Source organism: Bos taurus, chromosome 6, assembly GCF_002263795.3.
Source record: "Bos taurus isolate L1 Dominette 01449 registration number 42190680 breed Hereford chromosome 6, ARS-UCD2.0, whole genome shotgun sequence".
Lineage (NCBI taxonomy): Eukaryota > Metazoa > Chordata > Mammalia > Artiodactyla > Bovidae > Bos > Bos taurus.
The window spans coordinates 111,327,079-111,471,257 of NC_037333.1; the positions used below are offsets into that span (position 1 = coordinate 111,327,079).

Here is a 144,179-nt window from a genome sequence, read left to right on the forward strand (position 1 = left end):
TCTGGAGGGAAGGGGGAAATGGAGTGGAAGAACCAAAAGCTCAAAGTCAAGAGGGACAGACAACAGCAGGGCAGGGGAGCGAGCCTGGGGTTCAGAAGCCTCTGGTGCCCCCACAGGGTGAGGCTCAGGGGCTTACGGCAGGTGGGAAAGGTGGTAGTTTCATGAAGTCTAAGACAAAATAAATAACGATAATGCAAGAGGCAGCTGTGAAAACCACCTTGATGGATCCCATCATTTCCTGGTAAGCAAAGGTTATAACCAGATCCTGCGCTTGTACGATACTTGATGCCTTGCCAGGCAAAACAGGCTGCATAATTTGCAAGACCTAGTGCAGAACCAAAGGTGAGTTCCTTGTCCAAAAATTATGAAAAAAGATTTAAAGATGGTGACAGCAGAGCATTAAAACAAGTGTGGACCCCTGTCTGACTGGACGGGTTGTGGTTTATTATAGCAAAAGCTCACAGAGTATGAACAAAAAACAAAAAGAGGGGCACGGGGCTTGGGGAAGGGTCCAGGAGAATCCCAGGGGTGAGCAGCGGGTGGTCCTCTCCCAGGAGACTCAGGATGGTCCTCACTCCTCCCAGCTGCCACGTGAGACGTGTGTGCTGGGTTTAGCCAGCCGAGGGTATGCGGCCACCCTGGGTGTCTGGGGTCTTTACGGAGCTGAGCCACTCAGACACAGCTGACTGCCCCTGTGGCTGACTTTTGTATCTAGCTCCTTCCAGCAGGGCAAGCTGATACTGCTTGACCCATGGGCCCCACCCTAGACCACACAGTTAGGGGAAACTGTCTGGCATAGCCCCAAAGCCAGGTAACCAAAGGAACTGGTAGCAGGCAGAACATTCCAAGGGCTTAGAGGTTACCTCCCAGGAGCTGGAGGCAAAGCCACACTTTGGGGCACAATCAATCCTTTACTGCAGGGCTCCTTAACCCCCGTGACTCGGATTGGTGCTGGTCCTTGGCCTGGTCCTTGGCCTGTTAGGAGTGGGCTGCCTGGCAGGAGGTGAGTGCCAGGTGAGTGAAGCTTTATCTGTGCTCTTCATTGCTTGCATCACTGCCTGAACCACTCCCCACGTGTCCCCCAACCCCACTGTCCTTGGGAAAATTGTCTTCCACGAAACCTGAGCCTGACGCCAAAATACTTGGGGACTGCAGCCTTACTGCGCACCAAGCTGCCTCTACCTCCAGCTTCTCAATCTGTTTCTCCGGAATGGAGGGCCCAGGTCCTTTCTTAGAAAGTCCCTCCAACATGTCTGCCCACCTGGACCTTCTCCCAGTCTCTGGAGGTGGGCACAACAGACACTGTAATCTGAGTTCCCAAATGAGTCCGTGGAGGCCCGGAGCATAGCAGCAACTTCTTCAAAGTCACCCAGGTTGTTCTCATGCGCACGTGTCCTGGGACCTCGGCCAGTGTCCTTCGGACTGCACCCAGCTGCCAGGGGCAGGGGCCACCCCGCTGGGCAGCAGCTGCGCAGGAAGAATCGGTCATTGGAAAGGCCCCAAGAGTGAAGTCAGCTGTGCTTCACCCTAAATGCACTGAGATCTGAATGTTTTAAAAACCCATGCAAGCCTGCTGAAATTAACCATCCATCTTGGCCATCCAAGTATCCTCTCGGGAGAATACAGAGGCAGGGTTTGTGGATACATTTCTGCGGGTTGTTACAAGCTGCCAAAAATAGTCTTCCTTCTCTGTGTCGGGGAATCCGGCCAGACTTTCCAGGAGATAGGACGATCCCAGGGTGCCTCCCTGCACCCCTTGAATGGAAGCCAAGCCTGTCTCTAGCACCGCTGTGAATTCTCTTAACCGCTGGTCCTCTGCCCTGGCCGAGAGGCTGAGCTCTTCGTGATGCACCGAGCTGTCTCCCAGCCAGGGGACAGTTCTCCCCCAGCTCTACCGCCGGCTGGTCCCATCTGCCGCGGGAAGCCTGGGGGAGAGACGGTCACTAAGGTAACCCGGGGGCAGACACACAGACTCATAGCAGCTGCTGCTGCTGGGCACACAGCCTGTGCGCTGCTCTGGGTGGGGGAGTGGCTCCCGGGGGTCCTCTGCCAGCTGAGGCCTCCGAGCCAGGGTGTGTGCAGCTGCCTGGAGAGAGCCTTTTAGGTCTCTGCACGCTCCTGTCAGATCATGGCGACTCCAGGGACCTTGGAGACCCCCTCTCCAACTGGGAGACTGCGGCCAGGGCGGAACTGACACTTAGCAGCAGAGTGGGGACTTACCCTCAGTGGTCCTGACCCCTGCTCTTCCCTTGGGGTGATGTCTTGATGCAATGGGCTCCCCAGGATCCCATAGAGAGGGGCTGAATTCATTCATTCATTCACTCACTTCGCAGACTTTTACTCTAGTATTTACTGTAGCCATTTCCCAGGGCTACCACAATTTGGTGACCTGAAATAGCAGGAAGTTATGTTTGAACAGTTCTGGAGGCGAAAAATCCAAAGTCAAGGTGGTGGCAGGGTGGTGCTCCCTCTGAAGGATCTGGGGGCATGTCCTTTCCCATCTCTTCCAGCTCCTGGAGACTCTGGGCATCCCTTGGCTGGGGGCTGCATCCCTCCAACCTCGGGCTCCTGAACGTGTCCTGAGCTGCAGACCTGGGCTCCTGAGCAGACGATAGGGACGCCGGGGCCTGAGGGCTTGGCCTCTGGATTTCAGGGGCTCCCAGGCAAGTGGCACCTCCTTCCTGGAGCTTCTCTGGAGGCCCACAGAGGAGCAGCAGCAAGGGGTGGAATCTGCGCCCCTGGAGCCAGGCGGGCCGTGGGAAGTCAAGGAAGGAACCAGACTAGAGCCTTCCTGGAAAAACACTGCTCAGGAGTCTGCAGGCCGGGCAAGGGGAACTCCAGGGTGAACCCCTTGGGTCAGAGATGTGATGGGACTTCCCTGGGGGTCCAGGGTAACGTTAAGATATCATACTTCCACTTCAGGGGCCCCGGGTTTGATCCCTTGTGGGGGAATTAAGACCCCACATGCCAAGCGGTACAACCAAAAAATAAAAAAAAAGATGTGAGAGAACAGAGAGAGTACACCTCCCCCGCCAGGAGCCCCAGGAGGTGACAAGGGCAGGAAGTGAGGGATGGGGGTAGCTCCAAAGAGCCCACAAAACACCCCATGAAAGAAAGAGGATAAAGGGGGCTGTTAAGGATGAATTGTATAACCCCCCACACACAAGTATGTTGAAGTCCTAAGCCCCAGGACCTGTAAATGTGACCTTATTTGGGAATGGGCTTGTGGCTAATGTCATTAGTGAAGATGAGGTCACCCCGGAGTAGGAGGTGGTCTTAATCCCTGTGACTGGCATCCTTATAAGAAGAGGGAACTCCACAGGCACTGAGAGGAAGAGGCTATGTGAAGACAGAGTCAGAGACTGGAGCGAAGCTGCCCACAGCCCAGGACACCAGGAGCCAACAGAGGCTGAAAGAGGCAGGGAGGAGCCTCCCCTGAGACTTCAGAGGAAGTGTGGCCCTGTCCAAACCTTGATTTTGACCTTCTGGCCTCCAGATTGTAAGAGGATAGATTTCTGTTGGGTTAAGTGCCCAGATGGTGGTGGTTTGTTAGTACATCAGCCCTAAGAAATTAACAAAAGGGCCAGCCTTTGAGCATAGGTTGCATGGCAGGTGGTGATTGTTATTTAGTTGCTAAGTCGTGTCTGACTCTTTGCGACCCCATGGACTGTAGCCCACCAGGTTCCTCTGTCCAGAGGATTTCCCAGGTGAGAATACTGGAGTGTGGGGCCATTTCCTCCCCCAGGGGCTCTTCCCGACCCAGGGATTACACCCAGTCTCCCGCATCTCCCACACTGCAGGCAGGTTCTTTATCACAAGCTTCCTGGGAAGCCCATACAGCAGGAACCAACAGCCAGAGATCCCAACAGGAATTCAACAGAGCTGCCTTGTCAGCACATCTCCATCCCCTTTGCTCACCCTCCTCCCCCAGCTCCAGAGGATCCAGACACACCAGGTGTACGGAGGAAAGGAGAGGAAACACGTGAGTAGAGACCAGCCACTGGCTGTCTCTAGGAATTAACCAGCCTGGGAGGGGCTCCAGGGTCAGCAAACCCCCCAGATGTCAAAGCATCGAAGAATGCAGTTAAAAGGCCTGATTAATACAAGAATAGTTCCTTTGCTACTGCAGACCGATTGTGTGAGGAATTATTTCTGTAACCTTCTGGAAGGTGAGGGAACAGGATAAGCTGAAGGACACACGATGTCCTCGCACCTGCTGTGGTTCTGCCTGCACTGGGGGAAGGGCATGGCTTTGAACCAGATATGAGATGAAAAAGGAAAAAGAAAAAAAACAAGTCAGCCTCAGATTAGACTGAAATCTTTAACGCTCTGAAAATGGCCAGAATGAGCTACCAGATCCATCTATATCATGTGGGAAGTTGCCTCCAAGATCTCAGACTGGGAAAGGACTCCAAGGACACATGCAGGCAGAAATATCTGATGGGCTCTGATAGGAACTCCCCCCTCAGCTGCAGCAGCCGGAGCCAGAGTGACTCTGAAGACGCAGGTGGTGGCAGGAAGTGATCTCAAAATCCCGGCCATCCTTGGTGACTTTCCAAAATGGGAAGAACACTCAGTTCAGCTTCACAGAAAGTCTTCTCTGGGGACCGAAACCTAACCCCGAGCTCAGGTCACTGCAGGGAAGTGATCTGGACTTCAAGGAATTGGAAAACACTGTGCTCAAGCTACAGATTCCCCTGGAGGCTGACCAGCCGTATGTGGTGAGGAAGTGCTTTCAGAGAGGGGAACACCTTTGAGACTGGAGGTGGTGAGGCATATGCCAGTGCAAACAGATCAGGGCTTCCTGGTTGAGGGGCTGGGTGCTTGGCGCAGATGGTGTGGGTCTTTGTTCTTGGCCAATTGTGCAATTGGCTATGTGGCTTTATTACCGGGTTTTACTGCAGGAAACAAGACCCTCTAGTGGTTTCTAGGCAGAAAGAGAATTAGGACAGGGAATTAGGTGGTTACAAAGTCATCTGAATGCTACTGAGGAAATGGGAGGTGGGGGGAGTTCCAGACTGGGTCTCCAGGATTCCCTGGTGCTTAAGTGATTAAAGGGCTTCCCTGATAGCTCAGTTGGCAAAGAATCCACCTGCAGTGCAGGAGACCCTGGTTCGATTTCTGGGTCCCTTGAGAAGGGATAGGCTACCCATTCCAGTATTCTTGGGCTTCCTTTGTGGCTCAGCTGGTAAAGAATCCACCTGCAATGCAGGAGACCTGGGTTCAATCCCTGGGTTGGGAAGATCCCCTGGAAAAGGGAAAGGCTACCCACTCCAGTATTCTGGCCTGGAGAATTCCATGGGCTGTATAGTCCATGGGGTCGCAAAGAGTCAGACATGACTGAGCGGCTTTCACTTTCCAGTGGTTAAGACTCTGTGCTTACCTTGAAGGGGACACAGGTTCGATCCCTGGTCGGGGAAGTAAGATCCTGCTACAGCACAGCATAAGAACATCCAGGCATACACACACACACACACACACACACACACACACACACACAAATAAGTCAACTGAGTCTCCAGGAGTGTATAAAGAGTAGTCAGGACTTGTTTTCATCAGCATGCTAGGATACCAACCCGGAAGTGACTGCTGTCACGGAAGAAATGTGTCATACTCACAGATCCCCCGAAACAGGTCTAGCGAGCTGTGCAGGGCCACATGGGAAAGCCCCAGAGTCCTTTGGAGGCAATGAGAGCAAGAGGAAAACATGGACAAGGAAGAGCCTCTACCCTGTTCCCAGGGGAAGGGACTAGCTGAGGGCTTGGGGTTGGCTGGTGGGAATAACTTCAGCAGACTCTGGGGCGCGGACGCTGTCCCTAGTAGTCTGGTCCCTGCCTTTGGGGTGAGTAGGGCAGGTGAGCGGTGGTTCAGATGGCGACAGTCTTAGACTAGGTGGCTGGGGGTCTGGGCTCTTTATTACTGGTCAGTTTGCGTAGGAAACATGTGAGTACAGACCAGCCACTGGCTGTCTCTAGGAAAACCCTGGGAGGGGTTGCAGGGTCAGCAGGAGCCCAAGATGTCAAAGCATCAAAAAATGTAGAGTAAAATGCCCCAATTAATACAGAAATGGTCTCTTTGCTACTGCAGAACTGACCGATTGCGTGAGGAATGGCGTCTGCAACCTTCTGGAAGGTGAAGAAACAGGCCGCAAGGAAGTTACCGAGTGTCAGTCAGAGGATCGAGAGGTGTGTACAAACTGGCAGCAGAGCTGAGGCATCAAGTCCTCCAGCCACAGTGCCCACTGCCATTCTCATTATTGTTCTGAACGGTGTACTTGGGCTCCACCAATGACTGTATCACCAGGTTTGCAGTTAAAAAGCGAAATCGTCCCTGTCATCTGATTGCCCGCTAACAATACAGTATCCCAGGAGCACAGTTCTGATCACATGGGCTTACTTGGCAGCAGTTGTTGTTGCTCACTCAGTCATGTCTGACCCTTTGCAACCCCACAGACTGCATCACACCAGGTTCCTCCGTCCTTTGCCATGTCCCAGAGTTTACTCAAATTCATGTCCATTGAGTCAGTGATGCTATCTAACCATTTCACCTTCTACTGCCCCCTCCTCTGCCTGCCTTCAATCTTTCACAGCATCAGGGTCTTTTGTAATGAGTTGGCCCTTCACATCAGGTGTGATGTGAAAGTATTGGAGCTTCAGCATCAGTCCTTCCAATAAATATTTGGGGTTGATTTCCTTTAGGATTGACTGGTTTCTTCTCCTTGCAGTCCAAGGGACTCTCAAGAGTCTTCTCTGGCACCACAGTTCTAAAGCATCAGTTCTTCATTGCTCAGCCTTCTTTATAGTCCAACTCTCAAAACTGTACATGACTACCGGAAAAACCATAGGTTTGATTATATGCACCTTTGCCAGCAAAGTGTTATCTCTGCTTTTTGATATGCTGTCTAGGTTTGTCAAGGGCTTCCCTGGTGGCTCAGATGGGAACGAATCTGCCTGTAATGTGGATCCCCTGGAAGATTTCTTGGAGATGGGAATGTTCCCACTCCAGGGTCCTGGAAAATCCTTTGGACAGAGGAGCCTGGCAGGCCACAGTCCATAGGGTCGCCAAGAGTCAGACAGGATTGAAGCAACTGAGCGTGCACTGCATGTGTCATAGCTTTCTTGCAAAGAGCAGGAGTCTTAATTTCATGGCTGCAGTCATCATCCACAGTGATTTTGGATCTGTCACCACTCCCACTTTTCCCCATCTATTTGTCATGAAAGGATGGGATCGGATGCCATGAACTTTTCTAACGGTGAGTTTCAAGCCATCTTCTCCACTCTCTTCTTTCCCCTTCATCAAGAGGCTCTTTAGCAGCACTTAGATGTGCCAGCTTCAAGTGAACAGCAGTGTCCTGGGGATAAGCCAGTAGTTGTGAACCTCATTTTTCCATGAGGACTTGGGCCTTGCTGGGGATAATATTGCCTACAAGAGGACCTGCTAACAAGGATGGTTTCCAGCAGCTTCCTGAAATATCCCAACAGTTCTTCCACACGTGGTGTGTTTTCTGCTACCCACAAGCAGCAAAGTGAGGCGAGCCTCAAAGCAGAGTGATGAGGAGGCAAACCCCAAATTCAACCAGGGAGGGCCAATCCCTGAATGTGCGTTTCCTGGAGTTGGGGAACAAAGTAAGGGAACTGTTTGGTGAGCAGAACTCAGAGGACATCGGGGTGGCAGACCACAGAGCACTCCCCTATGTCAACAGAGGCCAATGTTTCAGCTTGGCCTGTTGCGCCCAATTTCCAGAAGAGATCTGCATTTCTTTGCACTCTTTCACTCACAACTTTTATGGATTGTATTAGCAACTCATCCTTCACGATTACAAAAGTGATGCATACTCACTGTAAGACTGCAAAATGCATAAAATGTATAAAAATAAATCACCACAATGACTACAGCGGTCACACAGTGCGTCCCCTATATACAAAGTAGTTCCGTTCTGTTCCGTTCCGAGCATGCTGCTTGAAAGTCCAGCAAAGTTAGCCTAGGTACCCTAACTAACACGATGGACTATATAGTCCTCTACTGTAATAGGTTTAGAATACTTTTCACATAAATGATAATAAAAGGCCAAAGAAACACACAAAATAAAACATTTTTAGCCTTACGGTACCTTGAAAAGTGCAGTAGGACAGTACAACAGCTGGCCTCCGGGGTGGCGTGGAGTGGATGGGCAGGAAGTAAAGACTCTGCACTGCTGTACTCTGTACAGTGACGTGCACAAAAGCACAACCACTGGTAGAGGACACACGCATGTGACAATGTACACCAGACACGTGAACTACCAACTTACGTGCTGGGACATGCCAGCGCACATCTGCATCTTTGAAAGTTCGCAGCTTGAAGGTTCCTGTGCAGGGGAACCTGCTCTACAGCTACAGATCACAGCAGATGTGTAAGGATGTGGAGTGATTAGAGCCTCAGACTCAGCTGGCGTTAGCATAGCTGCTCTGCCAAACAGTCTGGCAGCTCCTCAAAATGTTCAACAGAACTATCCTGTGACCCAGAAATTCCTCTCCTCGGGACTTGCCCAAGAGACATGCAAACATATGGCCACAGAAGAGTGAGAGGGTAACAGGCAGGAAGGCCAGGGGTCTCCAAGTGGAGGAAATGGGCTGCAAGTGTCAGACAATGTTTTTCTCTCTCTTAAGCGGCAGGAGGAAACAAACAAGTGTTAGATTTTTTCCCCCTTCTCTATACAAACTTAAAAAGAGGTTTCTTTTAAAATTCTGTTTCCATGATGACACCTGGTTCCACCTGAACCTAACTTTTCTCAAATCTTGAGCTCACCAGTGCGTTTTTCTTATGGAAGTGTTGGTCTTAAGCTGTGTTAATGAACTATGCATTTACCCTAGACTCTGTCTTCAAGTTGGTTCCGCCTAATAAGACTCAGAACCCACTTGACAAACCAGTATGTTTTACTCATGCAAATGTTCTCTTAAGTTATGTTCATGAGACTGTATTTGCTTGGAAACCTGCCTTTCTTCAAGATTTCTGTCAATCATTTTATGGCCTGGGACAACTCACCTTGTGCCAATGTTATCTCAAAATGCATGTTGTGGCTGAGAGACCTGGTGCCATTCTCTGAGTTTTGAGACATTTCTTCTCTCTAATTAGCAGACTGCTTGTAGCTATATAACACCCAGCTAAAGACTAGCAGGGGGGCACTCTTTCTGCCCCTCCTGATGTCTATGTCAGAAGCTTTCTCTATCTCTTTTATACTTTAATAAAACTTTATTACACAAAAGCTCTGAGCAGCCAAGCCTTGTCACTGGCCCCAGATTGAATTCCTCTCCTCTGGAGGTCAAGAATCCCAGTGCCTTTCATGGCTCAGAAACAATCTTTAGGACTCTCTCTCCCACGTGCATGCGCTCTCTCTCTCTCTCTCTTTCTCTCTCTCTCCCTCCCTCCCCACGCACTCCTCCACTCTCTTCTCTTCAAGTCTTGGATTCTCCTGCTATCTTCTAAATAAAATAGAGCTGTAACACTGATTTGCTTCAGAGCTGTAGCATGGTTTGTCCAAGACCCAAGAGCTGTGACGCGCCGAGGGCTTTAATGTCTGTCGCTCCAAATCTTTGTTGTGACGAGACAAAGAACCGAGGAACATATACTCGCGTGACATCTATGGTGCCGTGACTCGGATATAACCTGGCTGAAACAACCTCTGCATGGAAGAGGCCAAGCACAGCAGGAGCCCAACTCAGTGAAGCTCCCGCATTAGAAGCAGAAGACGAAGAAACCCAGCGCAGGGGAAGGCCCATCGTGCTGGAAACCGGGACAGTGAAAAACGAACTCAGCAGGAAGCTCACACGACCCAGTTTCAGATTCCAGAAGACCTCTGGTTAAGATGGGAAATAACAAATCCACTTCCCGGCAGACGCCCTTGAAATGTATCCTTGATAACTGGAAACTGTTCGACCCTCTAGCTCTAAGGAGAAGTCGTTTGAAATTCTTTTGTGCCACTGCGTGGCCACAGTATCCACTGGGGGACAAGGAACACTGGCCTGAGGATGGAACTTTAAATTACAATACCATCCTGCAATTAGAATTATTCTGCAAAAGACAAGGGAAATGGACAGAGATCCCCTGTATCCAAATTTTCTTCTGACTAAGAGATATGAAGGAACTGTCTTAAGTATGGGATTGTAGTACACCCTAAAAGTGAGCCCACTAGGCAAATGGTGTTAGGCACAGGCAACCAAGAAAAGGAACCCCCTCATGAAGGCTCACCTCCAACAGCTCCTGAGTTGCCTGGTGCTCCTTCCTCATACCCAAACGTGCCCCCATATCTGGGAGCACCTCCTCCAAAAAAGCCAGCTCGAGTATGTCCCTTAGTTGAAACTGGTGGAGAATTCGGACCAACCCGGGTCCATAAGCCCTTCTCCCTCTTAGAACTAAGGCAGATCAAACAAGACCTGGGAAGCTATACAGATGACCCAGGCAAATATATAGATACATTCCAACATATTACCTTGGCCTTTGACTTGACGTGGAAAGACATCATGGTCATATTTAGTCAAACTTTATCTGATCCTGAACATACCAGGGTCTTAAAGGAAGCCCGGAGGTATGGAACAGGGCTCCACATGTCCAGTGATAGATACCCAGTAGGGGAAACTGCAGTTCCCTCCTCCGATCCTAATTGGAATTATAATGACCCTGAGCACATCTGGGAAAGGGATCATTTTCTAATCCGTGTGAAGGCAGGACTGAAAGCAGCCCAACAAAAGTAATTAGCTGTGCCCGGGTCTCAGCAATAACTCAGGAGCCCAGTGAGAACCCCATTGCCTTTCTGGAGAGGCTAAACGAGGCACTCCAAAAGTTTACCAACCTGGACTTAGATTCTTACGAGGGACAGGTGATTTTAAAGGACAAATTCCTGTCCCAATGTGCATCAGATATCAGAATTAAGTTACAGCAGCTACAACAGCAGGACCCTGCTGCCTCTTTACATGAGATGGTCCAGACAGCCACCAGTACCTTTTATAACAGGGAACAGGAGAAGGAGGCCAAGGCCCAGGAGAAGGAGAGAAAGAAAGACAAGGCATGCCCAGATGCTGGCCGCCCTCCAGAGAAGCCCTATGGCAAACCCCGAGTCCTTGAGGGACAAGGCACGAGACAGATGCCTGATCTGTAGACGGGCAGGGCATTGGGCCAAAGAGTGTCCAAACCGTGACAAGTCTCCTAGAATGGCTTGCCACAAATGCCATCGACTGGGACATTGGGCGGCACTCTGCCCTCGGGACCCAAGAGCCTCAAGGCCAAGCGCCAAGCCTACCCTCATGATGGTTCAAGAGGACTGAAGCGCCCACTCCAGCCAGCCCGCTGTCACAGATAACCATCACGGGGCTGGAGCCAAGGGTGCAACTGGATGTGGCAGAAACCTTGGACCACTGGACAAAACCCCGAGAGGGATTTTCAGAAGATCCTCTGACCAATCCTGAGGAAATCTGGTACACTGATGGAAGCAGCTTTATCTTGGATGGAAAAAGAAGAGCTGGGTATGCAGTAGCCTCCAGTTTTGAGACCATAGAGGCTAAGCCTCTGCCACCAGGTCAACCAGCTACAACATGCAGTGCCAGTTCAACAAAGATATAAAACTATAGCTGACCACAGAAAATATCACACACCGTTGGACACTGCTATAAGGACTCTGAGGAGTGAGACTAGCAAGAGGTGGAGGCCCAATACCCCTCGCCATCCCAGTTCAGCAGGAAGTAGCCAGAAAGACCTCGACGCCCCTATTCCCAAAGAATTGGGCCTCCCATCTCTTGAGCGGGGAATGTTAGGTAGGTAGAATAGGGAAAAGGAGTCCAAAACGGCAGTGGCTGAAAGACAAGGAAGGTCCGAGGACCAGAGTGAAGACTTCAGGCAGAACAAACAGCACTCCTGGCTAAGCCCAATTTGCATAGGGCAGGCCCAGGTGGAGGAAAAAATATATAAAAGGAGGAGCCAAAGCGCTTTCTCTTGGAATCTCTCTCCCACGTGCATGCGCGCTCTCTCTCTCTTTCTCTCTCTCTCTCTCTCTCACTCTCTCTCCCTCCCTCCCCACGCACTCCTCCACTCTCTTCTCTTCAAGTCTTAGATTCTCCTGCTATCTTCTAAATAAAATAGAGCTGTAACACTGAAAAAAAAAAAAAAGAAACAATCTTTCAAGAGCCTGCCCACGAATGTTCACAGCAGAATTATTCACGGGAGATGAAAAGTGGAATCAATTCACATGTCCATCAGCTGATGAAGAGGTATAGAAAAAGGTGCTCTCTCCAGACAGTAGGGGCAGAGGGAACAAAGTCCTGACACAGGCAATACCATGGGTGAACCTTGAAAATGTTAGGTTAAGTGAAAGAACTCACAAAAGATCACATGTTGCAAAAATGTCCAGAACAGGCAAATCTAGAGACAGACAGTATATTAGTGCTTGTTTAAGGTTAGGATGGAGAAGGCAATGGCAACCCACTCCAGTACTCTTGCCTGGAAAATCCCATGGACAGAGGAGCCTGGTAGGCTGCAGTTCATGGGGTCGCAAAGAGTCGGACACGACTGAGTGACTTCACTTTCACTTTTCACTTTCATGCATTGGAGAAGGAAATGGCAACCCACTCCAGTGTTCTTGCCTGGAGAATCCCAGGGACAGGGAGCCTGGTGGGCTGCCGTCTATGGGGTCGCACAGAGTTGGACATGACTGAAGTGACTTAGCAGCAGCAGCAGCAGCAGCAAGGTTGGGATGCGAGATGAGGGTTTCTTTTTTGGTTATAAAAATGTTCAAAACTAATTGTGCTAATAATTGTACAACTCTATGAATATTCTAAAAATCACTGAATCTTATTCCTTAATGGGTAGATTTTATGGTGTATGAATTATAGCTCAATGAAGCTGTCATGAAAATTAGTTAAGAAAATTTATGTGCACACAAAGATCTGTGTATGGATATTTATAGCAACTTTTATAGCATAATTGCTAAAACATGGAAGGAACCAAAATGCCTTTAGTAGGTGAAGGGGTACTGTGATCCATCCAGACAATGGAAGTTAAAAAGCCATAAGCCATGGGAAGACATGGAGGAACCTTCAGTTCAGTTCATTTCAGTTGCTCAGTCATGTCTGATTCTTTGTGACCCCATGGACTGCAGCACACCAGGCCTCCCTGTCCATCACCAACTCCTGGAGCTTGCTCAAACTCATGTGTATTATATCGGTAATGCCATCCAACCATCTCATCCTTTGTTGTCCCCTTCTCCTCCTGCCTTCAATCTTTCCCAGCATCAGGGTCTTTTCTAGTGAGTCTGTGCTTCGCATCAGGTGGCCAAAGTATTGGAGCTTCAGCTTCAGGATCAGTCCTTCCAATGAATATTCAGGACTGATCACCTTTAGCATGGACTGGTTGGATCTCCTTGCAGTCCAAGGGACTCTCAAGAGTCTTCTCCAACACCACAGTTCAAAAGCATCAATTCTTTAGTACTCTGCTTTCTTCATAGTCCAACTGTCACATCCATACATGACCACTGGAAAAACCATAGCCTTGACTAGATGGACCTTTGCTGGCAAAGTAATGTCTCTGCTTTTTAATATGCTGTCTAGGTTGGTCATAGCTTTTCTTCCAAGGAGTAAGTGTCTTTTAATTTCATGGCTGTAGTCACCACCTGCAGTGATTTTGGGGCCCAAAAAAGTAAAGTCTGTCATTGTTTCCATTGTTTCACCATCTATTCACCATGAAGAGATGGAACCAGATGCCATGATGTTAGTTTTCTGAATGTTGAGTTTTAAATCAATTTTTTCACTTTCCTCTTTCACTTTCATCAAGAGGCTCTTTAGTTCTTCTTCACTTTCTGCCATAAGGGTGGTGTCATCTGTGTATCTGAGGTTATTGATATTTCTCCCAGTAATCTTGATTCCAGCTTGTGCTTCATCAGCCCTGCATTTCACATGATGTACTCTGCATAGAAGTTAAATAAGCAGGGTGACAAGATACAGCCTTGACGTACTCCTTTCCCAATTTTGAACCAGTCTGTTGTTCCATGTCCAGTTCTAACTGTTGCTTCTTGACCTGCATACAGATTTCTTAGGAGGCAGATAAGGTGATCTGGTATTCCCATCTCTTTCAGAATTTTCCACAGTTTGTTGTGATCCACACAATCAAAGGCTTTGGTGTAATCAATAACGCAGAAATAGATGTTTTTCTGGAACTCTCTTGCTTTTTTGATATCCAGCTGATGTTGGCAATCTGATCTCTGGTTTTTCTGCCTTTTCTAAATCCAGCTTGAACATCTGGAAGTTCATGGTTTATGTACTGTTGAAGCCTGGCTTGGAGAATTTTGAGCATTACTTTGCTAGCGTGTGAGGTAAGTGCAACTATATGGGTCCAACAATCTGACTTTCTGGAAAAGTCAAAATTACACAGAATACAAAAAGATCAGGGTTTGGGGGAATGGAGGCAGGGATGAAAAAGCAGAGCCCAGGGGGTTTTCAGGGCAGTGCTTCTATTCTGGATGATCCTGTTGATACATGTCATTACATATTTGTCCAGACTCATAGAATGTGTGCTCACCAAGAGTGAACCCTCCTGTAAACTATGGACATTGGGTGATCATGAAGTGTCCACGTGGATCATCTTTGTATCATGGTGAGAGGCTAACAGGCAGGAAGGCCAGGGGTCTCCAAACGGAGGAAATAGCCTGCAAGAGTCAGACATTTTTATCTCTCTTAAGTGGCAGGAGGAAACAAACTAGCGATATTTTTTCCTTCTCTATACAAATTTAAAAGGAGGTTTCTCTTAAAATACTATGTTGCCATAATGACACCTGGTTTCATCTGAAGTTAACTATTCTCAAACCTAGAGATAACCAATGCCTTTTCCTTATGGGAATGTTTGTCTTAAGCTATGCTAATGTACTATGCATTTACCCCAAACTCTGTCTTCAAGTTGGTTCCGCCTCTTGGCTCAGAACCTACTTGACAAACCAGTATGTTATACTCAGATATTGTTCCCCTAATCTATGTAAATGAAACTATTTGTATGGTGGTCTGCCCTTCTTCAAGATTCAAGTTAATCATTTTATGGCCCAGGATGAACCATTTGGTGCCAAGATTATCCCAAAATGCATCTTATGGGTGAGGAGCCTGGTCCCATTCTGAGTTTTAAGACATTCCTTTCTTTCATTAACAGACTGCTAGTGACTATATAACATCCAGCTGAAGACTAGCAGGCGGGTACTCTTTCTGCCCCCTTCTGATGCCTATGTCAGAAGCTTTCTCTATCTCCTTTACACTTTAATAAAACTTTATTACACAAAAGCTCTGAGCGATCAAGCCTTGTCTCTGGCCCTGGATTGAATTCTTCTCCTCCGGGGGCCAAGAATCCCAGTGTCTTCGCGTGATTCAACAACAACCTTTCAATGGGTACCACTCCCTTGGGGATCTTGATCAGAGGGTGGAGGCTGTGAATGTCTGAATCCAGAGTGCTTATGGGAACACTCTACACTTTCCACTCAGTTTTGATGTGAACCTAAAACTGGCCTTAAAAAATAAGGCTTACTTTTTTTTAAATAAGTCATTTGAAGGAAAAAAAATCAGTTAGAGACTGATCACACACATCCATGTTCACTCAACCATCTGAACTGTGTGCTTGGAGTTTTGCAGACTTTTTATGTAGTTTCATGTTATAGTATTTTAACCCATTTTTCCTTACTTAGCAATATAATGTCAGAGAAGGCAATGGCACCCCACTCCAGTACTCTTGCTTGGAAAATCCATGGACGGAGAAGCCTGGTAGGCTGCAGTCCATGGGGTCGCTAAGAGTCGGGCACAACTGAGCGACTTCACTTTCACTTTTCACTTTCATGCATTGGAGAAGGAAATGGCAACCCACTCCAGTGTTCTTGCCTAGAGAATCCCAAGGACAGAGGAGCCAAGTGGGCTGCTGTCTATGGGATCACACAGAGTCAGACACGACTGAAGTGACTTAGCAGCAGCAGCAGCAGTATAATGTAAACATTTTTCTAAGTCAATAAAGATTTTTATTATACTTTAAAATATCTGCATGGAAATCTGTTATGTAGATGAGCTATAATTTATTTAACATTTCACCTTTTTAGACATTCTTTTGTGTTAGTATAAAGAATATTGTCACAAACCTCACACATTCTTAGAATAAATTCTTAATGACAATAAATAGTGAATATTTGTTGAGTGTTTACAAGGGCCAGTGACTGCTCCAGTGCTGTACAAATGTTGTCTCAGTTAACAAGTGCTCAGAGAAATTGAGGAAGCTGGTACTAGAATTAACTCCATTTTACAGGTGAAGTGACTGAGGTTTGGAGACATCAAATGACTTGTCCAAAGTTAAACAGCTAGTAAATAGTGAAGACTACGATCAAACTTAGGTTTACATGATTCTAGAACTTATGTCCTGAATATTCATTGGAAGGACTGATGCTCAAGCTGAAACTCCAATACTTTGGCCACCTGATGTGAAGAGCTGACTCATTTGAAAAGACCCCGATGCTGGGAAAGATTGAGGGCAGGAGGAGAAGGGGACGACAGAGGATGAGATGTTTGGATGGCATATCCAACCCAATGGACATGAGTTTGGGTAAACTCCAGGAGTTGGTGATGGACAGGGAGGCCTGGCGTGCTGCAGTCTATGGGGTTGCAAAGATTTGGACGCAACCAAGCGATTGAATTGAACTGAACTGAACTGAGAACTTATACTGTTAATTTTTTCTGATCCCTAAACACACGGAATAATTTTCTGTAGCTTTTCAGTCTTTCCATACCTTCTGTCAAAAAGCCCTCCAGAAAGTTCGTGGTAATGTATGTCTTGTGTTAGTTGCTCAGTCATGTCCAACTCTGCGACCACATGGACTGTAGCCTGCCAAGCTCCTCTGTCTATGGGATTCTCCAGCCAAGAACACTGGAGTGAGTTGCCATTCTCTTTTCCAGGGGGTCTTCCTGACCCAGGGATAGAACCTGGGTCTCCTGTATTGCCCTACCAAAATTACAGGAATGTACTCTTGACTCTCAGCGACACTGGTTTTACAGTTCATCGTAATCATTGTGTAATTTGATATTTTATAGTAAAAAAAATGATGTCTTGTTATTGTTTCAACCTGTAATCTTTAAGTTACCTGACTGTATATTTGTATGTTTATTGCCTGTATCCATTTATTTTCTCAAGAATCAATTTTGAACATGCTTTTCTTTTTCTTTCATTGGATTTTTGTTATATAATTTTCAAATATTTTCATACTTCATGTTTTTTCATTGTAACGTGACAATTTGCATTTTTTTTCTTATTGACTTTTATTTTTAGACTTTAAAAGATTCCCTTACTGACTCCTCTATACATGAGTATAGCAGCAACAGAGTTCCACGAGGAACAAGCTAAGAATAGCTAGAGAGCCAGCCCCTGAAATGGCTTAAAACCAGTCTCTGCTCTTGTTTCCTCTCCAATCAAATCCAGATTAAATATTCATATTCTTTACTTTATGCTTCAAAAAGCCAGACTGAACGTCAGGTATAGAAAGTCGATATCAAAAGTGCAATCTGGAGCTGACATTTGGTCTGTAAGACAAAAAAAAAAAAAAAAAACACAGCAAAGTCCTCCTTATACTTTTGCTAAGTGATGAAAAATTTTAAGATAGGATTCACATAGCAAGAAATTTACCATTTAAAAGTGTAAAATGTAATGGCTTTCTCACACTCGCAAGGTTGCACAACCATCACTACTCTCTAATTTCATAATGTTTTCATCCCTCCCCAAAATGACTCTCCATCCCAGTTAGGCAGTCTCTCCCAGTTCCCCTCCCCCAGCCCTGGAAACCACTCCCATGCCTTCGGTTTCTATGGATTCACCCGTTTTGTGTAAATGGAATCCTACAACATGCAGTCCTTGTGCCTGGTTTCTTTCAGTCAGCACGTTTGTAAGGTTCTTCCACGCTGCAGTTAGAGTCAGTGCTTTTCCTTCTGTAGCCAAACAATATTGCATTGTGTGGAGTTGTGTTCCTCCGTTTAACGTTGATGGACAATTGCTCGTTTCCACTTTCCGGCTACTATGAATCCTGCTGCTATGAGGATTCATGTACAAATTCTCATGTGGAGGTCTGTTTTCACTTCCTTTGGGAATGTATCCAAGAGAATGGCTGTCTCACTTAGTAACATTATTTAACATTTTGGAAAAGTGCTAAATTTTTCCATAGAGTCTGCACTATTTTTCACTTCCCACCAGCCATGTGTGAGGGTTCCAATTTCTCCACATCCCTGCCAATACTTGTTATTTTAAAACGTATTTATTTTTATTATGGCCATCCTAGAGGGAGACTTCTTTATGGAGGGGACTTTGAGTCTGTTGAAATGAAGACATGTTTTCTGAGTGGGTCTTCCAGGGAACTACTAGACACGTCAAATGATGCTCATTCTTTGGAAACGAAGTTTTGAAAGAATTCCAGCTTTGTTCTGCTCCATCCAGTACCAGGAATGCAGACAGTTATTTTTCAAGGCTACCGATGAGCTGGAAAGTGAGGGATAGGACCAGACCAAATTAAAAAACCGAAATTATATATATATACTTTTTTTTTCCCCCAAAATTGTCTGGTTTCTAAAACACCTTTTGAAGGCCCCAACTGAAAACACTCGTGGGTCAAAATCAACTGTGGTCCCCAGTTAGGAAACTTGAACACAGAGAAAAGTGGCTTGGAATAGAATGGTTCTCAATTGTTTTAAAGTAGTAGACAATTTTTGTCAGATTGCATTTTTTATTCAGAACCAAAGGTGATATGGGGCTTCCCAGGTGGCTCAGGGGTAAAGAATCCATCTGCCAATGCAGGAGACGTGGGTTCCACCCCTGGGTTGGGAAGATCCCCTGGAGGAAGAAATGGCAACTCACTCCAGTATCCTTGCCTGGAGAATCGCATGGACAGAGGAGCTTGGCGGACTACTGTCCACAGGGTCACAAGAGAGTCTTGACATGACTGAGCGCCTGGCACACAGAAGGGTGATGGGGAAAATATTTCACAATCCCAAGGCCTAGCACCGGCCCCTCAGAACAGACTCAGCCCTAGCTGTGCCGGGTGATGCCCTTCGAATGGCTGGACTGTGGGGAGATGGCAGGGAGAGGACCCTCCCCCTATTAGTCCCCAGGGAACTGGTGCAAGGGAATCTTCCTTTTAAATGGGGATGGGAAAGGAGAAAGTGTCTGCTGAACCCCACCGTAGCCCAAACCCTGTGCAAACCACACTCCCCATGACCCACATCCTGCTCCCCTACTCTTGGGTCCTGGACACCCTGCCCCTTGTCTGCTACAGGATGAAGGATGGAGCTGGTGTGCCTTGTTGCTGGGGTCTCCCCTCGCAGGGATGGGCGGGTCTCCTGGATCCCTGGGTCTCTGCACCCCCATGTCCGCAGGTACTGAGGGGCAGTGGTTACCTCTTCCCACGTACCTGCCGTACTAGGGGGCTTCACCCTCCGAATGCAGGTAGGTCTCAGGCATCAGGACGGGGCTGGCTGAGCGCAGCGGTGGGAGGTGGAATCTGTGGCCTGTGTTCTCTCAGCCCCACAGGCGTGCTCCTGGAGGAAGCCTCTCCCTCTGCGCTCCCCGCTTTACCCGATCTCTCTTCTGATGCTCTGAGTCCTCTTCTAATGCTCCACCCCGACTAGAAACTGCGCCCGCCTTCGTGTGTTTCCTATTTTAGCTTTGCTGAGTGCTCAGGTCTCATCGCTGAGTCCTGAGTCCTCTCTGTCTCCCTGCCTGAGAGAACGGGCTCAGTTCCACCCTTCTCACCCAGAAGAGAGGTCAACGTGAGCCTTGGTTTTTCTGGTCTCCCACAAGGCAAGCACAGTCCCCCTAGGCTGCCTCTTGAGCCTAGAGAAACAAAAGCCCTGGCGTTGTTAAGGTGTTTTGCTCAGGAGCTTCTGATCCAGCCTGAGTCTGGTTGATACTGTGAATCTAATCAGTGCTCAACAGGCTCCACCCTCTTTCATGATTGACACCCGTGTCCCCCCCACCCCCGCCCCCGCGCTGCCTCCCCCCGCCCCCACCCCCGCCAACCCCGGGAATATTTCTCTGAAGGTGGATGGGATTAATGACCTCACCTTTCTGTCGGCCCCTGGTGTCAGCAAACTGGGTTCAGTTCTCATCTCCACTGCCTGCTGCGTGACCTTAGGGGGTTCACCTGGTCTTCCTGGACCTCAGGCTCCTCAGTTAAAAACCTGAGATAAGGCTGTCCTCCTTGTGGTATACTGCTCGGCCGTAAAAAAGAATGAAAGAAGGCCAGCTTCAGCAATGTGGACGGACCTAGAAATGGTCATACTAAGGGAAGTCAGAGAGAAAGACAGAGACCATATGATACCACTTTATGTGGAATCTAAAATAAGAACAAACGAACCTATCTAGGGAACAGAAATCGACTCACAGACGTTCGGAACAGACTGTGGTGGCCAAAGGGGAGGGGGAGGGGAGTGGGAGTTTGAGATTTGATGCAAACGTGCAGAATGGATAAACAGCAAGTTCTACTGGGAACTATGGTCGATGTCCCGTGATGAACCCTAATGGGAAAGATTATTAAACCAGAATGCATACAATGTATAATCAAATCGCTGTGCTGTACAGCAGAGATTAACACAACGTTGTTAATCAACTATATGTCAATTTATAAATAAATTAAAGCATTAAATAAAAATAAAAGAGTGTGCTTCTTGCGGTGAAGAATTAAAATAGTGTGTGGAAGGACATAGCCCTCTGGTTGATGTCAAGCCGGCCAGCAACAGAAGGGAGTTTCTTTCTCTGCACCCCTCAGCCTCTGGGACTGAGCCAGCGGGTGGGTGTCCATGCCCTCTGGGACCCATAGGAGAGGACAATTCTGTGACCCTCCACTCTCTGCCAGCTCCACCGGCTCTCAGCACATGATCATGATCCAAGGGGTAAACACAGCCCCAGGGCTGCAGAAAGGCTACAGATGGAGTGAACAGCTTGGTGGTTCAGTCAGGTCTGAAGCTAGACTGCTTGGGTTTGAATGCTGCCTCCACCCCTTCCTGTGTTCCTCTGAACTTGCAGCTTTTATCTGAAGTCAGTCTTATCTAGAAAAAGGAGTATCTTGTGAGAGTACCCAGCTCAGAAAAGGTACGTGCAGAAGGAATGAGCTAAGCACCCCCACTCTGTGAGCGGAGAGTCCAGACCTGGGAAGAAGCACCCCGTCAATACAAACTAGTGTTCTGTGGTTCAACCTCACCAGTTGCCCTGAACATCCAATGAAACTGCGGTATGCAGGCTCTGGGTGAGTTGTACATCGCTTTTTGAAAATAAAGGCTTTTTATCATTTGATCGAAACATCAGTTGGGCTTCCCAGTTGGTGCTAGTGGTTAAGAACCTGCCTGCCAGTGCTAGGAGATGTAAGAGACATGGGTTCGATCCCCGGGTTGGGAAGATCCTCTGGACAAGGGCACGGCAATCTACTCCAGCATTCTTGCCTGGAGAATCCCATGGACAGAGGAACCTGGCGGGCTACAGTCCATGGGGTTGCATAGAGTCGGACACGACTGAAGCAACTTAGTGCACAAAACAGCAACAAGGTTGGGAGGCTGGTCTTGTCAGTTTGGACTAAGTTCAGGAACACAGAGACCGAAAGTTCTAGGTCTCAGGTAGTTCGTCTACACTGAGGTTTGGCTTCAGCTTTTCAAAGTCGGTGTGCAGCTTGCTGGGGACAGGTGGGTAGGGGCTGTCTTGTGGCGTAACTGCATAGTCCTCTTTTGCAAACTGAAGCAAAGGACTTTCGCAAAGTGAAGGAAAGACGCCATCCATATCAGTCATCTGTGTTAAAATGGCAGAGCTAATTAATGCCATTTTAATTAGAAAATCAGAGGAATTTAATTTGCAGTGGCAGCAGAGTGTCCTGCTCAGGGGGAGGGTGGGGCAAACCTGTGGCTGCGGACACAGGGCTGCATCTTGGAGAGTCCTGGCTCCATCACCAGCCAGATGTGTCACCTGGAGGGGAAGTTGTCTGCCTTCCCCGGTCTGGTGTTCCTACTCTGAAACATGAGAATGCATGTTGTCACTTCAGTGGTCTTTGACTCTTTCCGACCTCATGGATTGTGTAGACCTCTGTCCATGGGATTCTCCAGGCAAGAATATTGGAGTGCGTTACCGTGCCTTTCTCCAGGGGATCTTCTCCATTCAGGGATTGAACTCATGTCTCTTATGTCTCCTGCATTGGCAGGTGCTGGGGTTAATAGTCAGCCGCCTGTTACTCCGGCTAAGCCATGAGAAAATCACCATGGGAAAAGAATAAAAGCAATATATAGCAATACAGCATAACCCAAATAAAAGTACATTGGGTGGATTAGTTGGGATCGTCATGCCCTGCTAAGCTAAGGAAAAACATAGTGTGGAGTTCAGAATGCCGCTTGTGCACACACCAAGACGTCTTCCCAAGGCATATGTGGGTCTATGATCTTCAGCGAGGTGATACCCCTCGTACAAGAAAATAACAGAGATAGTTTAAAGTAATCAATAAAATGGGAGACATGACTGGGGACACAAGAGGCTGACTTCATCATAACACAACAGATACTTTCCACTTGCCAAGATACTTAATAAACGTGATGGAGCTCCGAGGAACAGGGCTCTTGATCCAAGAGGTCTTGAGTCCCCTGGTCCTATCTTAAAACTTTATTTCTGTCTCTAGTTTCTTTTTCCCCTCAAACTGTGCACTGATCACTTTTGATCCCTACCTGCTGCACTGGCCACCTGAAACATGGGTGTAGTCAAACCTATGTCATCTATTAAAGATAATTGAGGAGAACAAATCCAGAAAGTATTAAGTCCTACACAAATGCAAGGTTATGTCATGATCACATTAGATTCTTCTCTCAGCTTATGTCCAGGGAGCCCAAGTTCACCAGAGAATGGCGATTTTTGTTTCTTTGTTCATTAATTCTTTATTGATGACCACTTAACAAGGATTCAAAGTAGCATATATATCTTCCCTTGTAGCTCAGTTGGTAAAGAATCTGCCTGCAATGCAGGAGACCCAGGTTTGATTCCTGGGTTGGGAAAGTTTCCTGGAGAAGGAAATGGAAACCCACTCCAGTATTCTTGCCTGGAGAATCCCATGGACAGAGGAGCCTGGTGGCCTACAGTCCATGGGGTCGCAAGAGTCAAACACGACTTAGCAACTAATCCATCAAAGTAGCATATAGAAACAGACATAGTCTAGCAGCATTCCAATACACACCACGGTGAATCCCAGAGGGCTATTTCTTACAGGCAATGCAGTGCAGTACAAGTGATTCTTTGGGATTCTACTTCCCACTTGGTTTGTTGAGTGAGTGAATGAATGAATGAGTGGAAGTTAATGAATTAAGATTCCCTTTCAGGAAGATTCCTTTGTGTAGGGAGTGTGTACTTTTGCAGAGTCCATGATAACTTGTTGGGTGATCTCTCCCTTACGAGCATAATCCAGTCCCAGAGGCATCATAAGAATGGGATCGGTTTTTCTATCCATCATCACCAAGCATCTGCTTGATGACAAAGAGGCTGACAGTCCACATTGACAGGAGGCAGGACCCAGGATGTGACATGATCAAAGGTCTGATGAAGCACCCTCTGATGGCATGGACCCAAATCACGGGTAGAAACACAGATGCTTTATCTCTGAACACAACAGAACCGAGCAAAGCTCTCCTTTGGAGAACTGGGAATCTTGAGCCTGATCAGGATAGAATGGGGACCAATTGCTGTGTCCTCAGTCTTTTGGGGAAACCATGATGGAGGGAAATGAAAGGATGCCGTGAGCATCCTTTCTGACAGCCCATGCTACTGACAGCCCATGCTGTCCCAGCAGGGCTCAGTTCACCAGATCAGCTCTGTACACCACAACTCAAGATGATACGGGCCCCGCTGAGTACGACTCCTGGGTGGCACGGTTGTCCTTAGCCACCGGAGAAATGTCCAATGACATTTGGACATTTGGGGAGGATTGTGAGGACGGTGTGCTTAAGAAGGCTCAAGGAAAACTTATCCCATGTGAAAAAAAGAGTGCAGAGAAATAGGTGAAGCTTGAACACACCTGGAGAACCACCACTGGACTTGGTGACTAGACCTGAGGAAGATGAGCCTGCTACCCTGAAATGAAGAAAGAACGCTGGGTATCTGAGACGAGAACTCCTGCCCAAGGATAAGTCTCCTCACTCTGGACTGAATCTTTGTGTCCGCCCACCACCCCACTCACCGGCCTTGCCCCAAATTCATATGTTGAAACGCTAGTCTCGGTGTGGTGCTATTAGGAGGGGGGACCTTTGGGAGGTGATTAGGTCATGAGGGCGGTGCCCTTATGGACGGAATTAGTGCCGTGTCAGTCAGGGTTCTCCAGAGAAATAGAACCAATTGGAGACATTGGTTTAGTTGTTGATTAGTCGTTCAGTTGTGTCCAACTCTTTGTGACTCCATTGACTGTGGCCCTCCAGGCTCCTCTGTCCATGGGATTTAATCAGGCAAGAATGCTGGAGTAAGTTGCCATTTCCTTCTCTCGGGGATCTTTCTAACCCCCAACCCAGGGATCAGACTTGCATCTCCTGCATTGGAGGTGGATTCTTTACCACTGAGCCATCTGGGAAGCCCCATAGGAAACATACAGTTATATACAAGAGGAGATTTATTCTGGGAATTGGCTCATCTGGTTAGGGAGGCCAAGAAGTCACAAAGTCTGCCCTCTGCAAGCTGGAGAATCAGGAACTGAGGGTCAAATTCAGTTCAAGGCTGCAGGGCTGAGAACTGGGTGGGGAGGGCAGTTACTGGTTTTAAGTCCCTCTGTCTGCAGGCCTGGGGACCAGGAACGCTGATGTCCGAGGGCAGGGGAAGATGGCATGCCCCAGATCAGGGAGAGAGAGAATTCACCCTCTTTTCCCCCTTTTGTTCTTTTCCAGACCCTCAACAGATTAGATGATGTTGCCACACTTGTAGAGGGTGGATCCCTTTATTCCTCTTCTGATTCAAACGCTAAGCTCTTCTGGAAACACTACCCACCCCCCCCCGCCCCCACACTCCACAGACACGCCAAGAAACAACGTTGTCTCAGTTGCCTGTGTGCCTGTAGTCCAAGTCAAGCTGACACATTAAATTAGCCATCATGGCGCCCTTATCAGGAGAGACAGGAGAGAAAGTGTTCTCTCCTCTTTCTTCTTCCCGAAGATGGTTGCCTGCCCGGGAGAGGCTCCTCATCGGACCAGATCTGCTGGCACCCCAGCCTTGGCCTACCAGCCTCCAGAACTGAGGAAGATTCGTCCTTTAAGCCACCCCATCTTAGATAATTTGTTACAGCCGCCTGACTGGCTAAGACAGCCCGGAGGAGGCTCTCCTGAAGCCTGGCCATCACGGCCTCCAGGGCAGGTGGCATTCAAACTTCCCCAGCAAGCCTCCTTCCGGCCGTCCCAGAACCCAGCCCCCTGGCGCTGGACACTCGCCTTCCTGCATCCCTCTCTTCACTCACCCTGTTGCTCTCCTGGGGCTCACGTGTTCACACCCGTTCACGTGTGCACACCTGCCCAGCCTTCAAGGACTGATGTTGGCTCAGATGTCTACCTGAGGTCTCCTCCCCTATTTTAAAATATTTAACACAATTTAAAAAGTTTGTTTTTGGCTGCACTGGGTTTTGGTTGCAACGTGGTCTTCCTCTAGTTGCAGCGATTGGGGGCGACTCTCTAATTGCAGTGTGCAGGCTTCTTACTGCAGTGGCTTCTCTTGTTATGGGTCACAGGCGCTAGTGCAGGTGGGCTCAGTAGTTGTGGTTCAGGGGCTTAGTTATCCCATGGCACGTGGAATCATCCCAGACCAGGGATCGAACCCGTGTCCCCTGCATCGGCCGTTGGATTCTTAACTACTGGACGACCAGGGAAGTCTCTCCCCACGTTTTTCCTTAAAAGATTTTTTTTTTGGGTGCGGGATATGGACCATTTTTTTAAAGGTCTTTATTGAATTGGTTACAATATTGCTTCTGTTTGATATTTTAGTTTTTAGGCATGTGGGATTCCTGACCAGGGATGGAACCCGCACCACCTACATTGGAAGGTGATGCCCTAACCACTGGCCCACCAGGGAAGTCCCTCCTTACCTTCTTTTCTGTGTTACTGAAACCTTGATTTTGTTCAGAGCCAATATCCTCCAGGCAGTTGATTATGCTGGGTGTAAGCTGGTGTTTCTCAAACTATGGACACAATCTATCACAAGATTATGAAATCAGCTTACTAGTGTGACTAGCATCTATAGACTATTTTTGCATGAATCAGAGTGAAGGTAAGTATTATTTGGTGAAATTTTACTTTTTAGTTACATCTATGTGCTGCACTGGTTTCAATGTGCCATGTACGGTTGACCCTTGGACAACATGGGCTTGAGCTGTGTGGGTCCATTTATACATGGATTCCATGTGGTCAGAAAGAATCAGACACTGAGCAACTAACACTTTAGGGCTTCCCTGGCGGCTCAGACAGTAAAGACTCTGTCTGCAATGCAGGAGACCCGGATTCGATCCCTGGTTGGAAAGATCCCCTGGAGAAGGGAATGGCAACCACCCTAGTATTCTTGCCTGGAGAATTCTGTGGACAGAGGAGCCTGGCAGGTCCATGGGGTTGCAAAGTGTCGAACTTGACTGAGTGACTAACACTTCCACTTTTCTTTTTTTTTTTTCCCAATAAATATGACGACTGTGCTGTGCTTAGTCACTCAGACATGTCTCATGCTTTGCAGCCCATTGGACTGTAGCCCACCAGGCTCCTCTGTCCATGGAATTTTTTCAGGTAAGAATCCTGGAGTGGTTGCCATTTCCTTCTCCAGGGGACCCTTCTGACCCAGGGATCAAACCCATGTGTGCTTTGTCTCCTGCATTGCAGGCAGAGTCTCTACCTACTGAGCCACTGGAAAAGCCCCAGTACTACTACACTACTATAGTCCTGCGCAGTCCATGGTTGGTTGCATCCAAGGATGTGGAAGGGTGGATTCAGAAGGCCTGCTATAAAGTTAGACACAGATTTTTGACTGCAAGGAGGTGGGTGCCCCGAGCCCCCATGTCGTTCAAGGGTCAGCTGTGCCTCCCATTACGGGCCTCCATCAAAAACTTCCCGAATCACCGGTGGAGGCCAAACACGAGGCTCTCAGGTTTCCATCTCCCAGACCCGTTTGTAACTAAATACCAGTAAATAAATAAAGATATGAATACACATCACTAAAATGAAACATCTAATAAATATATTTAAAATATTTAATCTCACTCTTAACAGTAAATACCCTTTTTTATGGAGAAGGAAATGGAAGCCCACTCCAGTACTCTTGGAAATCCCATGAACTGAGGACAGAGGAGTCCGGTGGGCCACAATCCACGGGTAAGGCTGGCAAGGATGAGAACAGCCATCCAGCCCATGGCTGGAGGGAGGGTGGGCTTCTGGTGTGCTCACAGTGCCTCTGCAAGCCAGCTTCACAACTACAACAAAATTCGTTTGGAACCTTTGTCCAAGGCATTCCAGCTCTTGGAATTTATGTTAAGGAGATAATCAAATGTCCAACCAAAGGAAGGAATTAAACAAATTATGATATGGCTGTATATGGAATTCTATGCAGCCCTTGAAAATATCTTAAATCGTTGCCATGGAAAAACGTCCACCCCATGTGAAGGAAATGAAGCCTGTTGTAAACCAGGAATGTAGAGCCTCATGGAAATGCATTCACATGTAGAAACCTACACCTGTGTGTATATGATCAGAAACAATTTGAAAGAACATGCACCAAATCAGACAGTGAAATGATGGACATTCCTCTCCCCCTTTTTATTTTTTAATGTTTATTTTACTCACTCATTTATTTGGCTGCCGCAGGTCTTCGTTGCAGCATGTGGGATCTTTAGCTGTGGCACGAAAACTCTTAGTTGTGGTCTGTGGGATCCAGTTCCTTGACCAGGGATTGAACCCTGGACCCCTGCCTTGGGAGCTTGAAGCCTTAGCCCCTGGGCCACCAGGGAAGTCATTCCACCTTTTTCTAAAAAATCTTCTGATTTTTCTATAATGAATGTTGTCTATTACCTGAAGATTGAAACTAACATAAGGGTTTAAAATACTTACCACTGTTCAAGAATGGACAGGGACCCCCACCCTCCTTCCTGAGCACAGAGAGAGCCGTGCAGGACCTGCTGTTTCCACGTGTTTAGCAAGCACGTGACTAACCAGTAGTGGCGAGCCTTGCTCCTTGGTCCTGGCACGTGCATCCAAACTCTTGGAAAACTAAGGCCTTGGTTTCCCAGTTGGTGCATGGACATCAGGACCCACCGTGGAGGGCTGGATGAGAGACCAAGGAGAGACTCCGGAAAAGTGCCCACCATCACATAAAGCCACGCCATCACGCCTCACACTGTCTCGGTTCCTTGGGGAGGAAAACAAGGGTGATTCAACAACAAGAAGCAGAACTGGAACAATCCACTTCTAATCCAAATTAAAAAAATAGCACTCAGCCAAGCCAGGCTTTGGAGAATTAGAATCATATGAGAGTGTGAACCGGAAAATGTGAACCGAAAAGAGGTCTGGAGGAATGGAAAGTCTGTTTCACTACTCATGCTTTTGTTAGCAAACTACTTTTCTTTTTTTTTTTTTAAAAATGTGGACTATTTTGAAAGTCTTTATTGAATTTGTTACAATGTTGCTTCTGTTTTATGTTGGCCCTGAGGCATGTGGGATCTTAGCTCTTCCACCAGGGGTTCAACCCGCACCCCCTGGGTTAGAAGGCACAGTATTCCATTGGACTGCCAGGGAAGTCCCAGAAAACTCCTTGATTTAAGAAAAAAGCCTTGCGCCTGTTGGGAAGAGCTCTCATGCAGGGCTGCCCTGGGGTCTGAACACCGAGCTATTGTGAAGGACTGGTGCTCTGCCATCAGAGGGACCAGCCTTTAAAATCTTGGTCCTGTTTTTCCCAACGTATGTGACTGTTGAGAAAAACCCTCTTAGCCTCAGTTTCCACATCTGCAAAATGGGGACTGTACAGGCATATTGAGCAGATTAGATGAGCTATGAATCACAAGGGCCTTGTATGATGGCTTGTGTGCATGCTCAGTTGCTCAGTCGTGTCTGAGTCTTTGCCACGCTATGGACACTGTAGCCCACCAGGCTCCTCTGTCCACGGGATTCTCCAGCAAGAATACTGGAGTGTGTTGCCATGCCCGCCTCCAGGGGCTGTTCCCAACCCAGGGATCAGAACTTGTGTCCTGTGTCTCCTGCATTGGCAGGCAGATTCTTACCAACCACTGAGTCATCTGGGAAGCCCTAAATACTGCTCTAAAATAAATCATTCTTATTCTTATTACTACTACAGCTCTTGCTGTATGACATCAGGGTACAAGCAACTTGCCCTGGGACAGAGGTTGGATGCCTGATAGAGCCTCTTTGAAGCAAAATCCCATCTTCTAGGACCTATACCATCTTTTAAAAGCATTACCTTTGAAGGAGAAATGAACACCCATATTTGCAAGGGAAAGTCATATTCTTTGTTGCTGTGATTTCCATTTAAATATGGGTTGAATCTGAAACTGCATGGCTTGATGTCACCCTGCCACCGGCTTCTTTTTTTCCAGTTCTCAGTGCAGTCCCAACAGCAGGGGAACTGAGCCCGGGTTCCTGTTACTCAGCTGGGGGCTCTAGGGGTGTTGCCTTCCATTTCTTGTAATGCAAATGTGCTTTCCACCCTGGGCTGGTGACCGGGTCCCAGCCTGCCTGGGCAGTCGTTTCAGAAGGTTAGCAGACCCAGAGGCCACTCATCACAACATAACCTGGTGAGAAACAGAAAATCAGACACAGACTGATTTTACCTCCTCCGAAGTGCCGATATTACAAAGCAGGAGGAATCCTAGACTGAGTCCTCTGCTCCGTGTCAGTATGGCCAATGGAGCTTTACAGGTTCCTGCAGGGGGTACGGGGTGCTCCTTTGTCCTTCCGAGGTGGAGACAGAGCGAGGTCAGCCTGGGGGTTGCTCCTGGGCCTGCCTTGGCCCAACTCTAGGGCTTCCCCAGTGTGATTTATTCCCTAAAAACCACCCCCTTGTTGATGTCCTTGATTCCACACTAGCTGCCTGGGACCCGTCCTTCACACAGCAGGAAAATGCAACATCCTGACCCCTTGCCTGGTCCTGAAACCAGGAACATCCTAGCTCCTCCTGGTTCCTGGGCTTGGCTGAGCGGGACCCCTGCCCCCCATCCCACCTTTTACTGCACTTCAAGCTGCCACCTGTCCCCACCGTCACCCCCACCCTGAAGCCCTACCATCTTCTTTCTGTGGGTAGACTATACCCTGCTCGCTCTCCCCTCTGCAACTCTGAACTTGCTGGTTTCTGCCCGAACGAGGTTCCTACCAGCTGAGGTCACATTGCACATGTCACCTTTTAGAGGATTTCCCTGACCATCCAGCTTCATGAAAGCATCCCAACCCTGTCACATTACCTGGCTTTCTCTATGGCACCCTCACCCACCACCTGCTGAACTACTCAGCTGTTCTCAAGATCACTGTCTGGTTTCTCCACTGGAGAGTAAGCTGTTACCTGCCCTGCTGTGTTGAGGCTCCCAGAACAGCAGGGCTGCTCCCAGAGGGGACCGATCTCCTACAAAGGATTTAAAAAAAAATTTTTATTGGAGTATAATGGCTTTACTTTGCCAACAAAGGTCTGTCTTGTCAAAGCTGTGGTTTTTCCAGTAGTCATGTATGGATGTGAGAGTTGGACCATAAAGAAAGCTGAGTGCCAAAGAATTGATGCTTTTGGACTGTGGTGTTGGAGAAGACTCCTGAGAGTCCCTTGGACTGCAAGGAGATCCCAGTCCATCCTAAAGGAAATCAGTCCTGAATACTCATTGGAAGGACTGATGCTGAAGCTGAAACTCCAATGCTTTGGCCATCTGATCTGAAAAAGACCCTGATGCTGGGAAAGGTTGAAGGCAGGACGAGAAAGGGACGACAGAGGATGAGATGGTTGGATGGCATCACTGACTCAATGGACATGAGTTTGAGCAAGCTCCGGGAGTTGGTGATGGACAGGGAAGCCTGGCGTGCTGCAGATGGGGACGCAGAGTTGGACACGACTGAGTGACTGAACTGAACTGATAGTGGCTTTACAACATTGTGTTAGTTTGTGCTTCAGAGTGAAGTGAGTCAGCTATTGCTGTTGTTCAGTCCCTCAGTCATGTCCGACTCTGTGTGACCCCATGGACTGCAGCATGCCAGGCTTCCCTGTCCTTCACTATCTCCCAGAGTTTCACAGACTCCCATTGAGTCAGTGATGCTAACCATCTCATCTTCTGCCGCTCCCCATCTTTCCCAGCAGCAGGGTCTTTACCAACGAGTTGTCTCTTCTCATCAGGTGGCCAAAGTATTGGAGCTTCAACTTCAACATCCGTGAATCAGCTATACGTATACCTATATCCCCTCTTTTCATGGATTTCCTTCCCATTTAGGTCACCACAGAGCACTGAGTAGAGTTACCTGAGCCATATAATAGGTTTTCATTAGTTATCTGTATTATCAGTTCAGCTCAGTCGCTCAGTCGTGTCCGACTCTTTGCGACCCCATGAATCACAGCATGCCAGGCCTCCCTGTCCATCACCTACTCCCGGAGTTCACTCAGACTCATGTCCATCGAGTCAGTGATGCCATCCAGCCATCTCATCGTCTGTCGTCCCCTTCTCCTCCTGTTCCCAATCCCTCCCAATCAGAGTCTTTTCCAATGAGTCAACTCTTTGCATGAGGTGGCCAAAGTACTGGAGTCTCAGCTTTAGCATCATTCCTTCCAAAGAAATCCCAGGGCTGATCTCCTTCAGAATGGACTGGTTGGATCTCCTTGCAGTCCAAGGGACTCTCAAGAGTCTTCTCCAACACCACAGTTCAAAAGCATCAATTCTTTGGCGCTCAGCCTTCTTCACAGTCCAACTTTCACATCCATACATGACTACTGGAAAAACCACAGCCTTGACTAGATGGACCTTTGTTGGCAAAGTAACGTCTCTGCTTTTCAATATGCTATCTAGGTTGGTCATAACTTTCCTTCCAAGGAGTAAGCGTCTTTTAATTTCATGGCTGCAGTCACCATCTGCAGTGATTTTGGAGCCCCAAAAAATAAAGTCTGACACTGTTTCCACTGTTTCCCCATCTATTTGCTATGAAGTGATGGGACCAAATGCCATGATCTTCATTTTCTGAATGTTGAGCTTTAAGCCCACTTTTTCACTCTCCACTTTCACTTTCATCAAGAGGCTTTTTAGTTCCTCTTCACTTTCTGCCATAAGGGTGGTATCATCTGCATATCTGAGGTTATTGATATTTCTCCCGGCAATCCTGATTCCAGCTTGTGCTTCTTCCAGCCCAGCATTTCTCACAGAAGTTAAATGTACTCTGCATGGAAGTTAAATATTATACATAGTAGTATATATATGTCAAAAATAAATGGGACCTAATTAACTTAAAAGCTTTTGTACAGCAAAGGAAACAATAAATAAGATGAGAAGACAACCCTCAGAATGGAAAAAAATATTTGTAACTGAAGCAACTGACGAAGGATTAATTTCCAAAACATATAAACAACTCATGCAACTCGATAAAAAACAAAAACAAAACAAAAACAAAAAATGGGCAGAAGAACCGACATAGACATTTCTCCACAAAGGGTTTTGATGCCCAGTTGCACAGCTTAAGGCTTCCCAGGTGATGCTAGTGGTAAAGAACCCATCTGCCAATGCAGAAGATGTAAGAGACACGGGTTTGATCTCTGGGTTAGGAAGAGCCCTTGGAGAAGGGCATGGCAACCCACTCCAGTATTCTTGACTGGAGAGTCCCATGGACAGAGGAGCCTGGTGGGCTACAGTCCATGGGGTCGCAAAGAGTCAGACAGGACCGAAGCAACTTAGCACACACGCATGCACTTGGACAGCTTAATGGGTTGTGTGCCCTTTCTCTCTTCCTCAGCTTTGGTGATTAAGACTTGGGAGTGATATCTCGACCCCACGCTCTGTGATGTCTGCGTGACTCATCTGAAAAGTTCTACTGCCAGAGGTTGGCCGCAGAGCCTCGAGGGAGCAGTCGGTGGAGTGCTGGGGCTTGAAGACCTGGAAGCCCCTGGGTCAGGCCTGCTTTCCCTAGTCCAGCTGCCCCTTGAGCAAGCATCAGTAAAGTGCAGATTTAAAATAAAATGTAAGCATATGCTAAAGAACCCTGGGCTTCCCTGGTGGCTCAGTGGTAAATAATCCACCTGCCAATGCAGAAGATATAATAGACATAGGTTCGATCCCTGGATCGGGAAGATCCCCTGGAGAAGGAAATGGCAACCCCCTCCAGTTTTCTTGCCTCGGAAATCCCATGGGCAGAGGAGCCTGGTGGGCTACCATTCATGGAGTCTCAAAAGAGTTGGACACGACTTCGAGACTAAACAACCACCACCAAAGAACCTTCTTTGCCCCGCCTGCCCGCCCCCCCCTGCCCCCCCCCGCCCACCAATTCTATCTTAGTCTTTTCAACCTTTACCTTGGGAAGAGCAGCTGGAGTTGTTTTTGGCCCCATAATTTAAGGTCCACATCCTACACCGTGATGGCTCTAGGCCAAGGGTTCTTGTACTTGATCATACACGACAATCACCTGGAGATCTGTGAAAACAGATTCCAGTTTTGGATTCAACAGGGCTGGGCAGGGCCCAGGAATCTGCATTTCCATGTTGCCAGGTGGTGAGATGCTGCTGCTCTGGGACCACGCCTTGAGGACCACTTGTCTGGGCCACGAGGCATCAGGTCAGCACCAACTTGGACTTGTACAGTGTTTTTCATTTGCAAACCGAGTTTTAGATGCATTATCTTGCCCATTCCTCCCAACAGCCCTGACAATATTATCAAGCCCAGTCAACAGAGGAGTAGACGGAGGTTCGCAGTGTCACACAGAGGAAGCCCCCGACAACACCGCACAGCCAGACAGCCCTCCCTGGGCTTCCTGGCTGGGTGAACATCCTAGACATCCACCAGGTCACCACACCCTGCTCCCCTTAGGTCTTGCTACTCTGGCGTGAATGAACCAGTTGCCTCCTTAAGGGGTCTCTGCCTCTGCTTTGCCCTCTTCCCAAAGCAGCAGAGCACCGGGGTTGAAAGAACAGCTTTCTAGTTAGGAGAGGGTTTTAACCCTGTGGTCTGACGGTGCAACATGTGGGATCTGGGACAAGTTTCGGAACACTCTGTAGTTTACAAAGCATGGGGACACCTTTGAGAAGATATTGCAGATTGGGTGCTGGATCACCGCCAAATCCAATATCACAATAAAGTTGCTGCTGTTTAGCCACTACGTTGTGTCCAGTTCTTATGAATTCTATCTGTGGCCCGCCAGGCTCCTCAGTCCATGGGATTTTCCCAGGCAAGAATACCAGAGTGGGTTGCCATTTCCTTCTCCAGGAGGGGATCTTCCTCCTAGATGGAACCCACATCTCCTACATTGGCAGGCGATTTCCTTACCTCTGAGCCATCAGGGAAGCCCATTACAATAAAGGGACTCAAATAGTTCAGGTTTCCCAGTGCATATAAAATTATGCTTATCTTACAATCTATTAAGTGTGCAATAGCATGGTCTTAAGAAAACAAGTAATGTATATGTGTGGGTGTGTGTGTGCTCAATCGCTTCAGTCGTGTCCAGCTGTGTGTGACTCTGTTGACTGTGGCCCAGCAGGCTCCTCTGTCCATGGGATTCTCCAGGCAAGAATACTGGAGTGGGTTGCCATGCCTTGCTCCAGGGGCTCTTCCCGACCCACGGATCGAACTAGCATCTCTTGTATCTCCTGCACTGGCTGGCAGGTTCTTTACCACTAGAGCCATCTGCGAAGCCCAAAGTATATACCTCAATTTAATTTAAAAAATATTTTATTGCTAAAAAATGCTAACCTTCATTTGCGTCTTTTTCCTGAGGGAGGGTTTAGAATATTTTAAGAACCAAAATGTGATACAGAGACAGAGAAAATGCTGCTGGAAAAAATTGTGCTGCTAGACTTGTTTGTTGTGGGGCACAAACTTCCAATTTGTAAAAAGTGCAGTATCTGTGCAATGCAATACAACGAGGTATGCTTGCAGTTTTTTCTTTTCCGTTTATCTTCTCATTTGACAGGTGGTGATCACTCTGGTATATATAGGTATTGAACTATAATGCTGTACTCCTGAAATATATAATTAATTAATTATAATAAACCATAGTGTTTTAAGGGCTTCTCATGTGGCGCTAGTGGTAAAGAACCCGCCTGCCAATGCAAGAGATGTTAAGAGACACTGGCTTGATCCCTGGGTTGGGAAGATCCCCTGGAGTACGGCGTGGCAACCCATTCCAGTATTCTTGCCTGGAGAATCCCATGGACCGAGGAACCAGGAGGGTCCAAGGGGTTGCAAAGAGTTGGACACAACTTGAAGCTACTTAGCACACAGTGGTTTAAAACAATTAAAAAAACACAAACTCCCTTAATTGCCTCTCATTGCCTACAGGTTGGAATCTGAGATTCTCGGTAAGGCATTAAAAGCTCTGTAAGACCTAGCCTGTCCCCTTCTCTAAATCCCCCCCAGGATAAAGCTGTTTTTTTCAGGTATTTTGAGCATGACGGCTGGCACCCTCTAGGCACTCAGGTATGCATGTCTCCGTGAACAAAGCTCTGTGTTGCAAACATGCTATGCTCTTCCTTCCTTCGTTCATTTCTGAATCGCCCTTCTTTTTTTTTATACATTTAATTTCTTCTATTTTCAAAGAAGCCTAAATGAACCTCCTGAATGACTCCCAGGTTTATTCATCCAATAAACATGTATTGGCTGCATCCATGTGCCAGGAATTGTACAAGATGCCAGGGCTACAGTGGGCACGGTGGAGCCCATCAGAATTAGATGTTCTGCCGGGAGCGGCAGCTATGTTTATGGAAGCCCTTTACCTCGGCAAGTGGTCCCTGCCAGACTGCTGATAAACTCTGAGCTGAGAGCACAGCTTTTTCAGTTCTATGCGTGCGCAGGGGCTGAGCCATGACTATTTTACATCAAGCCTGACAAGCTATTTATGCATTTTTGTTGGGTTTCACTTTATCTGGTTAATCCTGACAAGATAGCGATCTCTGACTTTCCCCAGTATTTACATCTTTATGTAGACATATCTACAATGAAATGAAAATTTCCTTCTTGGAAATAATTGCAGTTTCAAAAGCACCCACTTTGGAGGTGATTCATTCCTCAAGAGCTTAAACAGTCAGTAATACCTGACCTAATTCCCTCAAAAAGGCGCCAACTGTATTCTCAAGACCCTCAGCTTCCTCACCTGCCAAAGTTGTAAGTGAAAAGCAAAATAAATCGTGCAGACATCTTCCCTTCTTTTTCACTTGAAATATCAATCGACTTCAAAGGCAAGTTTACTGTGCTAAGCCAAAATGTGTCTTTTACTCAGTTGCTGGTGTGTGAAGTCTTTCTTTTCTTACTGACATTCACAACAGCAAGTCCAAACCTGTACAACACCTGCTGAGCACCAGCTGTTCTTAAGGAAACTCCTCTGATACAGCAAACTGCCTTAGAAAGCCAATTTCTTTTTAACAACTTCCGGTCTCTGTGGTACACGTTCCTCCTTAATCAGATTAAGCCTAATCTAAAGCATCAGAGGTGTCTGCTCCCACCTAACACTGGAGTATTTGCAGCCATCACGTGTGTGCGTGGCACCGTTTGCCAGATGATCGCGGCTCTGAGACTCTTTTGATATACTGACGCCCTTTCTTTCCAGTCCTCTGTGCTTTTAGGCTGTTCTCATGATCTACTCTTCCTATACAGGGCGAAGGTACACCTCCGGGTTCCAGCTGGTGGGAAGCGGAGAGCTGGAGGAGACCCATGATGACACATACCCTTCAGCTTCCAGCTCCTGGTGAGAATTTGTCATTTGACCCCATGTATTCATAACAGCAAGAAGGGCCCAGGAAAGCAGTCCCCCTTGAAGCAGGCAGGTGCCCAGCTACAATTCTGCTTAGCCACAGAAGATGCTGGTGGACAACAAGCACTATTGAGCAGGTTCGATCCCTGGGTGGGAAAGATCCCCTGGAGAAGGAAATGGCAACCCACTCCAGTATTGTTGCCTGGGAAATCCCATGGACAGAGGAGTCTGGTGGGCTACAGTCCATGGGGTCGCAAGGAGTCAGACATGACTTAGCAGCTGAGCACACAATGCTGTTGAGTGACCAGGGATGGTAGGAACATTTCTGACGGAACACTTTCTAATTATCTCTCTCTCCAAAGGTAAGAAATCAAACATTTTTCTCCCATTAAAACCAAAAGAGTAATTCAAATTAGACAGTCCTGTCACTTGTGAATTGGAAGGAAATTCTTACAGAGTGGGAAATTCACTCCACCAAATATAGCAGTCAATATAATTAAAATAAATTCAGTGGCCGTTTTAAAAAAAGATTATAAAATCGAATTTATTGAGTTTCACACAAGATGCACTTATAAAATTAGTACTGAATGCCATTTTAACAGAGGAAATGAACATCAGTCCAAACTCCCAATATATTCTGCAAAAAAAAAAAAAAAAACTTCCCAAAATGACAGCATAGTTACAGAATCATTCAAGCTGAACTGAAAGATATACCCACATCATATTTTTGTTCTGATCAGGACTTTGTTTGGCAAAGGTTTCCCCAAGCTATTTCCATTCCTCGTGGACACTATTCCTTATGGTGGTGAAGAGAAGGTGGAAAAACAATAACACAATAATAATTCTAATATGGGCCTTCACTGAAACATACACAAAGCAATTTCAAGTCTTTCATTTTTAACTTAAAGTACTTCCTAGTTTCCCAAAAGCATTTCTGTATTATTTCCTGTTTCTTTCTTATGTGAACAATCATCTTCAGATTCCTTTAGCTTTAATGCAACATTAAAATTTGTTTTTATTTTTCAGAGGAACGAGTCAAAGCATTAAAGCCTACTTTATGTTTCACCCAGGAGATAAGACAAATGAGCTAAAATTTACCTTCTGCCGTACCACATGCGGGGAATATCAGCACAGGAGCTGAACTTCAAATGAAAACATCAAACGAAGTTAACAGTTAAAGGCAACATCCGGACATTCTGAAATTAGACCCTGGAAAATCTTTATAAAAATGCAGAAAGGCTCCTCAAGATAAAATGTGGTGGAAAAGAACTTGTCCTGTGATGTGGGCCATAGACTGGTAATTAAACAGAAATGGAATCTTGATCTCAAACAAAACCAAGAAGCACCGTTTGGCTGCTCCCCACACAAGCCCCTGTCCACACCGAGACGGCCACCCGCACACCCCAAACGCCTCCTTTCCTTTTCCCCACACAGCCTGCCCACCTCCAGAGCACAGATCCGGGCCAGGTGTGGGCACAGAGACAGAGAGACAGACGGGCAGACCAGTTCTTTCTAGGAGCCCGAGCAAGATGATGCCCCACCCACACAAGGCTGACTTTAAAACTGGGACTTGAAAAACCCAGTTAAGTGGATATCTTTGAATTTTGTCCTCTGATGGTTCCTCAGCCTGTTTAACACCAAACCTTTTTAATGGTAACAACTTAAGAAGCAATCAATTTGAAAGGGAAATCAGTTAACTCTACCTGAAAATGAATACTGCTCTGCTTTTCTCAGTATAAAAGTGCCTTTCTGTCGGGGAATTCCTATTTTATCCACTGCAATTACACAATACACAGCTCATGTTTGGCTGTAAAGAGTAAAGCTGAAAAATTAGGAAACATTTTCTGTGATGCAAACCTTCATTCATTCATATTTTTTAAATAAACTGGCTTAAGGGTTTGTTTTTCTTTCCCTCTATAAAATGCTACTATCCATCATGTCTCATTTAAGGTAGCTTTTTATTCTGATTAATTCAGATACATTTTCGAAGAGTATTCTGGTGGTAAGAACATTTATCTTAAGTTTAATTATCATTATCTTTTTTTTTTAATGCTTTGGCAGATGAAGTTTGAAAACTGTGGGAACAGAATGAGGCTGGAAATGGAGCATCGTGTGAGAACTCCACCGTCTCCAGCGCATCCCGACGCCAAGGAAGACTCGAGGTGGAATCCCACCCTCTGGAAGCACAGAGTGACGGAGCGGAGGGGGTGGTGGGGTCGCTCCCGCGGGCCCCAAGGTGACTCTGCGGCTTCTCCAAGCAGGAGGGACCCTTCCTGAGCCATCCATCTGTCCAAGGGCTCGAGGCTGGAGGTCACTGCTGGCTGCCTTGTGTGACCTGACTTTCAGCCAGACCACGTGACCAGAAGAAGGACACTAAGATTTGCTTTCCGTCAATAAGTTAAGTTCTTAAATAAATATTTAAGTGCCGTCTTCAGCATCTGTCCGTCCAGGGGGCACCACCTCTGGGGCCCCGGGACTGCGTCTTTGGCACCCGGAGCTCCGGAATTCAGTCAATTCGATTTCCACAAATTGTGAACCTGTCTACCTCTAACAGATCTTTCTTTGAGGACCTGTGTTTCAGTTCCGAGTTCTCCTGTGTTATGTCCTTCTCGTCGCCATCTGGGGTGGTCAGAAGCTGATCAGAGCTGCTCGTCACAAGCAGCGGGATAGCATTTTCTTTCTGATGAGTGGGCTGGCTGGTGACTGAGGCAGACAGGGTTTCTTCTGCGGAAAAACAGATCCGTTCAATCAGAAAAGGGTGTCCTGCCAGCCTACCATAACCACAAGCTTTCCGATACAGTGGGACTGAAAAAAAAGGGTCGACTGTCCGTGCTTTCGGATAAAGCAAATCATAGCCTAATATTAACAGCATGCTGTATAAACCCTATAGCTTACAGTGAAACTCAAGAGGCTATACTATTTCCGTTTTCTCATCCAAGATTGTATATGACAGTGTAATGTGGACTATGGCCCAAAAATGGCACTGTTAGCGGATGTGGGGAAAATCAGGACTCCTGTGTCGCAGCGTCTTCCTACACAAGCAGGCCCTAAGAAGACTGCTGCGGACCTGAACACTGACGCCCACCCAGGACAGCAGGGCTGAGCAGACTCGAGACCACTCCGCCTCTCGTGTGTGGTCACGGTAGTTAGAGTCGGCATTTTACCTCCAGGAAGTTCAGATCGGAGATTAAAAACACACCAATGAACAAAACCCCAAACGGCCATGGGGATCCAGAGTCTGGGGGCCTGGACCCACCCATCTCTGAATCGTACATGCAGCCCTTACCTGAGCAGCGTCATCGGGCTAAGAGTGACACCCCACAAATGGTGCCTGGTTAAGACAGAGGACTGGACGGGCGTGGACACACACAGGGCCACGATGGAGAAAGGAGCACGGCGCCGCGCTTGGCACCCCTCCGCCCTGTCGCGGCCCCACCTGCGGGCTCACCTCCTGCCCCTTCATGGGCACATGCCGCGCTCGGGCACTGACCCGTGTCTCTGCTCTGCCGCCTCACTGTGGACCCCCGCAGGTCCCCTTCCTGACGAGCTCCACCCGCACACCAGGTCCTATTCCTTCTCGCACTTTGGGATTCAGTTCAGGCCTCACCAGCTCCAGGAAGGACCCCCTCCTCCCGTCCCCTCTATAACCCCACTGCTCTCCGATCTGGATCAGCCTCTCTTGCTGTCTCCTCTGTCAGTCTGTGAGGTCCCAAAGCTTGATTTATTTACCTCTGTAGCTCCAGTGTCTCATATACCGCCTGGCACAGGCACGGAAGAGTAAATCGTTTAAACTGAAAGTCATCTGAATAAATACTCATGTGGACGTGGAACTGCCGTCCACTGACAACAATTAAGCCCCAGTCATTCTTGCAAATCTTCCAGGCCAGAAATCCTGGGACCATCCTTAAGTGCTCTCTCCAGGGCATGACCTCACCAGCAAGCCCTGTGCTCCTGGTGATGCACCTGGAGTCTGTTCTCCCGCCGTTCCCACGGTGACCTGTGCGCCGAGCTGGGCGTTTCCCCGCTGGCCTCCACTCCTGGGCTCACCTTCCCGAGTCTATTTCCCACAGAGACTGAGAGTGACCCTGTATCCCGGCCCCCCTCTCTCCAACGGCCCCTTCCCACGCGGCAGAAGCCGAGGCGCTCACGAGAGCCACAGGAGCCCTGGGCAGCCTCTTGCCACCCCACTCCCCCACCCAGTCCCTTTCCCCCGGGGTTGGGGCCCTCGGCCCCGCCTCGTCCCTCTCCCCTGGGGTCGGGGCTTTCAGCACCCTCCACCCCCGGTCCCTCTCCCCTGGGGTCAGGGCTCTCAGACCCCCCAGTCCCTCTCCCCTGGGGTCGGGGCCCTCTGGCCTCCTTGGCTGTTGCTGTCCCTGCCTGAAGCCTCTGCATGTGCAGCCTGCACCCCAGGCCCTCACAGCTGGGAAGCCCCACCCAACGTGTCCTCCCGCAAGCCTGCTTCCCTCTCCCTGACGACACGGTGCACACCCACCTGTCCTCCCGCAAGCCTGCTTCTCTGTCCCCGACGACACGGTGCACACCCACCTGCTCTCCCCCTGACCGTCTTGTCTGCAGCCCAGCTATCCCTGGGCCCGCAAGGTACCAGGTGCCCAACGACCACCGACTGCACAAGGGACAAACAGAAAAGGCTCGGAGCTCTTCCCCAGGGGCGCCTGCGATGAGATCTCAGCATAAACGCTAGAAATCCACAGCTGAGCAAAGCAAAATCTGGTCTTTAAAGTGCTGCTCAACGGTGATTTTTTATCATGGAGAGTTCAGACAACTGGTTCTTTAGGTAATGATTCACAGAGGTGATAACAGAGAGCCAAACCCACCTTGGGAGGATTTACACTTGTTTTGTGATTTACTGGACGGTTTGCCGGGAGCGCTGGCCGGGGGAGGGTTAAACAACTTATCTTCCATTTTGGCCTCCTTCACGTACTGGCAGGACTTCCCCAGCAGGACAATGCTGTTCAGAACTTTCAGGGAGATCAACCTAAAACCAGGAAGAAACCACCACGTGCTGGGGTCCGTCTCTGCACATGGGGCCCAGCCACCCCCAGCTCGGCTGGTGAGAAGGGGAGATGAAGGGATGGAGGACCACCCGGGGGCCACAGGACCAGTTCCTCATGCAAACCCTGAGTTTCTGGAGGCTTCTTTACCCCAGGGAAGCATTTTTGAAAAAACTCCTTGGTTTCATTATAAGAACAAATTATACTTAGAAGTCTTACCTGGTGCTAAATTGTCTAACATGGACTGTCTTACTACAAAACAAAGACATTTAGCAAACGCAGATGGAAACCAACAACAAAACTTAGAGCACCCCACTGCAGTGCAGACCACACGACATCTGGAGTACGAACCTGCAGTCATCTGTGCTCTGAACAGATATCTATTTCTACCTCTCACTCTCCAGAAACCGGGTGTCCTTAAGAAGGTGGTGGGGGATTGGCGCTTACAGCCGGAGCAGAGACTCTGGGGGCTGAGCGTGTGGGTTCAAGTCCTGACTCCACTGCTCAGGACTGTGTGGATCTCAGTGAATTTCCTAACAAGTTAATCCATAAAGGGGTGATTTCGGTAAGACGCTTGGAACGCTGCTGCTGCTGCTAAGTCGCTTCAGTCATGTCTGACTCTGCGACCCCACAGACGGCAGCCCACCAGGCTCCCCCGTCCCTGGGATTCTCCAGGCAAGAACACTGGAGTGGGCTGCCATTGCCTTCTCTGCAGAATAGTGCTGGGCACACAGAAATGCCAACCAGTTCTGCTGTATGACCACCACTGCTGTAAATGACAATACATCCGGAACATTCTCCCGACCCACCGGTGCTCCTCAGTGAGCTGACCGTGACGGGATCACAAAACTTCACTGTGCTGGCCATCATATAACAGAGCCCCCCAAAGCCTTCAATTTTGGGTTACTTAGGTTACTTCTAACATGCTGCTTCTATTATTACAGAAGTGGGATTTCTGGGCCAAAAGGTACATAATATTTTTAGGCATTTGAAATAAATTTGGTAAAAATTCTGAAAAAACAAAAACAGAAAACTCTTCACATTGATATGTGTGTGTGTGTGTGTGTGTGTGTGTGTGTGTGTGTACGCGCGCGCGCGCGCACGTGTGCTCAGTGGTATCTGACTCTTCGTGATCCCATGGACTGTAGCTTCTCTGTCCATGGGATTTCCCAGGCGAGAATACTAGAGTGGGTTGCCATTTCCTTCTTCAGGGGATCTTCCCAACCCAGGGATTGAACCCATTATTATCTCAAGTATTACAGGCAGATTCTTTACTGTCTGACAAGGGCTAGAGTGTGCTTAATAATTAGTGTGGCAAACATAGTCGAAAAAAACATTTTTTAAAACACAGAACAACATTTGATTGTAATGGCAAATTTTATCATAAAAAGAAAACATGGGTGAAACTTAAGCCTTAAATAAGGAGGACTGTAAGTAAGTGATTTCATTAAAAGATTAAAATACAATCTAAAGTGCCATCAATACTTCTGCCAGATAGCATATTTAATTTAGCCAGAATTTAACTGAGTCACAAATACATCTGGGGACACACGCTGTCAAGGGAGATCCCAGGACAGCTGTGACCTGGTTGCTGTTAACTTCTACCACATTGTGCACTTGTGTGTGTGTGTGTGTGTGTGTGTGTGTGTGAAGTCACTTCAGTCGTGTCCGACTCTGTGCGACCCTAAGGACTGTGGCCTGCCAGGTTCCTCTGTCCATGGGATTCTCCAGGCAAGAATACTGCAGTGGCCCATGCCCTCCTCCAGGGGAATCTTCCCGACTCAGGGATCAAACCCGCATCACTTTACGTCTCCTGCACTGGCAGGCAGGTTCTTTACCACCAGCGCCACCTGGGAAGCACTTTGCAGCTACACTTTACTGTATAGCCAGAAACGTATTAAAGAACAGTTCATCTTACCCCAAATAGAAGAGGATGACACAGGCATAAGACAGGATTCCTTGCACCTTAACTGAACTCGTCACCACTCTGATGAGCTAGCCAGAAACAAACCGAAACAACGAATCACATAAACAAAACACAACAGAGTTATCGGATAATATTTAAAAGAAGGTTTCTCCACGCCGACTTTAACACTCTGGGCACCTTCCTGTGGCCTCTGTCTAAACCCAAGAAAGCAGTTCTAGGACGTGTCGATTCACATCAGAACCTGGCTGCTTGTGGAACCTTTTATGGTAGATTTAGATTCTTTGGGCAAATCTAAAATGCCCGCTAATGCCAAATTCAACGGCTGACTCTAAAGTCAGACACTGCACCTAGCTCGTGACTATCATGTTTGCCTGTACTTAACAGAGATGCAAATTAGTTAAGTTTAAAAATAAAAACTGTTGTGGAACACATAGACGGATTCATCTTGCTGCACGCGCCCGCACGGGGCTGGAAGCGCTTGGCGGCGTCTCCCTCTTCCCTGCTCTTCCCGTCCTTTGTTCTCTGACTCCCTAAGAGCCCCGAGGACTTGCTGAGCGAGAGAGAAAGGGGAACCCTCAGGAGGCGTGTACTGTTTAACAAAACTAAATACTATCATGAAACTAATTACTTAAAGGCCAGAAAATTTCTCTTTTGGAGAGTTACGGCTGCTAAGTTGCTTCAGTCGTGTCTGACTCTTTGCATGCTATGGACTGTTGCCTGCTGGGCTCCTCTGTCCATGGGATTCTCCAGGCAAGAATACTGGAGTGGGCTGCCATGCCCTCCTCCAGGGGATCTTATATTTTCTTACTTATCTCACAAAAACATAAGAGTAACAGCACTATCTCTGGACATTTGCTGAATAAATCTGATGGGATCTGTCACTGAAAAGCATTTACACATGTTATAGGTTCAGCTTAATGTACCCATATATTAGGGTACGTGGGGACTGCTACGTGAAAACAGAAAATCAGGGAAAATAACCAACCTTATCCAGTAACGTCATCCTCAAATGGAAGAGTCTCCATTAAATAAATAACACAAGAACATTTCAAATGATATTTTTAAAATGCTTTTAATAAAAGAGCAACTGGGAGGAGCTAGACAGAATGAACTGTCACATATATTTAATAAAACGTCTGTCTCAGTCTCTAACGGGGAAATGACCTGCCATCAAACATTTGTGACAGAAAGTAATATGGTTCTAGAATTTTGTTCAGAAATATGAAAAGCAAATGGAGCTTTCAATGACTTCGTTTTTACCCAGTATATTATTAGGTAACTTTAAGATACGTATGTCCCAAGTCTAATTTCCCTGAGACCTTAATATGATCTACTTTTCTTGGATATGAACTCATTCTAGGACTCAAAGTAACATTTACAAGGAAACACTGCAACTCTTGGCCTTAATGCAGGAATTGGCTTGGTTACTGAGGCCTCAGTTTATTCCTCAGGGGCCCTAGATTTCTGCCAAAGCTCTGCTGTCACTCTGGTGCTCAGTGAGAAAAACAGTGCAGAAGAAAATCTCCCGGGTCTGCACGTAGCTCCATAATCTCCTTTGAAACTACAGGAGATTTCCCAGAAGTGTTCTGCTAATCAAGTATTAACTAAACTTAAATCTTCTAATATAACAACCATAAAGACTCACTTAAAAAATAAAGATTGATGAAAAATCTAAAGATATTAATTTTAAAAATTCATACTAATTATGATCAGAACTTTTTGGTAAATAAGTTACTAGACAAATTACTATTTGGCAAAGCAGGGCCACATTTTAATCCAGCCACTTAACTAATCCTTAAAAAAAAAAAGCAGCCTAGGTTTATTCTCACACTGTATGTATCCTTTTTCCAGTTGCAGAAAACATAGGAAAAATCTTAAATTCTATTTTATCAATCTCTTAAACCATTAACAAATAATTTCACTCTTCAGAATTTTTTGTTTTTCCAAAATTCTAGGTGTTCCTTTCACTAAGCAAAAGAAAGCCATATTTGTACATAATAAAAACAAGGTACTAACACAACTGAAAACATTTAGAAGTGTTTATCTGGGGAGTCCTGCTGAAGTTTAAATAACATTAAATCTATTAATCATTCATCCTCTAAAAAAAAGTTAGGCAAGCTGGTAAAAAATACAGTTAGTATGACCAAAACGTCTTTATACATCTCTTCATTTCCATGAGACTTTGCGTCTTTGGAAAACTTCAGATGTCCTTCAATGAAAAGACAGCTGCATTTGTTTTGATGTGAGAAGTTAGCCAAAAAGGAATGCAACAAAATATAAGTGCAGCCAGCAAAATCTTCATAATTAACATTATTAGAGCCCTAATTAAATATTACAGTAACTATTTGCAAGGCTGTTCTGAGCAATTCATTAAAATATCAGAAGTTGATGACTAATATTTTTAATCGAGTTTCAGTGCCATTATTTAAAAATATATATGATATTTCCTGTGTATAACAGCAGAAAATTCCCTTGTAAAAACTTTGGAAAAAAATTTAAGAAGTAGTACTTATAATGAATACAGAATACTTTTTCATTTGAGCATACTGTATTTACTTAATCTATTTCATCTGTTGCCAAATTTTTACTACTATAAATGCTACTGCAGTGCATAACCTTTCCTATAAATCACCATTTGACTTTCATGACTGTTTTCTTAGGAGAAATTCCTAGAACTGGAATTACTTCATCAAAGCATAATACTGGTCACAGGGCTCTTTAGAAATGTTGGATCAACTTATACTTCCACCAATATGTGTTACAGTGGCCACTCAACGCCTATCACTAGGTATTTCCATTCAAAAAGAAAAATCACTGCCAAATGAATAAGCAAAAATGAATATTCTCATTGTTAGGAAAGCTATCATGTAAAATATGCCTTAACATCTTTTATCCATTAAATGGCTCAAAATCCAAAAGGGAAATATTATAATTTAAAACAAAATTTCCTTCTAAGTCATGGACCTTTAATTTTACTATCAAGTCATTTTAGAACAAACTGATTGATAATCCATTTATTTATATTCTTTAATGACGGTCATCTCATCATAAAAAGCATATGGACTTACTAAAACAGCCAGTGGGAGCGGAATGAACCCCATTCTCCGGGCCACGGAGTCACTATAGTCAGTATACGCCTGGACAGAGAGAAGAGAAAGGGATTTATGGGATTTAATAAGCAGTTAAAAAGCAGAATTCATCAGAAAAATCAGGTACAGGAATGCTGTCTGTGCTCACATGTAATGTTTCTTATTGTTATCTTAATTAAAATAATAAATGTTTCAAACTTAAAAAAAAAAAGTACAATTCACTCATCACCAGCAAATATTCTCAACAGGTGAGACTGTGAGTAAGAAGAGACCCTAGTACCTATACTGAAATTTAGTAAAACAATGAAGTGATCTAAATGTTCATAAGAAGTTTAAAATACAAAGTTGCATAACTGTTACAATGCTGTAGAAATCGTACCCTATGTAATAAGTATTAGCATTATTTTTATTATTTTGTAAACATTTAGTGTCAAGAACAGAAATAAGGTAGTTTACCTAGCTTTCCTGTAATTAATATCCCATGCTACATTAAACTATTGTTCAAAAAATTAATTATTAATTAATTAAACCATTGTTCACTTCAGATTATGCCTTTTATATATATATATATAATGCTTACATTTTTCTGTCGACTGCTAACAAGGTCAAAAGCAAGGCTGGCTCTATATTCACTGTAAACCTAAAGACAAGAATGAGGTATTAAGTAATACAGTGCAAATACAGAACATGGAAAGATTTACTTTGTAGATAAAATGTTCAATATCTAGCCAGGAAGGAGGTGCTAATAACCAAGTGACCTCTGGGTAGTTTTTCCCTATTTGTTCACCTACAATAAGAGTGAAAAAGAGCCTCAATTCCCCTTGATAGGTTCAAGGCCTTTTAAAGGTTTCCTTTAAAGAAGGATAAATATTTAATGATTATGGTTGTTGACAGTTTAGACTTTTAGGAAGAGTGGCTATTTTAAGTAGTGCAAGGCACGGAAAATAATTCTGAAAATTTAAATTAAATGAACAGTTTTAAAAATTATTACTGTACGTCTAATGATAATGATGTCTTCTTAGAAGAGTGAATGCTAAGTATGATATTAAGCTGAGTTGGAGAACACAGTAGTCCTGAAAGCACTTGTAAACTGTCATTTCCACTACAAAACACTAAATATTTGAATCAAGGCTATTAGTTTTGACTTGCGCTGCTGAGAAAATGTCCCATGAAAAGGAAGCCAAGAGAGTAAAGGGTGAAATTGTCGTATCCGGCCTTTGCCAGAAACTGCGTGATCATCTTTTATTCAAGGATATTAAAACATTCAGAAATGCCATAATCCCATCATCGATTGTAGCAGCTGCACTGCATTGCATTTTAAGTCTTTGCCTTTTAAAATATGACAATAAGCATGCACAACCCAAACCAAATTGAGATATTGGTGAATTACCATTCATTTTGGGCCTGGGGGAGGAATGAGCATTGCTCTTGAAAACTCGACTGGTGGGATGGCTCAGCGAGTAGGCCTCATTTTGTTTACATCAAGCCTACAGCCACATTTCTATTTTTGGAAACGCTACAAAATGCCTGGCTGTGACAAAGCAAATTGCTCAAAGTTCCAACAAATGTTTTCAGTAGAAAAATATACGGTGTTTGTCTTCTAGGACTTACCAAAAACCTATTAATAATCACAAGAGAAAAGAAAATCAACTTTAAAATATAAAATACTAAACAATCTAGTCAAAGATAGAAGTTTTCGTATCTAATGTTTTAAATAGGAACAATGTGACTTTTAAAAGTTTAACAAGACAGGTTATGATGGTATTAACAGTTTATAATGGTTTTAGTGACACCCTGATTTCAACTACTGATCAGTCTATACCTCTATCCAAAAGTACAGAAGCAGAACTATTTAATATTGAAAAAATGTACTTTTGGCAGCAAAATCATTTTTAGAAATTTAAAATTATAATTCTAACTTTAAAAATGTAGTTCTTTTCTACCGTATTCATAAATTCAGTAAATTTAACTTGCTATCCTACAACCTTATGATACTTAATCAGAAGTCAACACCAAACATTGAATTGCCTACTAAAATACATACATCTGCCGTGATGTCATTGAACTTTGTGATAAAAGCATGTTTTACAATATCCACAGCAATTTCTGATGCGACCACCATACAGACATCTGGAAATAACACCCAGAGATGATCTATAAAGTAGGGGAGAAGAGAGACGATTACATCTCGTAATTTGAACAGAATCCTAACATCCTATCACAGGCTACCAGAAGAAAGTGCACTCTCCATGGGGCAAAACTAGAGCATTTCCAACAAGTGATAATGGAGAGAGAAGCAGCATAGAATTAATTATCAGGAAGAGTCCTATCTTTTCAGGATGAAGGCTAAGTCATTCAACAAGTGCTTACTCCGTGCTGGGTACAGAGGAAGCCTTGAGGCGGGTGCCGGGGTTAGCGGAGCCCAGCTTCTCCCTGAAGCCAGGAGAGCCACAGGACGATGTGGGATGGTGAGTGAGGAAGCTCCGTCTAAGCCTCTGGTGCTGCCTCGGTGTGACAGTGGGTAACCAGGAGGACAAGGTGCTAAAGTCAACTGAACTGTTTTTCTCTCTTTCATCACTAAGATTCAACGATACTGATCCATCCTTTATTTCACCGTCATACAGAGGTAACCTGCCAAATTTGCTCATCTTTACCATGTTTATTAAAACGTGAACTCAGTACCAAGTGCCTGATTAACAAATGCAGACATCAGGATAACCTGCTTAGGCCTTGAAGGAGGATATACGAGGGCACAGAGCAGGAAGATCAGAAATGCTGGCAGGGACCAGCGGCAATCCCGGCCTGGGGCAGCTGGCTGCGGGTGGAGGGCGCAGGGCTGGGGCTCTGCCTGCTGACCGGGAAGGAGGTCTCTGCCTGTCTCACGTGGTGCTGAGCTTTAGCCAGGGCACCTCGACCTCTTTCGACACTTAGCTCCGCCACTGACTGGCTACCTGACGCTGGAAATGGTCTATTAACAAGTTCCAGTTTCCTCGTCTGCGAGAGAGAAAAATGTCTACGCTGCAATGCTCAGCAGGGCCACTGGGTGCGTGGCTCCAGCCATGCTGCATGGCCCGTGGGAACTGTGCGCGCTTAGCCGTGTCTGACTCTGCGACCCCACGGACTGTGGCCCGCCAGGCTCCTCTGTCCATGGGATTCTCCAGGCAAGAACAATGGAGTGGGCTGCCATTTCCTACTCCGGGGATCTTCCCCACCCAGGAATTGAACCTGTGTCTCCTGCATTGGCAGGCAGGTTCTTTATCACTGGTTCCATGCTGGGCCAAAGACTACTGCGGGGGGTCTAGCTCCTACCACCCCATAGAGAGCACAGTCAACCCATCCTACATGTGAAGAGTGGACCAGCTAAAGCCTTCTGGAGTTTCCTGCACTTTCCTGCGTACTCATTTTATTCCATGGAAGAGAATGATTTTTCACTCAAGAGTAAAATTGAAAGGCACCATAATTGTAAAGACTTCCTTACCTGGATTCCAAGAAAACTGCTCCATGTTTCTCAGACATACTATTAGCAAAAGCACATAATTTGTGAATCGTTCCTTAATATCTGAAAAAAAGTTTAACATAAAAATAGTAGAGTGTATATAAATAATAATATTATAGTATGTATCCAAAATAATTTTCTTTTGAGTCAGAGTATGATGAAATTATATTACAGTGTTAATGTCTGTGAAATAAATATTTTATTTATAGGGTGGTGCTATACTGGCAAGCCATTTACTTCTTTCACCAATATAATCCTACAGAAATGCCAGTTCTCTACAAACTTCAAAAAATGTTCAAACCATCAATCTGGTCAGACATAGTCAAATTCCTCCAGTGGTCTTTGGGGACATAAGGAAACTGTTTTTATTTTACAAAAGAAGAAAAAAATAGAAACAGAGAGTAAAATACAAGACTTTGGGTAACATAAAACCCCTGCTTCCCAGACTGCTTCCGATCTGGTAAATATTTCAGGTCTGGAACACAAGAACCAACCGGATGACTCCTTTAGCTAGCTAACAAAGCCAACAGCATTACTAAAGGAACTTAGGGGAATAAGATAAGCCAAAAATTAGGTTTCATGATGATATTCACATTAATTACTAAGTATTCTGAGCTTAGTCTGAATGAATTTAATAAAAGCAAAGAACTAAATTCCTGCTAAGGGCTAGTTAATACAGTTCACTTTTTAAGCTGTTATCTTCTTATCAGCATCTAAGATACTAGGTAATCAGGAAATGGAATGAAATAAATCTGTCTGACTTGGGGTGAACTCTTACGTTAATTAAAAAGTGAAACTTCTACCAAAATGGGAATGTTTTCTCTTAATCGTTATTAAGGAACTTAAAAACACTGGTGATGAATGCTTTAAAAGTATTTTTGATATTCAAATTATTAATCTTCTTTTTCTAAGTTACCACTAACAGGGATATGCTTTAATATATTTACAATCACATTTTAAATGTGAAGTACTATTTTATTTCCAACAGTTATTCAAATGAATGCAGGTACACAGGCTTATGTTAAGAGACTTAAACAGAATCACCCTGAGCTGGAACCTTACTTCACACCAATGTAATGCCTGCAGGATCTTTCTGAATGTACAGTTCACAATGTCAGTGGGTTAAAAACCATATAAAACTCTTCATTTTAAGAACCCAAGTCAGAAAGGCCTAGATTCCATACTCAGCTGGGGCTTACACTGACATGAAGTGGAAGAAAGGACCAAAAGTTAAAAAGTTGGATTTTATTAACTAAACTCTATTTCATGTGTCCTCGGACAAGTCCCCAAAAGAAAAATGCAGTCAGGCAATAAAATGAAAGGGATAAAGTTGCTCTAAAGTTTCCAAACCAGGTTTTTAACATTAAACTTGCGCAAGGTACTGAATTTGATCCCACCTACGTGGCATCTCTCTCTAGGAGAGATTTTTCTTTTTCTTGTGTGGGAATGGGCTTTACGGCTACCTTAGGTAAAGTTACTCTCTTGTAAAACTTGAAGCGAGATAGAAGGCAGCACAAGGCAGACCACACTGTACTGTAACATGAGGTATTCCACCTCTAACAAAAGGCAGGACTTCTCATGGTGATTACCAACCATTTTAAGCTATAATATACTCTTGAATTCCTTCTAAACTCACATGCATTGCTTGATCAATATGCCATTGTTTTCAGAGCTTTCTTAAAACTGAAATACTAAATTCCTAATCTTTCTAAGCTAAGACGTTATAATTCTGGGGACTTGTTTCTAAAAGAAAGGAAAGGGGACATTAATTATCTCAACATATTGGAGAATCCCAGGGATGGCGGAGCCTGGTGGGCTGCCATCTACAGGGTCGCACAGAGTCGGACACGACTGAAGCGACTTTGCAGCAGCAGTAGCAGCAGCATTGGTGATAAGGTTGAAAATTGTTCACAATCTCCTCCACACAATAAAGATTAAAAACTGTTAAAATGTTAAAAAGACTTGCATGCCTAGTTTACAGCTCTACAAAGAGTGCCTATTCAAATCAGGCTATTAAGTAATAAGGCTAAAAACAGCATGATTTCTGCTACAAGTGAAAAGTCTTATAGTTGCCTCCACAGAAGAAGAAATCCTATCTCAGCTTCCCTCCTGTCTCTCCCCTTCCTCTTCCATTTCAAATTCACAGAGCTTGGCAGCACACGTTTGAAAGAGCATCACTGCACAGAAAGACACAAGCTCGTACTGCCTCTCATAGCTTTGAAGTCGAAGGTTTTATCCCTGCTCCACAGAACGGCCGAAAGTTTCTCGTGAGTTCTTTTTATTCCCTGCCTATCAAATCTCCTGTAATTCCAAACGTTCCTCTGCTTCAATATAATCACGTGCCATTACTTTCCTTGCCTAACACAGAGGCAAAATTACACACATGCGAAGTTTTAAATGTAGAATTTGATGGGTTCTGATGAACGCATAAGCTCTGCCAGCACTCCCATAACTAAAACACGAACAGTTCCATCATTGCAGTAAGTTCCTGCACACCCCCTCCTAGCCAATCCCCACCCCCATAGGCAATCACTGTTTGATTTCCATTATCATAAATTATGATCACAAACCTCATAAATATGAAATCACACAGCATGTACTTATTTATGTCTGGCCTCTTTTCACTCGGCATAAAGCTTTTGCGACTCCTCTATACAGTCGAAAACACAGCGGTTCTACCTGCTGAGCAGTGTTCGCAGTGCAGATACACTGGCATTTACGTGTCTGCTTTCCTCTGAACAGGAGGGTCTGGGTTGTTTCTAAGTTGGGGCTGTGAATAAGGTTGCCATAACCATTCTCGCACAAGTCCTCTCGTGAAACCATGTTCCTGCTGCTGGGCGACAGGGCAGGTGACCGTGCGGGGCTGGAGGAAGCCCCCTAAGGGGTCCCGGAGAGGCTGCAGCCTCTCACGCTGGCCCTCAGCGCAGCCACTGGACCGGACATTCCGGTGGGCGCCTGGTGGTCTCTCCGTGGCTTTTTCACCCCCATTTGCCACCACGGTGCAGATGGCAACATGGTGAACGAGATACATGACATCTTCACAAGAACAGTCTTGACTTTGCAGACTCCTATCCAGGGATCCGTGGGCCACACCTTAAGAACCAAGACACTGCTGTTCTGATTGTGAAAACTACATTAAGACGATGTTTCTGGGATAAATTTTGTGCGCTCACACTCTGTAGAATTAGGAAGGAGGCAGTAAGTCTAACTGAGAAAGCTGAGACCTAAGAGCCCATCTGAGGCTTTTCATCATAATTCTTCTCTCAGTGGCTAAGTGGGTGACCTTGAGCGAGTCAGATCATTTTCTCTGTATTTCAGTTTACACATCTGTAAAATGGAGTAATACCAGCAGCTTCCAAGAAATTTGAGTTAGGAAGATAAGATACTAACTAACTACGGGCATCTGTATAGCACCTTGTGCTATAGTATAGTAAAGTGTGGCACCATACTCCACCATCGTATGAAAGTATGGTAAAGTACTATGCAAAGGTCTGTAATTATTGATTATATTAAACATCCTCAAGATCATGACAACCAAAATACAGAAAACATGGTAAAGATGTTGAGAGAGTTAAGAGAAAACACAGCTTTAAGTCAGAGGAACAGTGGCCTGTTGGAAACGTGACATTAAGAGTTTCAAAATGAATTACGCAGTAACTCTGCATAAAGCTTCAAGCAGAAGCTGATTGTACATACCGCTATTTGACATTTGAAAAAGATTGTTCTTTTCGAACTTCTTGAAAACACTTCCTTTAATTTCGACAAACTGAAAGAGAAAACACAAAAGTCATCTTTATTATTACCACAGTTTAAAAAAGTGACATGCTATATATTAAACTTCCCAGAGAATAAATAACAATTAAGGAAAAAAACAATTTTCTCCCATCTAGAATACTGCTGTTAAAGTACCCATACAACCTCAAAAATGTAAAGTAGAATCTCATACTTACGTTATTGGACATCATGATAGTCAGCAGGGACTTGTTGTGTGAGTTAAAAGCCACGTTGAGGGTGGTTGCTTGAACCATTATAAGGATGGCGTGCAAAACTGGCAGTTAAGTGATGTCAAGGGGAAAACTGAATTCTGGTTCCAGTTTATATTTACAGTAATGTTATTAAAATCTCTGAAGTTTAAAATGGGGAAAAATACGACTATGCTTTCTAAATCATGCCCTACATAAGTAGTTATCTTTGCAATTTCCCTAGTTGATACAAATTTGATGGGATAAGAAACCTATGAAACAAACTACAGAACAAACAAAAGCAGAAACGATCCAACCACTTAGACGGCGAGTTCTGGAGGACAGCCGTCTTGTTCTTTCTGGAGCTTTGGCATTTGGCACGATGCCTGGGAAACGGGATCTCAGAAAAGTTTATTACATAATGGAATACATTATGGTAAATCCTGAAAGAAGAGACTTAGATATATACATTCTAAAACAGAAAAGAACATAAAGTGAGAGTCAGTCTGGAACTGGTTTCCTCTCTGGTTTTCATCGGGGGATGGGGAATGCAGGAGTCAGAAATGTCTGGTAATTAAGATTCTTCTTCAGATGCCAGTTCTGAAGACATTCATGAGCTGCAGAATTATATCGCCTGTGGAAGAGTTTAAATTCCATGGAAGAGCTTAAATGAGAACAGTAACTTTTTACTCCACTGTGTCTGAAACAATCTTTCACTCACCACAGACATTCTCCCCATACAGTCCCTTAACTTTCCGGATATTAACCCAGTTCTTTTAAGCCTTGCTCTTTCAAAGACAGGACAAAACAAAAACCAGGCGACACATTCCTTTGAACCCGTCCTGCTCCCATATGAAACGAGTGTGAGTGTGCACATGCATGTAAACACACAGGCATGCATAGTACACACACGTGTGCACACTGTGTTACATAGTAAAACACTTATTCTCCAAAAGAAAAGCTTTTCGATGGAGGTGAGGGAGGGGGAAAGAAAACCTCTAGAATTCCTCCCCAGCTAATTTCAAATTTTACTTCTAGATGAACTGTATACATTTTTCATTTATTTTTTATTGAAGAACTGCATACATTCTCAGCTGAAGGTTATAACAAAGAATTCATAGGTTTAAAGGCAGCTTTATAAAATTCTAATGTAAGTATGAAAAAGCTATATAGATCTATATAAATTTGAAGTATGTATAAATATAACTACCCCTTTATTCTAAAATCCTTCCTTATAACCAGTTTCTAGCAGTTTCAAGGGGCATGCACACATGAGACTCTTTAATTTAGAGTTGACCCCTGAGCAACATGGGTGTGAACTGCATGGGTCCACTTACACACATGTGATTTTCAATAGTAAAATACTACAGTGTTAAATGGTCTGTTGTTGGCCGAACCCTCGGATACAGAGACTGCTTATAACTGGTACCCGGACTGCTGCTGCTGCCATTTGGTTGCTAAGTCATGTCTGACTCTTTGCAACCCTATGGACTGTAGCCCGCCAGGCTCCTCTGTCCATGGGATTTCCCAGGTAAGAGTACTGGAGTGGGGTGCCATTTCTGTCTCCAGGGGATCTTCCTGACACAGGGATCAGACCTGCATTTTCTTTGTCTCCTGCGCTGGTGGGTGGATTCTTTACCATTGAGCACCCAGAGAAGCCCTATACTTGGATTAGTCCCTGTGTTGTTCAAGGACTAACAGACGATTATAATCAATTTCTCAAAATAAAGTAGACATTTCATGTTAATCTTTAGGATACACACAGACGCACATACACACACACACACACGCACACACACCCCTCTCTAAGTCTGAGAAACAGCTAAGTGAACAGGATGATGTAAAATGTGCGTCTCCGAGCAGCCTGAAAGGATACAGACATAGAGGACCGCCATGAAGAAATGGGGGGCCACCCCGATGTGGGCCCTCCTCCGCTCCTTGGGCTCCGTCGCTGTCCAGTACAGAGCGTCTAATATATCTTGCCCAAATGAGGAAAACAGGCGGTCTGCTACCTAAAGAGAAAAAGTAAGGGAACGCGTTTCTTACTATGCCATCGGTACATCTTATTAAAATTCAGAGGCAACGCGAACACCGGAGGGGATGAGCTCCAGAAGAGACAGGATCTTTGTTTACTTAATCGTTCACATTTCCTTATTCTCTGACACAAGCGGAGCGCCCAAGGGCTGTACTAACTGAACTAGAATTTGTCTAACTAGCCATGTGTATAACTAGGAAAATCTTAGTCATAAAAATAAAACGGAGAGGACACATCAAAATCATAGTTCTTCTGGTTTTAACTCTTTGAATTTAAATTCAGGACTCAAACTTTTAAGGACAAATATATGATTTGACCCATTCTCCTCATACCTAATATTGGTAAGTAACAATAGCTGTGATTTGTTTGAAGTTTATCATATAAGAATACAATAAGCAAATTTATTCCTGGAAGACATTTTCAAGTACTGATCTCCATGAATATAGTACAATAAAGAGAAGCACATAAAAAAGAAAAAAAGGAGGGCTATCATTCAGGATTCAGTTGGAATGTCACATTCTGAGACAGGACGTTCCTGGCCTATCCAACCTTTGGCTCCTGCGGTCTCTAAAGCATCACCCTGTTCCTCTTCATCATGGTATTTATCACTGCCTCTCTCCCACCTGTGGAATATTAGCCAGGGGACTAGGCTTGTCCACCTGGGGCTCTTTGGGATCTCAGCATCCAGGAAGTGTTGATTAAACATTTGCCAAATGAAGAAATGATAGCTACCATTGAGGGAGCACCCACCAGACGCCTGGCTTGTGCTAAGCTCCTTCTATTTTCTGTCTCCTGGAAACCTTGTGATTCTTCTAATGTCTCCATCTCACAGATGACAAGCTGAAGAGCAGTCACTCAGCAGCTGGGCGCATGTGCAGGATAACCAGGACTGGAGGGCATTATCTCTAGACTAGAGCTTGGACTCTGCTTCACTGCGCTTCAACTATATCATCAACTGTAGTCTACAGAGTGAATGAGTATTTAAACCACCAGGATCAGCAATTCATGGATCCTCCCGCTTGGCTACTTCCTGATAACAGCAACAGCAGCAGCTTGTGGGAGGCGTTGTACAACAGGAGGCACCTATCTTAAGTTTTGCGGGGAGGAAGAAGCCTGGTCAGCTGCAATCCCCCCAGGGAGGAGGCAGTGGGACCTGACAAGGAGACCTACCCACATGGCCAGAGGGGACAGGAGGCCTGGGCTTTTCTTTGATGGGAGGGAGGGGAGCACAGGACGGCTACTCTGCTTCACAAACCCAGGCAAGCCCACTGCCGGCATCTCACCTGACCCAGCAAAGCAGGTGTGCGGCAACGAGCCTGCACCAGGAAGCTGGGGTGTGGTTCCAACTCATCTCAGTCGATGAATTTAGGAGCAACCAGGATGGCTAGAGTGCATGGTTTTGTGAAGAGATGGGAAGTCCCCACCTATCACACCCAGGCAGTGGCAGAGCAGAGGGGCCAGCAGTCCCACATAGCCCCACGTGTCCACCACGCGTCAGGAAAAGCCACTGCAGACATGACTTTGCCCACAAAGGTCCATCTAGTCAAAGCTATGGTTTTCCCAGTAGTCACATATAGATGTGAGTGTTGGACTACAAAGAAAGCTGGATGCCAAAGAATTGATGCTTTTGAACTGTGGTGTTGGAGAAGACTCCTGAGAGTCCCTTGGACTGCAAGGAGATTCAGCCAGTCCATCCTAAAGGAGATCAGTCCTGAATGTTCATTGGAAGGACTGATGCTGAGGCTGAAACTCCAATACTTGGGCCACCTGATGAGAAGAACTGACTCACTGGAAAAGACCCTGATGCTGGGAAAGATGGAAGGCAGGAGAAGGGGATGACAGAGGATGAGATGGTTGGATGGCATCACCAACTTGATGGACTTGAGTTTGAGTAGGTGCCAGGAGTTGGTGATGGACAGGGAGGCCTGACATGCTGCAGTCCATGGGGTTGCAAAGAGTTGGACATGACTGAGCGACTAAACTGAACTGAACTGAATCTAAGAGACAGGGAGACCTTACTGGTGTCCCCAAAAAGTAGTACAGAAAAGTGCAAACTGAGTCTTAAAGGTTAATGATATAACTCAGGTTAGTTTACTATTTAAAAAAAAAACTTAAGATTCTGCCTATAAAGCAAAGTGGCTTTTTATTTTGCACTTTGTATAACTGTTTATTCTTTACATAAATGCAGATTTTTCACAGGATGACTAAAGTGTACTGTACTTTGAAGACATATTGTATTAAAAGTGTTAAATACTTAGAGAAACTGGGAAATCGTTTACTTGTTCTGTGTGAAAATTTAAAAGCAATTTAAAATATAAATCTACTATAGCCAATAAACACATAATCCTAAAAATTTCTTCATAAGATTTAAAGTTCTAACAAAAAGCACACATGGGTTTCCAATGAATCGGGAAAATACTCCCCTGTCATCTGACAGTTTACACTCTCAAGGCGGCACTGACTCCAAAATGTCTAGGTGGCCGGTCGTCCTCGTCCCCACCGGAGGACACATGATGCCCTGTGGACTGGCTGCCCTAGCGTGTCCTGGGTGCACAGGCACCATCTTGTTAGAGGGATTCTAAATCAGAATATGCGTTCTCACAAGGCCACCCCTGACGGTACGAAGCCGAGGCTGGAGGTGCCACTGGCAGAGTTGGCGGGAGGGTGTCCTGTGCGGGACGCTGTGTGCCGTGGGCCGGGCCTGCTGGACTCACCTCGAGCATGTTGTAGATGATGTACAGCTTGATGACCGACTGCCCCCGGATCAGGTGGTACATCATGGAGTAGTCCACGTAGTGCATCATGCAGTAGCAGATGACCAAGATGACCCCCTTCAGGACGTCACACACCTGGGCGGGCTGAAGCACACGTCTGTCCCTGAAACAGATGAGCGGTAATGAAGAAGGCGAGGTTCGCCTTCCGCGCTCTGGAATAAATCATCTTTATGGGACAGGCAGTGGCAAACAAAGGGAACCGCAAACAAAAACTTCACGTTAACGAGCAAAGTTATGCTGACTACTCAACAGTAGCAAGTCTCCTGCCCAGGTAGCGAATATAAAAACACTAGACCAGAATTACAATGAGAGGAAGTGGGAACCTTAATGAGTGACCACAGAGGGCAGGTGGCTGCTGGCCCGAGCGCCCGGAAGCAATGGGTTTCCACAATGAGGACACAGGCCTCCCAGCTCATCAGGATCCCGGGACCCCACGGGCGCGGCCCTTCTGACGCAGGGACAGCGTTTTACGCTATTTTCCTTCATCAATTCTTATAGACAGCACGGTGTTCCACTGCGTGGACGCATCATAATTTAACATAAGACCAACATTTTCCAGCCCTTTGCAGCTATAAACCATGATGTAATACGTCATACCTCGTAAGTGAACACACGTCTATAGGATAAAGCCTTAAAACTGGAATCTCGCGTTATTTACGTTCACTTACCCTTCTGGTGATACCTGTGCTGCCCTCTGCAGGCGCTGCACCAATTTACACGTGCACCAGACGCCCGGAAGCTCACGTGCATCCATTCAGGGACACTGGCTAATGCCACTGGTGAGAAATTCAACCCAGTAGTTTCACTGTTGATTTCTCTCACTAGAACACTGACATCTTCTTTATGTATTTATCTATACTTTCTGTGAATTCTCTCCTCGTATCTTCTTCTTACTAGTTTGTAGGATGGTTGTTATATTACAAACATTAGCCCTCTGGAACATGAGTTGGAAATACAGTTGCCCCTTGAATAACATGGTTTGAACTGTACGGGTCCACTTATACGTGGATTTTTTTCAATCAATACGTACTTCAGCACTACGTGACCTGCGGTTGGTTGAGACCTGTGGTTGGTTGAGGAACCACAGACAGAGAGGAGTCCTGGACACAGAGGGACCGTGGACATGGCGGGCTGGCCAGTGCGCATGGGGCTGGTACCCCAACCCTCAGGGGCTCAAGTGCTGATGATGGTTTTTTTCCCTAATTAATATGAGCAGAATCATTCTGTACTTCCGAGGTCAGAGTACAAAGAGCTAAACCTAAATTGTGAATGGAAATGTATTCCTAAGATACAGGGAAAAAATACATTACAAAAGAAGAAATTAAGATGTCTATCATGGCACGTAAAGTTTCTGTGACTGGAATGGAAAGGTACTTTCTCCCAGTCTACTGCAGGCCAACTCCTCAAGATGGAAAACGCTCAGCCCCCTGCCTTGGCAGCTTTTACATTCTGTGCGATCAACAGAAAGCCCGAAGATCTGCATCAGGAGACGCAGAGCCTCTTCACTTCCACCGCTGTGATGGCACTTTGGCTCCTACTAAGGGGTGGGCTCACTTTTGAAGGGCCGCCAGCGTCCTGAGCTTTCACTTACTGGCTGTTCCTTGGCTACCTACTCCCTGAACTCCTGCTGAGCCCTCGGACACATTCAGATCAGGGGTGCTTTTCTTGCAAAGATCCTTGCTGGGTTCAGAAGGACGGGTAACCGCTGCCCAGAGCACCGTGCGCTGTAAGTGACGGTGAGGCACGCAGGACCTCAGCAATGTGCCCTGGGCACGGCTTCCAGTCTCATCACAGAGAACACGGAACCCGACCAACGCCCCGAAGAGGCAGACTCTGTGAAGACTGCGGCCAGGGAGGGCCAGCAGCGGATGACCCTGGGCTGAACCAACGAGCTTAGATGCAGAGATGGGTCAGGACAGTCCAGGTCACACCCCGGGGCCTTGAGACGGGCGCAAGAGACGAGGGGAATTCTTCTCAGCAGTGAAAGTTCAAATCTTGGGGAAAACTGCCTCCAGGACAAGGCTGATATATCTCTACCATCACTTCTCTGTCCCTTTCTGTCTCCAATGCTCTTCTCTCTCCCCGCAGACGCAGCCCTGTTTTTCCCCATGAAATCCGGAGTGAGCTATGTCTTAGTTCGGACACTGAGCCCAGAGCACAGAACTCTGCCAAGGGCTGTGCAACTCTCAAGGGAATTCGCTGCCCCCTCCCCCCACACCGAGATAAGTATTTGTCAAGAGCTGGAGGTAAACATTTCTAATGCAAATCATGAGAAAAGGAGACATGCGGACACTCTTGGGCCCCTGGACTGTCTGTCCCCCCGAGCGGCTGGGGCACAAATGAAGCATCAGCCAGGAGCGCCTGCCCGCGTCCCCGCAGAAGTGCGGGCACAGACGGGCACACACTGAAACACACACATCGCTCGCGGCCTTCTGTTTAAGCGCTGGAGGCTGTGCTTTATGAGTGAAAGAACGTGACAGGAACGAAAGCAGGATGGCATTAGTGAGTCTGCATTAAGCACCAAAAGGTTTTAGGTAACTAGTTAAAGCAGAAATCTGTAGAGCTTTTAGGACAGAATGGCATAACTGGTCTCAGCCAAAGTTCTTTAAGAGATGAAGGGACTTTTAACAGATATATGTTCAGTTGTGTCTCTTTATAAACATTTGCAACAATGGAACAATATTCTCTAAGAAGGAAGGGGCTTCCCTGGTGGCTCAGCTGCAAAGAGTCTGCCTGCAATGCAGGAAACCTGGGTTCGATCCCTGGGTCAGGCAGATCCCCTGGAGGAGGCCATGGCAACCCACTCCAGTATTCTTGCCTGGAGAATTCCATGAATGGAGGAGCCTGGTGGGCTACAGTACATGGGGTTGCAAAGAGTTGGACATGACTGAGTGACTGAACTGAATCAAACATTGAAAAGCTATAACCTCAAATAATATAATACTCCACTGCTTAAACCAAGACGATACTAAGTTCAAAATCTAGCATAAACAACTCTAACTTAGCTTTCTGTTGCCCAGGATTAAACCCAGTCAGGAAAATGCAGAAGCACTGTAGAAACACGCCACAATCCCCAGGCCCTGTGTGGCAGGCCCCTCTAGGCACTTCGTACGTTCTCTCCTTCAGCTTCCACAGAAACCCTATGAGACCCTAAGAGGAAGGGACCATCACCACCCTAATCTCCCAAAGGGCATCAGGAACGTGCCTGCAGCTGCAGTTGGGATTAACAAGTGGCAGAGCCAGGATCTGACTCTTGGCCTCTGGCTCCAGAGGGCAATTTCTCACTCCTGCCTACTATTCTAGACATTTCTTTAAAAGAACTTTTTAAACTCACAGGAATCAGCAACTCAGCATGTTTGATCTTTCAGCATAATTTAATACTGTATAATTTATCACTGTACTGTCATCTCATTTGGAAAAATGACTATGCTAAATACCAAATATAGCTACAATTTTTGCTCTTTGTTTCTAAAAAGAAAGAGGGGGAAAAAAGGACTGTTTCCACTGGATCCGCTGCTTTCTGTGCACTCTCTGCTTTGGTGGAAATGTTCCATTGCGTACATCATAACTGGTTGCTATGGAGATGACTGATTTTAAAAATTAAAGAGATTTATTCAAATAAAAAATAAAAGAAGCAGAACTGTTCAGAAACAAAGGATCCTGCTATCATATAAATGTCCCTGCAAGTGAAAAAGGAAAGCTGCAAAAACTGAAGAAAAATAATTCTAAGGTGGCATCACAGCCTCTCTGAGGTAAGATCGAACCCAGAGTGAGTTCACCTGGTGAAAACAACCTGGGCCAGCGCCAGTCTCTGTTTCCTTCTCTGCAGGACACTTGTGGATGACCGTGTGATACGCGTTTCCAACTCCAGAGGAAGCTTATCCACCAGCCCTGCCGATCAGCTTTGAACCGGTTCCTGAGTAATGCTTTCAGGGTGAACCTCTTCCTTATAAATGCCTATTAAACAGCAGCTACTCACAATTCATTTTGCAAATGCTGAAAATCCCACACAAACACATAAACAAGTGGAGGAAGCTGCTGGACAAAGTGAAAAACCTGCTAATCTAATTTATAGCTTGGCTATCAGTTATCACAAGACAAGTACTATTAACCAAGAAATTCAACAGAACCTAAAATCATTTAAAACTTTCAGGTTAAGCCACGCTTGCGGAAATTAAACTTTCTGCATTTCTAAATTTTATCTTTTGGTCATTCAAATACTTTCCCTGGATTTGCACATTTACCCAGTAAAGGACCCCGTTGCTTCAAGGGCACTCTTGGTGAACAGAATGATGGAGCAGACGAAGATGGTCAGTGGCAGGGTTTTCCTCACCCTGTGCAGCAGGAGGTGCTCAGCTCACTAAGACTGAAGCGTGAGCTGACAAGTGAACAGGAAGACCAGGAAAGAGGCGGCAGAGTCCGTGACCACGAGACCAGGGTAACCTGTGCCTACTTCATGTTCAAATCGCTGTTCGAACATGCCAAGGCACCAGCGCAAGGCACTTCATCACAAAATACACAGGCTGGAGCTATCTTTCTTTCCCTCTTAACGCTTCTAGCTGCTCATGGTATGACTGAAAGAATGAAGAAATACAAAGGACTATTGGAAAAATGTGAAAAGTCAAAAATGGTGTCCATTTTTGAAAGAGAAGTCATTTTCTAATTTTAAAGTAAACTGCAATAAACTATTGAGATTAAGAGGTTTTCCTTACTTAGAAGACTGAAAATTGAACACCTTAAGTTTTTGCAACAGACAGTAGAAAAATTAATTACAAATGCTTAAACTGAATGACTAAAGTGTTTCTTGGGCTTTAAAATGATTCCAAACTATACTAGGGAAAAAAGCACTGGCTTGATGAAGCTATGTTTGGTGCTTGGATGATGCAAAATAAAAACCGCTCACACCGAAGGAACTTAAGCTCAGGTGAAGGAACTGATGTGGCGTGGGGAGTGAAGGACTTGATGTCAAACCTAGACAACACGTGCAACTGAAGTTCATTTTATCAAGTGATCTTCCCAGGTGAGGGGAGATTCTGCTCAACTCCTGCACAAATGTGGACAAAGCTGTCACCACGGCAGGATGAGGAGGCTCGTTCCTTCCGAGACGCCCATCTCTGAGCAGTCATGTCTGCTTCTCATCTTCCGAGGCGTCCATCTCCGAGCAGTCCTGTCTGCCTCTCACCTTCCGAGGCGCCCATCTCCGAGCAGTCATGTCTGTCTCTCAGTATAATCAATATCTGTTTGTACTGATGTCAATTTGGCCAAGAGAATAGAAGGAAAATCAGGGTTTACTCACCACGAGGAGTCCCTGTGACACCACATTCCACTCTACAAAGGAAGTGAGAGTGCTCCTCCCTTCGGTCTGATTTACGAGAGAGAAAGAGAGAGAGAACGTTGTAATGTCGCTGCGCTACTGAGCGCGCCAAGGTGAGGAGGAGGAGGGGACGGCACCTGAGGTGGGAAGACCCTCTGACGAGACCCTGCTCTCTACGAGCGAGCACGGAGGCCCTGCCGGGGAGGGGCAATGACGGCCGGCCCTGATTGCCGGAGAAGTGATGCGAGCATGACAGGGGTAGCACAAATCACTCAGGTCGAAATTAAGGCTTCTGTCTAAAAAGAGGAAAAATCTCATGTGTGTGCATGTTCGTGTGTGAAGTTCACTTCAGGGAGAACTACCTTGGAGGAGGTAAGGCAGGGGGAGGAAACCCAACGGGTTAAGAAACGCTCGAGCATCTGAAATTCCTAATTCTTCAGATGAGAGAGATTTCTGTAGGGTAAATTACCACTGCCTCAAAAACAGAAAGGTACCTGAAGCTTCCAACAAGAGATATGCTTAAAGCCAGGGGGAGAATCAGTAAAATTTACTCGCACGCATTTTACTTGCTCTAATAGTTAAAAGAAAAATACTCCAGCATTTACCTTAAACCTCACCTACACTCACTGCTGTCTAAAATATCACAGCAAAGTTTTCAAAACCAGCAGTTCTTGGCACCAGATAGTATCGTTTTTCTCTACAACTTTGCTCACCTTCTAACGCAAGCAAGACTGAGGGTTCTAAAACACAAGATGAAGTCACAGCTTGGAGGGGGAAAAAGGATTCATAAAAATGCCAGGTAAATTAGAAATACACATACAACTGTTATTATTTATTTATTCTATAAGCTCGGAAAAATAACACTGGATACCTCTTTAGCATAAAGCACATTATGCTACATTTAGCATAATGTAGCTACTGTAGAACAGTCTACTTTTCTAAAAACAAAATACTTTCATTCTTTCAAGAAACAAAGACATCTCATATAATAAACCAAAACTTAATTCTCATTTTCATCTCATCATTTAAAAAATTATCCTAATTCAAGAATTTTCTCAAATGTTTTTCCAAAATTATACTACCCTACCTGAGAAAGAGGGAAGAAATACATAAATCAATAGGCTTTTAGAGAACCTGCATGCATTTATTTTAACCTACAAGAAGGTATGTAAGGGCAAAGATTTTTCAAGATTGTTAATTCGTTAGCAATAATTTTCACCTAAGTGTTCTTGAAATTGCTAAGGGTGGGTGTAAACGTTTTATGGAAGCAGTGCACCCTTTGCAGATAACGTGCATACAACTACAGAGTCAAGAAAAATTACCCTGCCAACATCTCAAAATAAAAAAATATTTTCACAGGGTCAGAGGCTGGCAAAGTGCCCGCCAGCGGAGTAGCCACAATACAGGCCAGCCTCCTTAACGGCTGCGGAGTGGCCTCAGAATGAATGAAAAGCAGCGAGTCAGCTTTGTGTCAGGGCCGATAAAACCTCCAAGCCAAACCCTGTGGCCAGTTTATGGAAGATTCAGAAGTGGGTTCAAAGAGTCCATTCTAAAGCAGAAAACCTGGGAGACTGTCAGCTTCCACAGACCCCACAAATGTGACTGCCAGATGTGACTGCACGTACAGGAGATGAGAGCACCGATCCCATTTCTGAAAGGAGGGCCGTGCCAGCCCTCGGCCACTGTCGGACGCCAACAACATAGCACCAGGGCCTGCGAACTGCTGCTGTGTTCATGCCAGCATCTTAACCACTTTGACAAATATCCTTTCTCCTCCCTCCCCAACTCTTTGGGTATAATTTCTAAGAACTAAGAGACTAGGAAGACAATAACTTTGTTTGTTTGTTTTGGGCTGCAGCTAGAGGCAGGTGAGTTTTAGTTCCCTGACCAGGGATCAAACCTGTGCCCCGGCACTGGAAGCGTGGGATCTTAACCACTGGACTACCAGGAAGTCCCTAACTTTTTTTTTTTTAACAGAAAGGAAACTAAAACACAGGAGTGTGAGAAAAAGGAAATAGAAAAAAATACAATTGACCTCTCTGCTGATCTTTTTCATTTCTTAACTCTTCGAAAAAATTAAGTCAGACTGAAGGAAAGAGCACTTTTTGCTTGCTGAAAAAGATGGAACATGATACAGCCACAGGAAAGAAAAATCAAATAATCCTGAACAGAATAGAATGTTGGAAGAAAAAGAAGGCAAAACTTGTCTGATTAATAATTTTCTAAAAGAGAAAATGTATTCATATACTGTTAAAATATCTGAAAGGTTTTAGACTTAGTATTAACAATAGTTTTGGTAATACAATTTTTTACATTATATTTTAAGTTTCAAATATTTCAAGTTAGGTGCTTTAAGAAAATAATGCTCAGAAGACTTTGCTTTCTAAATTGCTCAAAGAAAATATGGACTGCAGCCCATGTTACTGTCAGCCAAGTACTCCATTCTGATAAAGTACACTTAAGGCGCTGAGACAGGGAGGCAGGGTCTTCATATTCTGTATGATCTGCCTATGCTCATGGAGTGCTTAGAAATGCTGACGTTCTGTTATACCATTTTAACTGTGCTTCACGGTATATACATATATATAAGTGACGGCATAAAATGTAATTTTTCAGAGGATCCAAACTGCAGAAGCGGCAAGACCCCTCTGCCCAGGAAAACTGCACGGCGCCTTGCAGCAGGGTGACAGGCTGCCCTCTAGTGTCGGCCTGGCTGCAAGAGAGTGAAAACAGAACAGACATGAATCCTGCTTCAAAATGTCACTCAGATTAATTTAGATTAAAAAGTATTTTAGAGTAATATATGAAAGCTATCATCTTTATTTTATAGGCTAAAAAAAAAAATCTGAAAAGGTCTAGAAAAGGTTGGCTCCAGGGACCATCGACCCACTGAAGCCACCAGGAGCAGAGGGCTAAAGGCGTCCTGGCTCTCTCCAACAGCTCTCCCCGTTTCCAGAACAAACACCAAAAGGCTTCTCTAGGCGACCTTGGAGCCTTGCTCCCCCAGGGGACACAGACACAGTCTAGATGCCTCTGCTGCAGCGAGAACTCGGCTCTTCAAATAAGAGCCGAGAAACAGAGGCCCTTGGGAACACGGCAAGTCCCCTTCGTCACTCATCCCGTGAACATCCACTGAGGGCTTGAGACACCCCAGGAGCCCCTCCAGAAGGAAGGGGTCTTTAGGTCACACAGCCTTTTGACTCTTTGCCTCATCGCGCCAACAGCCACACAGAACACGCTTAAAGACAGCTAGAGCAGGAACGTGCCTCACACTGCCGAGCTGAGAATAACTTAGAGGCAACCTGGCTCATGGAGCAGACATCAAGATCTATATATGGCATGAGGCAGCCTCACCTGGCTTTACCCAGCTTTCCATGTGTTCATCCTTGTTACACAATCACACATGAAGACTTCTGTTTAGTAATGTCTTACTAGATTTTTGTTTTTTTCTGCTCTTCTGAAAAGGTAACTGAAATAACCATGACTTTACTGAGCTCCCAAAGGTGATAAAGAAATAGGGATAGTATAGAAGGTGAGGCTTTGTGAATGTTACAGATGTCTTCCAAAAAGGTTTCCTGGTATGAATAAGGCCTTCTTAAAAATTCTTCCAAAAGCATAAAGCAAGTACTTGAATCACTTAAAGTTGATGGTAAATTCCTAAAAAAGATTTTCCCATTTGATTAATTGTACTTAATAAAATATAAAACATAATTCTTTCATTCTCAAAGCAGAGTAAGACAAGAGTATAAAGTGTTACATGTAACAACAATGTGATCTTAATCCTTGTAATTGTTTTATTCCATGCAATCTTGCAAAGGAGTTTTTACTCTTATCATAATATCATGATAAATAAATTCTTCTAATTTATATCAGAGGGATTTCTTCCTTACTAAAATGATTAAGGCTCATTTTCAAAAAGGCTGAATGTCATTCGGTACTTACTAAATACCAAGTACACACTCATTTACTAAAAGAGAAACTTCCAGGACTTTAGTCTTTGAAAAGAAAACAACCTATAATTCTGGATATATTGTATATTAAACTCAGTTTCTGTGGTTATTGATAATAATGTTATTAATTATACATTTAATATACCCATGGAAGAGTCACCTACTTCATAGCTAAGTTTCACATATTATTATCCATTTCAGTATTCTGAAACTTTTCGGAATGAAATGTATTTAAAAAAGTGACGCAATGTTAGAAATGCAACTTGGGCAACTGTGCTAAGAACTGTAAAAATGTTACACAGAGGGACTACACAGAGTAGAGGCATGGAGATACAAGTACGGAGGAAAAACTGTAAAATCCAATCTCTAACCTCAAGACCAATAAAGCATCAAGATTCATGTAAGCTTTACGTTTTCATCTTCCTGTTCCTAGTTTTGGAAGAGAAGGAAGGAAGGAAACTAGTATCTGTTCCTGTCACTACACTGGGTATTCTTTTTACATCTCTCAATCTTTGCAGTAAAAGATACCGGCACTAAATACCCGCTTTCTGAGGATGGGGATATAGGCTGAAAGAAGTCAGGCAGTGGCTCACGAGTCATCAGCTCATCACTGCTACGCCAGGCTGTCTGGTTCTTCCCACCAGGACAATGCCTTTCAGGGTTTTCCCCTCTCACAAATCAGAGGGAGACGGGTCTCACCTGTAAGCAGGTAAGGCTTGCCAGACCACAAAGACGGTGGCTCTCCAATGAGGTGGAGGAGCAGCCCGCAGGGGGAGTTCCGTAAGGGCTACTGATGCTACCCGCCCCTCCACTTCCCAGCCTAGAACCTGCTCCTCACTTTATACAGACGATGCCCAAGAGGCTGGGGACATGAAGAAAATAAAAGTACAGGCTGAGCCTGCACAGTGGCCATGTGGTCGGTCCTGACCCTCCACACTGGGCCCTTTCTATACTTCCCTGGTGGCTCAGATGGTAAACAATCTGCCTGCAACGCAGGAGATCTGGGTTCGATTCCTGGTTAGGAAGATCCCCTGGAGAAGGGAAAGGCTACCCACTCCAGTATTCTTGCCTGGAGAATTCCATGGACAGAAGAGCCTGGTAGGCTACAGTTCATAGGATTGCAAAGAGTTGGACACGACTGAGCAACTAAACACACACACACACACACACACACACACACACACACACACACACAATCTCCTGCATTATTAACATTTGTCACCTAGCCAAAACAAAGTTCTTGTTCAGAACTATTTGGAAAAAAAAAAAAGTACACATAAAAAGTAGAAATATTAAATAAGCATATTATATAATATTCACTACAAAGATAAACAGCATTAAGGGCCAAAGTATTAAAGAAACTTAATGAGTTATTCCTATTCTAAAAAAATCTATCCAAGTGATTATTAAGCACAAGTAGCAAAAATAATTTAAACCTTTACAATAGTTCATCATCTTAAACTTACCTTAGGCCATAGCAAGGCAGGGTGAAGAGCCTGAATAGGGCCAGGAAGACTCTGACAGGAAGCAGGGTGAACACATAGAGAAACGCATCCAGGCACAGAAAGATTCCAAAAACCATGAGCTGGATTTTAAAAGGAGAGAAGAACGTGAAAGACAAAATGCAAAATAAATGTTCTTTAAAATATTGTAGATGAAAATTTCAAACAATCAAGGAATTTCTAAACTTGGTAGAAAATTCATTTCTCATAACTTAGCTACAGGAATAACAAGTTAACAGTTCTCCTTGTGTACATGAGCCATATTCTAATGAAAAATTCCTTTTCAAAATGCAAGCTTGTAGTTCTTCTTCCGGAGCCTTTGGTTTACCATCTACACAAGTCAATTATTCAAAAGACAAGTCACCCTCAACCACAACTATGCCACATCTGACATAGTAGCTCTCTGGGTACTTCCTCAAGCTGCAGAGATGTTATAGAAAACCTTTCAGATAAAACTTAAACTCTAAATTTAATGTAAAGAGATTATTGATTTTAATACAATTTTAGGTACACTTGAACTTGCTGTGCAAAGAAGTCATTATTCCTAACTGGAGGAGTAGCTGTTAATGTCTTCATCTCTTCTGCTTTCTCGTGTACTTGCCACATCCTTCCTATTTCGGGTGACACTGTACACTTTTATCTGTTACATTTAGGACCATATTTCATGCTCTCATCACTTCATGGCAAATAGAAGAGAAAAAGTGGAAGCAGTGGCAGATTTTATTTTCTTGGGCTGAAAAATCACTGCAGATCCTGACTACAGCCATGAAATTAAAAGAGGTTTGCCCCTTGGAAGAAAAGCTATGACAAACCTAGACAGTATATTAAAAAGCAGCGACTCTGCTGATAAAGGTCCATATAGTCAAAGCTGTGGTTTTTCCAGTAGTTATGTATGGATGTGAGAGTTGAACCATAAAGAAGCCTGACTGTTAAAGAACTTATGCTTTCAAATTGTGGTGCTGGAGAAGACTCTTGAGAGTCCCTTGGACTGCAAGGAGACCAAACCAGTCAAACCTAAAGAAAATCAACCCTGAACATTCATTGGAAGGACTGAAGCTGAAGCTCCAATACTTTGGCCACCTGATGAGAAAAGTGGACTCAATGGAAAAGACCCTGATGCTGAGGCAAAAGGAGAAGGGGGTGGCAGAGGATGAGATGTTTAGACAGCATCGCCGACTCAATGGACATGAGTCTGAGCAAACTCCAGGAGACAGTGGAGAACAGAGAAGCCTGGAGTGTTGCAGTCCACTAGGGCGCAAAGAGTTGGACACAAGCTAGCAACTGAAGAACACTATTTCACAGATGGAGGGTAGAATCTTGTGATGCCTTAGCAAATAGCCACACCCAGGCTGCTAACCTGTACTATTTCAAGAGGAGTGACTTTCTGTACATTTGACACACAGACATGGTATGATGTACACACCCTCACACACAACACTCCATGTATTCTTAGTCAATAAACTGACCTACAGAAATGTACTAAGTAGCTAACACCCACTGGAAGTTACTGGAAGAGCTGCATACCCTCCCCGCAATTTATATGCTGAAGGCCTGACCACAGGCCTCCCTCCCCACACCTCAGAATGTGACTGTATTTGGAGTGGGGGGCTCTTTAAAGAGGCAATCAAGTTAAAATGGGGTCGTAAGGATGGCCCTTGTCCAGCATGACTGGTGCGTCCCTGTAGGAGCTGTCAGGATGCAGACACACCCAGGGAAGACGATACGACACGGAGCAGACAGAGTGCACAAGCAAGGGGGGAGGCCTCAGAAGACACCAACGTGATGACCCTTCCATCTTGGGTCTTCTTGGGTCTTCTGACCAGACTGAAATCGTCTCTTAAAGAATCGGACTTTCTGTTGGAGAACAGTCATCCTTCTTAGGCTTAGAGAAACTTGTTTTAGTATTGCTTCTCATCTATGGCAAGCACCAGTAACAAACATCTAAGGGCCTTCCCATCGCATTTTAAATCAGCCCAGGAAGCAAAAATCCCCGACCCTTGCACGCTCAGCACCCAGGGACCACTGGAGCTATCGTGACGACAGATCACAACGTGAAAATGGAAGGAAGCAAGCAGCTGTGACCAGACACTTCAAGGGGGCCAGGAAAGCACCGCTACGCCTTTCAGGCTCAGAAAGGCAAACAAGTGAGTCCACTCCTGCGCCTACTGCTCAGGTGTTACGTTTGTTCACAAAGCACAGCATTCTTTTAAATCCTTTGCAAACGATAATGAGAAAATGTCCTTAAAAGGCAATAAACAAGACGTGATCCTGAGAACAGTTACCCCTGAGGGAGGGAGATGAATCCTGGGCGCCCTAATGGGCGCTGCGCTCCAGGGCGTCTGGTTTAATCTACCTGGTGACCCAGGTCTGGGCGTCTGTGCCAAGTGGACTCCCGTGTCCTTGGGCCTCTGGGCGTGTGGCACTGAGTGCTGACTGCTTCATCCCTGTCAGCCTGCTCCGCACACCAGGAAGCCACAGTTTTGGCGGCTGGACTCTGGACCAGGGCCAAGCGTCGGAGTGCAGGAGCTGGCCTGTGCGCTGCAGCTGTCTACCCCCCGGCCCCGCAGGTTTGAAGCCGTGTGAGCGCAGCAAAAGATCTCACGCCCAGTTTTTGCTAGGTATAGGAGGCAGCGTGCTTTGGCATCTTGATAAAATGTTGTAGACTGCTGTGGTTGCTTAGTCGCTCAGTCGTATCTGACTCTTTGCGACCCTATAGGCAGTAGCCCACCAGGCTCCTCTGTCCGTGGGATTTCATAGGCAACAGTACTGGAGTGGGTTGCCATTTCCTTCTCCAGTGGATCTCCCCGACCCAGGGACTGAACCTCAGTCTTCACTGTAGGCAGATTCTTTACCCCTGAGTCACCATGGAAGCCCACCTTGATAAAACAGACAAGTATTATGATTTACTTTTCACTGGGATCAAATAACCACAAAGCAGTCATGCAGTCTTAAGCAATGGCTGATGAAATTGTCCCTAAAATGTACAAGGTGTAACTACAAAGCAGAGAGACTGGTGTCATATGCCACCCGCTGTTTCCCTTCTCAGAAACAAAAATCTCCTTTAAATGTCACTTGAAAGGTCAAAATGAATACAGTGGTGTGGCTAAAAGCAGAGCAGCACGATGCTGCTAGGATGCGCCTCTTTAGACCGTGGGTGAACACCCGTCCAGGCAGACGGTGGTCCCGTCACCGTGCGCCCGGGTCCCTGTCTCTCGCTCGCCCCGCCCCCGTTTCTTTCCTGCTCCAGCTCCCTGCACCCCCACTTCACCCACCGTGTAGAAGGTGGTAAACTACATATAAGTACGTGTAAGTCATAACTGTCTTTTGCCTTAGCTGTGTCTGAGCTTTACGGGGTGGTGGAGGGGGAGCCTTACAAATACGTCGTCTCTCTGAACCAGCAATTATATGAATGAAAAAAAAAAGTGAAGTTGCTCAGTCGTGTCTGACTCTTTGCGACCCCATGGACTTGTAGCCTACCGGGGTCCTCTGTCCATGGGATTCTCCAGGCAAGAGTACTGGAGTGGGTTGCCATTTTCTTCTCCAGGGGATCTTCCCAACCCAGGGATCGAACCCAGGTCTTCTGCACTGCAGGCAGATTCTCTACCAGCTGAGCCACCAGGGAAGCCCAATTATATGAAATATAACAAAATGCAAAGACACCAAAGCATAATGAACATGCTTCAAAAAGAAATCCTACACTGCAGTTGCAGGCTTTTATCTCTTTTCCAGCTGGTGGATTTTCCCGGGGATGGATGACAAAATGCTATACGAGGTTTTGTGTGAAAACTTCCCAGGGCTGACTCAGGCTTTGATTTCTTCCTTCTCTCTTTTAACTAAGCATTCATTGCTCGCTCTAAGAGTCCCCTGCCTTTCTCTCTCACGGGAGATCTTGTGTGGAAGGGTTTCAGAAGCCTTTCGCAGGTACTGGGCAATAGGGCAGGGCGCTGGCCTCCGTCCAGCCTCATCTCCACCTGGACCTCATCACCATGCCCCCAACTCTGCAGCAAGGTTTGGGGGCTCACCTGGTACCTGAGCGGCAGAGGCAGGGCCAGCCCCCCGCAGGTGTGCAGGAGACGTGGCTTTGAGACTGAAGCACTATTTCTACTAATGACACCTGCCACTCAGCCTCAGCCTCGCCACTGGATTTGGGCTTGTATGTTAAAAAAAAAAAAAAAAGGATTTACCATTAAGTTTTTAACATCTGAACTCTAATGTGAAAACCAACCATGATTCTGTAACACTGGTCAACATCACCTGCTAGTGAAAAGTTCCACAACCAGCTCTTACCACACTCATTTTGAACCTACTGCTATTGCTCTTGATCATCTGAAAGATTAGTAGCCTCAAAACAAATAAAAACAAATCAAATGCTGGCCCCTCTCCATGGAGAGCAGAGCAAGGTTTCTTCACCTTTTAAAAATGTTTCCTTTTTTGACCAAAACCTCCTGCCTTCCTTTTAATGCCACTTGGAATTTCAAAATAAATAAAATGTTATGGCTACAATTAAAAGCAGCACAAGGGTTTGGAAGATGTCTCTTTGAGCTGCAGAAACCACCTCTGGCAATTCTGTATCCATTCCCCCACAGCCCCCAAGCAGCGCCTGGAGCAGAGGCCGCTGCTATGGGGTGGGAGCCAGGAGGCAGGGGTCAAGCAGGAGGAGGGCTTTCTTTCCGCCCCTGGTCTCAGTGTGTGAGGTTCTGGGTCCACTCCTGCATCTTGCTCAGTCCTATACATGGGATACGAGGTCACTGGGGAGGGACCCCTTCCCCAGGGAATTCAAAGCTAAAGAGGAGGACTGCACCGGTAAGGGCTGGATGAAGGATGTACTCTGGGTGCGCTGGGGACAAGATAAGGGCTGTGTGCGAGCTGGGGTGGGGACAGGGGCTGGGGAGTGGGCACCCCGGGGAGGCAGGAACGGTCAGCAAAGCTCCCCCATGAGAGAGATGGGCATGAGCTGCTGCCAGGCAGAAAGAAGGAAGCACCTTGATGAGAGCGCCTGAGTGCTCTCCGCTAGCTTCACAATGCCATCTCAGGACTGTCTCACTGACACAAAAGCGAAACAGCAGCTGCAACTACCTCTTCTTAACATACCCTCAACACTACAAAGCAACAAAAAGGCTTTACATGGTATTTTCATTCAGTTCCTATTTTGAAAGAAGTTTTTGATTTATTTTTCCTAAATGTTTATCACTTGTCTGACTGTCAAAAGAGCAGAACTGAGTTCCTCCACTAGCGAGATCAAATCTACCTTCTGTGACTCTTTCCCTTGCTGCCACATCCTCTCCTTGTGGGCAAACTCATTCACAGGGTCATGGACTGCCGGCCTCCTGAGATGACCGAGTCCAACCTCCTAATCTCAAACAAAGACAGTCAAAGCCAAAGCAATGCCTTGATCGGTGGACCTGAGATGAGAAGGTGAGGCTGTTCATCTCCACCCCAAGACCCCCTGTGCAGCACTAACCTCTCCTTTGCAACAGTAACATAGTCTATGCCCCAAAGACAAAATTCTGTACCTACCGTCATACTTATCTCTTCAACCTGATGTGACCTAAGTAGTTACTATTTAAGACTAAGCAGTTGAATTCAATTTTCTATAAATAACGTACAAAGCATGGTAACAATGAAAAGGACTGTCAAAATGCACAGAATTATAAGGCAAAGAAAAGTCAAAATTATGATTTCACCTTAGTTCTACATCTTAGGATAGGCAAAGCTATATAAATGTATGTTACCATAGAAAAGTAATTTTGATAAAAGTCTTCATAATAATCACCCCTACATCTGACATGTGTTTAACTTGAGGGATAGATGTCTTAAAGAAGTAAATTAATCAACTGGTTTGAACCTGAAGAGCACACACCTGGAGTGGTCTTGACCTCTCCCTGCTTCTTTCATTTCCAGTCCTCGCTGAACATCGCTATGCTTCAGAAGCAGAGCTCTGGAGGGGGCAGATGACCCCTCATCACCCTCAATCTCTTTCTCCCTTTGCTGGAAAAGCCTAATCTACCCCAGCCCAGGCCCCGTGCAGCGGGGTGGCTGTGTGGCTCAGCCTGGCCCACAAGGCATCGGCGGAAGAAGGCACACTGGGCACCACTGGGGAAGCTTTTATTATGAAAGGGTCGGTGGAGAAGGTGGCGCTGCCCATCTCGTCTCTGACTGTAATGCAGATGTAAGGTCGGAGGTGCAGCTGACATCTTTCTAGTGAAAGGCAGTAAGGGGACCAAGAGCCAATCTGCCAGTGATGGTGAAAGAGAAAGAGAAAAAGGACTTGAGTCCACGCTGGCCGCATGAATCCGCTGGAAACAGATCTCCTTGCTCTAGGCTTGTTAGAAGTTGTAAAAACCTTTTTGTTTAAGTCACTGTTAGGTATTCATGCTCACTCACTCACTCGTGTCCGACTCTTTACAACCCCAATGGATTGTAGCGCACCAGGGATTTCCCAGGCAAGAATACTGGAGTGGGTTGCCATTTCCTTTTCCAGGGGATCTTCCTGACCCAGGGATAGAACCCAGGCCTCTTCTCTGTGTCTCCTGCATCAGTGGGTGGGTTCTTTACCATTGTGCCACCGGGAAGCCCATTCTGTTATACAATACACACAGCTAAAAGTAGTCTAGAGGAGAAAGTTTTCGTTTCCTCCCGATGCCAGTCTAAACCCCTCAGCCTAACCTTCCGTCACCTGGTTCCAGCCTGTCCTTTCAGTGCGCCTGTCCTCTGTGTTCCTGACAACCTCCCAGCTCTGGGTCTCCTTAGCATACCTCACCCCTCACCTCCACATGGACTTCCCTGTGGCTCAGATGGTAAAGAATCTGCCTGCACTACGGGAGACCCAGGTTCAATCCCTGGGTCGGGAAGATCCCCTGGAGAAGGGAATGGCAACTCACTCCAGTATTCTTGCCTGGAGAATCCCATGGACAGAGGAGCCTGGTGGGCTACAGTCCATGGGGTCACAAAGAGTCGGAAAATATGGAGCGACTAACACTAACCAACACCTCCACGTATGCCCTAAACTGTACAGAAGTGACCTCTTTTTCCTCATCACCTTGCCATTCCCTTCATTAGTCCCATGTTTATCTCTGTACTTCCCCACGGTAAAAGTGCCTGGAACCTAGCACTCAAACCAAAAACTGAGAAGATAACTGCATGAGGGCGGGTGGTTGGTTGTTCAGTCACTAAGTTGTGTCTGACTCTTTCTGACCCTGTGGACTGCAGCACACCAGGCCTCCCTGTCCATCACCAACACCCGGAGCTTGCTCAAACTCATGTCCATTGAGTCAGTGATGCCATCCAACCATCTCATCCTCTGTAGCCCCCTTCTCCTCCTGTCTTCAATCTTTCCCAGCGTCAGGGTCTTTTCCAATGAGCCAGCTCTTCAAATGAGGTGGCCAAAGTATTGGAGCTTCAGCATCAGTCCTTCCAATGAAGGGTTGATTTCCTTTAGGATGGACTGGTTTGATCCTGCTGTTCAAGGGACTCTTAAGAGTTTTCTCTAGCACTACAGTTCAAAAGAATCACTTCTTCGATGCTCAGTCTTCTTAATGGTTCAGTGCTTACATACATATATGACTACTGGAAAACCCATAGCTTTGACTATATGGACCTTTGTCCACAAAGTGATGTCTTTGCTTTTAAATACACTGTCTAGGTTTGTCATAGCTTTTCTTCCAAAGAGCAAGCATTATCTCTGTGGCCATCAGCTAAACCCCCATGAAAGATATAAGCTTCACTTTCAGATAGCTTGACTGCAAGGAGAAAGGGAAGAAAACATTTTTCCTAAAGGTTCTCTCCGCCTGAGATCAGCAATCCAAGAGGCCAGGTGTCAGAAATCATGACCCTTCAGGGTTAGAAGAGCCCTTTATTAGCAAGTGAAGCAGTCTGGTTAGAAGTAGAGCTGGAGATCAAAGAGGGACACAGAGAACCTTGAAAACCAGTCCCCTCCCACCCACTCCCCGCTGGACTCAGCCCAGGTGACTGCCATCCCCACTGCAAATGAAACGGTCACTGCAGTGCAACCAGGGGACAAGAAATCTTTCAAACTTTTTCCTGTTCTCCCAGGCAGGGCATTCCAATTTGCTAAGTGAGACTTGTAAAGATTTTAAAACACTTACAGAAGGCTTTTGCGCTTGTTTAGTTGCTAAGTCATGTCTGACTCCTGTGAACCCATGGACTGTAGCCTGCCAGGCTCCTCCGTCTATGGGATTATCCAAGCAGGAGTACTGGGTGGGTTGCCATTTCCTTCTCCAGGGGATCTTCCCCGCCCAGGGATCCAACCTGGATTCTTTACCATTGAGCCATCTAGGAAGCTCACAGAAGGCTTACCATGTAATTGACATTCAGATGAGAACACTGAGGCATACAGAAACAGAAGTGAATTGGTCACGGCCTCATACTTGATAAACTGTGGAGCCAAGATTCAAATTCAGGCAGGCTGGCCTTCGAGTTCATGCCCTTCAACCACTTTGCTATCCTGGCTCTCAGTTCAGGATGCAGAGATACTGCAGTTTAGCTTCCTCCTTGTGTGGAAGAAAAAAATAGAGCTCCCCAGGTGGAGCATATGTGCAGTTAGTAGCAGATCCAGACAAGAACCCCTGGCGCATGTGGGAGCGTGGAGAAAGGACTGCAGAGGAAAAGAAGAAGTGTTGCCTCTGGTCAACAAATGCTCCAGAATTTTATATCCTTACGTCACATTGAGAAGTTCAGGTATAAAAATGTGCTAATAACTAGAAAAACTACTTTAAATATATAAGTAATTCATCTTTATTAAATGTCAAGTATAACATGTTAATCTACTGACAACATTACACAAAAAACCTGTCTTTTTTTTTTTCTTTTTAACAACCACTAAACAGGTTCAGTTGGAGATGCTGAGTTGACCTTTCTCTTGACTTTAAAAGAATAAGCATTAATTACATGCTTTATAGTATCTGCAACCCCTGAAAACACAAAATGCTCTTTAATTATCAAGTTTCTCTTTCTGCAAAGGTTAGGTGGAAATACAGTAACAAGAACATTTTTTTTAAAAATTAGTATGGCATTATATATTAAATAAACACAAAGGTAACCAATAAAAATAAGTTATATTACCACAAACATCTCGACTGCCTCTCAACTCTCACGATAAATGCCTGAAGTGGGACCCCGTCCCCACATCAAATAAAGGCCTTAGGGACAGCAGAGTGAATTCACGCTGTTATGAGAGATATTTAAGCCTGGAATTAAACTGAAATCTAAGTCTGCTTTCCTCTATGCTCCACTTAGTCTTAAGCTGATACAAAAGAAATTGTGGTTTTGGACTGTGAATTTTAGATTATGACTACGCTCAAACACATCTTTATTAATCAAAATAGGAACCATTACAATCCACACATTTTTGCCAACAGAAATGTTTGTTTATTCCCGTAGAATAAACATCCATGCTTCAGGATTCAGCGGACTCTTGGAAGCCATCTTCTGCCTCCTGCTGGCTATGGCCGTGTTCTCCCTACAAAAAGCTGTCAGAATGCTCGAGGAAGTGGTAGTCGGCTGGCGAGAGATCAGGTGACTATGGCGAACGAGGCAGAACTCTGCAGCCCAATTCGTTCAACTTCGGAAGCCTTGGTTTTGCAACGTGTGCTTGGGCACTGTCGTGCAGAAGAACTGGGCCCGCTGTGCTGACCAGTGCTGACCGCGGGCATGGCAGTTTTCAGCGCATCTCATTCATTTGCTGAGCACACTTCTCAGATATAGTGGTTTTGCCAGGATTCAGGAAGCTGGAGTGGATCAGACTGGCAGGAGACCACCAGTGTCCAAGACCATTTGTTTTTTTGATGCAAGTTTGGTTTGGGGAAGTGCTTTGGAGCTTCTTCTTGGTCTAGCCACCAAGCTGGTCATCACTGGTTGTATAAAATCCACTTTTCGTCACACATCACAATCCGATCGAGAAACGGTTCGTTGTTGTTGAAGAGAATGAGAGAAGACGACACTTCAAAACGATTTTATTTTGATTTTTCAGTCAGCTCATGAAGCAGCCACTTACCGAGCTTTTTCACCTTTCCAATTTGCTTCAAATGCTGGATGAATGTAGAATGGTTGACAATGAGTTCTTTGGCAACTTCTTATGTAGCTGTAAGAAAATCTGCCTTGATAATTGCTCTCAATTGGTTGTTGCTAACTTCCAACGGGCAGCCACTAAGCCCGTCATCTTCAAGGTTCTCGCCTCCTTTCTAAAACTTCTTGAATTACCACTGCATTATATGTTCATTAGCAGTTCCTTGGCCAAATGCACTGCTGATGTTGTGAACTGTCTCTGCTGCTTTACGACCCACTTTGAATTTGAATAAAAATATTGCTCAAATTTGCTTTTTCTCTAATATCATTTTTATAGTCTTAAAATAAACGTAAAACAAACAGCAAGTAGTAAGTCATTAGGAAAAAAAAATAAAGTGAGAAATGAGCCTTAAAATGGGGTATAACATAACCACATTTATATAAGAATGTACTCCAATATCAAAGAGCCAAAGCACAATTACTTTTGCACCAACCTAATAGAAGAAGAAACTTCTCTAAACTGAAAAAGATGATATTCCTTTGTATATTTTAAGCAGTAAAACACCTGAAGTATTGTTCTCAGAGACTAAATCGACATGTCCTAAATAGGCCTAAAACCAAAGCCTTTCTCGTGGGCAACAGGATTAGAACATAATGGCAACTGTGTGTGAGCAGTGTCCACTAAACTTTTCTCACGCTAGTAATGTTTCAAACACGTACAAGTGAAACCGAAGTTTCCAAAAAAAACCAACAAAACAAAACACTTACCCTGAGTACAAGCAATGAATGCAATGTGATACTTTTTCTATTCTTCAATTAAACAGAATAAATCCTCACTGATTACAACTTAGTGCATGGGTTACCCCACCTACTAGTGGCCCTACAACAGACCACAGGTTGAAAAACACTGGTTTATACTGAAGCCCCATCAAGACCTGCAGAGATTTTCCCAGAAGACAACTTAGAACTCACAATGACAAATATGAAATGCTTACAAGTTTCTGTGAGAAATCCACCCAGAAACTTGCTTGTGATTTCAATGCTGCATGGATCATAAGAAACTGTGGAAAATTCTGAAAGAGATGGGAATCCCAGATCACTTGACCTGCCTCTTGAGAAATTTGTATGCAGGTCAGGAAGCAACAGCTAGAACAGGACATGGAACAACAGACTGGTTCCAAATAGGAAAAGGAGTACATCAAGGCTGTATATTGTCACCCTGCTTATTTAACTTATATACAGAGTACATCATGAGAAATGCTGGACTGGAAGAAGCACAAGCTGGAATCAAGATTGCCGGGAGAAATATCAATTACCTCAGATATGCAGATGACACCACCCTTATGGCAGAAAGTGAAGAGGAACTCAAAAGCCTCTTGATGAAAGTGAAAGTGGAGAGTGAAAAAGTTGGCTTAAAGCTCAACATTCAGAAAACGAAGATTATGGCATCTGGTTCCATCACTTCACGGGAAATAGATGGGGAAACAGTGGAAACAGTATCAGACTTTATTTTTCTGGGCTCCAAAATCACTGCAGATGGTGACTGCAGCCATGAAATTAAAAGACGCTTACTCCTTGGAAGCAAAGTTATGACCAACCTAGATAGCATATTCAAAAGCAGAAACATTACTTTGCCAATAAAGGTTCGTCTAGTCAAGGCTATGGTTTTTTCTGTGGTCATGTATGGATGTGAGAGTTGGACTGTGAAGAAGGCTGAGTGCCGAAGAATTGATGCTTTTGAACTGTGGTGTTGGAGCAGACTCTTGAGAGTCCCTTGGACTGCAAGGAGATCCAACCAGTCCATTCTAAAGGAGATCAGTCCTGAGTGTTCTTTGGAAGGACTGATGCTAAAGCTGAAACTCCAGTACTTTGGCCACCTCATGCAAAGAACTGACTCACTGGAAAAGACTCTGACGCTGGGAGGGATTGGGGGCACGAGGAGAAGGGGACGACAGAGGATGAGATGGCTGGATGGCATCACTGACTCAATGGACGTGAGTCTGAGTGAACTCCGGGAGATGGTGATGGACAGGGAGGCCTGGCGTGCTGCGATTCATGGGGTCGCAAAGAGTCGGACACGACTGGCGACTGAACTGAACTGAACTGAATGAAGAAAAGAACTGTGGTGCTGGAGAAGACTCTCGAGAGTCCCTTACTATAAGGAGATCAAACCAGTCAATCCTAACAGAAATTATCCTTGAATATTCACTGGAAGGACTGATGCTAAAGTTGAAGTTCCAAAACTTTGGCCACTAATATGAAGAGACAACTCATTGGAAAAGACCCTGATGCTGGGAAAGACTGAAGGCAAAAGAAGGGGGTGGCAGAAGATGAGATAGTTGGATGGCATCACCGACACAATGGACACGAATCTGAGCAAACTCTGGGAGAGAGGAGGACAGAGGAGCCTGGCGTGTTGCAGTCCATGGGGTCGCAGAGAGTTGGACACAACTTAGTGACTGAATGACAACAGATGAGGAAAGAGAAGGATGGGGGTACTGAGCCTGCCTCTGATGAGGTGACAGTTATGGGGGGTTGCTGTCACTGTGAGTTATTTCTACCGCAGGTGGAGTGGTACAAGGGGTCAGAAGGACACCTCCTTAGTTGAAGTCCATAAAGTCTGCCTGTGGACAGTGGACACGACCCTCTGGGCTCGCCCAGAGCAAAGAGGGAGGCCAGCAGCTCAGACAGGCGGTAGACGAGCATCCAGGCTGCAGAGAGAAGGCAGGCCCCTGGCAAGGTTAGCTGCAGCAGCTTTCCACTTCTAGCCCATGGCTGATCACGGCAGAAAAAAGCGAGCTTTGAAAAGCAGGTTCAGGTGTTTTAAGAAAGACACAAGAATTACTGTAAATAAAAAGCAGAAGAAATGTCACCCGCCAGGTTCCTCCTTAAAGCTACTCTAATACACAAAACAAGGGAGCTGCTGCCCTCGGGAGGAGGGCTGCACCGCCGCCCCCCACTCCGCACCACAAACACCTCCCTTACCTCCAAGCCTTGGCTCCAGCACAGAGCCCTAGAGAAAAGCAGTGACACGGGAACAGCCACGTGTGTTTGAGGACCCTGGCCAAAGGCACCAAACGTCTGCTGGTTCCTCCACTGTCTAACCTCACCCCAATACAGAACCCCCCAAAGCTCTCGCATGCCACCTGCCACCAAAAACCCAAGAAAACAAGGTCTGTCAACTCACCTCTTCACAAGCGACCCTCCTCCTTCTACCATACGGATGGATGGTTAGAAATAAACAAACCTCGGCCAAACTGCCCGTGCCCTCCCTTCTCACTGTCTACCGCTCCTCCTGTTGTTACAGCCCACGGAGAAAGCACACCAACTAAACCCTTCCATACCAACTCTAAGAGAAACTGTGATTCCAGGGAAGTGACTCGAACATCAAAAGTTCTGTTTTTAAAAACGTATGAAAACATGTTTTAGCATAGATAAAGCTGAATTATTGCTTAACTCTTTCCTTCTTATAAGAAACTTCCATGGATGTACAAGTTGGACCATAAAGAAAGCGGAGCGCTGAAGAATTGGTATTTTTGAACTGTAGTGTTGGAGAAGACTTGAGAGTCCCTTGGACTTCAAGGAGATCAAACCAGGCAATCCTAAAGGAAATCAGCACTGAATATTCACTGGAAGGACTGATGCTGAAGCTCCAATACTTTGGCCACCTGATGCGAACAACTCCTTAGAAAAGGCCCTGATACTGGGAAAGACTGAAGGCAGGAGGAGAAGGGGATGACAGAGGATGAGATGGTGGGTGGCATCACCGACTCGATGGACATGAGTTTGAGCAAGCTCTGGGAATTGGTGATGGACAGGGAAGCCTAGCAGCTGCAGCCCCTGGGGTTGCAAAGAATCAGACACAACTGAGCGACTGAACTGAACTGAAAGCTGAATTATCGCTTAACTCTTTCCTTCTTATAAGAAATTTCCAGATGGTTCAGACTCATCAACTCTGTGAATGCAGAGGAAAAGGGCAGCCTTGGCTTTGTATCTGATCAGTCCTGGTGGCCTAGGACACATCAAGGGAGCACGAAGACATCAAGGGAGCACCACACGGAAGGATCGGTGCTGTTGTTATGTGTTTATTCCCCACTGAAATGCTTTCTGTGTTGAAGGTGAAACAGACTATCTAATTTTCTTTGAAGAAACTGTCCTTTACATTTTTAAAAATGAGGGCTTTCTGAGAAACTGACACCTTAACAAAGGGGGAAATTAAATAATTTATATCGTGCTGAATGGGAAAAAAAAAAAACTGATTCTAGGAAAAACAAACTGAAGAGAACTAGAAGGATAAGAAAAGAGTAATTCCTTGAAGAAAGTTATCTGGATGGGACAGAAATGGGAACTATTGCTTGTATTGTTTAGTCGCCAGGAGTGTCCAGCTCGTCTGTGGTCCCATGGACGGGGAGCCTGGTGGGCAAGGGCTCCTCGCTCTGCAGGATTCTCCAGCCAAGAAGACTCGGAGTGAGTACCTATTTCCTCCTCCAGGGGATCTTCCTGACCCAGGAATAAAACCCATGACTCCTGCATTGGAGGCAGATTCTTTACCACTGAGCCACCAGGGAGGACTCAAATGGGAATTCAGCAAGTTTAATAAATAGCGAAGTTACAGATCACTGGATCTGACACTGAAAAATGCACTTTTTAAAGACTCTCCCTATCTGGGAATTCCTATTCCACCTAATTATTCATGATCACATTATTCCCAATATTTAAAAAATTCCACTCAAGCGGTTCAAATTGTTTTTAATAGAATTAACATGTTGACATAATTTTCAAAATGATGGCAAGTAATTAAAAAAAAATAACAGTACCTTTTCCAATTCCCTTGGTATTCGCATACACGTGTACACTCTTTCTCTTCTTTCTGTATACTTGGCCTCATTATGTTCAAGGAAGTACCCTCTGGTTAGTTCAGCGCTGAGGAACCTGAATAGTGAAAGCTCTACAAGAAAAAAAAGACAAAACAAAAAGAACAGCATTTATCAAGCGACTTCCAAGGCTAGCTGGCGCCCCAGGTAACACAGACGTAAAACAAGGTTATAAAACAAAGTATCTACGTTTCGGTGCCCAGAACTGAACTACACATAAGCCATCAGCGGAGAGTGAGAAAACTGCTGTTTTTGTGTGATATAAACCGCAAATATACCAGGGGCCATTGCTATAAGCCAGAATATAAGTCAGAAGTTCTCTGAGAGTCTAGTGAGGGGTCTTAGGTGATAGAGGGCCTGGGCTGATGCAGAGTAGAAGGCAGGGGAAAAGATACTAACAGAGACACACGCACACACACACACAGAGTGGGTACCAAGTGCACACAAAACGGAGACACACACACACGCACACACACACAAGCTGAGTCACCCGAGAGGCACTCCTCCAGTCCAGGAGTGAGCTGGGCGGAAGAACACACTCGACACTGGAACAAATCCTTCCTTCTTCTTTAGCCTCAGAGATGCTGCCAGTGTCTAAATAACACCATTTCCCCAGGTGAAGGCTTCCCAACACGATGGTAACTGTGAGTCACACAAGACAGAACCTCAACCCCATCTGAAGACCGCACTCCCCGTGGACCTGTCCACCTGTTTTCCGTTCCTCTGATGCAAATTCACCCTCCGTTGTCTCATCTCAGCTGAGCAAAGAAAGGCTGGAGGAGGCTGAACGCTTTCCACTGGGCTGTATCTGGCAGACCTGGGATGGCAAGTAAGGTTGTTACCTGATCCTGATGTTTCCACCGTGTGGGCCACGCTTCCCGGCAGCCCACCGCCTGGTCGACCTCTTGGCCCCCGGCCTCAGATCCTCCCTTCCTCCTTCACTCTCTAGGAGGCCGTCCTCTCTTCCCGGACTCAGGACACCAAGGGCTGCAAAGTGTCCTCTCTGCTCTGAGCTGGCCTCTTGCTCCTTCCCCAAACCCCATGTTGGTGTTCCCTCCCACAGATGACAAAGCAGGAAGGTCGATTTCACTCACAAGCGTCCTCCTGCGGAGTTCTGTCTTATGTGACGCTAGGATTTAAAGGCTGCGGGGGTGGGGAAGTGTACAGTCCTAAACACTCTGGAAGAGTCTCTAGGAAGACTCAGAAGTGGACTTACTACCTCCCAGTGGGCCTAAAACAGCTGACTTCCTCCAGCACTGGGACAGACAGCGAGTTCCTTGAACATCAGGTGAAGTGGCTTGCTTATGTGCAGAAGTCAGAGTCCCACCCACCCCCAAATTACAGATTTCTTTAAATACAAGATTCATAATCAACTTGGAGAGTCAGTGGTACCATGAAAGCCACCTGGAGACTGAAAGAGGTGGAGAACCCGACCAGGGCCTACTGCAGCTGGGCAGAGAGGCAGGTCAGGCTGCACAGTGACCGCGGGCATGGTGCTCTCAGGACACCTCGGCTGAAGCCACGGACACAAGGTGTGGGCTCCGCCATGTGCTCCTCAAGGCAACCGCATCCGGACGGAGTGACACTTCTGGCTCGGAACTTTCTAACACATTGGTGGCTGGCTAGATCCAGCATAAGATCTACGGCCTGAAGGAGAGGGGAAAAAAGAGTGTTTTGTGCTGTAAACAAGGACAGCTAAAACCGAAGAGAAAGACCAAACAGTTAAGACTTGAACACAGTTTGGTTTTCCAACTGGACAGAAGAGAGACGCTTTCATTAGTGAATATCTATAAATATCAATTCTTTCAAGTGAATGAATGCTGGGAAGCAACGGGACATTCAGGAAGCAGAAGAAACTGCGCTGGCACAAACTGGCACTGACGCCAGCGAGCAGGGTCACGAGCCCCGAAGGGCGCATCACCAGACTCCCTGGTCTTCCTCCACCTGATCCTGAAGGGTTTGCGGGTTTGGTTGGGTGCTCTTGCTTCTTATGGGCTTTCCAGGTGGCAAGGGGTCAGGAATCCGCCTGTTAATGCAGGTAGACGCCAGAGACAAGGGTTGGATCCCTGGGTGGGGAAGATCCCCTGGAGGAGAGCATGGCAACCCGCTCCTGTCCTCTTGCCTGGAGAATCCCATGGACAGACGAGCCCGGCGGGCCACAGCCCGTGGGGCTGCAGAGAGTCGAATATGACTGAGGACTTCACACACACGCACACACATGCAACACAGCAGGGCCACAGTAAAATTCCAGCCACCCTGTAAGGCCATATTGTTTCATGTGTCACCAGGTGTCTTTTCTTCATTCTTCTTATCTTTCTTCCCTACACATTCTCTGCTGGGGCGGTCTAAGGTCAAAACCATCACCTCAATCCTGACGCTGCCATAGCTTCCGCTTTTGACTCCTGAGCCTGGACTACTTCCCACTGCCTGTGGGCAATTCCACCTAGAATTTCCAAAGGCACCTTTAGCCGGCAAACTGCAATCCACCCTTCCCCCATTAACCCCCACTACTGCAGCCCCATCGTTAGTTCCGGGCTCACCAGTGACAAGGCTCCAGGCCGGCAGCTGGGGGCCGATTCTGACCATCCCCCCCGTCCCCTTTCCAAGCCCTGATGACTCCTCCTCAAAACGTTTATAAACTTGCCCTCTTGTTCCGAACTCCGTCTGCATGTGGTCCTCCCGGCTCTCTCCAGGTTACTGTGGAGGCTGACCAGCGCCCGCCTTCCGCTCCTCGCTCCCCTAGGCCCCACCTGGCCTGGCCCGGGTCGGCACACACACAGGCTGGCGGCAGAAACCCTCCGGGGCTCGTGGCACCTCCAAGCAAGGTCAACACCCTGGCAGAGGCGACAGCAGAGCCCTGCCAACTCAGCCCGGTTTATCTTTCTTTCCCGCCGCGCAGCATGCCTGCCTCCCCTGAACGTCAAGGTCGCTGTTCTCTAGTTACACGTCTCACCGCGGGCAAACGCTGTGTGTAGGCTCCCTCTGTCCACTCATGTGAGCACACAGGTGAGCCTCTATGGGCGAGGGACACGCGGAGTCACCTGCTCCAGGAAGACTCCCCGGGTTTTCCCCTGGAGCCCGGGTGCACACACACTCCTCCGGTGTTCTTTCCCTCTGCATCCTCGGGACACAGCGCTAAAGAGGGCTCAGCCGATGCTCCCTGAACGAATGAGTGGCTCAGAGGAGAGGAAGGCAGTCACAGAGGAGGGTGTGGTGGAGAGCAAGAATCGGAAATGAGAGGCGGCGGAAGCAGAGCGCGGCAGCTTCTCGAGCACAGTGCCCGGGACTGGGGCAGGTGTGTTCTGAGATGCGGGCGCTCTCAGCAGGGAAGAGCTCTGGAGCATCCGGTCAGTGAGCATCCAAAGGACGGTCCCCGACAGGCACCTGCACTCCGCCCCAGGGGCACAGCCAGTAAGGGCCCCGGCACATCGTCCACACACAGTAAGCGCAGGGAAGGGAGCTGGGGGGCGTGAGCTAGTATCTCGGTGTGTGAAGGATTAGATAAACAGGCTGTCACATGAGTGTATCTTTTGAAAAGCAAATTAAACCGAAAGGCTGGGATAAGCTGTCCGTGTGGTCAGGCCGCTCAAGACGGCTGTCCTCTTGCTCTCTGTCCATCGGCTGACCGACCAGGGCCTGCTTCACTGTGTCCCTGGCGCAGGGCTGAACTTCCGGCAGAGCTGCCCCCGGCCCTAGTCTGTACTGGTCAAACGGCGGGGAGGGGCGTGGCCCTCGGCTGGTTTCCCTGGTAACCAAAGAGCTCCCCCCCCACCTTCTCCCTGGAAGCCCCCCTCCCCCACCCTCATCCCTTTCAAACCACAGAGGTCTCTCTGTTGCCGAGTCCCGGCTCTTCCTTTGGTCCTGAACCTGGGCAAGCTCAGGCCAGGTGGGCCCGCGGGCTGCAGCCCGACCCTGTACCTTGCTTATTTAGAAAGTCATCCTCCGGGCCGGTGTCCTCCCTGGGCCCACAGAAGACGGAGCCTCCTCCACAGCGAGGGTTTTGCCCTGGTCCAGAGGAGGGCACAGGGAGAGCCGTCAGATGAGGGTGGATCCGCGCCGGTTCTGTCCCCACTGGTCCTGGGACCCCGCTCCACCCACAGATCTCAACGTCACAGAAGAGGGAAACCGAGGCTTGGAGCGGTTTTACAACACCTGTCACCTGCTTGTCATTCACAAAGGATGTTCGAGCGACTGTGTATGAAAGGGTGTGAAGACCGCAAATCATGACACGCTGTCTGGAATTACTTACTGGTAACTTCACATGGTCACAGCACTAGCCAATCCGCGTTTGGTGGTCACCTAACCTTTACTGCTACGGCTGCAACCCTGTTTCCAAGGATAAAAGGGAACATGTCTAACAAGCACATTTAACGAACTATATAACCTAAGGAACTTTCCTTAAACGAGTTTTAAAAAATTATAAAATATAAACCTATGAGGGTGTTTTAACTCTATTATAAATGTGAAGAAGTACTGTATCAGGATTCTACCTCTAGAAATGCAAGAATTTCAGTTGTAAATACCAATTTTGATTCTCCAATGGAAATTTTAACAGTAAACACAAGCATTAAAGGATAAAACATGTTTTGAGTACACAGTTCTCATAACCACGAGACAGGCTTTATCATCATGCCCATTTTATAGATGAAGAAACTGAGGCACAGAGAAGTGAAGGAGGCCTCCAAGGTCACAGAAGAAGCGCACAGTACAGCCAGCATTTAAATCAAGCAGTCCATCCCTAAGGCCTGCACCTTCTGGCACTAGATTATTCTATCATTGTCTTCAGTGCTTTTGTAAACAGGCCACTGTGTTCTGGAAAACTGGGAACCACCCCCCGACCCCATCTCTGTGCTCCCAGCACCCGGGGTTTACTTCTGTGATGTTACACTGTTTACTAAGCAGCTCCCTTGCCAGCCCTTAAACTTTCTGAAACCAAGCACCATGTATCCGGATCTTCCCCAAGTCCAGCCCCCAATGAGTTGAGTCTAAGGGTAAGGTTTACCTATCATTAACACCATACTAGTGGGTTGGAGCAAAAAAGGCAATGGCAACCCACTCCAGTGTTCTTGCCTGGAGAATCCCAGGGACGGGGGAGCCTGGTGGGCTGCCATCTATGGGGTCGCACAGAGTCGGACACGACTGAAGTGACTTAGCAGCAGCAGCAGCAATGGGTTGGAGAACAGTTTTAAAAGAAACATTAAAGCAATACTAACAAAAGAACCAAGCTTCATGGGTGAGACAGATGGAAAGCTTTCTTACCTCCTCCTCCCCACACTCCTCCCTGTCCACCACACCCCTCCACCCCGCCACACTCCTGAAGGACTGGCCCTGCTTAAGGAATTAGGGTCCTCTGCTTCTCTGGTAGCTCAGACCTGCCTGTAATGCAGGAGACCTGGGTTCAATCCCTGGAGTGGGACGATCCCCTGGAGAAAGGAATGGCCACACACTCCAGCATTCTTGCCTGGAGAATTCCATGGACAGGGGAGCCTGGCACAGAGTCAGACACGACTGAGGGACTAACACAAATGTAACACCTGACTGAGGTGGCTTACAAAGGTGCTGCACACATCACTTCATCAAACCCTCACCACAACTCTGAGAGCTAAAGGCACAGTTGACAGTGTTCACGTTTTTCAAATCAAGAATCTGAGGCTCATAGAGCTTCAGAGACTTGTCCAAAGTCACTGAAAAGCTAAGAGGCAAGTTGGGAATAGAACCCAGCACCAAAGAATTGATGCTTGCAAACTGCGGTGCTGGAGAAGACTCTACATAGAGTTCTTTGGACTGCAAGGAGATCAAACTAGTCAATCCTAAAGGAAATCCACCCTGAATATTCATTGGAAGGACTGATGCTGAAGCTCCAATACTTTGGCCAACTGATTCGACAAGCTGATTCATTGGCAAAGACCCTGATGCTGGAAAGACTGAAGGCAAAAGGAGAAGCAGACAGCAGAGGATGAGACAGTTAAGATAGTATCACCGACTTGATGGACATGAATGTGAACAAACTCCAGGAGATGGTGAAGGACAGGGAACCATGGCGTGCTACAGTCCCTGGAGCTGCAAACAGCTGGACACGGCTGAGCGACTGCACACACACACTCTCCCCTGGATCGTAATTACCATCCATCTCTCTGACGATCCTTCTAGAGAAGACGACCGAGCCCTGGCCTGGCTTCCATCTCCCAGGAGGAGCCTCTGATCCGCACTGCAGAAGGGGCTTCTGCTGCCCTGTGGCCCGAGCTCCTCAGGTACAATGCGGCAGTCCTGCTGCCGTCTGGTCCCCACCCCGCCGCCCCCCCAACCTTTTCCTGGTCACGGATACATTCTTGAATATACCTTCTACTTCTGTTCTGGAACCTTCCTCTCTGGAGCATAGCTGTGTTTCAGTGTTTCTGTTTGTTACTGCTATTGTTTTAAACACTGTTTTCTCCATTATACGGATGTACCTGAACTCACTTGTCCTGCAATTCTGGCAGGCTGCCTGGCTAATTATTCAGGAAGATGACTACTGCTCTTTGACCTGTGGCTGCCACTCTTCAAGAACTCAGCTGGTTCAGTGGACCAGAGCTCGCATGGACAGAGGAGCTGGCGGGCGGCAGTCCACAGGGGCGCAAAGAGCTGGACATGACTCGGGAACTGAGCACACACACAACGGGACCTGCACTTTCTCCGTGCTGCGGCGGGGCTTCACGCCTTCTTAGCAAGAGTGACTTTCATTTGTTATGTCAAACATCTGTCTTTATAGTGTAAGTGCAAATTATTTTCCAAAATAAAATAACCCAATTGTTTTCTCAATACCGTTTGAGCTTTTCAGATGTCAACCAATTTTAGCTCATTTATCCAGTTCTCACCAACAAGAAATATTATTCAGTAAAATAGAAGTATTTCACTATTTAATAGAAATAGGAGCTTCTACATTTGAATAAGTGAGCCTTGCCAGTCATGAACATTTAACACTGGGAAAATAATATCAACCATAAACCTGAATCAGTTAGCCCAGATTGTTTTAATGAGTATACATCTACTGCAGAGTTGCTTGTGACCCACTACCCTAAATTGACAAAGACCACAGTATGAATGGCTTCTTCCTCATACCTGAACAAAGACATGTTATGATTAATTATCTTCTGAGAGACAAATAAGAACTCAGGATAACAAGTATTAATTTGAAGTAATGAGTAATCATAAATATATTTACATGTTCAGTAATATGTCCAAATATATCTTTCTTAAAATAGCATGGACCATTAAAAAATTGGAAAGTAATATTGGTTAACTGCTAGGACAATACTATGAAACATGCAAATCTCCATGATCTTAAATAATGTGATCCTTAATAGGCTTTACTAAAGTTACACTAAGATATTAGTTACAAGTTTATTACACAAATACAAAGGCGTACCCTTGTACAAGGCCAACTAGGGATCAATGATAGCGATCTTGCTTGCCTAACTCAAATATGGTCAGGAAGCAACAGTTAGAACAGGACATGGAACAACAGACTGGTTCCAAATAGGAAAAGGAGTACGTCAAGGCTGTATATTGTCACCCTGCTTATTTAACTTCTATGCAGAGTACATCATGAGAAACGCTGGACTGGAAGAAACACAAGCTGGAATCAAGATTGCCGGGAGAAATATCAATTACCTCAGATACGCAGATGACACCACCCTTATGGCAGAAAGTGAAGAGGAACTCAAAAGCTTCTTGATGAAAGTGAAAGTGGAGAGTGACAAAGTGGGCTTAAAGCTCAACATTCAGAAAACGAAGATCATGGCATCCGGTCCCACCACTTCATGGGAAACAGATGGGGAAACAGTGGAAACAGTGTCAGACTTTATTTTTCTGGGCTCCAAAATCACTGCAGATGGTGACTGCAGCCATGAAATTAAAAGACGCTTACTGCTTGGAAGGAAAGTTATGACCAACCTACATAGCATGTTCAAAAGCAGAGATATTACTTTGCCAACAAAGGTTCGTCTAGTCAAGGCTATGGTTTTTCCTGTGGTCATGTATGAATGTGACAATTGGACTGTGAAGAAGGCTGAGCGCCGAAGAATTGATGCTTTTGAACTGTGGTGTTGGAGAAGACTCTTGAGAGTCCCTTGGACTGCAAGGAGATCCAACCAGTCCATTCTGAAGGAGATCAGCCCTGGGATTTCTCTGGAAGGAATGATGCTAAAGCTGAAACTCCAGTACTTTGGCCACCTCATGTGAAGAGCTGACTCATTGGAAAAGACTCTGATGCTGGGAGGGATTGGGGGCAGGAGGAGAAGGGGAGGACAGGGGATGAGATGGCTGGATGGCATCACTGACTCGATGGACGTGAGTCTGAGTGAACTCCGGGAGTTGGTGATGGACAGGGAGGCCTGGCGTGCTGCGATTCATGGGGTTGCAGAGTCGGACACGACTGAGCGACCGATCTGATCTGATCTGAAGCTGTCAAAGCTCTCAATCTACTTATAAATAACCTCTTTTGGGAAGTAAACAACAGAAAAGATATTCATAAATTTATAGACGGAAAAACAGATACAAAAAGAGGGGTGACTTTTTCCAAGGTTACAAGGTTACAAAGAACTAAAAATGGGAACAGAGTATCATTAACTTGACAGTCAATGATATAGTCTTTTCAAAGACCTCTTTCACGCAAACATTCCCCAAGATGGGCTCCAAATGAGCTTCTAGGACTGAATTTCGGAGGGCAAACCAGATGGAAGCTTAACATCTTTAAAAAGGTCAAGATATTGACCTGGGCAAAGATCATATCATTGCTTTTTAGTTTGCAAGTACTAGTTAAATAAAGCAGGTGAGAATTTTAAAAGAAAAGCAATCATTTGTCAGAAGAAAAGAAGCTAATTTTACATTATCTGTATCAGAGTTGTGGTCACTCCAGGTAATTTCTTAGGCAGTTTTAAAACTGCCTAAGGATCAGTTCAGGGATCAAACCCACGCCTTTGGCAGTGAAGGCGTAGAGTCCTAAAACCACTGGATCTCTTTGTAGATGAGAAATTGATTTACTTTAGGGCATAATTTTCCAAATCACAGGCTTTAATCATCCATCAGGATAACTCTCGGGCCACAAGGATAACTATGCAACATATTTTATAGAGGATCAGTTCAGTTCAGTCGCTCAGTCGTGTCCGACTCAGGACTGGTTAAATGAAAATGTATTTTAACATATTAAATTTTCAGTTACACAACAGGACAGACATGGTGAATCTGAACCTTAGTCCCAGACGAAATCTTTTGTGGGAGCTGCTAAAAAGGCGTCAGTTGGTTTTTCTGGGCTTTAGTTTTCCTTGCTCTGTCCACTGTCTCATGGAGGTAAGCAAGAGGTCTAAAATGCAAAGAAAGTGAAGAGGAGCAAAAGTGGCGGTAACAAGTTTAAGTTCCAGAAGTGAAGAGTCGCCATGGGAAAGGAACGAAATGGGCCCCATGGCACCGGGGCCATTTACAGTCAGAAACCTGGCTGTTCACCCATACCCTACTCCAAGTTCTTTTGTTTTATAAGCAACACCTGCTCCTACACATATTCCAATACCTGCATTACATAGTCACTGCTTCATCTTCACCAGTAGCTGCTGTGTTTATTCTACACCAGGTCTTCTATTGTTAAGTCTCCAGTTATTAGAGCCAACTTAAATACTTCGGATACTAAACCACTTCGTGGTGGAGTTATGAAACAGAGCCAAGTAGATTAGGCAAGCACAGAGTCTACATAGCAATTCAACCACCGAAATAAGCCAAGAATGGATTGCCCAACGCTTAGTCCAAAGTTGACTCGCTGGACCTAGATTCCTAAACGGGAACATGGTTATACAGAAACTCTACCACTTAGAACTTCTGCAGAGCAGTGAGGTGGGGAACAAGCAGGGACACATAGCAACATGTGCTTTTTTTTGGCAGGGTGGAGGGGTGGGGGAGTGCTGGTGAGGCGGGTGGGAACCTCCTGGCTGGCAGGATCTTAGTTCCCTGTTCAGGGATCAAACCCACGCCTTTGGCAGTGAAGGCGTAGAGTCCTGAAACCACTGGATCACTAGGAAGTATCAGCAATATGTACTTATGATCTGGTCTTATAGCAAAAAGGACAATAGAAGTTGGTCATATTTTGTTTTAATTTTTAAATTTATTTTTATTGCAGTAAAATATACATGTTACCATTTTAACTATTCTTAAGTGTACACATTAATACATATTTTTTAAGAAGAAAAAAAGAAGAGATGAATCTGCAGTCTGTGATGACGAATACATCCAGAGTTCAAGACAGGGGACCGTGTGAGGCAAGGCGGGTTAAATACACAGCGACCGTCATGAGAGAGAACGAAACTGGGAGTGAGGCGTGAACTAGGCATTTCTAACCATGGTACAGTTTAAGTACCAGACCTGAGAAAAGTCTCAGCCCACCACCAGGCTACTCACGACTCAGAGGAATTCAGTGAATGAAATGATTACGAGAGTTTGAGGGAGAAAAACAAAGCTTTCCCTTGATGTAGCTGTATATATACCAACTAACGTACTTATGCATTCTACAACACATACATAAACACGGACAAGTACAAAATAAAACTAGGAACCTCAAACACTATGTTCTGAATTATTTTCCTTGGACTGATAGGGTGTGGCTAATTACCTGATCTGTATATTCATTTACAGGATCTTGGATGGTTAGGACAGGCCAACAAACATCTAATTTATACAAGTCCTACATTCCTTGGGAGAAATGATAACGGAGACTTTGGAACTAACTGATGCTTTAGGCCAACAAGACACTAAAATTCTGACTTTCAAAAGGCAAGACAAAGGTTGCCCTGAATTGGCAGGAAAGGAGGGAAGACCAGAGTATCAGAGGCAGCGCCGGAATATAAAAAATGGACAAAGCAACACCTTTAGTGCAAGCATCCAGTCTTGGGAGACATCTGACTCAGGAAGAAATGCTGCTCACAGGACCCTAGGTGGTGCCACTCCAAGGCCCTCTGGCCCAGGGCAGCCCCTAGGGAAGAATTTTCTAAATTCTGGACGGGAGAGGAAGGAAAGGATGCTGAGCAGCGGAAGGGAGCAATGCTGGAGGGTCAGGGTGAATGCACTGGGCACTCGAGCAGGCCACGGCCTTTCAGAATGACTGCAAGGCTTCGAATCTCCAGTGAGGAGAGTCTGACCAGAACAGCATCAGTGTTAGGGAGTGGGTTCCGGCAGTGGCGAGAGCTGTATGCCTACTAGAGAGGGACAGACACCTGGGAGAGAGGACAAGGGGCCCACGTGGAGGCCAAGACAGAACAACGCTGGCTGGTGACTCCAGCTGAGATCTCCTGGGACCCTCACCTAAGTCCTGATCCTCAAGGGCTGCCACACACATCTCACCTCAACTGAACGGATGGAACTGGGGAAACACTTAACTACCCCAACAACCAGAGCTGGAAGTGTGTCCCTGATAACGACTTGCCGCAACTCTGGGTTGAAAGTCCAGCTTCAAACATGTTAAGCAAACCACCCTCAGCAACCCATGATGAGGAAGAATGCATGGGCGGCATGAAGTCTGTAGAAGTCCACAGTCACAGGTATCCAGAGGGATGTTGGGCAGGGCTACGGAAATGGTGCTAAGGGTCCCAGCAACTGTGCTCATCAAAAGGCTCCTGACAACTTCATTTTTTGTGCGTGCAAGCAACATTTATAATGTTGGATTTCCTGAAACTCATAAATATTTCAAAAAATTACAATGAAACCTGGCCACATTGCTCTCTATTTGCACCAGAGTGCTTTTAATTTTCAAGTCCAAGTAAGTAAACAGACAGCTGAGAGATTTAATCCTTTGTCTTACTCAGATCTGACCAATTCAGAAAGTAAACACTCTCCCAAGCAAAAGTTTAAAGTGACAACTTAACCAAACAGAGTTGAGAATTTTTAAGTGGTCCCATTGAGAAAGACAAAACAAGGCACAGTCTGTACTTAATTTTTCAAAGATAAAGATCTCTACAAAAGCTAACCTATGTCTAGCTCTGATAATTAGCAAATCAATCACCATCTCACTTGATCAGACCAAGTTAGCACTAAAGGACTTTCAAGTCTTCCATACACAAGTACAGCCAATGATGCAGTAAGCCTTAGGACTTAAACATTTATTAGCACGAACTGCAGGAATAACGGCTAATGCAGCTCCTACTGTGCAGCTGAAACAATTTGTAGTTGGAAGAAATTCAAAGGGAGTTATGGCTCCACTGATTTTCAAAACTCAGAATTACGCAGGAATTAAAATGCTACGATCACTCTACATTCACTGAAACATACACCTCAATGTCTTCCCTTCTTTCGAGCCCCATAACAGAACTGCAGTATGAATACAAAGGCAACTTTTAAAAACTTTCTGAACACAAGAATAAAATCCTACAGCTGAAAGAAACAATACTAAAACAACAGGCTTAAAAACCGGTCATTGAAAGGAGGATTCGCAAGTGCTGCCTTTTCTTTTCTTTTTTTTTAAAGTGGCTGAAGTTTCGGTTTAGGAAAAGTTCACAGGTAACATGTGCAGGAGTGCTAAATATTTATACCCTGGGCAGAAGAGCTGAAACTTCGCTGTCATTACCACCGCGTTATCTGCGGCAGAAGAACACATTATTTAGAGAGCAAGTTAACAGGTTCGGATGACTCAAGTTCGCTGAAAACAGAACACAAGTCACCTTGGCACACAGATAATGAAATCCAGCCTCGCGCTGCTCAGTTTTGAGCTCCTCGAGCCGGGGGTGGGGGGTGAGATGCTCGCCAACGTTATCGAGGCGGGAGGACACCCCAGGCGCTCTGTTTCGTTTGTTTGTTTTAAAGAAAGACCTTTCAGAAGCAGCAGGAAAAGGGAGCGGGGACGAACGCCCCCGGCCGCTGCCCCCCTCTCTCTGTCTCTCGGACACACCTGGCCGGGAGGGCGTTTTATCGCCCGGGGGCCTCGGCGCTGCCGGCGGCCCCGCCCGAGGAGCCTGTCAGCGGCCGCGGCGCCTCGGGAGCCGCGCCGGCTCCGCGCGCGCCCAACCAAGCCCCGGCCGCCCCCGGAGCTCGCGGCCGGAGTCCCGCGCGGCGCCTCTCGCCGCCCTTCGCCGCCGCGGCCGCGGCCTAGCGCCGCCCGCCTCCCCGCCCGCCCTCCTCACCTGCGCGGCTGCGGCGCCGCTCCCGCCGCCGGTCGCTCTCGTAGAAGCCCAGCGTCTCCGTGTGCTGAGGCGCCGGCGGGGGCCCGTGACCGCCGCCGCCCAGCTGCTCCGCCTCAGCGCGGCCATCCCGCTCGGCGCCGTCCGCGCCGCCTTCTCTCGGGGCGGCCGCGTCGCCGACGCCCGCCATGTTCCGAGCACAGCAAACCGTCCCCACCGCCTCCCTCCAGGCGCCGGCCCGGCCTCCGCCTCCGGCCGGCCCCCTTCCCGCCTCGCCCCGCCCCTCAGCGGAGCCCGGGCCGCCGCCGCCGCCGCCGCCATCCGCGGCCCGCCGGCCGGCGCGCGCCATTGGCGTCAGCGGCGCGTGAGAGGAGGCGGCCGCCGCCGCCGCCGCCACGGCCGCCGCCATCTTCTTCCTGCCGTCCCCGTGCCGCGCGCTGCTTTCCCGCGCCGCGCCGGGCTCCATGCCGCCGGGCCGCGCGGCCGGGGAGAGCGAGCGCCACCGGGGCTCGGGTCGGGGCCCCGGCGGGAGCAAGCCGAGCGCGGCGGCGGCGGCCGGAGGGTCGGCCGAGGAGCCCCGGGGCGGCGGCCGCTGCTGCTGCGCCCGCTGCCCGCCGTCTGCAAGGTGGCCGGCTGCTCGCCCGGGGCCCCTTTTGCAGGCTCGGTGCCCGGAGTGCGCCGGCGCCGCCGCCCGCCCGGTCTTGGCACCGCTGGCACGGCCGCGGCGCTGCGGCCCGGCCTCCAGATGATCCCCGACCCCCGCGGGTCGGCTCCTCGGGCTCCCGCTCTTCTGCATTGTTAGGCTCGCCCGTCAGCATCCCGGGCCTCTGGGGTTTTGTTGTTGTTGTTGTTGACAGTTTCCAAAGCACTTGGGCCAGAAGGTGCCCTGGAGATGCTGCCCAACAGGTGGGGGTGCGGAGCGGGGAGGGCACGGGCCCAGGGACTCCGCCCGAGGAGCCGGGTGCTGTCTACGTTTTTGCGTTTGTTTTTTTCCGCGCCCGCGGACCTCCTAAGGCCGCCTGTCGGCGTTAGGGTTAGGATGCGGCTCTCGGCCGCCCTCGCTCATCCACCGGGGCGCCCCCTCTTTACTTGGGGTGACCGCCATAGGCAGCTCGGGCGTGTGTGACTCCGCAGCGAGCGGGGTGTCCAGCCGCCGCCGCTGGGAGTCAGGATGCTCCAGACTCCGGGAAGGGGCCGGCCGCTCCGTTTATGGGGGTGGGGGGTTTTGTGGCCGGTCAGTTTCTTGTCTGCCAACTAAAACCTGTGCCCCTGGGGGTTCCTTTTTGATTAAGGAAAACTGGAATTCTTCGCTTAAGGTTAAGTTGTCTGGAAGTTCCCTAGACCTCAACTGGAGAGCTAGATAGATAAATAGAAAAGTGAAGTCACTTAAGCCGTGTCCGACTCTTTGTGACCCCACGGACTACTGTAGGCCGCCGGGCTCCTTTGTCCATGGGATTCTCCAGGCAAGCATACTGGAGTGGGTTGCCATGCTCTTCTCCAGGGAATCTTCCCCACCCAAGGATTGAACCTGGGTCTCCTGCATTGCAGCCAGACGCTTTACCGTCTGAACCCCCAGGGAAGCTCTGATAGATACAGACGGGTTGTGAACAGAGCAAAAATCGACCTCGTGGTGGTTCATCAGAGACCTTGAGGGTTCTGTTGTCGCCAGCGGGTACCCACCTGGTTGCAGACTCAGAGTGGGCTGTTCTGGGCTCCATGCAGAGAGGACAGCTGCCTCACAGATTTAAGAGCAGGTCGAGGGGAAGGGGGTGAGGGACCTAGCTGGACCAGGAAGGCCCGGTAGATGGGAACTGGCCCTCGGGCGCCAGTGAAAGGAGGAACTGATGTCTTTGGAACATCCTTATCCTTCAGAAAACGGAACTGTTGGGAGAATTACATTTCTAAACATCCCTGTGACCACGAAATTCTCTTGTTTTGGTTACATCTGTCAAAACTGAGTTAAATTAGTCAAAAACAAGTGCTCTGGTCAAATCTTCAGATTTATTTTGAAAATCAAAAGGTACTGAAAACTGTGTGGCCTCTGAGATTCCTTAAGGCTCGAATTCTGTTATTCTCTGATTTTTGATAGAGTAAAACCATCCTGTTCTATTTTTTACCGATTGTCCAGGAGGAAGGAAGCTTTTACTGCTTGTTGCTGTCAGTTCCCAATTCCTGTCTCACCAGGTTTACTGGCTGATGGGCCCTGCTTTTAACTCCACAGGAACTGGAAGGGAAAGAATTGTAAAGTCTGTTTCCTAAGGCAGCCAGTTGTAGGAATGGATTTCTCTCTTGTTCTGTAAGGGCCTGAAGAAGACCAGGTGTTCTAAAGGCCGTCTTTGTCCTTTAAAATAGTCAGCAAAGGGAGGGAGTCCTGTGTCCAGGTCAGGTGTGAAGGTGTTTCAGCAGAGGAACTAACCAGAAGCAGGAAAGCTGAAACTCTGAAAACTTTTCACCAAGTGGATCTTTTTACTGGCGCTACATTATTTTCTCTGATGTTTTATGAAATTGCACCGTTTCAAACAAACCCATCTTGAAGTGGAACATGATAAAAAGCATTTTTGAGGGACTTCTGTGGTGGTTGTTCTTCCAACGCAAGGGGCTTGCATTCAATCCCTGATCTGGGAAATAAGATCCCACATGCTACTCAGCATGGCCAAAAAGGAAATACAAAGCATTTTTGAAATGAACATTAACTTTTTCAGTTAACACTGTTCTTTCCTTGTCTAGGTATTGATAATTAGTCAAATATCTTATTGTACGTGAAAAGTTTATTTGTGTTCATTCAACCCATTGTCAGAATTTCAGAATCCAGGAAAAGGGTATTGTCAAATATGTATTGTGTATTATCAAAAAGGCAAGTTACACATAATCTTAAATAGTTATAGAGCATAGAAAACCAACAGTTCTCTGAGAACAATAAATAGAACTTAAAATACAATGTTTTCTTTATCAGTTGCAGAACAAAAGGTATACGCTTAGATTTATAATGCTACTGTTAGGAAATAATAGGAGTAGTTCAAAAAGACATGATAACCCTCACCATTTAAGACACATCAAGAAGCATTTTGAGTTAAGGTATAAGTTAAAAGCAGGATTTGGTTGACAGTAAGCTACAGGAATTGAACTTAAAACATTAATTCAACAATTAGATGGTATGCTGTTAACATGTCACTGTATTAACTGCAAGTGAAAGAAATAATTCATTGCTGGGTAATAGTTTCAATAGAGGAAAGTGATGGGCAAGAATGAGAAGCTGAGAATAGTCTTTACATATAAACAATATAGAAAGAAAACGATCCAAGGAGTGGAGACACTTAAGGGATTTATACATTCAAATTATATTTTAATATGTACACATAAGTGATTATGTAAATTCAATCAAGAGCTTGTCAAGCGCTACACATATTCTTAATTAACTGTGTAGCCTTTACCTAATGGTGGTAATAGCTACCATGTAGCTGCTGTATTTTCAAAAGAGCAAAACACAAAATGTTTTTAAAAAGAATGAAAAGTGGGTGAGTAGTGTATACAGTTTAAAAAATAAATCACAACTTCATTTTTAATAAATGTTTAATAACTGATTTTATGACTATAGAAAATACATTGACCACATTGTATGTGAACCATGGATTCAAGCTCCAGAAAATTTTCTTTTGAGTCTATAAACTCTGGTTCTTAGTATCTTTCACTAGTAAATGGGGCAATACCTACACAATAGTAGGAGTTAAAAGAACAAAACAAAAAAAGATTTTCCTTTTTATTCCTCCTTAGTGCTAACTTTGAATGCTTCCTTTTGTTTAGACTGAGTAGGAAGCAACTTACCTCTTGATAATATTTCTGGTATATTGCCCCTAAAATATGTTTGAAATTAGCTCCATATACTTTTCCCGAGTAACAAAAACATCACGTGCTTTGCTGACTTGAAAGGACCCTGAATCTGGAGAAGCCGGGGCTTGAGCTGTCCCATCAGTGTTTTGACCTAAGGTGACACATGTGACATCTCTGTGTTTCATTTTCTCCCCTGTAGAGCATTACACTAGATTACCCTGGTGTCCTTTTGTAGAATTTTGTGATAAATCCTTCCTAACCCTTTGCAGATTCTTGGACCCCTGGATTGTAAAAAGCTAGATATTTGCCTACACTCTCAAGATTTGTAGAAAAGTATGAAATCCTTAGTTATAGAATTACTTTGTAATCAGGCCTAAAAGTTGAATGCAGGGATTTCAAATGCAGTAACTTTATTGATAGAGGCTTCCCTGGTGGCTCAGTGGGTAAAGAACCCACCTGCCAATGCAGGAGATGTGGGTTCCATCCCTGGGTCGGGAAAGATCCCCTGGAGAAGGAAATGGCTACCCACTCCAGTATTCTTGTCTGGAAAATCCCATGGACAGGGGAGTGTGGCAGGCCAAAGTTCATGGGGTCACAGAGTCGGACACGACTTAGAGATTGAGCATGCAGGCACACAACTTTGTTGATAGCACATCAAAGGTGTGTTATCTTTAATGTCCCTTCATGATGTAAGCATCAGTTCTTCATCCCTGTGTGTGAGAACTGATGGTTCCCACTGACCTTTCCAGTCCTAACCCCAGGACTTTTGTAAATTTCTTATACTGGACCTGTGCACACGTAAGTCTAAGAATACCACTTGAAGGTGGCATTGAACAGCAACTGAAGAGGTACTGGGTTGGCCAAAAAGTTCGTTTGGGTTATAAACATCTTACGAAAAACCCAAACAAACTTTTTGGCCCAACCCAGTATTTGAGATGATTACTGCTGTAACATTCATTTTGGTAGTATAGATTCAACCACCAAATAGAGTACTGCTGCTCAGTCACTTCAGTCGGGTCCGACTCTGTGCGACCCCATAGACGGCAGCCCACAGGCTCCCCCGTCCCTGGGATTCTCCAGGCAAGAACACTGGAGTGGGTTGCCATTTCCTTCTCCAATGAATAGAGTACAGTTGAAAAGAATTCTGCATTTCCCAATTGAAAATTGATTTCAGCAATACATGACTTCTATTCTCTAAACCATAAATACCATGGATCTAATTCACAAAATGTAGTGCTGAAGTTAATTCATCTGCCATTTTCTTTCTGAGAAAAATGTATGAATTGATGTTTTTAAAAAATCCGAGCAGCTTTGCAACTGAAGTTCTAAAGAAATAAAATATACTATGGGCCCCAGAGCAAGCCTTTGCAGTAAATTCATGTGAGTTTATTGAATCTCTGAGTTTCAGTAATAATATTTCCTTTCTTCAGTAATCATTTTTGGACTGACGCTTATGTTTTATCCTGTCTGGGCTTTACTCCATGAATTTCTGAAGAACATCAACTCAGCTTGTTTCTGGGAGATGTAGCAGAAATTGAATGATGTGCCTTTGATTCTAATGTACCTGGTACAACTTAACTAAAATGCTCATGAGCAAAATCTTATTTCTAAAAGCTTTTCTCTGGCACAAGAATATAGGACTCACACCATTTTAAACAGGACCTACTGAAAACTGTATTTTGTTACAAGAGATGCTTCATAAAAGATACTCTGTTCTGAAGACCTAAAAGTAGGTTCTGTTTATGTAATAAAAGTGTATGAACATAAACCCATATTTTATTGGCTAATGAGACCTTTTATTCATGATCAGTTATAAGGTTTGTTTCATATGAAATTTTAAATTTCTGGAAAATTCTGAAATACTGATGGGAGAGACTATAGTGATGGCTTAGCAAACTGTGCAGTCCAGAGTTCTCTCTTTGAGGAGAAAAACATTGTTCATTTTTCATTATCCCGATTAAAAAAACAGATGTGTCGTGTTTAGAGTGGTTTTAATCATTTAGTCAGTTAATTAACAAGAATCCATTTGCAGACTGAACCGTTGATAACTGTCAAAATCCTTCATTAGGATTCTAGCTACCAAAGGTTTTAATTTTAGGAATCATGCAGCAGAGAAGATTTGATTTATCTCTTAGTTCATGTTGGTAGCCCTTTTGGATTTTGCCTTTCAGAATTTTTTTGTTTTTATTGTCCTGTTTCCATTATTCCCTGGTGGTGAGTTATTTATTGCTTCTTCTGGCCAGTTACCGAGTCGTAGTTGGTAGTCAGAAGACCTCACATGCTATTCAGGTCAATGTTTCTTTTAGTGTCCCTAGTTGAGCTCTCTTGGATCAGAGTAACTGAGGCACTTTCTCTTGACTTCCGTGCCCTTTTAAGTTCCCTTCGGCTGTGATCAGGCAGCCCTGCCCTTGTAATTAGTTTCCCTTCTGCTCATGAATCAGTATTTCCACTCTAATATTTTTTTCCATTTCTCCTCTTTGTTTCTGATATAGTTAGAAGTGAATGTACCCCTTGTTTCTTATTAACATCGATTATTTAAATTTTGCCTCTTCTTGTGCAAACCCAAGTATTTATCTCTTTTTGGTCTTTGATACCAAAATAATAGCGTTTCAAAATAATCCTTTTTTAAAAGGGTTTTTGCTATCCAGGCTTTAGAAATTTGTATGAGTTTAAGGCCTTGAATTTTCAAATTGCTTTTTTATAAGCATCTGTCGTAATCTCCTTTTCAATATTCTAAATTTACGTTTATATGTAAAATCCTTTTTTGGTTTCCGATATTTTTCTAATTTAGTATCAATTTCAAATACTGCACAACTTTTACCTCCTTATCTTCCATATGAACGCTTAATAAGTACCTTAGCTTAGGTGTACAGTTTCATGGAGAAAAACATTATTATAGCTAGTTCTTAAAAACAGCAATAAAAAGAAAACGTGTCTTGTGGCTTTACTTTCTTGGGCATTGAGCATTACTTTCTTGGGACAGTTTTATCCTCTTAATTATGCTTTGCCTAAGGTGATACTAATATTAATTCACATTGCCTTGTGCCTATGCCCACCAGTGACAGATATATGCTGGGGTTACAAATGTGGCAGGGGTAATTCACACATAAATATCTGATTGCTAAGGAAACAAGCTAAATCAGATGTTGATCATTATTTATCATCTCTTGACTTTAACTCTGACCTTTTCTTAGCTCTGTAGTAACACAATATACAAATAAAAATTCATTTCTAGTCCTGCAAGCTATTTTTATTATTTTATTCAGTTTTAATATGTATCATTCTGGAGTTTATGATCTGACATGGTTAGCTAGATATCCTTTTTCTAGATATTATTCAGTTTCATGCAATCTGAGTTTATTTTTACAAGCTTATTATTCTCTTTCATAGTTTCCAGTTTATCTTAGTGCAGACAATAAAATCATTCTTGTACTAAGTAATTACAGATTCAAAAATAAGTTGATTCTGATGAGTTTGGGCAACTTAATATTCACTCTAAATCTTCGGCCGTTTATTTCCTTTTTACATTGTAATAATGTTCCATAGAGAAAGCCTAATTGGTACGATATGGTCTCTTCACTGGTATTTTATAGACAATGTTCTGTTTTATAGAGAGTAGTATAATTGGCTTCTCCCTTGAAAGCAAATCATTTTCTTTGTATTTGTGGGGATTGTTAAGTTGTATTTTTAAAAACAATATATTAGGAGTGGTTTTCTTTTTTTCAGAATCTGTAATTTTTAAACTAAACTTTCAGATAGGCAGTGTCCGTTGATTCTTAAGGGACTTACATAAACACACAGGTGGATTCATCCATGCAAGCATTTATTGCTAGCTAGCTGATGGTTTTCTCAAAACAATCTGTTTTGCTTCTGTACCAGAGTGGGTGGCATCTTTATTTGGAAGTAGACCTTACAAAGGCTTTCCTGATGGTTCAGATGGTAAAGAATCCGCCTGCAATGTGGGAGACCTGGGTTCAATCCCTGGATTGGGAAGATCCCTTGGAGGAGTGCATGGCAACCACTCGAGTATTCTCGCCTAGAGAATCCCCATGGACAGAGGAGCCTGGTAGGCTACAGTCCATGGGCTCACAAAGAGTTAGACATGACTGAGTGACTAAGCACAGCACAGACTTTACAATCTGGCTTCCCCATTGGCTTCCCAGGTAAACAACCTGCCTGCAAATGCAGGAGACGTAAGAGACACAGGTTCGATCCCTGGGTTGGGACAATTCTCTGGAGGAGGGCTTAGCAACCCACTCCGGTATTCTTTTCTGGAGAATCCTATGGACAGAGGAGCCTGGCAGGCTGCAGTCCATAGCGTTGCAAAGGGTCAGACATGACTGAAGCGACTTAGTACAAGGATGGGACAAGATTCTACAATCTAACATCAAGTGATGGCAGTAGGCTGGAAAAGCTTCACTGAGTCTGAAGACATTACTAGTCCTTGGGATGAGCTCTGGGTCTTAACCTGATAGCAGAGGATGGGCTATATTTTCTTGAAGTTTCCTTTCAGTTTTAGACTTAGGAGGTTTTAAGTATGAATACTCTTGGGGGTATTTTAGGTTGAAGTTAAATGTCGACTTAGCATAAAGCTTGTAATGTTATTTTTCTTCTGATGAAGTCAAGTTCCCTATTCTAAATTATAATGCTTATCTTAAGTTGCTTACCTTTAATCCACAGACTTCAGCATTTCCTATCCAGCAAACATTCGTTGAGTGTGTTTGATGTCGGTTACTATACAGAACCCAAGAGTAACAAAGACAAATGACATGTATTTCCTGTCTGCAAGTAATTATATTGCAGTATGATAAGTATCAGGGCTTCCCTGATGGCTGAGCCACAGTGGCTCAGTAAGTAAAGAATCCTCTGCAATGCAGGGAACACTGGTTTGATCCCTGGGTCGGGAAGATCCCTTAGAGGAGCGTATGGCAACCCCCTCCAGTATTCTTGCCTGGAGAATCCCATAGACAGAGGAGCCTGTTGAGCTACAGACCATAGTGTTGCAAAGAGAAAAAAGGCTGAAGCAACTAAGCACACACACACACACGTGGTAAGTATCACTGTAGAGGGATGACTGAAGTGCTGTGGTAGTTCAGAGGGGAGATGGAATAATTCCGCTGGGCGGGGGCGGCGGGGGGGGGGGGGTGGGCGGGGCAGGCAGGACAGTTTAGAAGCAAGTGGCTTTTGAACAGGTCTTGGAAGATGCCCTGGTGGCTCAGCTGGTAAAGAGTCTGCCTGCAATGCTGGAGACCCTAGTTCAACCTCTGGGTCAGGAAGATCTCCTGGAGAAGGAAACAGCAACCCACTCCAGTATTCTTGCCTGGCAAATCCCATGGATGGAGGAACCTGGTGGGCTACAGTCCAAGGGGTCGCAAAGAGTCGGACACGATTGAGCGACTTCACCGGCAAGATGTGTCTGTCAGGTGGAAAACGGGGCAGAGGGAGGTGGCTAAAAAGGCCTTAACGGGGAGATGGAACAGTGTGGGCAGAGGGAGCAAGGCAGGAAGATGCAGGGTTTGAGTAGAGGTTCAAGACTGAGTTGTTTCCAGAGCTAAACCAGGCTCCTCTGTCCATGGGATTCTCTAGGCAAGAGTAATGGAGTGGGTTGCCATTTCCTCTTTCAGGGGGTCCTCCCGACTCAGGGATCGAACCCGAGTCTCCTGTATTGCAGGTGGATTCTTTACCACTGACCCATCGGGGCAGCCCCCCTTTACTATGTATTAAGTTTTTTTCCGGGAAATAGTGGAGGACAGAGGAGCCTGGTGTGCTACAGTCCGTGGGATCGCAAACAGTGGGACTTGATTTAGCCCCTGAACAACAACAACAAGTCTTATTCTCAAAGTCCAAGTCTCATACCTGGTTAACTTTTCAGTTCAGTTCAGTCGCTCAGTCATGTCCGACTCTTTTCGACCCCATGAATTGCAACACACCACGCCTCCCTGTCCATCACCAACTCCTGAAGTTCACTCAGACTCACGTCCATTGAGTCAGTGATGCCATCCAGCCATCTCATCTTCTGTCGTCCCCTTCTCCTCCTGCCCCCACTCCCTCCCAGCATCAGAGTCTTTTCCAATGAGTCAACTCTTCGAATGAGGTGGCCAAAGTACTGGAGTTTCAGCTTTAGCATCATTCCTTCCAGAGAAATCCCAGGGCTGATCTCCTTCAGAATGGACTGGTTGGATCTCCTTGCAGTCCAAGGGACTCTCAAGAGTCTTCTCCAACACCACAGTTCAAAAGCATCAATTCTTCGGCACTCAGCTTTCTTCACAGTCCATCTCTCATATCCATACATGAGCACAGGAAAAACCATAGCCTTGACTAGATGGACCTTTGTTAGCAAAGTAATGTCTCTGCTTTTCAATATGCTATCTAGGTTGGTCATAACTTTCCTTCCAAGGAGTAAGCGTCTTTTAATTTCATGGCTGCAGTCACCATCTGCAGTGATTTTGGAGCCCAAAAAAATAAAGTCTGACACTGTTTCCACTGTTTCCCCATCTATTTCCCATGAACTGTTGGGACCGGATGCCATGATCTTCGTTTTCTGAATATTGAGTTTTACGCCAACTTTTTCACTCTCCTCTCTCACCTTCATCAAGAGGCTTTTTAGTTCCTCTTCACTTTCTGCCATAAGGGTGGTGTCATTTGCATATCTGAGATTATTGATATTTCTCCCGGCAATCTTAATTCCAGCTTGTGCTTCTTCTAGCCCAGCATTTCTCATGATGTACTCTGCATGTAAGTTAAATAAGCAGGGTGACAATATACAACCTCGATGTACTCCTTTTCCTATTTGGAACCAGTCTGTTCCATGTCCAGTTCTAACTGTTGCTTCCTGACCTGCATACAAATTTCTCAAGAGGCAGGTCAAGTGGTCTGGGATTCCCATCTCTTTCAGAATTTTCCACAGTTTATTGTGATCCACACAGTCAAAGGCTTTGGCATAGTCAATAAAGCAGAAATAGATGTTTTTCTGGAACTCTCTTGCTTTTTCCATGATCCAGCAGATGTTGGGAATTTGGTCTCTGGTTCCTCTGCATTTTCTAAAACCAGGTTGAACATCTGGAAGTTCACGGTTCATGTATTGCTGAAGCCTGAAGAATTTTGAGCATTACTTTACTAGCATGTGAGATGAGTGCAATTGTGTGGTATTTTGAGCATTTTTACTCTTGCCTGGAAAATCCCATGGATGGAGGAGCCTGGTGGGCTGTAGTCCATGGGGTCGCTAAGAGTCGGACACGACTGAGTGACTTCACTTTCACTTTTCACTGTCATGCATTGGAGAAGGAAATGGCAGCCCACTCCAGTATTCTTGCCTGGAGAATCCCAGGGACGGGGGAGCCTGTTGGGCTGCCGTCTGTGGGGTCGCACAGAGTCGGACACGACTAAAGTGACTTAGCAGTTAGCAGTTTAGCATTTTTTGGCATTGCCTTTCTTTGGGATTGGAATGAAAACTGACCTTTTCCAGTCCTGTGGCCACTGCTGAGTTTTCCAAATTTGCTGGCATATTGAGTGCAGCACTTTCACAGCATCATCTTTCAGGATTTGAAATAGCTTCATTGGAATTCCATCACCTCCACTAGCTTTGTTCGTACTGAACAAATTCTTCACATTCCAGGATGTCTGGCTCTAGGTCAGTGATCACACCATCGTGATTATCTGGGTCGTGAAGATCTTTTTTGTACAGTTCTTCTGTGTGTTCTTGCCACCTCTTCTTAATATCTTCTGCTTCTGTTAGGCCCATACCATTTCTGTCTTTATCGAGCCCATCTTTGCATGAAATGTTCCTTTGGGATCTCTAATCTTCTTGAAGAGATCTCTGACATCTTTTTTTCTGAGGATTTATCTCAGTATGTTAACAGAACAAACATTTCTTAAAGATGTGTTTTGTTTTTTTTGGCTAGAAGGCAAAGGATTAGGTATTTGTCAGAGAATCACAGGGGCAATTTAATGATAAGCAATGTATTCTTTACATAGAGAATATTACATTTCACCTCCAAGCCCCAAATCTTTCAGTCTGTTGAAAGAATAAAATGGGATGACAGCTTGGAGGTTGCTCTTTGGAACATTAAAGCTCTAGATTATTTTGAATAATTATAAATATCAGAAAGAACACTAGTAAATGTTATGTCTGAGTCTTACCCCTCTCCCCCCAACAGTTCTGGGGTGGGGTAAGAACTGTACGTCAACTTGGAATCAGGCTGTTTGGAGCCATTTAATTTAGACTCTTATTGTTTTAATATAAGCACTTTTCCTTTGGCAGGCAGTGTACAATTTTAATTAGCACTTAGAACACAGCAGAATAGGTTGACGATGTACACGACACGAAGAAATGTGTTCATAACAGCCTGCCCAAGGACCCTGGCAGTGTCCAGGAAAGCGGCTTCCAGCATTGTGCCCGACACTTCTGAGAAATCACCTTCGCTGGCACTTACTCTTACACATTTAATCACTTCAGTATTTTGAAATGTCAAAATGCTGGCATTCAGTGCTTTGTCATCTAAACAACACTCGGAGGGCATATTAATTTCTTAAGCTTATTATGATGCAGCAACTGGTATATGAGAAAACTCATTTTCTACATCTGCCTAAGGATTTGCTTCCCAGCTTTGCCAGTCAAGCTCTTAGTCATCCTTTAAACCCTAGTTGGCATATCCCTCCTCCCAGTCTTTCCTAACCTCCCCTTTCCCCGTGGCCAGTCTGTTTCCTGTATGTACCCATTATCCACGCGCCTGCAACTGCATTGTTATTTATTTTTAGTAATTTCACTTGCTTACTTGGCTGCGCTGGGTCCTCGTTGCTGTGCAGACTGTCTCAAGTTTCGAGAGCTGGGGCTCAGTGATGGCTCTCTGCAGTTGTTGCTCGTGGGCTTTGCATGGCAGTGGCTTCTCTTGTGGAGCACGGGCTCTAAAGCACAGGCTCAGTAGTTGTGGCACATGGGTTCTGTGGTATGTGGAATCTTCCCGGACCAGGGATCGAACTCGTGTCTCCAACACTGGCAAGTGGATTCTTTACCACTGGGCCACCAGGGAAGCCCTACACTGTCATTTTTCAATGCATTGCTCTCCTGTTGACTCTCAACACCATATCTGTAGGAATTGTCTCCGTATCTATATTTTGTTTGCATCTAATTCAAAGACACTCAGTCAGTTCAGTCACTCAGTCGTGTCTGAATCTTTGTGACCCTGGACTGCAGCACTCCAGGCTTCCCTGTCCATCACCAACTCCCGGAGCTTTCTCAAATTCACATCCATCATGTCAGTGATGCCATCCAACCATCTCATACTCTGTCGTCCCCTTCTCCTCCAGCCTTCAATCTTTCCCAGCATCAGGATCTTTTCCAATGAGTCAGTTCTTTGCATCAGGTGGCCAAAGTATTGGAGCTTCAGCTTCAGCATCAGTCCTTCACATGTATAGTCAGGACTGATTTCCTTTAGGATGGACTGGTTGGATCTCCTTGCAGTCAAGGGACTGTCAAGAGTCTTCTGCAATACCACAGTTCAAAAGCATCAATTCTTTGGTGCTCAGCTTTCTTCAGAGTCCAACTCTAACATCCATACGTGACTACTAGAAAAACTGTAGCTTTGACTTAGACCTTTGTTGGCAAAGTAATGTCTCTGTTTTTTAATATGCTGTTTAGGTTGGTCATAGCTTTTCTTCCAATGAGCATGCATCTTTTGATTTCATGGCTGCAGTCACCATCTGTAGTGATTTTGGAGCCGAAGAAAAAGTCTCTCACTGTTTCCATTGTTTCTCCATCTATTTGCCATATGGGAAATAGTGATGGGACCATATGCCATGATCTTAGTTTTCTGAATGTTGAATTTTAAGCCAGCTTTTTCACTCCCCTCTTTCACTTTCAGAAAGTTCTTCTTCACTTTCTGCCATAAAGGTGGTGTCATCTGCATATCTGAGGTTATTGATATTTCTCCTGGCAATCTTGATTCCAGCTTGTGCTTCATCCAGCCCGGCATTTCTCATGATGTACTCTGCATATAAGTTAAATAAGCAGGGTGACAATATACAGCCTTGACGTACTCCTTTTCCTATTTGGAACCAGACCCAATTTGTAACAGAGACAGTACATGATGGAATAAAAAGAATGTACACTTTATGGTTAAACTGTTACAGGTTTAACCTTAACTGCTGTTTACTTTCCGTGGAAACTTGGACAAGTTGCCTGACTTCTTTGTGCTTCCTTCAATAAAGGTAGTAATGCCTGCTGTGCAGGATTGTTGTGAAGATTAAATATGATCCATCCTTCTGTTTGACAAACACATAGAGAGGGCTCCTATTACACATAGGCCACTGTACTCTGTACTAAGAATACAGTGGTGAATGAGGCATGATTCTCCCCCGAGAACTTTATGATTTATTGGACAAGAAAACAAGCAACTGGAATGTCATTCTTGAAGGACATGTAGGAATTCACAAGCACAGCGATTCTTGGGTTTGGATGAGGGCAGCTGGATTTGAGGTCTACGGGAATAACGTGAACTGCTCTTGCATCAGAGAGAAGATGGCAGGTCAGGACACAGAGACAGCCGTCATTGACCAGTGGATGCGGGGTTGAGGATGGAGATGTAGAAACCCATGAGGGCCCCTGCGTGCTAGGCACAAGGCAGAGGGAACCTGTGACGAATGTGTGATCAGATGAGAGATTCAGAAAGCTCTCCCTCCGTCCAGTGAGTGGGAATGGTTTACCATAGTCTCAGAAACCAGGAGGACCAGTTAAGAGGCTGCCGCGCTCAAGTGCTGTGGCTTCCATAGCAGGAATCATAGTGGGGATGAGTGATGGGAACCCATCGAGGGACATTTAGGAGCAAGAAAGCTTTCCTGGCGGCTCAGATGGCAAAGCATCCGCCTGCAATGCGGGAGACCCACGTTTGTTCCCTGGGTTAGGAAGATGCCCTGGAGAAGGAAATGGCAACCTATTCCAGTACTCCTGCCTGGAGAATCTCGTGGACCGAGGAGCCTGGTTGGCTATAGTCCTTGGGGTTGCAAAGAGTCAGACACGACTGAGCAACTTCACTTTCCTTTCCTTTTCCTTTAGGAGCCAGAAAAGGCAGGATGTGATCAGATACGGTGAGAGGGCGGGGAGTGGAGTGAGGGAGAAGGAATGATGTGGGATGTAAGTGGGGGAGGAAAAGAGAGTCCTGTTTGGAAACTGTGGGGTTTGAAGTGCCCATGAGGGAGTGCGGGACATTTTTGACTTCATCGTTTTCAGCTCTTGTATATTTAGACCCTGCTGGGTTTTGTTCTGGAATGTAAACACCTCTGTTAGGATGATGTCAACACTGATGACTTCTGTGAATGCCATGGAGGCAATTTAATTCCTTGATCCACTTTCTCTGCAGCATATTACAACTGTTTCCACTGGTTTCTACTTTCATTTTCATCTTACCAATATTTCCATCAGGATAAAATCTTTCTCATGTCCCTTTCATAAGGAAGATATGACTTTTCAACCTCTTTTTCTTCATCACTGTCAAATTTTTATAGATCATAGTTTTTTCTATGGCAAGTTTCCTTTTAGGTCCACTTTTTTTTTTTTTTTTTACCATGCCAAATTTTTATATACATAAACTTTAATCAAATCTTTTTGATTTTTCATTAATCTATAAACTATATATATATATATTTTACCATTTGCTGCTTTAGCTATTGCCCACAGTGGTTTGCTTTTTTTTTTTTTTTAACCTAACCCAATGTTTTCTGAAAAAAAAATTGTGGTTTTTAAATTTAGCAATGATATATGATCCTCAAGTCAGCTTTTCATCTGTCATAAATTTTTTTGCATCTCATTTTCCGTGCTCAGTCAGTCAGTCGTGTCTGACTCTTCACTCAGTCATGTCTGACTCTTCATGACCCCTCCATGGACTGTAGCCCACCAGGCTCCTCTGTCCATGAAATCTTCCAGGAAAGAATACTGGAGTGGGTTGTCATGTCACGCATCGCTGGGACCTTCCTGACCCAGAGATCAAACTCAAGTTTCCTGTGTGTCCTGCATCGGAGGCAGACTCTTTACCATTGAGCTTCCTGGGAAATCTGTTTCATTTTGGCCCTTGTCAGCTTCACTTTGGTCCTTCAAATCAAACTGCCTTCTAATGATAGAATAAAAGTGGCCTATTTCAGCCCACTAACAGCCAAGGAGGGGTGTTCAGGAAATAGCATATGTATTTAGGTATGGCGATTTGGATAGAAATTGGGGTCAAATGTAGATTTGGGTGTCATTTGCGTCGGGTGTTGAGGACAAGGGGATGGGTGACATCTCCCAAGGAGGGTAGGCAGTATGATTGGAGAGCACCCAGGAAAAGTAGGAAGAGCACCAGCATTCCAGAAAGTTGGAGGAGCCGGAGGAGAGGTCCATGGAGGAGAGGCAGGAGGAAACCCAGCAGACGGCGTCACCACGGAAGGCGCGTCGAGGAAGAGCAGTGGTCAGTGACCAGGGCGCCACAGACGGCGTGCAGCAGGCACGTGAACCTGTCCTTTAGCGTGAGCAGCAGTGACACCTTCATTGTCACGAGCAGGAAACACAGCGGTGGGTGGGGGGGAGGGGGGGTGGGGAGGGTGGGGGGGACTCACAAGAGGAGTGAGAGTGAGAGTGGATTAAGTCCTCCAGCCAACCTAGCCTGCAAGAAGGCAAGCTTGTTTGCTTATGTGTTGATTGGTTTATTTATTTCCTTTTAACAAAAGAGAGATGGGTTTCCCCTGTGGCTCAGTGGTAAAGAATCTGTCTGCCAACCAGGAGACTTGAGTTTGATCAGTGGGTTGGGGAGATCCCCTGGAGAAGGAAATGGCACTCACTCCAGTATTCTTGCCTGGGAAAGCCCTTAAAGTCACAAAGGAGTCAGACATGACTTAGCGACTAAGCCAACAACAAACAGAAAACAGGTTTGAGCATGGTTAATGGCCTGTGGGTTGGAGCAAGAGAATGAACATGCAGGAGAATTGGAAGAGGATCTCCAAGGACAGTTAAGGCCCCAGTCCTTTCCAGGGGGTGTGATCTGACATCAGTCTCGCTGCCTAAAGTTCTGTATCCAGTGAGTCAGCCACCCAGTGCCCCCAGAGATGTAACCATCATAAATCAATTGGCCTGTCTAGTTTGGTGTCCCAGTTAATATTGCGATGCCTTACTGGGCCTAGAGCTCTGCCTTCAACTGTCGCTGTTTGATTCACACTTAAAATCCTTAGCCAAGAGGGTTTTATCTCTTGTCTCTAAACCCAAAGTGCTGTCATCTGCCTTGACCTGCTGTAGTGAATGTCCAGCTGCCACCTGGCTTTCCAGGTGGTTCTAGTGGTAAAGACCCTGCCTACCCAGGCAGGAGACGTAAAAGACATGGGTTTGATCCCTGAATCAGGTGATCCCCTGGGGGAGGAAATGGCAACCCACTCCAGTATCTGGAGAATCCCATGGACAGAGGAGCCTGGTGGGCTACAGTCCCATAGGGTCGCAAGGATTCGGACTCGACTGAAGCAATTTAGCATGCACACATGCATGTTTTGACACCCTTGCTTTCTAGTTTGCGAGCTGGCGTTTAGCACATCGACCTAGACCCGCTGCTCACGGGCATGGTGCTATGACCCTACCCATCCCTGCTTCTCCCATTTGTTCTCAGACTGCACAGTACTTGGGTTGCCTCACAAAAAAGGAGGCAGGAAGCAACACATATCTGCTGTGCATCCTCCAAGATCCCCCCAGCCCCCCCAGCCATCTCTTTGCTTCCTGCTTAGTAGGTGCTTACTTGCACCGAGCACTGTGGTGAACAGTGTGGTTAAAATATGAAAACACACTGTTCTAGCCCTCTCAGAGCTCACGGTCCAGCAGGTGAGTTAGTTTGCAATAATGAGTGAGTGAGTCGCAATAATGTGTGAAAGTGGACGGGGTAAAAAGCCAGCAGAGATGTGTACACACATTCATGCTCAGTTGCTGAGTCTCGTCTGACTCTTCACCACTCTATGGGCTGTAGCCCACCAGTCTCCTCTGTCCATGGGGTTCTCCAGGCAAGAATAATGGAGTGGGTTGCCATTTCCTTCTCCCGGGAATCTTCCCGACGCAGGGATCAAACCCTCACCTCCTGCATTGGTAGACGGATTCTTTATCACTGAGCCACCTGGGAGGCATACACCAGTACATGGCCTTAATTATTATTATTTTTGTAGAATCTGTATCAATCTTGGGCTTTCCTGGTGGCTCAGTGATAAAGAATCCTCCTGCCAGTACAGGAGATGTGGATTCAATCCCTGGGTCAGGAAGATGCCCTGGAGAAGGAAATGGCAACCCACCCCAGTATTCTTGCCTGGAGAATCCCCTGGGCAGAGGAGCCTGGTGGGCTACAGTCCATAGGGTCACAAAAGAGTCAGACTAAGACTGAGCAACTAACAATAACAACAAATAGCAATCTTAGGAGAGCAGTTGAACATATGAAATTCACTCTTTTTTTTTTTTTTTTCAAACTTTAAACTTTTAATTTTGTATTGAGGTATAGCTCATTAACAATGTTTTGATAGTTTCAAGTAAACAGCAAAGGGATTCAGCCTTTCATATACGTGTATTCATTCTCCCCCCGCCCCCAACCTCCCTCCCATCCAGGCTGCCGCATGACATTGAATAGAGTTCCACATGCTATACAATAGGTCCTTGTTGGTTATCCGTTTTAAATATAGCTGTGTGTACATGACCTTCCCAAAGTCCTTAACTATCCCTTCCCCCACCCAGCCCTGCAACCTAAGCTCCTTTTCTAAGTCTGTGAGCCTCTTTCTGTTTTGTGAGTTCACTTGTTTCACCGTTGATACACATGAAATGCACTCTTTCCCTCATGGTGTCATTTCACCTGCCAGTTCACACAGACCCAAAGGTTAACTTGGTATCAGGAAGTCGAACAGGTTTCAGGACTGTGATTACCTTCACGAAAGCTTGTCTCCTGTAGCAGCTGACACAGCTACCACCTTCAGGCCTTCGGAGAACCCTCACTGTCTTCGCTTCCTTTGTATTTATAGCTAGCATCCCTCCCACCCTGTCCCCGTTCTGACCTTTCTTTGGTTTGTTTTTCTGCTGTTGTTTTGCCTTTAGGACAAAGTACAGGGCACTTCTGTTGGCTGTTCTGGAGTCAACTGTGTTTGTGTGACCTCCTTGGAATTTCGTTCTGAATTCAAGAAAGGTGGACCGAGCGATCATGAGTCCTCCCTGACAAGTTCTCTCAGCTTCTGCCTTTGCTTCGTGTTGCCCTCCCAACCCCACAGAGATGCCGCTGCCTCTGGGTCTTAGCACAGACACCTGGTGTGGGGTGACCCCCTGGTGGGTCAGGATGGGGCTGGGTAAGCTCAAAGAAAATCAGAGACACCCTACTTTTGTTTCCCCGCACCAAGCCAGAATTCCGCTTGTAGCGTGCATGTGTCTAATGAGGTTGGAAAGAATCAGAGGTACTGGGCGTATCTTTCATCCCCTAAATCAAAGTGTGTGATCAACCCTGCATGCAAGCGATCTGTGGGTTCTGGGTGAAGTCGCTCAGTCGTGTCTGACTCTTTACGACCCTGTGGACTGTAGCCCACCAGGCTCCTCCGTCCATGGGATTCTCCAGGCAAGAATACTGGAGTGGGTTGCCATTTCCTTCTCCAGGGGAACTTCCTGACCCAGGGATCGAACCCAGGTCTCCCGCAGTGCGGGCAGATGCTTTAACCTCTAAGCCACAATACTAACTCCAGACCCATGGGCTTTCATGGTGGCTCAGAAGGTAAAGCAATCTGTCTGTAGTGCGGGAGACCGGGGTTCAATCCCTGGGTCGGGAAGATGCCCTGGAGAAGGAAATGGCAACCCACTCCAGTACTCTTGCCTGGAAAATTCCATGGACAGAGGACCCTGGTAGGCTACAGTCCATGCGGTTGCAAAGAGTTGGACACGACTGAGCAACTTCACTTGCACTTCCAGACCCACGGTAGGTTGCTGGGAAGAGGAAACCCTGACCCCATCTCAGAGTGGTCTCTCTTCCTGACGTGTGTCTGAGTTCCTGACCTCCTTCCCTGCCAGAGAATGGGTGGGGCTGGGGCTGGGCAGTGTTCACCGCCTGTCTTTATAGGTGGGGCTCTGCACAGCCTTTTCACATGGCGTGGGTCTCCCCACAAGGCCCCCCCTGCCCTCCCCTCCTCCTTCGCCACCCGCCCCCCTCCCCGCCGCTCCCCACCGCACCCCCCCCACCCCCTGCCACTGTCTCCCTGCCTTGCTTGGAGCACAGGTCTCGGGCTGGGCTTTGCCTGGAGAGTCCTGGCCTCATGTTCAGTCCATTCCTGGCATATTAGCAGGATCCCCTCATTCTCAGGACCCTAGACATCATTTTCTCGCTCGTCTTCCCTCTTTCCTGGTGCAGTGGGTGGAGCAGTGAGTGCTGGACAGACAAGCATTTGAGGTCTACCCTCCCCATCTGCTCCCCAAGGCAGTGAAACCTACGGGCACCTCCCTGCTCTGATGGGAACATGGGAGCAGAGACCAAGGGTGGGACACATGTGGAGAAACAAAGACACAGTGCACTGTCTTCAGTTAAGGTCCTGTCCCACAAGCCCCAAATGCTGATAGCAGAGAGGGTCTCTTCTAAATATTTAGAAAAAAATGTTTCCGATTTAAAAACAATCTGGGGGAATGACAGAGTCCTGGCACTACGGAGGGGGAAGTCCCTGCGGGCCGGCGGAGGGGTAGGGTGGGGAGTGCTGTCGTGCTCCTGCCGCTCTGCCCTTCCGGCTCTCCTGCCACTTCCTCTGGGCCCCCTCCTCCTGAGCCATGTGGCCCCCTTCTCCATGCAGCCCCGCCTGTCCCCGCCTGTGTCCTCCTCCCGTCCTATAGACATCCTTGGAAAGCCCTTTGGAGAGGACGGGCGGGCCCCAGTCGGACCCCCACTTTGGGGGTTTTGTCCAGGGGGCCATACACCACGTTTTGACTTCTCCCTAGGGTTTACTTTTGTAAAATATCTCCTTTTAATTTCTGCAGGAGATTTTTTTTTTTTTACATTAAGTTTTACTCTTGGAACACAAGATTTGTGTGATTCCAAAGTCAAGAGGGGAGAGTCATCCTCAGGGCCCCACTGCCTTCCTCCTGTGCTCCGCACCCCTGTTGCCTCTGCAGTCTGCAGGTAACTCAGGCTGTGGCTGCAAGTAGCCTTCTACTATTTCTTTCTGCGAATATAAGAATATATATAGGAAACACAGCATATGACTTGCTGGGTTGCACCTTGCTTTTTTGCACATCATTTATCTCAGCTTCCATATTGGTACATATGCCATTGATCTCGTTTTTCTTCAAGGCTGAATACACAGGATTATGAGAATGTATCATAGTTTATGGGCTTCCCAGGTGGCTCAGTGGTAAAGAGAGGGCTCCTGCAATGCAGGAGACAGAGGATATGTGAGTTCCGTCCCTGGGATGGGAAGATCCCCTGGAGGAGGAAATGGCAACCCACTCCAGTATTCTTGCCTGGGAAATCTCATGGACAGAGGAGCCTGGCAGGCTATAGTCTTTAGAGTCGCAAAGAGTCGGACACAACTGAGCGACTGAACAGCAGCAGCAGTAACAACATCGCAGTTTATAAGTCCTCTATGGATGGAGGTTTGCATTGTGTCCCGTGCCCTGCTAGTATAAGTTATGACACAGTGAATAAATAGCCTTCGCCCTTTGTCAGTGAATTCCTTTAGGTAAAACCACTAGGAGTTAGTAGGCAGGAGGGAGGAATAGATGGAGAGGTAGAGAGAGAGATGCTTGATTGTTTTAAAAGATAGTGCTTGGGACTAGAACATTTTTGCAGAAGCTGACTTTCCAAAGCATTTTCTCTTCCCAGTGGCTTTTGTGTCTTGTGAGAGAACCCTGAGAACTACCCCAGTCCGTCCACAGGCACCGAATTAATGGGGGACCCTGATTTGTTTCCCCTTCATGGATCACAGCCTTGTTGTGGTCAGAGGGCTTGTGTAACTCAGTGAAGCTAGGAGCCATTCCGTGCAGGGCCACCCACGACGGAAGGGTCACGGTGGAGAGTTCTGACGAAACGTGGTCCACGGAAGGAGGGAACGGCAAACCACTCCAGGATTCTTGCCGTGAGAACCCCATGAACAGTATGAAAAGGCAAAAAGATAAGACTCTGGAAGATGAGCCCCCAGGTCGGAAGGGGTCCAATATGTTCCTTGGACAGCAAGGAAATCCAACCAGTCCATCCTAAAGGAAATCAACCCTGAATATTCATTGGAAGGACTGATGCTGAAGCTGAAGCTCCAGTACTTTGGTCACCTGATGCCAAGAACTGACTCATTGGAAAAGACCCTGATGCTGGGAAGGATTGAGGGCAGGGAGAGAAGAGGGCAACAGAAGGTGACATGGGTGGATGGCATCACCAACTCAGGGGACATGAATTTGAGCAAGCTCTAGGAGATAGTGAAGGACAGAGGGGCCTGGAGTGCGGCAGGCCATGGGGCGGCCAAGAGCCAGCTTCGACTTAGTCACTGAACAACAGCAACAACAACAACTGCTCTGTTTGAAGTTTGAATTTGTCCTTGAGGGTGGGACTGATGGTCATCTACTTAAGCAGGTCAGGGTTTCCGTGGTGCCGGGAAGCCTCCTCTCCAGCACATTCCCTGAATTTTCCTGACTCCTTCTACAGGAATAAGCCCAACATTTACGATCAGAGCTGTCCAGCCAGAGAGCACTTACTGGCCTCAGTGTGTTGATGGCATCTGTCCCAGTGTCCCAGGCACTTCCTTGAGAAGACGTTTCAGTAGAGCAAAGGTCAGAGCGAGTGTGACTGTGCCAGGTGGGAAGATGGGAGGTGGGGAGAGGAGTAAGACCCACAGTCCCTGCAACCTTCACATCTCAGGACCCACAATCCCTGCAGCCTTCACATCTCACTCACAGGTAGACTTTAACCCCTGATGCTGCTGTTCCCCATCTTATTAATTTGAATATCCTTGCCTTGGTTCACTGGAAACCTCAGTAATCTGTGCTGATCTCTGTCTCACTTCTTCACCCTGCAAATGTCATTTGTTTTGTCCCTTCTCTGTTCCCTGGTGGCTCAGATGGTAAAGAATCTGCCTGCAATACAGGAGACCTGGGTTTGATGCTTGAATCGGGAAGATCCCCTGCAGAAGGGAATAGCAACCCTCTCCAGTATTCTTGCCTGGAGAATCCCATAGAGAGAGGAACCTGGCGGGCTACAGTTCATGGGGTTGCAAAGAGTTGGACCCAACTGAGCAACTAACACGTCCACACTTTTCTCTTCCAGTTCTTATTGCCCTAGACAGAACCTCAAACATTTCTCCCCTGGAGTTGAGCAGAAAAGCCTGCCGACTCTGGACCCAGAATCCCAGGTTTTTTGTTTGCTTTTGGCTCTGCAGAGCATCGTGTGGGATTTTAGTTCCCTAAGCAGGGATCGAACCCATGCCCCCTGCATGGGAAACTTGGAGTCTTAACCACTGGACACCAAGGAGGTCCTGACTCCCAGGTTGACATCACTGCTCCGTGCTTAGCAGCCTTGGCTCCCTGGACCGCTCACTTAGGCATCCGGGTCTCAGTTTCCTCCTGCCGTTTGAGATGCATGACAGGGTTTGTCACATTTAACCCCTGTGAGGATTAAGTGAAATAAAGTGTGGAAGATGCTCGGCACAGCACCTGGGATGTCCTAAGTACACGGTGAGCACTGGCGATCACTTCTAGAGCCTCCTGACAGACTTCGCTGCCTTCTCTGTTTCTCTCTAATCCGTTCCCCCCAGGCTGGGCAGACCACTTCCTGTGGCAACTGCTTGCACAATCCTGTGGACCTTCTCAAGCGGCTTCCAAGCCCTCTTCCTGGTCTCATCTCCTGCCACAGCCCTGCAGGACTCTCTGGAACTTCCCCTGCCACCTGCGGTCACCTCTCTGCCCCCCGGGACTCTCAGCTGGGCTTGCCTTCTTTCACCTTGCCTCCCTTGGCTAATCTCTGTGTCTCAGCCTTCAGGCACAGATCAGATGTCCTGAGCTCAGTGAACCCTTTGCCGACTTTCCCCTCCTCATCACTGTGTCATGTGGGCTGCTGTCTTTCCTGCAGTCTCCTGGCAACTTGTCAGTCCCTCTGATGTGGCTGCGGCAGGGAGAACACGTGTGCATCCCAGGCTACCCGGCCCCATGGAGGGGAAAACCGTGCCCTTCCTGTGCATTGCGGTGCCCACAGGATTTCCTGGGATCAGACCACCTTCCACCTTCGCTCACGCCATTCTGCATCCCTCTTCCCAGCAGTAGTCTCAGTCCCTACCGGAATGGAGGCAAGTATGCTTTATTCTGTGCGAAAAAGTGGTTGCCAAAGACAACAAGAAGAATGAGTCTGGTGAAGGGCAGATTTATAGGAGCTAAATAATCTGACCGCCACACCATCTTTATGCTTCTCTAGAACTTTTCTTTTTCAAGGACCTATTTATCTGTTTGTTAATTTGGCTGTGCTGGGTCTTGGTTGCTGCACACTGGATCTTCGATCTTTGTTGCGACACGCGGGATCTTTAGTTGTGGCAATATGGGGTCTGATTCCCTGACTAGGGGTCGAACCCGGGCCCCCTGCATTTGGAGTGCAGAATCTTACACATCACTGGACCACCAGAGAGGTCCTAGAAACTCCTTGATACAAGTGTCAAACTCTGGGAGGTTCCTATACCGAGGATTTGCTGGCCTCTCCTTCCTGAGCTCATCCGCTTCCTTGGAGGCAGTTAAGAGAAAACAAAATAAAAATCTCTGAAGCCATGAAAGTAGTTATGGTTTTGTCTCATCATCCTGCAGAAAGAAGAAGTTTCTCTACTCTGCACGGCTTCTTTCTGGGGATCCTTGGTTTAGCAACACAGCAAGGAACACACAGACCTGAGTCCTTGCGGGTCTGTGTTGGGTTCTCAGTCCCCTTCTGGAAAACGTTTGCTAAACCCAGCTGGGTTTGGCTGGGCCCTTAGAAGCACAGCCTGAGGCAGGGGGTGCTGTGACTGTGATATTTTGAGGGAGTGCTCCCCGCAGAAGGAGCGTAAGAAGACAAGAGTGGGGAAGGAGGAGGGGACCCCGCATGGACGTGGCCTGGGGGCTGACTTGGACCTGACCCCGTGGGGAGCTTCAGAGCATGCGCTGCATCACAGAGCTGGTCCCCTCTTCAGGCAAAGGGGCGGTGTTTCAGACCCTTGTGTTGGTCCGTCATTGTCCCTGTCTTCTCTGAAGAAGGGATGGTGGAAGCTGAACCTCCTGGATGATGTAGCTCTTTTTGGTTGGATGCCCACAGATTTTGCCCACGATCCTGGAGCAACAAAGTGGAAGGAGGAAGCTAAGAGGGCATACTGATGACTAGAAATATAACCTCACAGGCGCCTTGGAGACACTGACATGGGAGGTGCTAAGTGGGTGCAGATGGCACCTCCATGTGTATGCCTGTGCCAGGGTTTCCCAAGGCACCTGGTGTGTTTGTTGTTGTTCAGTCACTAAACGTGTCCAACACTTTGTGACCTCCTGGACTGCAACACACCAGGCTCCCCTGTCCTTCACCATCCCCCAGAGTTTGCTCTGACTCACGTCCATTGAGTTGGTAATGCTATCTAACCATCTCATCCTCTGCCACACCCTTCTCCTCCTGCTCTCAATCTTTCCCAACATCAGGGTCTTTCCCAGTGGGTCAACTCTTCACATCAGGTGGCCAAAGTATTGCAGACTGATTGCAGCATCAGTCTTTCCAATGAATATTCAGGACTGATTTCCTTTAGAATGGACTAATTTGATTTCCTTGCTGTCCAAGGGACTCTCTAGTCTTCTCCAGCAACCACAATTTGAAAGTATCAATTCGTGTTATGGGGCCCAGACAGTTCCATTAGGATACTGATAGGATGATGATCTTAGAAGATAGAGAACTTAGCAAAAGGGAAATATCAGCCATTCATTTTTTGATAATCCAGCGTCTGTTTAAAAGGCCAGAGCTGTGCCATGCCTGTGTCTAGGTCTAGAAGCAATCGACTATGGCAGTGTGTTATGCTTTCTACTTAGTTTACCTAATTTATTTAGAAATTTTACCTGACTTTGTTGACTTTAACTCATATAAATGAGGCTGCTCCAAAAGACAAGTTCAGTTCAGTTCAGTCACTCAGTAGTGTCCGAGTCTTTGCAACCCCATGGACTGCAGCACACCAGGCCTCCCTGTCCAGCACCAACTCCCGGAGTTTACTCAAAATCATGTCCATTGAGTCCGTGAAGCCATCCAACCACCTCATCCTCTGTCGTCCCCTTCTCCTCCTTTCTTCAATCTTTCCCAGCATCAGGGTCTTTTTCAATGAGTCAGTTCTTCACATCAGGTGGCCAAAGTATTGGAGCCTCAGCTTCAACATCAGTCCTTCCAATGAATATTCAGGACTAGTTTTCTTTAGGATGGACTGGTTTGCTCTCCGTGCAGTCCAAGGGACTCTCAAGAGTTTTCTCCAACACCACAGTTCAAAAAATATCAATTCTTCAGTGCTCAGCTTTCTTTACAGTCCAACTCTCACATCCATACATGACTACTGGAAAAACCATAGCTTTGACTAGGTGGACCTTTGTCAGCAAAGTACTGTCTGTACTTTTTAATAAGCTGTCTAGGTTGGTCACAGCTTTTCTTCCAAGGAGCAATCGTCTTTTAATTTCATGGCTGCAGTCACCATCTGCAGCCCAAGAAAATAATCTGTCACTTTTTCCATTGTTTCTCCATTTATTTGCCATGAAGTGATGGAACCAGATGCCATGATCTTCCTTTTTTGACTGTTGGGTTTTAAGCCAGCTTTTTCACTCTCCTCTTTCACTTTCATCACGAGGCTCTTAAGTTCCTCTTTACTTTCTGCCATTAGGGGTGGAGTCATGTGCATATCTAAGGTTATTGATATTTCTCCTGACAATCACTGCCCAAACCTTTTAAATTGACCTCTGAGACTTAAGACAAAAATGGGATAAGAGTCTATTATTTGGAGTAAAAGGAAACTATAATATGAAGAAAGACACAAAGCTTTATTAACCTCTCTCAATAATCTCAAACTGAATGGATGGAACGTGTGCCTGACTTTGGCAGCCTTGTTCCTGGTTAGATACCTCAGATGGCTCCAAACATGACTCCCAGAGATTGTAGCGCTCCCGGTGTCCTGAAATAACTTCCTTGTCTGCTTCAACTTGTCCTTGTAAGAATAAATGAACTCAGAAAGCTGGTGGACTTGAAGACATAATTGTGTCCAACTCTGTATTTTTGTGTATCGAAGGGTCTTTAAAACGAACACAGCTTGCTAGTTGACTGTATGTCTGTGGGTCCTGCTGAAAGTTTTACTGATATCAGATGGTCCAGCATCATATCTCTAAAGTTTTTCCCATTAGGTTTTCAGTGGACAGTCCTGTCTCTGCAGTCACCATTTTCTAGACACCTGAGTAATGTCTTCTAAGAGGCAAGGTTATTCTTGGTGAAAGAGCTTGAACAGTTTGAAAACTGAGTTTGAAAATTTTGCCTTCCGAAGACTTACCTGATCCTAAGAACCGTGGCTATTGCCCTTTTCTGTGTGTGTGTGATTGAGAGCTATAGAGGCAGATGCTGTTGCAACAGCGCCTATTAATGGTCTGAGAAATCTGTAATTGCTAGCTTCTTTCCTTCTTTCTTTTAGAAGTCTTGGGCAGAATAAGTAATTAACAGTTGATTGAGACAGTCCATTCATTTTGTTTCTGGTTAATGTCAAGAAGGCTCTAATCTTAGTGCTATTGACTCCAGGAAATGATGTGTCAGACTACCTACAAAACTGCAATGATATTATTAAAAGATGTTTTCAGAAAAGTCACTTTCTAAGCAGAGATAATAAGACTTAAGATGTACGTGTCTGCTTATATCTATAATGAGTACCTGGTGTGCTGAAATTTTTTAGTTAAAGGTGAACACAGGAATTCACATAGGAGTTGCATCCTTTATATAAATGTAACAATTGAGGTATACCTTGACTTTGGGAAATGGCATACTAAGTAGCTTTAAAAAAAAAATCCTGTGATTTAGCCAAACTTTCCCTCATTTTTCAGAGGTTTGGGGAGGAAGTAGACGTATTTGCCTAAAGATCCCAAAAGACTTGTGAAAAGAGAAGAGGTAAGGTACCAAACCCCTTCCACCAAAACTGTGGTTTTTTTTTTTGCTGGGCCAGGCCTTAGTTGTGGCATGCAGTATCTTTGATCTTCGTTTCAGCATGAGGGATCTTCAGTTGCAGCAGGTGGGATCTAGTTCCCTGACCAGGGATCAAACCCAGGCTTCCAGCACTGGGAGTGTGGAGCCTTAGCCACTGGGCTACCATGTTGCTGTTCAGTTTCTAAGTCATGACCGACTCTTTGTGACCCCATGGACTGCAACACGCCAGGCTTCCCTGTCCATCACCATCTCCCGGAATTTGCTCAAATTCATGTCCATTGAGTCAGTGATGCCATCCAACCATCTCATCCTCTGTTGTCTCCTTCTCCTTTTACCTTACATCTTTCTCAGCATCAGGGTCTTCTCCAGTGAGTCAACTCTTCACATCAGGTGGCCAAAGTGTTGGAGCTTCAGCTTCAGCATCAGTCCTGAACAGCATGAATATTCAGGGTTGATTTCCTTTAGGATTGACTGGCTTGATCTCCTTGCAGTCCAAGGGACTCTCAAGAGTCTTCTCCAACACCACAGTTTGAAAGCATCAGTTCTTCAGTGGTCAGCCTTCTTCAAGGTCCAACTCTCACATCCATTCATGCCTACTGGAAGCACCATAGCTTTGACTATACGGACTTTTGTCAGCAAAGTCCCCTAAATTTTAAAATTAGGGAAACCTGCTACAGTGGATGGTGGTGGTCCTGACCAAAGTGCTGAGACAGAAGAGGACACCTGAATTCCCCGAAGGGACGTTCCCCACAAGACAGAGCAGAGTCTGGCAATGATTCAGGTGCCACAGGATACTCCCAAGTCCAGGTGGGCAGCTTCTGCTGATCCACCATGAGCCTGAGTCCAGAAGATCCACAGGTGGGAGCCAGGAGACCAGCCATCTTGAATGGCTGATAAAGAGCTTAATTCTGGGTTAAAGAGTTCTAATCAAGGCGGTGGCCTGGTTTTGGTATTAAGGACTTCATTCCAGTGGCCGGTGTAGAGACTATACCTAAGAGGAACAAGAGTGGTGTCTGGGAGGAGGTTGTTGTGGTCCAGGGAGAGGGAAGGGGCCAGAGACAGAAGGGAGAAATTCAAGTAGTGAGTGGTAAAGCGGTCATGTTGGTAACTGATGAATTCAACGGGAGCAGTTCTCAATTTGTTTGCTATTTGTGCCGTTCATTATTATTATAAATGGTGGGCGTTTGGAATAAGTGGCCAATTACTCTTTTCCTGATTCCACTTGTTTCAGCTGTTGGTCTCTAAAAAGAAAATGATGACAATGGGCTTTGATTAGCTTCACTCATTTTCATAATGACCGTGGTTATCATTCCCAGTTTCTTGAGCGGAGTCATCGTTTTAATTTGCATAAGTGGCTTTTGGATATGCAAAGCCAATTAATTAAATGCTAGATATCAGTTGATACAGGAGAACAATTATCTTGATACGGCCATGATGTTAAAGAGAACAAATGTCTGACTGGAGGGTTTGCCAACATTTCCATTGAGTTAATTCTAGCTGCCAAAGATTGATGAGAGGAGAACACAAAGAGAAGAAGAAATGTAGATGGTCTTGGCCAAATGGTGTCTCTGCAGCTTAGAAGCATGGCGGGGGGGGTGGGGGGGTGGGGGGGTGATGTCATTTGTTTTTCTTTTTTTACCAAAAGTGTTTAAAATGACAAAGCTAACACATTTTTGTTGTAAAACAATGACAACAACGACAATAACCTAAAATGATAAAATGGGGTATACAGTAGAAATGAAAAAACGTCCCCACCCCCCACAATGTCCTACTTTCTGGACCCGGTTAGTAACCACTTTTCATAGATTCTGTGGACTTTTCCAGGTCGAAGGTGTCCTCAAAGAGATCCTAATCATTTTTCAGAATCGAGGACAGCACACGTGTCATCGAGGTAATCCTTGACCTATTCTGTTATCGGATGAAGTCCACTTGATGATTCAGTTCATAGCTTGCTGATTGGCTGAACGCTGGGATTGTTGTTGGCAGGAGATGCTGTGCTGTTGGGACAGCAGACAGCAGACAGAGAGACAGGACAGGAAGCCAGGGAAAAAGGGTCAATGAAGGTTGAATACAGATGGCCGCTGCCAGGCAGGAAACTAGGCCGAGCTCAGGATCAGAGGTTTGGAAGTCTCCCTTCTCCACCTTCACTTTCTCTCCCCAATCCTAGTCCCTCTAATGCCTGGCTGCTCTACATTATTCTCCCAAAGGTCACAGAGGGACATTTGGTCAGCACACTGAATGACATTCCCTCAAATGTCACCTTCCTTAACCTTGCTCAGTATATGGCATTTCCAACCACTGTCCCCTTCACGCATCTTCCCCTGTCCTTGTGAAAAGTTGTTGCTGAATGGAAAGATGCCGGGATTCTTGGCCTCCGGAGGAGAATAATTCAATCTGGGGCCAGAAATGAGGCTTGATCGCTCAGAGCTTTTGTGTAATAAAGTTTTATTAAAGCATAAAGGAGATAGAGAAAGCTTCTGACATAGGCATCAGAAGGGGGCAGAAAGAGTACCCCCCTGCTAGTCTTCAGCTGGGTGTTATATAGTCACTGCTGCTGCTGCTACTGCTAAGTCACTTCAGTCGTGTCCGACTCTGTGTGACCCCATAGACGGCAGCCCACCAGGCTCCGCTGTCCCTGGGATTCTCCAGGCAAGAACACTGGAGTGGGTTGCCATTTCCTTCTCCAATGCATGAAAGTGAAAAGTGAAAGAGAAGTCGCTCAGTCATGTCCGACTGCTAGCAACCCCATGGACTGCAGCCTACCAGGCTCCTCCGTCCATGGGATTTTCCAGGCAAAAGTACTAGCAGTCTGTTAATGAAAGAAAGGAATGTCTTAAAACTCAGAATGGCACCAGGGCCCTCACCCATAAGATGTATTTTGGGATAATCTTGGCACCAAAAGGTTCATCCTGGGCCATAAAATGATTAACTTGAATCTTGAAAAAGGGCAGACCACCATACAAATAGTTTCATTTACATGGATTAGGGGAACAATATCTGAATATAACATACTGGTTTGTCAAGTAGGTTCTGAGCCAAGAGGCGGAACCGACTTGAAAACAGAGTCTGGGGTAAATGCATAGCACATTAGCATAGCTTAAGACAGACATTCCCATAAGGAAAAGGCATTGGTTATCTCTAGGTTTGAGAATAGTTAACTTCAGATGAAACCAGGTGTCATTATGGCAACATAGTATTTTAAGAGAAACCTCCTTTTAAATTTGTATAGAGAAGGAAAAAATATCGCTAGTTTGTTTCCTCCTGCCGCTTAAGAGAGATAAAAATGTCTGAAACTTGCAGGCTATTTCCTCCATTTGGAGACCCCTGGCCTTCCTGCCTGCTACCCTCTCACTTGGCTCCACTGATGAGGTACCCTTTCAGTTCTTGACCATCCCTGACCTTTCTGGCCCCGATTTCCATCCTGACTCTGTTCCTCTCCCAGTCCTCAAGCTGTGGGCATTGCCTACAAACTGTCCCTTTCCTGCTCCTCTTTTCTCTGCATTCCCTGTTTCTTGGACATTTAGTTCACATCTATGTCTTAAAGAGCCTCTTGATGAAGGTGAAAGAGGAGAGTGAAAAACTGGCTTAAAACTCAACATTCAGAAAACGAAGATCAAGGCATCTGGTCCCATCACTTCATGGCAAATAGATGGGGAAAAGATGGAAACAGTGACAGACTTTATTTTCTTGGGCTCCAAAATCACTGCAGACAGTGGTTGCAGCCATGAAATTAAAAGATGCTTGCTCTGTGAAAGAAAGGTTATGACCAACTTAGACAGCATGTTAAAAATCAGAGACATTACTTTGCTGACAAAGGTCCATATAATCAAAGCTGTTGTTTTTCCAGCAGTCATGTATGGATGTGACAGTTGGACCCTAAAGAAGGTTGAACTTCTTTAGCTTGACCAAAGAACTGATGCTTTTGAACTGTGGTGTTGGAGAAGACTCTTGAGAGTCCCTTGGACACCAAGGAGGTCCAACCAGTCAGTCCTAAAAGAAATCAGTCCTGAATACTCATTGGAAGGACTGATGCTGAAGCTGAAGCTCCAATACTTTGACCACTTGATTCAAAGAGCCAACTCATTGGAAAAGACCCTGATTCTGGGTCTTGAGGGCGGGAGGAGAAGGGGACAACAGAGGCTGAGATGGTTAGATGGCATCACTGACTTAATGGACTCATCTGCAAGCTCTGGGAGATGGTGAAGGACAGGGAAGCCTGGTGTGCTGCAGTCCATGAGGTCACAAAGAGTTGGACAAGACTTAGTGACTGAACAACAAAAACAACAATAATGTCTTCAACAATGATCTCTGTGAGGGAGAGGCTGAAATATTACAGACATAGCTAGAAATGAAAGTAAGAGTCTGGCCCCAAACTTCTCTGGGGTCTGAGCTTCCATTTTCTGTTGCCCTCTAGACACGTCCTGTGTATATCTCAGACTCAGCACTTCTAAGACTAGGGTTGTCCTCTTCTCCACCTGGCAGACTCCTCAGCATGACCTAGAGGGGTCTTCATGATCTGTCCTCACCCACCTCTGTCCAATCTCTTCTCTTGCTGCCCTCACAGAAACACCCGGTTTCCCAGTCGTGTATAATAACCACAGATGCATGACCATGCCATGCAATCTTGTGCTTCAACACTCTTAACAATGTTCCCTCCACCTGAATAACCCTTCTTTCTACGCCTGGATTTCTCTTCTCCCAGACAACCCTTCTTCAACCTTCAGAACTTCCCTTGAGCATCACCTTTTCGAGGAAGGCTTCCTTGAATTCCTGGGTCCACTGCCCCTCTGTGGTTTCCTGTATCACCCCTGTTATGAAGTAGGAAACTCCTGTTATGAAACTTATCACATTACAGCCTGATTGGCTGTTTCCTCATTTGTGTTCCTGACAAGATGTGCGCCCTTTGAAGGGAAGGAAAATGTCTTTGATCTCTGCACCCCCAAGGCCTAGAGAAGTATTTAACATACAGTAAGTAGTTAATAAATGCTGGATGAGTACAAGAATCAGCGTCTCCCTCCTGGGTGATGGAAAAGCCATCTGATGTTTAGATCTCTAACCCTGACATCTCCCTCAAGTCCAGAATCATGTCCTTCCTTTGCAACTTGTCCACTTGAATTTTCAGCAAGTTGATCAAAGATAACAGGTTCAAAGCAAAGCCCTTGATTCCTTGGCCCACTAGTCTCCATCTGAGAAGGGAACAACTATTTACCCAACCACTCAGAGTGGAAACTTCGGAAGCATCCTAATTTCTCTCCTTTTCTTCCATACTACATCACATTGAATAAAACAGATCCTGGAAACCTTATCTAAACATATATTGGGGGAATCTGGCTGGTCCTTTGTCTTCTCTAAAAACATCACTTTAGGTCAAGCCATCATCATCTCTTGCCTGGACCCGTGTATTGTACCTTCTTGCTTGTCTTTGTATTTCTACTTTTGTTCCTCTACGAATCATTCTTTTGCCCAGTGACCAGAAGTCCTTAGCCTGGACTTTGGCTCCCCTTTTAGCCTCCAGATCTCTGTCACTTCCACAGAAAGGACTCTGATCACACATCTTAAAAAGTACCTCCCTGATGCTCTCGCCCTCCGTACTCTCACCCTGACTTTTGTCTCTTTAATCCCATGACATTTTATATTTCTTTGTACATCTTCTGATGTAATCTTATCCCTGGTACAGATGCTCCCTGAGGGTAAGGTTCACCAAATTCTTCATTGCAGCCCAGAATCTGGAACAGTTCCTGGCATTATAGTAAGAGCTAAATAAATATTTGACAGATGAATGACTTATTCTAGCTTGAAGGCTGTGAATCATTTTTGCCTCTTCACTCGCCTTCCTTCCTGTGTCAAGTCACCAAGTCCTTTAGCATTTTCCTGGTGTTAGTTCAACTAAGATTAACTGATGCAAATTGATTGACTTGCAGTGTGTCTACCATTGAGTGATTTACTTCCCACAATTGCCGTATCAACAGTAATAAATGATGGGGTAAGAACTTTGTAAACTCTAAAGCACCGCACACACATATCTTGTGCCTTCCATCACCCCCACCCACCTCAAGATGACACTAATTAACATTGCTTCCACTTGAGCCTCTCAGTTATCTTACTGCTTCCAAACTCTTCCCAGATAATATATTCCAAACTCTGCGGCTGACTTAATTTTCTTAAAGCATTGCTATAATTATGTTCCTCTCCTACTCAAAAACTTTGCCTGTCTTCCAATTTCTGACCAAAGAATATATACAAATCCTTGGCTTGTAACCAAGATTTTCCCCAACCCAAGTTCAGATGGCCCTTCCAGGGTCTCCCTCTGTTACCCACTGAAGCTCTTGATGTTCAAGTCCATCTAGACCACGCAGTTGTCCCTGAGGACAGCTGCCTTTCCCCCTCCCCTTCACTCATGGTCTCTCTCTGGCAGAAAAGCTTCCTGTACCCCTTCCCCTGAAAAATTCACACCTAGTAGGTTCAGAGCAAATGACCTCACGACAGTGCTATCCTCCCAGGGTTTTTCCACTTCCAAGTGAATGTTAATGGCATTTAGTTCTTTTTGAGGGAGCACTCATCTCTCATCCAGCCTTTCCTTAAAGGAGGAAGGAAGGAAAAGGAGGCAAGGAATAATTTTAGTATCTCTCTCTTCTCTCTCCATCTTGATTGGGGAGGTAGAGAAAGTTGGACGTCTGTTTGTCCAAGCTTATCTGATTGCTTCCCCCAATCTTCCAAATGGGCCATATGACTGTCTCTCTGGGATCTGCCTTTCAACAACCAGCTTGCATTCGTGGCTCCTGCCTCTGTATGATAGACTTCGAAGATGGATTTTCATCTTACTGGATGTAGTGGCCTGCTTTTCTGAGGAGGAGGAGTCTACATTTGCTACAGGATGAGCTCCATGCTCCAACATAGCCTTCCTGAATTGTAAAGTTAATGCTTTGGCCTCCATGCATTGGACCCTATTTCTTAATTGTTTCTGGACTCTGAGGAGGAAGAGCAATTAATTATCACCCTCCCTTAAACTCAAACATCACCCAGATGATCTTTTTTAATGTACTCTCCTATAGTACAGAATGTATAATATCTTATTCAGGATTTGTAACCTAAGATCAGAGGCATATAGAAAAGAGAGGCAATATTCTATACTGATATTCTTCCTGAATCTCTTTAGACTTCAGGTTCATGGGCCAGGATTTATTGGCATGGAGGTCATGATAGGCAAATAAAGCTGACACTAAGAAACAAAATTACGAATAAAATATGTATGATGAGAAATGGGAAGTTTCCTGTAGAAATTCTGGCTAAAATTCAAAGCTAGTTAAGAAGTATGACAAATTCCCTGTGTTATAAAGATCAATGCTAGACACATTTCTGCAGGATTTACTGAGAGGTGAAGAAACCGATTCTTTGTCAGCTCCATCAACTCCATCAACCACCTTCAACTATTTAAGATAAAGCTAGACGATGCTTTAAGTGGGATTCTTAGGTATAAGAGCATTACAGTATTTTTCTGGTCTTCTCTCTGGGGTGAGAAAGGAGGGTTGTCCCTTTAAGCCAAATTAGAGTGGTCCTCAAGTAAAGCTAGAAAGGAGAAAAGTCTGCCAGGAGAGGACATTAACATCCCCCAACCATGAGACCGGGGCCTTCCCCTTGCCTGGGGGTCCTGAGGGTGGGAGGCTGATCAGAGCTGTCTGAGAGGGCAACTGAGCACTGAGGGCAGGAACGGCCATCCAGGACTTTAAGTGTGTGATAGAGACGCATGTCTGAGTGACCACAAAGAGGGCATTCAGTTGACAAGGTATGGATTATTTTATTAATCCTCAATGCAAACCTAAGCAGTGGTACTTTTATTCCCATTTTATAGATGAGAAAATAGAGACACGAAGAAGTTATTTACTCAGGATCATAGAATTAGCCTGGTGCTGACCAGTGTTGAAGAGCAGATCCTTGGCTTGATTTTGATACCATCTATCTGTTCTTGGAGTTCCCTCATAGCTCAGTTGGTAAAGAATCTGCCTGCAATGCAGGAGACCTGGGTTCAATTCTTGGGTCAGGAAGATCCCCTGGAGAAGGAAATGGCAACCCACTCCAGTATTCTTGCCTGGAGAATCCCATGGACAGAGGAACCTGGCGGGCTACAGCCCATGGGGTCACAAGAGTTGGACACGACTTAGTGGCTAAACGGCCACCACCATCTGTTCTTGATACCTGAAATCAATTTGAATTGAATATTCCCGGCTCCTCTCTCTCTCCTGCACTTTTCTCTCTCCCTGAACTCAAGGCTTGTATATCCACCTGCTTACGTGATAGCCCCATTTGGGTATTCAATAGGTAATGGAAAAATAATATATATGAAATGAAAACTGTTGATGGAAACCCTGTTCCGATCTCACTTTTCCCCATCTCAGGTGCTTAAGCCAGTCCCTTTCTGTCCCCCTCTCTTGTCAAATATACTTAGTTCATGTAGAACTCAAATCCATCCACTTCTTTCCCTGTCTACCGTCCCCTTCTTAGTCCAAGCCCCATCACCTCCTGTCTTTATTCTTTCCTCTTCAGACTGCAGAAGACACTCCCTTCATTGATCTTGCATTTCTCTCCAAATAAAAGCCCCACTGTGTGCTCTGGAGCCCTGGGAGGCCTGGCTTCTCCTGCTCTTACCCTTGCCCCATTTCCCACTGGACTTCAGCAGCACCCCCTCTGCTCTGTTCCCCAGGAGCCTGGGCACTTGCCCATGTTTTCTCTCTGCCTGGGAGGCTCTCGTCCCATCATTTTGCATGGGTAGGTCATCTCCGGTGGACGTGAGTTTGAGCAAGCTCCAGGGGATGGTGAGGGACAAGGAAGCCTGGCGTGCTGCAGTCCAGGGGGTGGCAAAGAGTTGAACACGACTGAGCAACTAAACAACAACAACATCCTTTTCATCTTTAGGTCATTTCAACTCACAGGTCACCTTCTCATTGCTATTTCTGGTGTCTCCGTCTCTCTTTCCTGTTTATTTTTTTTATAGCCCTTCAAACAATTGGTAATTATCCTCTGCCTTCTTTTTTTTGCATTAGTTTTTGGAAGTATTCATTTCAGTCTCCTGCCCTCAACAAGCATGTGAGCCCCCTGAAGACGGGGCCTTGCTTACCTTCTTCTTCACCACTGTATTCCCAGAATCTAGCGTATCACCTTGTGTGGGACATGTGTGCACAAACACCGGTAAAGTAAATGAACGGAAATTTCAATAAACGTTTGTTGTATAAAGAGCACCATATGGGCTTCCCTGGTGGGCCAGTGGTTGAGAATTCACCTTGCAATGCAAGGGACATTGGTTCCATTCTGGGTCTGGGAAGATCCCACAGGCCTTGGGTCAGCTGAGCCTGTGAGCCATAACTCATGAGCCCGCCCTCTGAATCCCTCCAGCCACAACTGCTGGGCCCACACATATAACTACTGAAGCACAAGTGCCCTAGAGACTGCACTCCACAAGAGAGGCCGCCGCACGAGCAGCCTGCACACTGCAGCTAGAGAGAGCCCACCCAGAGCAACAAAGACCCAGCACAGCCAAGAGTATCTTTTTCATTTTTAAGAGAGAGCACCATGTACCAGAGGCCATATACTGGACATGGTCAAGTTTTGACCTGATGGGAGTGGAGGTTTGCTGGGGGTCCAAAAGCACATGGTCGTCATGATGAGGACAATTGTCTCTTCTGGGGACACTGAAAAAGCACCACCACTCACTCATACTTACTCCTGCGTTCAAACAGTACTTATCATGTTCTCATGTCCGAAGCCCGGGGTTAGTGGCCAAGGATAAAACGACAGCACAGTCCCTGCCCCCTTCTGGTGTAGCATCCTCCACCAGGAAAGAGCAGGGGAGAGTGGGGAGGGGGCAGTAATGGAGCAAGTCTCTATAATGTCTGCAGGAAGTTGCACTCTCAGTATTTTAAACTTGTGTTAATTGCTCGGTCAGGTCTGACTCTTTGCAACCCCATGGACTGTAGCCTGCCAGGGTCCTCTGTCCATGGGATTCTCCAGGCAGGAATACTGGTGTGGATTGCCTTGCCTTGTCCAGGGAATCTTCCAGACCCAGGGATCAAACCCTTGTCTCCTGCATTGTGGGTGGATTCTTTACGCTCTGAGCTGCCAGGGAATCTTAAATACAGTGTAAAAGAAAAACACAGAAACAGTCTCCACTGGACAGCAAAATGCTCACTCTTTAAAGACAAGAACCATTGAGTAGCTGAAGCAGGACTTCATCTAGAGATCAGTGAGATTAGTTGATGTGAACATGGCCCTTCTCTAATGCGAAAACTGTAAGTTGGCAATCCGAAAGCTGAAACCTAGAGCTCAAGATACTTTGAGCCATTTAGAAATTACACCAGCCCTGTTATTCAAGACTTCTGCCAATATCCACTCCTAATGCAAGGAGACAGGGAACAATGGAGAAGGCAATGGAAAAGTTGAGATTGAAAAACTGGATGAGAGTGCCTGCTTTGTTGCTGCCGCTCACGCACCTTAAGAATTTGCCTAATCTTTTCTGGTCCCAGACGACTCATCTATGTATTGGGGATGAGAAAAAGCACATATCTCATGATATCATTGTAGATTCAATGAGCAAATGCATGCACAGTGCTTAGCATAGAGCTAGTCACCTAACACAGGGGAAAATGTGAGGTGATATTAACATGATTTTGGGGGGAAGTTATTAAAGCAGCACCCAAGTCACAGGGTTGTCATGAGGAGTAAATGATGTGTGTATGTGTCTGTGTGTGTGTGCGCGCACCTGTGTTTAATACCTATTACAGGGCAGAACATGGTAAGACAATAAATAATGGTTGAATAAGCTAATGTATTGGAAAATCTACAAGGTGTAGATTGTTATAAAAATGCTTCTGCTTTTTATTATTTATTTCCTCAATAAAAATAGGTCAAGGAATCAAAAGCCTTTGTGTGACAAAAAAATAAATAAAAGAGAGAGAGAGAAAGATGCTCAAAACTTTCCCAACCAACCAGGAATGATATTTAGAATACTTAGCAATTGGTAAAGCGTGTGTGTAGATCAGTCAGAATGGCTGCCAGCAGTAGCTACAGAGAGTAGGGTTCCAAGCCCTCCCACCCTTCCCAGCATTATCCCTTTAGCTAAAGATTGTGAGAAAGCCTTGGAGGAGCCCTAAGGAGGAACCAGAGAAAAAGAATAGAGGTCTGGGGTAGAGACATTCGTGTAGCATAGAAGTCATTTTCTAACAAATACAAACCAATTTTGCTATGGACCTAGAGGGCATTATGCTTAGTGAAATAAGTTGGACAGAGAAATGCAAACACTGTATTTATCACTTATATGTGGAATCCAAGAAGTAAGACAAACAGAAACAGACTCACAGGTATCGAGAACCAACTCCTGGATACCACTGGGGAGGAGGGAAGGAGGCAGGGCAAGGTAGGAGTAGGGGATTAAGAGGCACAAATTGCTGTGTATAAAATAGATAAGCAACAAGGATATATTGTACAGCATAGGGAAATACAGCCATTGTTTCGTATTAACTTTAAAGGGAGCACGATCTATAAAAATATTGAATAACTATGCTGCACACCAGAAAACAGTATTGTAAACAAACTGTCTTTCACTATAGGAAACCATTTCACTGATTTAATATCTGGGTCAGCTGTGTTGGTGCCTGTGTTCTGCGTGTGTGCATGCTCAGTCGTTTAGTCTCGTCCAACTCTGCAATCCTATGAGCTGTAGCCTTCCAGGCTCTTCTGTCCATGGGATTCTCCAGGCAAGAAGACTGGAGTGGGTTGCCATGCCCTTCTCCAGGGGATCTTCCCAACCCTGGGACTGAACCTGAGTCTCTTACATCTCCTACATCAGCAGGCAATTTCTTTACCACTGGCACCACCCGGAAAGCCTGCCTATGTTCTGATGCAGCTCTAAACTATACCCTCTGGGAACTGGAGTTGAAAGGAGAGAGAATATATCCCATTTATACTGTTCTCCCATTCACTTTCCATCCTAAACTAGGGTTTGTTTGAACCTAAGTAATGTTCCAGAGAAGGCAATGGCACCCCACTCCAGTACTCTTGCCTGGAAAATCCCATGGATGGAGGAGCCTGGAAGGCTGCAGTCCATGGGGTCGCTGAGGGTTGGACACGACTGAGTGACTTCACTTTCACTTTTCACTTTCATGCATTGGAGAAGGAAATGGCCACCCACTCCAGTGTTCTTGCCTGGAGAATCCCAGGGATGGGGGAGCCTGGTGGGCTGCCATCTACGGGGTCGCACAGAGTCGGACACGACTGAAGCAACTTAGCAGTAGCAAGTAATGTTCTGTCAAAGAACTAGGTCAAAGAAAAGACCCCCAAGAACTCAGCATCAGGAGAGGCGTGTGAGTGTTCCTTTAGGAATCGGTGAAATGCAGTCTGGTTTTGGGAATACGTGGGCGAGTTGCCAATTGCATCATCCATAGCTGTTCTCTGCTCCTGATAATCCATTATTAGTCATTTTTATCCTGACAAGTTCCTCATCATGAACTATAGATTCGATGCAGAATTTCAAATCCACTTGAGTAACAATATGTATAACTGGAATGTTAGAAATCCTGCGTTATTTGAAAAACACCACTTTATTTGATGATCAGAGGGAAAGTTGGTGAATAAACAAACTTCTAGTCACTATATTATAAAAATGCTATTAAGGAATTGATATTTAATATTCCTCTGTAACTCATTTAAGATCTATATTGATAAACTAGATATCCTGAGAAGTCAGTGGCCTCTGTGGGGTTTAAAGTCTGGAAATTATAGTTAGGAGAGTTGGAAGTGAGATCAAAAATCTTTATGTTCTTTTCCAAGTGAAAGATGTTTGAAAAGGCTATGTAAGCTGATTAGCACAAATGACTTCCATAATTCACTTACCTTATGTGAAAGTACTTTTTGTAAAGTGTATTAGCCAGGATTCTCCAGAGAAATAGAACCAAAGATTTGTCTCTACCTCTATTTCAATCTCTATTTCTAATCTTTGTATCTATTTTTCCATCTATTGATCTGTGAGATTTATTTTAAAGGATTGGATGTATGTCTAATCTTTATATTTATTTTTCTTTCTTTCTCTTTCTATCTATCCATCAATCTATGAGACTTATTTTAAGGAATTGGCTTATGCAGTTGTGGAGGCTTGGTGAGTCCAAATTCTGATGGAACAGGCCAGTAGGCTGGAGACCCTGGGAAGAGTCGTAGTTTGAATCCAAAGGCAGTCTGCTGGTAGCATTCCTTCTTTCATGGGTGAGGTCAGTCTTTTCTATTAGGACCTTCGACTGATTGGATGAGGCCCACCCACATTGTGGAGGGCAATCTGCTTGACCCCAACTCCACCAGTTTAAGTGTTACTGTCCTCCAAAAAAATACCTTTGGAGAAACATCAAAAGCAATGCTTGACCAACTGTCTGGGAATTATGGCCCAGCCAAACTGACAAATAAAATTAGCCACCACATACTGTGAAGTATGACCAATATTTTTATTGTTATTTATCTATCTGTAAGAGAGAGCTGCCAAAATGGCCAAACAGCAGCTCTTTGAGGAACAGCTGCAGGTTGAGATATTAAACTGGAAATAAGACAACTTAGGGGCTTATCATAATACAAAGATACATTTCTTTCTTCTCTCACTGGTTTTAAGATCTTCTCTTTGTCTTTGCTGGTGCTAAGTCGCCTCAGTCGTGTCCAACTCTGCGACCCCATAGACGGCAGCCCACTAGGCTCCCCCGTCCCTGGGATTCTCCAGGCAAGAATACTGGAGTGGGTTGCCATTGCCTTCTCCAATGCATGAAAGTGAAAAGTGAAAGTGAAGTCGCTCAGTCGTGTCCGACTCTTAGTGACCCCGTGGACTGCAGCCTACCAGGCTCCTCCGTCCATGGGGTTAGTGCCCTTATTATGGAGCTGTCTGCTGTCTCTACCATGTAAAGATACAAGGAGAAGATCTGCTTCTGTAAACCAGCAAGAAGGCTCTCACCAGACACCAGGTCTGTCTTCACCTTGATCCTGGATTATCTGACCTCAAGAACTATGAGAAATGTTTGTTGTTTAAGCCACCTAGTTTATGGTATTTTTGTTATAGCAACTTGAGCTGACCAAGACACTTAGTATTGACTAGTGCTGCCTTTTCTAGAGTGGAATTACATATTAGTTTTGACTATGTAAATAAATGGTGGCAGACAGTATAACTTGTTTATGCTTGATTTCTTTTCCTCAGCATCATATGTTTGAGATTCATCTATGTTATTATATGTATCAGTAGTTTGTTCCTTTTTATTCCTCAGTGCTATTTTATTGTCTATGGTGGTGGTGGTTTAGTCACTAAGTCGTATCCAACTTTTTGCAACCCCATGGACTGTAGCCCGCCAGACTTCTCTGTCCATGGGATTCTCCAAGCAAGAATACTGGAGTGGGTTGTCATTTCCTTCTCCAGGTGATCTTCTTGACCCAGGGATTGAACCCAGCTCTTCTGCATTGCAGGTGGATTCTTCACCACTGAGCCACAAGGGAAGCACTGTATTATTGTACAAATATACCACAATCTGTTTATTCAATAAACACATTTGAGTTGTTTCCTATGTTTGGCTCTTATGAATAAAACTACTGTGAACATTCATGTGTGTGGACATAAATTTGAATATTTGGTAGGGGGTACATGCCCAGGAGTAAGAAAGTAAGTGTGTTGTTTGGCTTTATAGGAAAATGCCAAACTGTTTTCTACCAGCAATATTGCTTCATTTCTTCCTGGCAATATTTTAAAATTTATCCATTCTAATAGATGGATAGCTGTATTTTGTTTTTGGCTTTTAATTTTCTGCATTACCTAAGGACTAATGATGTTGTTTGTCTTTTGGGTATTCATATATCATCTTCTTCTGTGAAGTGTCTGTTTAAGCCTTTGCATGTTTTTATTGAGTGTTTATCCTTCTATTATTCAATTGTAAGAATTCTTGGTATATTCTGAATTCAAGTACTTTGTCAGATACATTCATTGCAAATATTTTCTCCCCATCTGTGGCTTGTTCTTACATTTTCTTAATAGCATCTTTTGAAGAAAAGGTTTTAATTTTATAAAACTCAAATTTATTATTTTTCTTTTATAACGCAAGCTTCTGTATTCTACCTGAGAAGCCCCCAATGTTGGGAAGATTTTCATGTTTTTTTTTATAGAAGTTTAGTAGTTTGCCCTTTTATGTCTGCCTCTTGTCTATTTTGAACTGGTTTCTATGCATGCAGTGAGCTAAGAGTTGAGGTTAATTTTTTGTGAATGGATATTCAGTTGTTCAACATCATTTATAGAAAAGACTATTGCTATTGATTTATCTTGGCGTTTTCAGCAAAAATCAATGGGCCGTGTCTGTTGGCATCTGTTTCTGAACTCTCTCTTCTGATCCATTTATTTATGTGTCTATCTTTGTATGAGTCTCACATTGTCTTGGTTTCTGATGCTTTGCAGTAAGTTTTGAAACTAGGCGATGTAAGTTCTCCAACTTTACTCTTCTGTTTCAAAATCGTTTTGGCAGTTTTAAGTCATTTAGATTTACAAAAAAACTGTAGAATGTAAGTCTTCTAAAAAAACTGCCTGCTGCTTTTCTGATTGTGTAGAATTGACATCTTAACAATATCGAGTATTCTAATCTGTGAATTTTGTTGTTGTTTTTCAGTCGCTCAGTCGTGTCCGACACTTTGTGACCCCATGGACTGCAGCACGCCAGCTTCCCTGTCCTTCTCTACCTCCTGGAGTTTGCTCAGACTCATGTCCCTTGAGTCCATATGGCTCTCCATTAATTTAGCTCTCCTTTACTTTCTCCCATCAGTATTTTGTATTTTTCAAGGTACAGAGCCTATATATACATATATTTCCATTTGCTATTAACTGGTTTGTGTTTTTTGATGCTATTAAAAATGGCTTATTTTGGGAATTTAGGTGTTCATGTCTGTTGCTGATATGTAGAAATATAATTGGTTGCTGACCTTGTATCTAAAACCTTGACAGCTCCATGTAATTAGTTCTACCAGTTTTGTTATGTTTTTTTAGATTCCTCAGGGTTCTCTATGTAGGTATTGCCTTTAAAATCAGCTCCATATCCCTGAATGTTTTCCTTGGAGAGCTGGACTACAATCATTTCTTCAAATCTGTGGTTTCTCTCCATCCTCTGTGTCTGGACTTTCATTCTTTTTGTTTTAGGCTCTGACCTCACCACAACTCCGATCTTAGAGCCTGTTGTTGTCTTGGTGGGAATGCCTCACTCTACCTCCAGCTCTAGCACTAACCTCAAGAACCCTAAGTTCCTTCCTAGATGTGTCTGGAATGGAAGGCCATTCCACATTTCTTAGGATCATGACCTGTAAAAACATGGGATAAAGTTTTAGGGTGATACAGAGTTGGAAAAATTAAAGAAAAAAGCAATCACTTTAGAGAGACATGCACTGTTCACCAAGCACAGTTTACAAGGAATTTTACCAGCATAGCATTGACTGAAAAGAAAAATGCACAACATCAAAGTTGTGAGTTGTGCTTTATTTGGCAGGTTTCCTGAGAACTTCAAGCCCAGGAGATAGGACTCTCAGATGGCTCTGAGAGAACCGCTCAGAAGAGATAAAGGAGGAGCCAGGATATATAGGAGTTTTGTAACAAGAACCAGGTGGTAGAAACATCAAAAGATGACTGTTAAAGAAAATGAGATATCTCAAGTTAATGAATTTAGTGCTTATCTATACATGGGAAGATACAAAAGTCTGGACTCATTGAAATTATTCCTTGTGGACCTCAGCTCTCTGGGGCCAGTATCCTGTGTTTTCACATTCCTGAGTTTCCAAGGGAGCACCCTTGGGGGAGGGTACGTACCTGCAGTGGTTGTGGGCTTGATGGCGGGCACCCTGTTTCCATCCTGAGATGACTTGATGGCTGCAACATCCTTTGTTCCCTGATGCGGCAGATGTCATTCCTGATCCACCGTGCAATGAAGAAGAATTGAAATGTAGTGCTGATAGAGTTATATATGGTCCAATTTTATACTATGTAACAAGAAATTATGAAACCGTAGTGCAGTCTACACTAAGAATATGTTTTCCACGCGTCTAAGGTGAACTGGCAGACCTCAGCTGGCCATGCTGGTGCAGCTGGTGGGGTGAAGTTCACTCCACATGCTTCTCATCTTCCAACTGGCCAGCCAGGGCACACACTTGTGATGACAGCGGCACAAGAGAGAGTAAGCCCAGTGTGCACCCTATCTCAAGCCTCTGCTTCTGTCACAGCTACTAACTTTTGCTGGTGAAGTGACATGATTAAGTCCAAGGTCAAGGGGTGCAACAGAGCACCCTGCTCGCTTCGGAGTCACATGGCAAAGAGTGTGCGTGCAGGAAGGTGTTAATAATGGGACCAAAGGACTCTACTACACTGCCAGAAATTCACTAGGTATTGGGTTTCCCAGAGGGCTCAATGGTAAAGAACCCTCCTGCCAGCACAGGAGATGCAGGAGACTCAGGTGTAGTCCCTTTGTTGGGAAGATTCCCTGGAGGAGGAAATGGCAACCCACTCCAGTATATTTGCCTGGGAGAGTCCACGGACAGAGGAGCCTGGTGAGCTGCAGTCCATGTGACTGCAGAGAGCTGGCATGACTGAACGACTGAACACGTGCCCACTGGGTGTTATCTGTAGATGTATTTGAATGTGCTCAAACTTGTGGTTAGATAAACCACATGCAATTGCAACTGGTGGTGCACGTTCCGCTATCTTCCCCAAATCAGGAGCAAATAATGTTTGTTTAAAGAAGTTCTGATTCAGCCCCTTCAGATGTTGGTTTAGTTATCTGAAATTGGAAAGCACTCATTGGCTGTTACTCATCATTTTGGTACTCAGAACAACAAAAAAATGGCTATCGTTCACAGAGACACTGGAGTAGTTAAATAAATCCACATGTGAAGTACATAAGACACTGTTTAGTCTTTTGGTCAATAAGTGTTGGTTATTTGTATTCTTATTTTCTGAAACTTAAATCTTATCATCACACTCCTCTGCTAATCCCCTCTATGGCTCCCCATCTTGCCTGAAACTCTGATTCTCAAACTTGAGTCTGCTTCAGGATCACCCGGGAATCTTGATGAGCATGCACAGTTCTGTATTCCGTTCCATACGTTCTGACTCAGTAGTCTGGGATGGGGCTCAGACATCTTTATTTCTACAACTACACAGGTCATCCAGATGCAAGTGGTGCTCGCATCACACTTGGAGG

The 144,179-nt window shown here is 45.7% G+C and overlaps 1 protein-coding gene and 1 long non-coding RNA gene across 5 annotated transcripts; one reads left to right on the plus strand and one right to left on the minus strand.

Moving 5' to 3' along the window:
* The first annotated feature begins 431 nt into the window (after window positions 1–431).
* LOC104968940 (uncharacterized) lies at window positions 432–17,100 on the plus strand. 2 transcript variants are annotated; one of them, XR_009494969.1, is made up of 4 exons: window positions 432–1,014; window positions 6,088–6,185; window positions 14,253–14,335; window positions 15,160–17,100. It is a non-coding gene; the product is annotated as an uncharacterized lncRNA (long non-coding RNA). The 2 variants fall into 2 exon arrangements; XR_807544.4 differs by having other exon boundaries at window positions 16,291–17,100.
* Window positions 17,101–37,419: 20,319 nt separating this feature from the next.
* On the minus strand, window positions 37,420–99,620 carry TAPT1 (transmembrane anterior posterior transformation 1). Of its 3 annotated transcripts, XR_009494970.1 has the most exons (15): window positions 97,994–99,619; window positions 84,804–84,934; window positions 69,928–70,046; window positions 59,138–59,300; window positions 56,265–56,400; window positions 54,377–54,474; window positions 54,123–54,192; window positions 50,409–50,489; window positions 48,975–49,084; window positions 47,511–47,570; window positions 46,910–46,978; window positions 43,833–43,909; window positions 41,738–41,898; window positions 41,395–41,526; window positions 39,491–39,626 (listed from the first exon to the last, which is right to left on the minus strand). XR_009494970.1 is itself a non-coding variant. In XM_024993653.2 (14 exons), exons 1-14 carry the CDS (start codon window positions 98,784–98,786, stop codon window positions 39,409–39,411), a joined length of 2,286 nt encoding a protein of 761 aa, XP_024849421.2. In that variant the 5' UTR covers window positions 98,787–99,613; the 3' UTR covers window positions 37,420–39,408. The 3 variants fall into 3 exon arrangements, 2 of the variants coding, with proteins under 2 accessions (XP_024849421.2, XP_059743808.1); XM_024993653.2 differs by lacking the exon at window positions 41,395–41,526 and having other exon boundaries at window positions 37,420–39,626; window positions 97,994–99,613; XM_059887825.1 differs by lacking the exons at window positions 41,395–41,526; window positions 41,738–41,898 and having other exon boundaries at window positions 37,420–39,626; window positions 97,994–99,620.
* Between the last annotated feature and the right edge of the window lie 44,559 nt (window positions 99,621–144,179).

Excerpts from the sequence above, each read along its gene's own strand:
- TAPT1 (XM_024993653.2), bottom strand. The coding sequence starts at position 98,786 with ATGCAGAAGAGCGGGAGCCCGAGGAGCCGACCCGCGGGGGTCGGGGAT. Across the intron at positions 54,193-54,376 it reads CTATCATGATGTCCAATAAC|TTTGTCGAAATTAAAGGAAG; the intron begins GTAAGTATGAGA and ends TTTCTCTTTCAG. Across the intron at positions 46,979-47,510 it reads TTAGCAGTCGACAGAAAAAT|GCGTATACTGACTATAGTGA; the intron begins GTAAGCATTATA and ends CTCTCTGTCCAG.